A 144179-nucleotide genomic window follows, 5' to 3' on the forward strand; every position below is an offset into this window, starting at 1 on the left:
GACAAATGTGCCTCTGCAAATAACAAAATAAAAAGTTAATTATTGATATTAATTTGCACACTTCTTTCCCTAAAATTCTGATTCTATTTGTCATTGTGATTTATTGTGCATAGGTCAATGGCAAAAAATGTCAGGTTAATTTCACGTTGACTTTTTAAATTAAATCTAAAATAGAAAAAAAAAAAGTTACATGATTAAGCAAGAGAATTAATTACCACTCATTCCCTACACCTGACCAAATTCATTTGGCAGTTCACGGTTTATCAGTGAGATTAATACCTACATGAGTTCATCAAACGTTCACTTTAAACTCCTTTACTGTTCTACTTTTGTTCTTCAAGATCTTCAAACGTTTTGCGAAATCGTCACGTTTTGAGAGATATTAAATGACGGATATTGCTATTTATGCTGTGGTCACTAGATGGAAGCAGTGAGCCTGTATGTTTACCTACTAGGTACGCTGAATGCATCAACTAGGGGAACACATTCTATGACCTGGGTCTAGTACATTTTAGTGATTTATCTTTGATCAAAATGTACTTTGCATATTTAAGCACCTGCTTGAACACAATTGTAATGTCATTACATCTATTTCATACTTTCTTACTTGGCTTTCTATAGAGATACTTCTGCTATCTATCTATCTATCTATCTATCTATCTATCTATCTATCTATCTATCTATCTATCTATCTATCATTATTATTATTATTATTATTATTATTATTATTATTATTATTATTATTATTATTAGTAACAATTAATTCATAAATCTCCTATAAGTCTTTTCAGATGCTGTTCAGGATAGTGATTCAGAGATCAACAGCATGTGGAGGAGGAAAGAATACACACACATTCACACGCATTGAAATGTAGGGCATCCACTACACTACTACACTACTACTGATCAATCAATCAATCAATCAATCAATCAATCAATCAATCAATCTTATCATCTAATCTTATCATATCTATCTATCTATCTATCTATCTATCTATCTATCTATCTATCTATCTATCTATCTATCTGTTTGTATTTTAATATCTTAGGAATAATGTCATAATAAGGCATAATTAAGCTAAAGAAATACCTTTAATAGGTAACTTAGTCACTTTTTTTAGTCTACTAACAAAGCCTTACTGTGCTTGTGTCTTTGTGAACGAGAGAATTTACCGTTTTATCAAATGTTATCAAATATTATATTATAGTTTGGACTGTAAGACTTCTAAAAGGTTCGAAAAGGAGACGATTGTGTACTTGTATACTCCGACAGTACACACACTCAATACTACATCACTAATACAGTATTCTTGTGAGCGCACGCGTAGCCAGCAGCAGCAAGCGGCATGCGGCGTGACGTCACACGCGAAAGGCGTTCCGGGGGCGTGGCTCCGCTCGGTCAGCTCCACTGTTTCATGTGGCTGTTGCGATCAAACCCCATTGAGAATTGTTCACTTGGAAGCGCGGCGGACGAGCAGGTTATCGACCCAGTAAATAAACGCTTTGTTTGTGTTTTTCAGTAGAGGTTTATGTAACAGCCCGGTTGTGATTGCGGTTAACGTTGTTGACAACGTTAAAAAGGAGAAAGAATAAAAAAACGGTCGTCTTGGAGAAGCAAGCAAACGTTCCCACGGCTACAGGTAGCTCGCGCTGCCGGCTGACAGTCTTCACGTGCGGGTCATGCGGGTGCATCCGGACGCAGGGCAGGTCGAGTCCCAGCGCTGCTAGTTCACCGAGAAGCCGATCATCACTTCGCCTCCGCCGGACGGGGAAACCGCCATGTCCCGAAGGAAGCAGAGTAAACCCCGTCAGATCAAACGTAAGCTCTAAAGTTACAATCAGTAGCAAACGGATACGATATAAACGCCAAGGAACTTTATTATAATACCATTTTCGTTGTAGTTATAAGTTTCATTCAGCTTTTCGTGTATATCCAGGTCCAGCACACACCAGACTCCACTCGTTAACACGCCGTTCACGTGTTTATGGCAAATAAACAACGTGTAGAACGTGTCAAGAGGATTGTAATAAGGTTTAGACTGTAGTTTGTTGACACCGAGAACAGCTGAGCGAGTGGAGTTTATTCCATCACGCGCTACTTGTAGCATAACAACACAAACACAGAGATACATAAACAAGAGGTGGTTACAGGAACAGGGCTCACAATCGTGCACAAAGACGCTTGAGATAAACGCGACTAAGGACACTGTGATCTGATTTCAACCCTAACGAGTTCCGATCAGCGTTGTGGACAAAACATTCAGCGAAAACACTTTATAATGTGATGATAATGCTCTGTCTGCAGTGTAACCGTGGTTTCCTGTTTTAATACTCCTGTGAAAATGTCAGTGTTCTGTGAAAAAAGCGATGCGACTCCAGATAAGAAGCGATCCGATCTCATGAGAGATAAGGATTAAAATTGGGTGCTTTTTTTTCATGTTTTCTGTCTGTGCCTGGCTTTGCATTCTCCCTCCGGCCTTTTTCACTTCTCTTCCCACAGATCGACCGTTTGATAACAGATCTATCTGATCTCTCTGGCTGATAGTGGATTACCATTGGATCTTTTTTTTTTCCATACCTGTACCCACTTTTTTAAACTCTGTAGTACTGTTCAGTCACCGTTTGTAAGTATTTTTACACTCTTTAAAAACAGAGGAACCTTAAGGTTCTCTAGCTGTCACTTAAAACAGTTTTAATATAGATCCCTACCACAGGGTTTCCCTGTCAGAAAGGCTTCCATGTAGATCCCAGTTAATTATCCATCGCTTGAAGATCCTTTTCCACCACAGAAGCGTACAGTTGATTGGCTCATGCCTGAGAAGTCCTTCCTGTTTAGAAATGCACCAAGGGTTCACAATCACAATCCTGCGATCTTTGGAGTTGATAAAATTATGCTATAAAAATAAAATGTAATGCCACAGCACAACCCTAACCCCCCTTCCGCCTGTCTTAGCCTGTCACTCTCTCCAAAGCAGTGCTGAAAAGTGTTTTTGCTTTGGTGCCAGATGCTGTTTCAGTTCTTGGTCCAGAAGAGATGCTCTGACCTGATAAGCACGGTAGCAATATCTTGGAGGTTGAGTTTAAAAGGGCCCACTCAAAAATAAATATTAATGTGACTCAAAGGCAGAAAGTAACTCTTGAAAAGGAAAAGAAAAATGTCCTGATAAGGCATCATTAGCATATACCAGTGAGCGTAAAGGGCGGTAACGCAGCTTGGTTAAGCAACTGTGAAGCTGCGTTTCTAGGCAGTCATGCCAGCCTTTAGCCGTGCACTTGATTAAGATATTTATGTCTTATTTAGACCAAAGCTCTCTGTGTCTTTAAGCAAATCACCATTTGATATAAATGGTGTACACTTGTGGATTGTGTCATTATGTTATACATTATTAATAAACTCTGACAAATGGGACAGAAAAGAGAATCATGCCCCAGAATGCTTCCTTCCCCATCTACTGTATCTTTTCTTACCTCAAATTTAAACTAATCTAAAGATAATTTCGCCTCTGTGTTGTTTCATTCACTAACACAACTAACATTGTTAGACAGCCGTGAATTGAGATTGGAGGTAGATTAGGCAGCCCTACGTTTTTCTGATAGTAGGCGAGATGTTACGGCAAGCTGTAGCATCCAACTGAAAGGTTCAGAGCAAAGAACAGCGTTAGTGCATCTTTAACACATTTGTGATCATGCTCTTTAAATCACACCATATCAGCAGTCTTTCACAGATCAAAATGCTAAACACCCAGGCCTTTTGTTACAACTCGTCTTGGGCGATTTTACTACGCATGCCTGTGGCTAAAGTATCTTGTATGGTGGAAGTTAGAGGAAATATTTGTGTGCCTTTTGTGCGTCATCCTCAGAATGCTGAAGATCTCTCCGATAGATTACCCATCCCTCTCCGATGTGGAGATTAGCGTGCAGCCCAGTAAGGCTGGATCCCAGGCCTTGTATTTTGACAGTTGAGATGGGAGACGAGATAGGTGAGGCGGCGATCTCTGTGCCGATAGAGCCAGCGTGAGACAGATGGAAGCGATTGTTGAGTTGGAATTGGCATTTTAATTACATTGGGCTGCCGCTTTCTCATCTTTGTCATGTTAGTGTTGTTGTTTGGGACTGGCTGGGTGTATCTGAAGATAAGTTTTAAAAAGAGAGAGAGGGAGAGAGAGAGAGAGAGAGAGAGGAGCAGATAAGAGCAGAATAGGATAGCAGACCTGATAAGCAGTAAGGGAGAGAGGCAGGAATCCAGAAATGATAGATGGATGTATTCTGGGTTTTTAAAGCACCTCCCACAGTGAGATTGTGAGCACTGATAAGGCAGCAGTAAAGATGGGTGCTGAGATAAGAGTGCAGAGATGGTGGAGATATAGCAGCTGCACTGCACAGGGTGACATTATTCAAACACATGCATTATGCATTGACGTCAGTTGCTTGAGTGTGTTTGAGTCCAGCAGTGGCCACCCGATGGTCAGACATAGCAAACATTCAAGTGACCACCTTTCCGTTGATGTCGATCGAGTCACTCTTTTGAAACCGTGGATGCATGATTGTATCTGCAGTTCCTGTTTTTGCTGAAAACTGCTGTCAGGTTTAGCTTCAAGGGGTCACTTGACTCGAGGGTTAATCTAATATCCTGCTAAAAACATCATGCTGAATAAAAGAAAATGAGATCTTTTCAACACAAACACACAGATAAAAGCAACAAAGTGTGCTTGCACAATAAACCGTCACATATGAATTAATGTGCGTGCACATACATGCACGTATATACACACTCAAAACATAGCTCTTTGGTGTCTTTTGCCTGAGTGTATGTGTGTTTTGTGTATGTGTGTTCTTTGTTCTGCTTTTAGCTCGATGTGAACTTTTGATAAGCCCTGGGGCCTGATCTCTGGCGCAGATAGAGATTGCCAAGTGTGATAAGAGTTGTTATCAGGCCAGAGCAGGCAGGAGTTAAGACTCTGCTGCAATAACAAAACGACACGTAGCAGAAGCAGGGCGCTGGACCCTGGCAATCAGTTCCAGCCTTAATGTGATTAATGTTGTTGTATAATTAGATGATAGGTGTGAATGCCTTTCTCCCCTTCCTTCCCTCTTCTTGTTCCCACCCTCCTCTCTCTTCCCGCCCCTGTGTTTTTCTCCTAACAACCATCATAGTCGATTAATTTAATTAAAACTAATTAAACTAATTCCACAAATTACTCAAAGTAGATCCTGTATAAGATAGTATTGAGATGTGGGGGATTTTTCTTGATGATTATCTATGAAGAGCAAAACTTTTGTTTAAAAAAAAAAATAACAAACTTGCAGATGAAGTTAAAAAACAGTGTCAGCACATTTGTGCCTCTGATTTCAAATTTATCATTAGATACTGTGTGATACAGGTTTAATACATCTGCGAAAGTAAATTGAAGGTCTGAAAAACGTTGTCTCGTTGGCAAATACATGTGCTAGTTATTATTTTATTTAGAATCAGGGATGTATTGATATGGAATAACAAGTACTTGGCTTATAAACTTCTTGTGGGAGGAAGAAACTGATTTCTAATAATGTCACTTGTGGGGTTTTTTTCATCTCTTGAACATATTTTTTTGACCGATAACGATCATCCTTTTCTTTATCTATCAACTGTTTAGTTGTCTGTTGCATGTGCAGGCTTCCTACATCGCTGCAAATGGTTTTTGTCAGTTTTTCTGACAGTTCATGTCACTTTCTGTGAAATAAATATGTAGAAAAATTAGGAATCGTCATCTCAAATCATGTGCATTGTGTTGTAGAGTGTTTGTGGTTTTATTAGGAAAAAGATTCAGATTTGTTTTAAGTATAGTGTCAGGATTAGCTAAAAAGGAATGCTGTGAAGTTTTCAGCCTTATTGCAGGAAGTATAAGTGGGTATTTTAATAAGGTTTGCTTCAATTTTTGTGTCACTAGAGTTGACAGAGTGATGAATTTCTGCTTGCTTTGTTTTGATTGGGTGAGCTGCCTTAAACTCTGTGATGATTGGTTGTGGATTTTCCTTGTTCGTGTTGACCCAGCGGTCACATTAAACTGCCTGTGGATTCATATTTACTACTTAGGAAGTGGCCGGATGTTAGCCTGGTGGCTGAAGCATAGCTGTGTGCTGGTGTTAAGAGTTATTGCTTCTTCCTGCTCTTTGCACATTGTGAATTATGAAGAGCAACACACACGCACACATACGCACAAACACGCACACACGCACACAAACTCGAACACACGCACACACACGCACACACACGCACACACACGCACACACACGCACACACACGCACACACACGCACACACGCGCACACGCGCACACACACACACACACACACACACACACACACTCTTCCACAGCACTCTTAATGCTGGGGTCATTGCCCCCCCACCCCAAAGCCAAAGAGTATATTATTTTTCATCAAAGCAATATGTATAATATCTGTAAACAGCCCCAATGTTTTTCAGGGTCTCATGTAAAAAAAAAAATCCATTAGAATAAAATATTTACAAAAGTGATCACATGCACATTCTAACTTTTTTTCTCCCCAATGCAAACACAGCTATCAGCTTCACTTACATTTTAAACAATAGCAAACATGCAAAGCATGCTGGGTAAGAAATATCACCTTAGACTGAAACACAGTTTAATGAGTCCAGTACCAATTGCCTTGATGTTACACTAGACAGTACATTAATATTCCGAAAAGAGAGACAGAAACTTTCAGCTCAATTTGTAATGCAAGCGATGTTGCAGGAGTGGTTGGGCATGAAATATTGATGCACTGCCAAGGCGCCTATAGGGCCCTTTGTATGTTTTTAAGCACTGGGAAAAAAACAAACCGGGACAGTGAGAGTAATCATGAGCTGCCCCTATCACGTGGAATCACATGGAGCCGAGAGATTTTGCGTAGTGTTTTTGATTAGTGCAGATAATGTGATGTTTGGAACAGTTTCCATAGCAGGAGGGATCTGTTTTGATGAACGCTGGCTAATGGAGTTGATTTAACGCGCTGATTATAACGGGAGTTGGTTGGAGTTAATCAGCTAGTCTTTATGGCGAACGGAGATATGATAATGTGTTCATGTGGAAGAGCTATGTTTGATGAGATCATGGTTAACACAGTTGACTAGATTGGCTGATTTCCATGCTTGGATTGATGTGATGTTCTTTTATATGATGTGTTTTAATTAGCACATTTAACGAGCAAGCATAGAATCTGTCCTCATGTAGGAGTGAACTCGGACAGGATGATTGGTGAGTGTTGCTCTTTGATCGGAGATCCTGATTTTATGTTGAGTTTACTTGGAATGGAGGGGGTGTTCTTTGAAGTGATGCTTCATCCTTAGAATTAACCAATAAAATTGAATGTTGGACTACATTATTTGGCAGGACATTGGATGTTAAAACATAATTGGTGGAGTTCAAGTTCATATGGGTTATATACTGTATGCACAAGGGTTTGTGTGTGTGTAGTCTGTCAGTTCATGGATGGTGTATCACTGCTATGACAGCTACCCCACCCCCCCACCCCCAGCACATACGATAAGAGGTCATTTTCTCCTACTGTGCTCAGCTCTCCTTTCCAGGGTGTAAAAAAGGCCTTCTGTGAACAAACAGGTCCAATGACCTGCTTTTATAGTCACAGAGCATAGCTGTAAAACTCAGTTAAGAGTGCTAGCTGGGCTTACTCTATCACCAGGGCTCTATCGGTGAAAGTGTGCGACTTTCAAATTGCCCATGTTGTGTACTGTGTTTTAAATTTCAGACTCATTTATTAAGCTGGATGCAAATATATTTATTTATAGAGATTTTTACACAATAATTGTGGACTACATTAGTTTGGAAAAATGTGTGTTTTTTTTTGTTTTTTTTTATAGCTAATGAGTTTCTGGAAACCTACATATAAGGAGAATCAATAAGATAAACCTTGATTGATCGGCTTTAAGCAACTGCTGTGAGTTACTCCAAATTAATTTATGGATTGCAATGTCATGTTTAAATTGCTAATTTAATTTCGGTCATTCAAGACGATTTAAAAACTGTTCAAGACAAATCAAACCAGTAATGATAACAAAAGAAATGGCACCCCATAACAGGAGGATTAGCATTAGTCTCTACCTCTTATAGTGACACCCTGTAGTGGCTGAGTTGCATTATTGGAAAATCTAGAACATGCCATGCTTACAAGATGCTCTTATACTGTTTAGGCTTTATTGCTAATTGTAACCAGGCTGTGGCTTGGTAATTTTATACATAATGGGAATTTATTGATTGCCATTTATAATCATTTGGTGTTTAAAGGGACGTTTTGATGGCACTTGCTCTGCTTGCTTTGGCCTAAAAAATAACATAATTTGTGCATACATCTAAAGCACAATTGAGAAATAAGGCCCAAAAAATTGTTTTTTTTCCAAATCATTTGAACTTCTCTATTAGTCTCATAAACTTATTCTTATAAAACACTGGAGGTCTTTCTGGACACTCGTGTATTTGTTTTCACCTTTACACTTGGGCTTTGAGTGAAGCGGGCCTGGCTGGGCGCTCTGGTGGGCAGAGAGCTCCGGACTGGGTATAGAGGAAGAGAAGAGAGGAGAGATAAGCACAGCAGGGCAACTGGGATAAAGGCCTGAGAAAGAGGAGAGGTTAGACTGTCCCCAGGGAGCTCCCCTTAACAGAGGTGGTCTAGACTAGAATGTCTCCTCTTTCTGCTCTCACACACTGCACTTGATCGAGCCAAAAAGTGGCTGCCCACCTCCCTCTGTCACTCCAAACCCATGCTTAGATATGTGTAGAGTGAGTCAGTAGTTGTGGAGTTAAGAGTGATCTCATCTTTGGGTTTGATTCGCACGTGTATAAAACTGTATGAGCAATGAGCGTATGAGCAATGTCTTACTGATAGCCTGTCTGTGATGGTCTCTAGAATAGATCAGGTTAGGTGTGTGATTAAAAAAGTCACACACATTAAGATGATGTGGAGAACAGTGATGTGTCATGATGAGATGGTGCCAGTGTTATTCTAGAAATTGGCCTGTAATGGTTTATGGGCAAGAAACAAATCAGAATTGCCACCATCTCATTCTTACATGTTGTTTTTCCTTTGTTTATTGTATGAAACACCTAAAAATGCTTTGACTATAAAATCAAGATTGCGCTAATATTTGTATGATTTTTTTTCCATGCCCCTTTGTGCAGCTTAAGCCAAGCCTCACCACTGAAATGTCACCAGATAAAGTAGGCCAGGGGTCCATTAGGGGTTACTGGATGAGTCAGTCTAAGTTAATACATTACACACATTTTAATAATTTGTTAAAACATACTGTAACTTTTCTTCAGTATTCAAGCAAACAATAAGCAGGGCCAAAAAATAATGAAAACAGCTTCTAACAGCATTAATGTCACTTTGGCATTTTTGACATTTTAATTTTATTAACCATCATTTATTTCAAACAAGCTACTGTGTTTTCAGTCATAGCTTTATATTTCCCCTGTTTATAATACAGAAAAAAATGTCAATAATAGACATCTTTAGAATGCGTATTTTGCCAGCACCCATTGATACTATCTGTATTAAAAAAACGCTTCTTCTGGTCATTTTCACATGACCAGATAGCAATTTCTCCACCCACATAAAGCTCGCGCACACACACACACACAGACAGACAGACAGACAAACGGACACACAGACAGAGACACACACACACACACAGACACTAAGAACTCTTTAAGAGCTCTGCAAACTGAATAATTTTATTTTTTAAAATAATTTTTTAATGAATAATTTTATACGAATTAGTTAATTACGTAATTTCTTTGTATTTATTTTGTATTATTACATGTTTGTGTTTTGATTCTTTTGGGTTTAAATATTCACTTCTCTTTATCAGTCTATAAATACAATATGATATTGTGCACTGCATGCTGACCTACTTTATGTTTTCCAAATAAGTCAAACATCACAGTGGACCAAAGGTCACCTGTCATTTTCTTATCAATTAAAAGATTAAATCACCAAAAAAAAGAGTGTGTACAGATTAAAGATGCTAATGATTAGATTATCACTCTCGATAACTGTTGGACTATTGATGCCAGCATTTTTATTTGGAGTAGACTTTGGCCGTTTTGACCCTTTTGGTGTCTTGGCCAGTTGTATGTTGCAGTACATTCACCAAGGAACAATAGATAGTGAACACTTCTCTGACATACACGCTACATGCTTGACTTCCATCCTCTTCGCCTTCATCTCTAACTCAATACCGTACTCTACTCTCCCACTGTTTGTCTGTCCTTCTTTTCATTGCTTCGCTGCGCTACTTTTCTATCTTAGACCACATCGCTGTCTTTCTCCCCCATTCCTCTCTCATGCTCCCGAACACCTCTGTGCCGACCCCTTGCTTTGCGTATCTCTGTCCCGCTCTTTCCTCCTCCACCCTCTATCCCTCTGTCTCCAGTCAGACCTCTAGCCTCACTGAAGCAGGTCTTGGCGTATGATAATGTGGAAAGTTGAACTGGCCCCATTACAGCTTGGCTGATGGCAGCGCCGATAAGACTCTTGATAATGGGTGCAGATAGAGCTGACACAGCGGTCCAATAGCCAGCCCTCTCTCCCCCATTATCATTCCTGCCCACCGATGGGCTCCCAGCGCACTATCTGCTCTCCATTTCCACTCCTGCGACAGATAAGAATGGAAATACTGACTTCATAGCTGACTGATTAAAGTGTCTGCCTTTCTTGATAATACATAGATAAATTATGTTTTTTTTCCTCTCTCTCTCTCTCTCTCTCTCTCTCTCTCTCTCTCTCTCTCTCTCTCTCTCTCTCTCTCTCTCTCTCTCTCTCTCTGTCTCTCTCTTTTTCTCCTTCTCGCTGGCTCTATCCTCTCGTCTTGCTCCTTGTTCCACTATTGAGAAAAATCTCTCCTGTTAATTTCTTTTTCTTTGTAGGTTTATTTGAGAGGGAATGGCGGGTACAGGAGATAGTGAGCAAGGGATTTTGAGTGAGATCGGGAAACGGGCCCATTAATAAGAAAGTTTGTGAGGGCTGTGTGAGCGCTTGAGGTGAGTCGAGGAAGAACGACTCTATTCGATTGCCTCTCGGGGACTATTACATTTGGAATCATGTCGACTAATACACAACAAAATGCTATCACTTTATCTGCATAAACACGTTGGTGCATAAACAACCCCCCTTACATCCACCCCACCCCCATTCCCTCATAGCGAATGCCTGAGCTCATCCTGTCTGCTTGATTCCAATTTCAACCAGACTGAATATTAGTGCAGAGATGATTCCACTGAAGAAGAGACACTGACTTATGGCTTCCCACAACGACTGAAGGAATCAGTAAAGCACATGGGTTGGCCTGTCAGAGGACCAATGACCTCCCATCTACAGTTACACACTTTTCCAGGGTGCTGTTTATCACTGATCGCTCCACTAAGATACCACAATGATCTCACTGATGAAGCTGTTACGTTTACAGTAAAGCCTGCTCTCTCTCTCTCTCTCTCTCTCTCTCTCTCTCTCTCTCTCTCTCTCTCTCTCTCTCTCTCTGTGCATGTCATTCTCTCTGTCTCCTCTGTGCTTTCTCTTTCCTCTACGCCATAAACTTCCTCCAGTGGAGATTTTCCTGCTGTGCTTCACCTTCCTGGATCACTCTGTTGATGTCAGCAGCAGTATCAGGGGCTTCCTTTAGTAGCTCTCGCCATATCATGTGTTTTATGAGTTGAGTCGTGTGACTTGTGCTATCTGTCATTTCCTCGTCTTCCAAGCTAGAGAAAAAACAACAGCATGACCCTGTAACTTTTGCACCCAGCCTTTCAACTTACCTATAACAGAGAAATTCCATGTCTCTGTCAGTTTTATGGCCTGACTGTCTATCTGTCTGTCTATCTGCCTGTCTGCCTGACTGTGTGTCACTTCTCTGCTTACATAGAGAGCTGCCTGCTGGAACAACGCGCTATTTGTTCAGGGCAGTGTAACTGACCTTGATAGATTAGAGAGCACCTTTTTTCTCTCTCTGGGGCCATATGAGTGTGAGACAGAAAAGATAAGTTTGTGCATGAATTCCTTTTTTTTCCCCTTGTGAATTCTTTCTCATTTGATACATGATTTTCTTTCACTGGGAAAGTAAGTGTGTGTGTGTGTGTGTGTGTGTGTGTGTGCGTGCGTGTGTGTTTTGACTTTTTTTTTTTAAATCCTTCCTGTTCTCTCCATTAGACTCGTAAACCACATTCACTTAAAACTCTCTCTCACACACATGCTGAATTATTCACATTAGCGTGCCTTAGGCAAATTTCAGACCAAAAGTTTGACTTTATTTTTAAGGGCAGTAGACCTTTTTCAGTTAGGCCACAAAGAACAGGGAGTGGAGGCGAAAAAAAAAACTGAAAGCATGATAAAAAGCTTAGATAAGGGAATGACTGTGTTGTGTAGGAGTTGATATCAATGTTATCTATCTCTTTTTCACTCTCCTAGCCCTTCTGTTGTTTTTTACTCCTTATCTTGCTTCACCAAAATGCCAGGAACAAAAAGGGAGAAAGAAAGAAATTACCACACGGATTATTCATGGAGCTCGCTGATAAAATGTTGACGTGAAAATTAAGAAGAATATATAGAAGAGCTTGGTCTTTCTGTGGTAATTGTTCACTAGCCTTTATTTTTAGGGCTGAGTGCAGCTGGGTGAAATCCATGTGCAGTTTATTCTTCCTTCTCTTTTAGAGGTTGAATTATTGGAACAAAGTTAACCCTTTTTCATCCAGTCTCTTATGTCAGACAAGCATTTTTCTTTCTTTCTTCTTCTTTTTTTTTTATTTCTACCCTTACCCTTGTGACACATACAGACACACACTGGCCCATAGCTACTGGAATCAGATAAGCGCAACCTCAATCTGACAAATAAAGAGCCCCAAATGCAGTGGACAAGCATGTGTTGCTAGGTTGATAGGCTTCGGTTGCAGCCGACAACAGCATTTCTTCAGGATGCTGGAATTCCTGAGAGTTGAACAACAACAACAAAAAAAAAACAGAGAGGATGGGATGACCCTATATTGTATAATAATCACATTTTCTCCTGATGTAATACGACAATTAGATCACGTCAGTCATTAATGTTTTATTTCGCGTTAATCATTCCGCACATATGCTGGTGTTGCATTTTAGTCCTTATGGTTATCCATCCATGATCTAGTCATGATCTTATGTTTTTGGACAGATGTAACTACACAACTTACCTTTTAAGTAGACATTTTAGTTGAGCAATATGCACAGGCAGGAGTGCAGTTTACAGCATGGCTGTGTTTCTCCACAGGATATTCAGTAGAACCGCACAATTATATTGTGAGTATTCCTTTTATACAACAGTCCTATAAACAAGAAATGAATATTGCGACATTTTGGATACATCATGGTCAAATGACCTGTTTATTTTCTGGTCCACCTGCGTATGTTGATCCAGAAGAAGCCACTTACTTTTTAGCACACTGGCTATCTGACTAGCTAACTCACACTGATTTGTACATTCCTGTTAAAGGTGCTATTGTTAAAATTCTTCCTCCTTTTCATCTTGAACTGAGAAACTTTCTTATTTTTAGGCAAAGGTTTTATCCTTGAAATGTATCGTTTGCCCTGTCTGCTGCCCCTGATAATAACACTACTGTAGTAACAGTTTTAATCTAGGAAGTGGAAATTTACTTGGTGAACACAGACACACACTCACAAAGACAAAATTCTCAGGAAACATGGGCATTCTTAAACCTCTGCTTGACCAATCAAATTAGTGGACCAGAACGAACTGATTTATAATACACTTTTAACCAAACGTTTTGTGTGGTTAATAGAAAATGTTGCAGAAGCTTGTTCCATTATCTTTAAGCCTTTTTTTTTAGCTCTAACATTTCTAACATTTCCTCTTTGTTTTAGTTTAATTCATCCTCTGTGTGTTCTTGGCGCTGCCTCTGTTGTTGGGCCAGCCAGTGGCCTTTGTACAGAGGCCTCGTGTTTCACACTTGACCCTGTTTTCAGCTGTCACTCCATCCTTGTGTCCAACAGCAGCCTCAAGTTTCCTCTGCTCGTTGGGCCTCAGATTCTCTGAGCATGTGTGTGAGTTCACACACAACACACATGAGCATAGCCACAATATCTTCATTACGTGCCCCCAGTTTCTTATGTTATCTCTTTTAATTCATAGAAATCCCACTGTTAGTATGAAATTAATGTACGTACAATGTAAACGCGCAGTACGTAATGGAGCATTCATTAGATTGAAGGCGCACATTCATCCTGTGTTCATAATTTTACTTTTGTGCCTCTCTCTATCTCATTTGAATTTATAATACTCTCTGCTTTCAGTTTCCCTGTTTGGATCAAGATTAAATATCCCAAATATGCCCATTCTTAATTTAATTTAATTTTTTGTGGTGAGATTTATTAGCTCAACCCCAAAGCATTATGTGCTTGTATGAGGTTCCGTCATATTATTAAGTCAGATTGTGGACTAAAGAAATATTTATATAATTGCTGGGAATACTGTCATATTAAACCGGTCAGACTACTAGCGTCCATTATGATAAGAATCTCCTCTGAATATCCTTTACATACCCACACACACATGCGCTTGCACACACTCTTGGCTCCTTTTGCCCTTTCCTCTTTGTACTCTGTGCCTCTCGTCCCCTCCCTCTATCTGCGGTGAGCCTAGTCTGAGTATTAGTATTAGAGGCAGCAGTGTCCCCTGAAGTAAAACAATCTGCTGTAATCTATCAGTGTGTTATCGGCCCTATCTGAGAGCCAGAGCGAGCCGGGCCGGGGCCATGGCGCCGTGCTCCGCAGCTGATAAAGTTTCAGAGTTCAGCGATGATGAATGTTAAGAAACTGCACCCTTGTTAGAGAGGATGTGGACTCGGCAGGCCCGACAGAGGGAGGGGGGCTACACACACAAAACGCAACACAAACCAGAGCGGAAAAAGAGCCCGTACTGTTACAGGCCACCAAGTGTAAGGTCAGGACCCTGTACTTTTACCCACATCCTCACCTTCACACTCCATTTAGCCACAGTTCGGGATCCGTTTAAGTTATGCAAATCATGGCTTTTAACCTTGGCATGTGTCTCAAGCGTCTTCATCTGTCCTGTGTGTTCCATTTAGCATGTAGCATGGCTCCTATCAGCTGCTCAAATCTATTAGGCCTTGTGTCATGCCTCAAAGTCCCCTGATGACGATGCATTTGATAAGAGAGTTGTTCTGAAACATAAACAGTGCCAATAATGATAAAGCATCAACTCCTTGTCAGATATGCTGAGACCTGCTGAGTTCACATATTAGACTAATAGATTTTTTCTTTTAATTTTTTTAAACTGACATAAAGCAAGATTGATTTGCATCATTTTACCATGCTGCTACTTTATTGTAATGCTAACATCAATATATCAACACAAGCATATCTGTTCAATCTCATATAACAGATGAAGATAGAGGAACAGAGCATGTAACAGTTAAACACCTAAACAACGATGCCTAAGGTAGACAGCATATAACATCAGTTTAATGGAACACAAGGCCCAGGGTTTCAATGCGTTGTTAATGGAAGTGTGGAACATTTAATAGTGTCTGATAGACAGTAGTCTGCAGGCTGAGGGGATGGAGGGGTGACCCCGGAGCTCATCAAGACAGCCAAACTGTGCTGTCTTAAAAAAAGAACAATTTGTCAATAATCGGTCGTGTCTGTCTTGTTAAACGTTTGATAATGCTGAGGTTCTTTAAGACCAGCACTGCGAATATCTCAAATTGAAGCGGCAGGCAGCATATGGCAGCAGATCTCAACACTTGATAACACCATTAAGCTCGTGAGAAGTATTTTAGCTGAATTCACACAAAAATAGATAGATAAATAAATAATGAAAAAGAAAAAAGTGGAACTGTCAGAGAAGTGATACAGACTATAAAAACCATTTGGGTTTAGCGATAAAAGATTATCATCTTTTTTTTCTGATGCCTTATTGCCTACTCAGCCATGACTGTGGCTAATTTGCTTACTCAGGCAATAGTACGAACTTATTGTGTGTGCGCGCGCGCACGCTTGGGCATCATGTGACTCTGAGAAAGCGTGTTGTCGCAGCATTCTAACATATCTTCAGGCTATAGATTTTTGTTTGAGAGCGTGCAGAAAAAGGTAATTGTCCGTGTGAGTGATTATCTTTATTAGGGTATGTGTGTAGGTCCGTCACGGACAAATTTAAAATGACTCGCAGATGTACAGGATCCATTATCTTCTCAGCGAAGGCGAGGAATTTCTTTGCACAGATATGGTGGAAAGGCCTATCTCAGAAATATCTTGGGACAGCTAACCTTCATCAGATTGTCCGAATGCTTCATGGCAGCCACATTCCACAGCATTGATTGGCCAGTGGTTACAGTCAGGAGAGCGCTGTCAGAGACTCACAGTTCACTAGATAAGAGCCTGATGGAAACCATTTGGGGGAAGGAATGCACTTCTTGTTGTGTTTAATATGCTTTTAATAATCTAATTAGTATTAACAGCAATTCCTGACTTTTTTGTATGAATGTCTAGAAATCAGTCTAATACTCTATATTAGATGTACAGTGAGTACATTAGTGACTCTGTTGTCAGCTACAGGTGAGCTGGAGAGCAGGCAAAGATACTGTTTGATTCGGTCTGGCTTTGGTCATACTGACCTTTCGGTCAACTGGGCACCGTTTGCATGCCTTCCTGCTCTTTCCTTTTTATGCAAATTCCCACCAAGAGGTTCCCCAGAGAGGCCTCCTGGAAACAAAGTGTTTCATGATCTGTAGGTTTGTCCACAAAGTGCCAGCAATATAGTAGTTTTTATTTGTTAAAAATTGTGTTTGATGAAACTTTATTGACCAAAAATAATTTTTTTTTAGATTAAATTTTTTTACATCTGGGTTTATGCCACATTTTTATGGCTACAAAATTCATACATTTTTATTTTTTTTTATATTTAAAAATGTTATTATTCCTTATAAATGAGTATCTATAAAATAAAAAAATATATACAGGTTTGCCTTTAAATTGCCACCAGTACAGTAGTTTTCCTTAAAAAAGTCATTTTGAAACCTTATTTAATCGCTACAATGCATTTGTTATATTGAAAAAAAGTTTGATAAAATATTTTAACAGCTAAATTATTTTTTTTATTTTTATATTTAAAAATGAAATGTTTCTAAAAAATATAATAACATTAGAAATGATACAATAATGTTAAGGTTAATATTTTATGATTTAAAAAATAGTCATCATTTTAACTGCTTTAATCAGTTTGTAATGATTTAATTTTTTGATATTTTAATTAAGAGCTACAACCATATCTCAGGATTGTGTATTGTGCAACATCTTTTATCACAGTGCTGCTATTGTAGAGCCATATCACTCTGAATCTACAGTCAAATCATTTAAGCAGTTTATTTTAAAAGAAGTGTAAACATTGTGGAAGTGGTGTTCTGATGTTTTGATGATTAATGAGTGTCTCCAAAAATAGCTTTTTTCCCCCCCGCATTCTTATTACTTAGCACTTCCTCAATAGGTTTGGTTTTGTCATTCTGTGCATGTTTTCCACCTGTTTAAATGGGACTTTATCATTAATAACCACTGTGCTGATAAGTCCGTAAGGTAAATGATGAGAACGCTGTGATGGTGGGCAAAGGGCTAGCAGAAGGATGGCAGGATATCGTTAATGTTCTCTTTCCTTTAAAAGTGCGTCTCAGGGAAAAAGAAGGGAAGAAGCGAGACATCTATCGCTCTCACCCCCTGCTTTTATTTCCTTTTAGCTCATCTTAAATTTCCATTATTCACTGCAAAAAGCCAAGCCAAGTCTATTCACACCTCCTCTCTCTGACACAGAGGGGCCCCTCCTCCCTCCCTCCCTCCCTCTCTCTCTCTCTCTCTCTCTCTCTCTCTCTCTCTCTCTCTCTCTCTCTCTCTCTCTCTCTCTCTCTCTTATACACACTCGCACATACACACACGCCCACACACGCTTGTGCATACACACATTCACATCAACCAAACCCCATTATTAATCATCCCTATCAGTTTCTCACATCTCCCTGTTATTTGCTATTTAATCACTAAAATAATATCAAGGAGGGGGGAGAGGGCCCGTTGCCATGACGACCAAATGGAAAAGGTCAGGGTGAGTTTATCTTATCAGCAATACCGAATGGTTACTAATTACAGATAGGTACTACCAGCTCTCAGTCCACTGGGCCCTGCCTTAAAACACTATCAGCAATCCACACTGGCCCTGATATTAAAATTATCTCTAGTCCTACACACACAGACACATATATACACACACACAAGCACACACACACACACACACACCTCACCCTGCCTCACAGATCTTCAGACAAGATGGGCCTCAATACAGTCTTAGATATTCCCATAATTCTAGTTTTATTATTTAGAAACACAGATGTACGTCTTTCGTTTGAATAGTGCTCATGTCTAACTTCAATTCCTTTTTTAGTTATTAATATTTAATGTAGCAGCTTCATTAAAATTGTAAAATATAACGCCAGCTAACTGTAGACTAATGTAAGAACCTGATATGATTTCTTGCTATATGTACAGCAGGTACTGCTAAATCATGGTGTAGGGCAGACTCATTAAGCCCTACCATTGACCTTACACAGAAGTGAATCTTTTCTCTAGTTCACTAACCGCTATTTTACAATGAGTTCTCATTAATGCTTCCTCACCTTTATTCATGGTAATGACAAACCGGTGGTAATTAGATTTAGTGGGGCTATGTAGATAACGGTGCTAATTAATGGTAGGTGTTTGTGTACGTGCATTGGCACACATAATGGCATGCAAAAAAAAAAACCATACAGAACAACCCCAATTTTCTCCACTTGTAATTTGTGTGTAATTTTTTATAATCGAAAATGGATTTTCTTTTGTGTGTGTGTGTGTGTGTGTGTAAGCAAACAAACAGCCATGTGTTTGTGTGTGAATCTTAAGAGCGCTTGTGTTTCCTTGTGCTCCTCCATTTATCATCTTTGACATTTGTCTGTGCTCGTTCTATCTGCTCCACATCTGAAAAGAACACATTTTTCCCATCAGAAATCCCATAGTGACTTTTGCGTTCGAGTGCTGGTGATACTTCCTTCCGTAAGCGGCATCTCCACATGCATCTTTGCTTGGCTGCGTTCCTTCTTCTCTCTAACTCGCTTTTCTCCCCCACAAATCTCTCTCTCTTTCCCTTTCTTTTCTCTCTCTCTGTCACTCTCTCTCTCTCTCTCTCTCTCTCTTTGTGTGTCTATGAACATGCATGTTATCAGAGTACTAGGGGCTCTACTGATGCCCTTCCTCTTGAATATACCCCCTTTCTGTCCCGCTGCCAGCCACGCAGTGGGTTATATTTAACAAGCCCCCTCTATCTGCCCTACATCCCCTCTCTGCATGCTCGACACTTATCGCTGCCACACTCGCACCATCTCCGGCTTTTTTTTCTTTTGAGCTCATGTGACATGAGTGATAGATAACATTTCAACTGCCGTTCGTATGTTTATCCCTCTCCCATACCTCTTCTCTTTTTCCTCTTTTATTCCTGCTGTCTCTTCCACTGTACCTCTTTTATTCTCTTGTTCATTTTATTCTTTGTATTTTTTATTTTGTCTGTTTGTGTGCACAAAAAAACACAAAAAACAAGTGCCTGCTTCAGACCAAGTAATAATACACAAGTGAAAAATACAAAGGAAGGAGAAATGGGGGAAATATAAATAGTCAAAATGGAAATAATGTTCTAAAGGTTACAAGCAGTCATGATTTAGAATTGTCTCAGGTGAAGTAGCTGTTAAGTTTTATTAAGTATTAAACTAAAAATAATAGCTTACATGATAACGGCATAATATATAGATATTTTTCCTCCTCCATCCAAATTCTGTACTTTTGTAGACAAAAAAAAATGGACAAAAAATGAAGCATTCTGAATGAACTCGGTTTTAATTTAAAACACACGGTCAGAACGTGTCTGCGTTCATTTCTGTGGGATTTTCATACATAAATATGACACCCATCACCTTTTGCATCTTTACATCCAAAATAAATCTTGCAGCTTAATTTATTAAGGAACAATTTATAGTTTGTTCCTCAGTTGCAGGCCTTTCATTTGAAGCACACACGCTCTTCTTACTAACTTCACTCATCAGTGCAGATTTGTATTGTTGAGCTTGAGTATGTTGAGGGGGGCACGGTGGCTTAGTGGGTAGCACGTTCACCTCAGGGTCGGGGTTCGATTCCCGCCTCCGCCTTGTGTGTGCGGAGTTTGCATGTTCTCCCCGTGCCTCGGGGGTTTCCTCCGGGTACTCCGGTTTCCTCCCCAGGTCCAAAGACATGCATGGTAGGTTGATTGGCATCTCTGGAAAATTGTCCGTAGTGTGTGAGTGAATGAGAAATGTGTGTGCCCTGCGATGGGTTGGCACTCCGTCCAGGGTGTAACCTGCCTTGATGCCCGATGACGCCTGAGATAGGCACAGGCTCCCCGTGACCCGAGAAGTTCGGATAAAGCGGTAGAAAATGAATGAATGATGAATGAATGAGTATGTTGAGACTGTTGTTGAGATTGGGAATGTTTTTTTTTAAGCTGCGCTGACAGATTTTACGTTGACAGAATTGCTTTTGAATAACAAGAGCTCGGTTCTGAAAGCAAGACTTAAGTTGGAACTGTGGGTCTTCTCTAAGTGGTAAAGTTGCAGGTCTGCTGTTTACCCAGAAACTCTTGTGTAGATATATATTGTAATAGTAAAAAAAAAATTTTGGTTTCACTGGGGCAGTGATTAAGATTCTGGGTTGTTGATCAGAAGGTAAGGGTTGAAGCCTTAGCACTGCAAAGCTGCCACTGTTGGGCCCTTGAGCAAGGCCCTTAACCCTCACTGCTCCAGCGGTGCTGTATCATGGCTGACCCTGCACTCCAAAGTTGGGATATGTGAAGTAAGAAATTCTTTATGTGACAAAATAAAGGCTTCTGTTTCTATTCAGTTTTGAGGTTTGTTGTGATCTTTCTGTAAAGATACTTACTTCTTCTGCAAAACAATTTGTAATATGTTTCTACACTCACAAAAAAATGGAATGGTGCAAGTACATAATGTTAATCAGGATCATGACTTTCTTGATTAAGTAAATATAATCCATTGCGATTTCTGTTATTTATTGAAACGGTTCCTAATTCCTATAATTTAACCAGCTGTTATTACCACCGGTTACATAGAGTGCTATCCACTGTATATAGGCATGCTTAATATGTTTAAGAAGTGCTCTTTAAAGTTTTATTGTTAGTATATATTTATTTAAGTTTTAATGTATGTAAAGGTTTGTAATAGCAGACGTATGAATAAAGACGGAAAGCTCTGTTGATTTTAAGCCATTTTTCATAATTTATGATTCATAACTATAATCATATTTCAGTTATTCATTTAAAATGTATGGGGGGAAAATAATCACCAGATATACTTGATTATGAATGAATTATTATTGAAACTGACTGACAATTATTGTGTAAAAGTAAATCAGATCATTAGACTGATGTTCTGTATGTCATCATCATTGGTGAATTGCAGACATTTGGTCATATATTGATCAGAGGTTACTCAAAATATGAAACTGTTGCCTTATGACGCGACACTGTGTTGTGTCATATCAAGTAAAGTGGTTTAGTCTAATATCAATTAGTTGCCTTGGGTAAGCCTGAGATTTAGAATGTTATTGTAATAAAGTGCATTAGAACAGAATATTTGTGATCATTTTTAATATTGAGCAAAATAAATGAATAACATTTTAGCATTAGAACACAGACCTAGTTCCTAATCAATTTTTTTTCTACATTACTTTCTTTAAGAAGCTTGTCAAGTGCAGGAACACTTTCATTGAGTGAAATTGAATGAGATTATGTAGAAAACAATTAAGGTTTTAATTTGGCTTCCCCTCATAGATTACCAATAAAGACACCAAATCTGCAGCATTCAGACCAAACAGACGCTGTATGCTATAGACCGATGATTGACGTTTTTGTGTGTGTGTGTGTGTGTGTGTGTGTGTGTGTGTGTGTGTGTGTGTGTGTGTGTGTGTGTGTGTGTGTGTGTGTGTGTGTGTGTGTGTGTGTGTGTGTGTGTGTGTGTGTGTGTGTCTTCCATGGAGCAGCTGCTGAGCAGTAGCTCTGTGTGTTGTCTCTGTTTTTATATGCTTTTATGGTGATTAAGTCATAACAATTATACGAGAGTCATAAAGGACCACATCCGTTTTCACAGGCCAGCTAGATGAGACTCTCTCTTTCTCTTTTTCTCTCTTGCTCTTTCTCTCTCACACACACACACACACACACACACACACACACACACACACACACACACACACACACACACACACTCACACACACACACAGTGTATAATAAATGCTACACTCAAAAACGAAATACGACCTACAGAGCGTAAACTTGCCTTTTGCCATTAACTATCATTAAAACATTCCTAAATTTAAAGCTGTATTAAAACTGGAATACAGGGTTAGTTTTGTTTTTAAACAGCAGCATTTATTGTTGGAAATGTATCTACGTCATGTTGTCTCACAGTGGAAGTCATTTGTAGCAGGAGGCTGTGTGTTTAGGTCTGTAATTTTCTATCTCTTCTTGTGAGGATGCTAGCCTAAACACTGCTCTCGGTGTGCAGCGACGTGGCCTCCAGCCTCCTACTTGTGTGAATGTGACCTAGATGTGTGCTGGGTGACATGTTCTGCTTGTCATGGCTGTTTAGTCTATGGATCGGGCCACAACAGTTGGGAATTGTGTGTCTGTGTGTGTGAGTGTGTGTGTGATCGAGTAGGTGGTATGAGAGGGAGAGTTGGTTCTCTCTAAACCTGTAGACAAGTAAACCCTGAGGCTGATGGTCGGTCAGGAAATGGATAAATGCCAGGTTTGTGTGTGTGTGTGTGTGTGTGTGTGTGTGTGTGTGTGTGTGTGTGTGTGTGTGTGTGTGTGTGTGTGTGTGTGTGTGTGTGTGTGTGTGTTGAGAAGCAGCGAGACGAGGGGAGGAGGAAGCACCTGGAATGAAGGAGCAACCTGGAAACTCCTTTTCATAGTTGGATCACAGAGACAGAGAATCGGATAAGAGTCTTGTCCTCTGCATACCAGCCCAATCATTCTCTCCTCCTCCAGCATCCTCCCAGTATCTCTCAGAGAGAAGATGTGCGGGAGAACACACTCATCCTCCCCTAAGCATTTAAAGCTTGCTGCTTCGCTAATTCGACCTCACTAAAACTGAACTCTGTGTAACACACACACACACACACACACACACACACACACACACACACACACACACACACACACACACACACACACACACACATTCATCCACTTCCTGAACTCACACAGAGATATCTATACATTACGATGACCTTTAAAGTTTCAATTATTCGACTGCGTTCAAATGAGCCTTAAAAGTGTTAATGCTTTGTAAAGGGAACATTAGTGTTAGTATTACACAACCCATCAAAATAGTTATATTTCCTTAAGCACATAATCAGGCAGCAGGTTCATAATTTATTCCTGAGCATAAACCTTTCATATTTGTAAATATACCTCACAAATCTGCTATTTTTTCCTGGTCTTCATAACAGGAATATTTGTATTTTGTCTCCCTCTGAATCCTAAATGGTTAAAGCAGAAAATGATGCGTACTAATAGAAATTACTTTTTTGGCTATAATACATACTTTGCTTTTTATAGATGTATTAATAAAATGGATCAACTCTTTATTTAAATATATACTGTTTAGTAAATAAAATGAATAATTTAAACTAAAATAACACAAAATTTTGTTGAAGTTTTTTCCCTCATTATTAACATTTAGTGAAATTTCTTCCCATACGGTAGAACCGATTTGATATTTGTGGTACACACTAATAATGTGTAGATATTCATTGCGCCATTTGACGTTGCTTCTGTAATGTATGAACTTAGCAGTGCGGAATAAAAGAATGTGTGTGAACGTTGCCTCAGGCTTATCCAAGGACATTTCATATCTGGCAAGTCGGCGTTTTGATAACAGATGCAACAATGTCTCTGAGAGCTCCTTCAGCAGTACACTGTGATATGAGAGGTGGCATGAAGTCTTGCTGCATTTGATGGCATTAATATATTTTGGGGGACTTTTTGAAGTCTTTTCTATCATTCGTCCAATCTTTTCTTTAGGGGCTTGTGAACTGAGCAGAAATCAATAGCCCTATGAGTCTGTGTGGGTTACGAGCGAGTGTTTTGTGTGAATGGGTTGTGACCTCTGAGTAACCCCATGCTGTTGGTTAATACGACGCTCATTAGAGGTCAGTTAGATGCAGCTGGTAGCAGCTGTCGTGTTTCTTCCTCTGAAGACCAAAGGCTTTTGGCTGTTTACTGCTCCTTCATGTCCAAATATGAATTATACGTATTGGTCAGGTGAGCTATAACAACTAGGATGTGTGTGCGCGTGCGTGTGCGTGCGTGCGTGTGCGTGCGTGTGTGTGCGTGTGTGTGTGCGTGTGTGTGCGTGTGTGTGCGTGTGTGTGCGTGTGTGTGCGTGTGTGTGCGTGTGTGTGCGTGTGTGTGCGTGTGTGTGCGTGTGTGTGCGTGTGTGTGCGTGTGTGTGCGTGTGTGTGCGTGTGTGTGCGTGTGTGTGCGTGTGTGTGCGTGTGTGTGCGTGTGTGTGCGTGTGTGTGTGTGTGTGTGTGTGTGTGTTTTTTACATTTATGTGTTTTTTTATTATTATTTTTTAAACAGATTGTAGTTGTGGGTAGTTGAATTGCCAGCCAGTCAGAGCTAAGACCCTGATGTGGAAGCCAGGCATGCAGACAAGAGCCTGACGATAAGCAGCCTGATAAATGATAGAAAATAGCAGCAGATTTCAACTTTCCCACCATCCCAAGATACACAGGGAAAGTGGGAGGGGCGGCTGAATCAAATACTTATTTCATCCTTCACTATCCCCCCAAAACACACACACACACACACACACACACACACACACACACACACACACACACACACACACACACACACACACACACACACACACACACACACACACACACCACTTCCCCCTACAACAAAACACAAGGCCATTCAGAGCATATACACACAGATGTGCAAAGCTTAACTCCCTCTTACTCACACAACACAATACACTCACTGGTTAACTGAGGAATTAATAAAGATCTTATTCATAACATATTTAGCACTGATGACATGTTTTCATTAGCCCTTTATTACCTAGACTGTGTGTAATATATACTCACTGCCCAATTTATTATGAACACCTGTATACCTGTACATTCATGCAATTATTCAAAGATTGGGCATCAATCATCAGCTGTCCAGTATGTCCACACTGGTAGGTATTCTTGGCTGACAGGAGTGCAATCCACTGTGGTCTTCTGCTGTTGTAGCTCATCCGCCACAAGCTTTGACAATCTTAGATGATTTTCGGCTCATCCTGCTGGTAAAAAAAGGTTTCTTGAGTCACTATATATCCATCCTATCAACTCTGAACCAGAGCAGCATTCAGCTCTTTCATCTTTTCAGCTCTTCTTTTCCGACTGCTGAAGTGCCACTCACTGGATTTTTTTTTGTTGCACTATTATATATAATCACTACATGATGATATAAGTGAAAATTCCAAATCAGCAATTTCTGAAAGTCAAATCAGCTTGTCTGACAACCATGCAACAACATTTTTTCTCCATTCTGCTTCCTCGAGTAGTGAGCGATATCAGATAAAATATATCAAAATATTTAAAGATATATTACACTTATGCACAGGTTACACACTCACCATCCACTTTACTTTACTTCCTGCCATTTACCTAATCAGCCAATCGTGTAGCTGCAGCAAAATGCAAAAAAATACAGATAGAGGTCAAGAGCTCATCAAACACCAGAATGAAGAAAGTGTGGTCTCTGTGACTTTGATCGTAGTATCGATATTGGAACCAGATGGGCTGTTTTTTTTTTTTTACATTCCTGGAGCTCCTAGAGTTTATACAGAATGTTAGGAAAACACAAAAACAAACAGTTCTGTGGGTGGAATCTCCTCATTAATGAGAAAAGACAAAAAATAATGGCCAGGATGGTTCCAGATGCCAGGCAGTATATAATAACTCAAATAATCACTCTTTAAACCCATGGGGAGCAGAAAAGCATCTCCGAATGCACAAAACATTGAACTTTGAAGCAGAAGGGTTCTAGAAGCTGAAGGCCACAAGGAATAACTGCATGAATGTAAAACATCCTGTAAAGTAAAGGGCCATGATAGCCATCAACCTTTTATCATCTAGTCTGTGTGTAATATACACTCATGATCCACCTGTATACCTGCACATTCATCAAGTCAAGTCACTTTTCAAGCCCTTTACTTACAGGATGTTTTTTTTTTTTTAAACCGATTCTATGTAAACTCTAGAAATTCGTGTGTGTGGTTTCCAAGAGATCAGCAATTTCTGAAAAACACATCAACCGTTCTGGCACAAACCAGCATCAAATCACAATCACAAATCACAATTTCCTCTTTCTGATATATTTGTGTGTGAGCAATAACTGAAACTCTTGACTTGTATCTGCACTATAGTATGTATAGTGCTGCCACATAATTGGCTGATGGGATAATTGATCCTAAAAAAAGTGAACAGAGTGTATATATTCTCATATTTTGGTTTAACAGTGTGGCAGCAAGAGAGTAGATCTACAATTAATAACCTTTCAAAAGACTAAGATCTCATTGTTACTTTTATGTCATGTTTATGTCACTGTAGGGGCAGTGGTGCCTTAAGTGGTTAAGACTCAGGGTTGTAGATCGGAGGATCAGAGGATCACTGCCATGCTGCCATATTGAGCCCTTGAGCAAGGCCCTCAACCCTCACTGCTCCAGCTAATTCTGCACTTTGAACCCAACCTCCAAATTTGAGATATGTGAAGAAAGAATTTCACTGTGCTGTAATGTATATGTGAAAAAGTAAGGCTTCTATTCTGTTCTAATCTTTGCAAAAGTAAATGTAACACTGAAATTGTTAGTACAAGGAGAACAAAAATATATGTTAATATGTAATCAGCTACTTGCTACTGTGAGAAACAATGCACTTGAGCACTCGATATAATCATGATACTTATCCTAAAAAACACTACTGATCACTTAAATCAGTCTTTCCAATATAATCTATAAACTTTAAGATCATATTTTGTCCTCATTTGCAATGCACATACACTAATAATAATATTAACACACATGCTTTGAAATGTGCACCTTTATAGGAATCTCTTGTGAAATACTGAGAGAATTATAGAGACCTTATATTAAGCAGGTGGGAGTAGGGGGATTGTTGCAAGGTTAGCTGTGACGAGCTAAAATGCATGACGAGAGGACATGTACACGTTTCCCCGCTAGAAAAGGCGAAAAAAAGAAAGAAAAAGGAATGTTCTTTCAAGCAGATGCGCCAAACTCAGTGTCCTGACCATGACTTCTGGAAAGTTCACGAAGTTAAACGGTGCACCATAATGAATATTTTGCATGGGAAAATGTCTGGCCTGTTCTAGCTGTTCCCATATTTGCTACATTTGATTCAAAATGTGTTTTTCATACTATGTACTGATTTGGATTAATCCTAGCAGTAAATGGCATTATTTCTTCTGAGAAGTATGGATTGTTACAGATTAGATCAAATAGATTTTGCCGTATCATGGCTTTTTTTGTAAATCAGCAAATCAACTCCGTTTTAATTAAAAAATGCATTTTTAGCACAGTCATGAGAGTGTGCACTCATCTGGAACATGGGTTAATTAATACATACACATTAAATGCGAGTCACTTTTGAATACTAAATATATGCAGATTTTTTTTCCTCTTTCACCACACATCAGTCAGGTGAAAGAGCTCTAAAGCCTGAAATAAAACCCTGTTCTGAATGATGTTCCTGAGAATTGACTGAGTGCCATCGCTGTGGATCCTTTGGTGCAGTGTGGCATATATGCATTTTCTAAATACATGAAGAGACAATTATAGAATTCTGGCATCAGCATGTTCGTGTGCCCATGTGGTAGCACAGGGGTTGTCAACTGGCCGGATGCTGCCGTGATGGGCATCAGGAGTGTATTTTAGATTGGAAAGAAAGTCCCTCAGAAGATGCTAATGTAGTATCATGAAAAATCACTTACAAATAAAACCCTGTCTTTTCTAAATGTGTTATTTCTATCTATAAACTAATTAATTATTATGCATAAAAAAGTAATTAATAATTATTTAGTCATGTTAGTTGTTTATTCAGATCCAGATGTTTCTAGAACAAGGAATATTACGTAACAATTTTTGACAAATCTGTACAATTTTTCTTAATCCTTAAAAAAAAAACAAGCAGACAATCTTTTAGCCATGTTTCACCTAGGCTGAGCTCTCTACTAGAGGAGTGGGCTGTGATGGATTGCCGTGAGGAGTTCTGCTGATCTGTGTTTGCAGGGCTAGTTTTTCTCTCTCAGGGCTGTGAGAAATACCCCCGTACAGGACAATACATCTCACCAGCGGTCCTGGCCAGCTTGTAGCCATGTGATATCACTACCTGCAATCTCACCTGCCCTCTGTGCACACAAAGAACAATTTCCAGAGTGGGAGGGCATCAGATTTCTTCCATGCAAGTGAAAATATTATTTCTGTGTGTGTGTTTTTTTTTTCTTTCCCCTTTTCTCAGTCTGTCTCCCATCCCATCATCTCTCCTAGCTTGGGCTGTTATCAGAAAGATGGCTCTTGCTCATTAAGGAGTTAATTTTCTCCCCTCTATCTCTGATTAGTATAGTGAACCTAAAGCACTGTGAATTCTTTAAATTTTCCTCCCCTGTTATCAAAAAGAGAAAAAGGGAGAATAGGGGATATTTAATCGTTTAAGTAGTCTAACTGGGGAACTGGTGCTTTTCTGTTTTTTTTCCCCTTCCCCTCACTTCCCTCCCCAGCAATGTAAAGAAATCCTGCTGAAGCTGCCCAGCTCAGTCATGTCGTTTTTAAAGCGTAGAAAAAAAAAACCCAACTTGATGAAATTCCACTATCAGCTCCGAACCAATATGCAAAATATCTCGCTGGAAATCAAATAGCTATTATGTTTTCATTTCCACGTTGGCGTATTTGCTTAATGAAGAGGAGACAGATCAGACCGGCAGAGAGAGTCTGCAGCAGACGATAACCGTGAACGGCTTGCAGCTATCCGCAAAGAATGACGCTCCGAGAGAGGGAGAGAGGGAGGGTGAGAGACAGACAGCAAGTGAGGGAAGGAGTAAAAAAGGAAGGCTAAGAGATTGAGCAGAAGAGAACGACAGGGGTGTTTGCAAGAAAAAGCCGCTAAAATGCATAGAGTTAATGGTAGGAAAGGGTGAACAGATGAAGTGATGAAGGATGGATTTAAACGCATCTTGTTTCTTTCTGGTGTCCTGGACTCAGCTTATTGGTTTATGCTCAGCTTATTGGTTTATTTGTTTTAAAATAATATCATTAGCATAAGAAACATCACCCAACATATTTGTGTGATTTAAATGGGAGAAGTAAGATGTTTCTTGTGATTCTTTGCCTCTCGTTTATACCTTATAAAAGAATAATAAAGAATTATTTTATGATATAATATATATATATATATATATATATATATATATATATATATATATATATATATATATATATATAAAATAAAAAAATGAATATAAAGAATTAAAAATAAAATAAAGCATTGAAGTTTTGAAGCATAAAACTCAAAACTCTCACAAGGGCTGGAGGAAATAGACTGGTGAAGCATTGAGTAGAACCACTGCTGGTTCGCTGTAGAGTTTAATTGTAGCCATTTCTAATAGTATTCAGGGAACACAACGTTAATAAATCTGACCTGACATTTAGCACAATAGAATAATAATCCTACATTAACTATTTTGTTTGTTGGCTTCTTAGGCTTCTGGTGTTCAGACAGGTGGATTAAATCAGTAAATCAGATTTATTTACCATTCTGATGGTAAATAAGCAGTATGAATGGCAAAGACAAATAAAACCTGATTCAAGCCATATTCACAAGCACAATCTCAGGATTTCAGTCTTTCCAGTCCTGTGAGATTTCAACATCACATATTTGTGACATAGACAAGCCTCATGATGGACTGTGAACAAAAAAAAATCATTGTAGAGAATCTCACACAACTTTAGTGCTAGAGGTGAAGGCAGCACCAAACACCACATGACCACATTGCTGTAGAATAGATGTGAAATAGGTATATTAAGATGAATTTCAGAACCTGAACGATATTTGCTTTCTTGTTCTGACATTTCATTTTCTAACATTTCAGATCATGTCCTGCTTTTTAATCATCTAACTTTATAATGTTCACCTGCTCCACATGACAGATGCAACTGTTACTATGACGACCAACATGGATATAGTGAGTGCACAAACAGACAAACTGGCTTACTCATGATTTCCAGTGAAGCCATTCAGTTACAGAAATCAGATTTCCTTTGCTGTCTGAACATACAGTACTTGAAGGTGACCTAAGATTTGAGTCGGTATTCATTTCCATTCAGATGTGCAATAAAAGTAATTTGGCATGCATGTAAACAGCATTTGGGTTTTACTGGATTACTGGATTAGTGCAAGACATGTCCGTATATTCTGGTAGTACTATCAAAATCAAGGCAAGGCTTGCTGGAGATTTGATCAATCAGCACATGTCTTTGCAGTAGCATCATTGTCATAATGTCGGTCAATGTCTCAATATATCCTAGTTATCTACCCAAGCCTGAGCATTAGCAGCATTCTCTACATGTGTATAAACAGTGTGTGTGTTTCTCTGTGTGTGTTTCTGTGCGTGTGTGTGTGTGTGTGTGTGTGTGTGTGTGTGTGTGTGTGTGTGTGTGTGTGTGTGTGTGTGTGTGAGCATGCTGTGGTTCTTCCAAATGACTTCAACCACTGACAAGGTAAAGTGTACCAGTCCTGAGGCTCACATCTTATCTGCAACTCCAGTGACTCTGCTGACACGTGGCTTGGCCAGCCAGGTCTATGTCGCACAACTCCAGCAGTTCATCAATCATTTCAGCGTGTTTTCTCAACCTTGCCCTGCCATGATCAATACCTCCACCACACCTGCTCATCTGTTGCCTGATCGCTTCTCTGATTTTGGTCTTTTAATGTCCAGTTAGGTTTATTATATTAGAGGAGCTGATTCCTGATCCAAATGTTTTGTTTTCTGTGTGATGTTGGAATGAGATGCATACACGAGGATGGTACAGTAATTACAGACATAACTTGCTGCGTTTTAATGTCACTGATGTCACTGATTCAAATCAGTTACATCATTAACAACAATGACCCACTCTTCCTTTCACCACAGATTTCAGTCTTCTTTCTCCAATTACCTGATACAAGTGGAGTCATAAGCTTGTGGACTGTTTTGTAATATGGTGATTAGTGTGAGACTGTGTGTCTGTGTGTGTGTGTGTGTGTGTGTGTGTGTGTGTGTGTGTGGGTGCGTGAGTGTGTGCGAGATTAATCAGACTCGGGTTTGATGTGTTGTCTCAGTATTTAATCGCTGCTGTTAAGCACACAGGTTTGATGTGGACGAGGCCAGTTAATAAAGCGATATCTTCTCTGCCTTCATCAGCTTAGCCACTTTGTTCTGTCTGTTCGAGTGGCAGTTAGGACTCAAAGTCCTGTGTGGGTATGTGTACGAGTATGCCTCTCATTACTGCCATTATCTATTTCTACTTTCTCCCACATATTACTTATTCATCATGACACTGGCCTTACTAAAGTTCCAAACGCTGCTCTCATTACCAGAACATAGCATGTGCACATGTGGAATAGATATTGATCAGTATGTGTAGCCATGCCATCAAGTTTTCCTTTGTTAACCACTAAATGTACATTTAATCAAAACTAAAATTCACATTATTACCTATTTCTTTAATTAGGCTTAATTTTTATAAATATCATGAAGATAAACTAGGTTCAGGTACAGTAATAGTGCGATGAGCGTTAAATAATGAAATGTAGGAGTTATGTTTTAGGAATGAAATCAGGTCCATAACTCTTCAGAATCTAGCATCATGCCTCAAACTAAAACAATGTCAGAAGAATAAAAGGTATAAAAGTGCATTAAAGCCTACACTATTGGGCAAATTGTATCTAAAACAAATAAATAGCATCAAAACCTCATCTCTGTAACACATTGTCGATGCAGGTGTGTCATTATATTTAAACAGACATCATTGAACAAATTCTGAATTAAAATCCTGAGAAATAAGGAATGGCAAACCACAGGTCTGAAAATTCTCCCTGAACACAAAATGAATCTTTTACTAAAAACAAAAACAATACTCAATACTCAACATAAAATGAAGATTATTCCTTTATAAAATGATGTGGGTCTGGAAATAGGCAACTCATAAAGTGAATATTAGTGGAATGCACTAGCAAGACCTGACCATGTTCAAGCAAGACTCATTCAAACGCTTCTGCAATTTTCCATAAAGGGAAATGAGGTGGGGAAAATCCCTCATCATGATGTGTAATTATTAGCTATAGCAGACTATGGGAATTTATTGCTATAAATTTATAGAACACGTTTGAACACATTTTGTTTTAGTTTCACAGTTGAAATCATTTTATGAAGAAAGTCTTTATTAATTTATTTTTTTCATTTCAAATTTACGGTCATATCAGTAATATCTAAAAATATCACCATTTTGAAGGCTTCAAAAACTTTCCAGCATAACTAGATGACACAATCAGATTATCAGCAAAGTAAACGTCTTCCATGCACACATTCTTGAATCATTTATTACTTCCAATAACTAGTGGTGCACATGGCCATTTGGTGATGCAAGAGTATTCGTGTAATTTTGCTATGAAATGATAACAGCACATGAATACCCCTGGTGGAATTGCTTTTGAGATGACTGAATATCACTTTTTGTCCCTTGGACCAATTCTCCTTGGTTTTAATTGACCACAAACAAATTACACTTGGTGGTGAATGCATGCAGTAATATCCTCTTCCCTGGCCTGCTGGGAGAGATATGGATTGGTCTGTTCATGAAAGGAAGAAAAGGAGGAGAGCAAAAACTTTCTGCACCATTTGATGTCTGAAAGCAGCGATGCAGTGATTTAAGCAGAGCACTAATGAGAAAGAAAATCATAATTCAAACTTACATTTAAACACAAAATATAATTGGACTTTTTTTTTTAACAGAGAAGCTCTTTTGTACAATTATGATTAAAGGAAAATTAATTGTATGAAAATGTCTTCGCAGATATAGAAAATTAGATTGACCAAGACTCGGACTGCATTCTAAAAATATTGCATATGGGATCAATCTTTTTCCTTTCCTTCTTTTTCCCTTCATTATTAAGGTCCAAATCTAACTATGTTAATTTTATCTGAAATTACAGTGAACCATGCAGGCGTGGAAGTCGGAATTAGCCTAAAGATGTTTCATTTACAAAGACAGAAACACTTTGTCAGAGAGCGATTGTTTGGAAGCATTATCTCCACCACGTTTTAATTGCTTTGGAAGTGAAATTAACAGAATTAGAAAAATTGCCTTTGCCTTTTTCGACGAGGCTCTTTATTCACGGGTATTGTTGCGTGCTTTGTATAGATTATAGGCCTCTTTGTTTGAGAAGTGTAAATATATATGCCTCCAGTCACGGCTTTAGCCCCGAACAATCCTCTCTTCGTTTGACACGCTGAAAATTAATTTACAAACACTGTCAAAATTAGACATTTTTCAAAAACACCAGGTGTATTTATATGCTAATTATGCAGAGGATTTTTATATTTAGATTTCTGCTCTCCAACCGCAGTCTCTTAGAGGTATGAATTAATATGCAGTCAGAGTACATGGTTAGAAAATATGTTTTATTCTCAATTAGACAAAAGTAACTAAATTTTAATTTACTATTTTTTACTGACTGCGTTACATATTTAACTGTAGAGGCTCATTCATCTACTATGGATTTATTTGTATTCATACATACGAAGGAAAATGAACACATTTGATTAGTGATTACCGATTAGTGAATTTTCAAATGAAAATTTTACCATCATTGCCAACTCTCTTATAACATATTCGCCATGTTTGGCTGGTGTTCATAAGCTGTGGCATTTCCATCCAATTAAACCTTTAAGGGAATTGGGGTTGGAACCTAACCAGGGTTTTCCTCCTATAATGAATCACAATATGATATTATATTTATAGCCTAACCTCAGTACTCTACAATCATTAACACCCGCTATTTGTGTCATTTAAATCTCTGAGTTCTCTGAGTGCTACAATGAAGTACATGCATTAATGATATAGTGAAACTGTTCTCATTTCCCTTGCTGTTAACTATCATATTCCACACTTGTAGACCTTTATTTTTCTATATAGAAATACTAATTATAAGCTAAAGGTGTTCAGATGTTATTTATTCTTATTCTCTATCTCCGTCTGTAGGCCCTATTGGGGATCTTGATGGTGGAGAAGACAATCCACCTGATGACGTCAGTCTCTCAGGGGAAGAGGCTGGTGCCTCAGACCAGGACGACTCGGCGGAGTGCGATGGTTCCAGTTCCTCCTTTGCGCCTCTTTATAATGAAGGTAAAAAGACCTTCATAAATCATTTTGCCTTTGATTTGAAACTTCATCTTTATGTGTCCACACAGAGTGTAGTGTTGAAAAAACTAGCAACTGACAGTAATCAGACCTGCCCTCTCATCAGCCTCATTAAACCTGGCCGTGTGGTATCTGTATGTCTGACTGGGATCGATTTAAGATCGTAACCACTGGGGTCTGTTTTAATGAGAGGATTCGCAGCAGTGCATTAGGAGAAGCAGTCAGAATGTTACACTGCACCATAGTTTACTTTTTTCTTTGTAGAAAAGGTGTAGAAGAGACTAATTGTTGCCTGTTGTGACAGTATATCTATGATCTGGTTCTTTCTTGTTATGGCAATTATGTGAATTTTAGTAAAAGGAATTTATATTTTATGACAGTAAAATGTATAAAAAAAAACAGTATGAAATACAGTGTATTTACAACTAATAATTCTTGGTTTATTTTCTTTTAAAAACAGAATAATGACTGCAAGAGCAAGATACACTGTGTATCCTGCCTGCTGCTGCTCACTTCCCAGTTTGTTTTGTTAGTCTTAATTCAGACAATACATTCATAGATAAAATGCTGTTTCTTTTTCTTTTCTTTTTTTTAAGTGGAAAATTCCTGTTTTCGTTCAGTTTTGTACTGCGATGATAAGAGCCTGTTTGTTCGCGGTTTCTGATAAATGGATGGAAATTTTCTCAGGTGCTAATCAGCATTAGATTAGACGTTATTCTCATCTGTGAGCATATGTTTCTGTGCTGTAATATTTTTCAGGAATATATGAGTAATGCAGTCACCCTAAGCGAACTTTATGCATATTCAACAGATGACTGACGGAATGACAGTTATCATTTAAAATGTAACTTTTTTATATTTCTAGCATTTGTGTGTGCATTCGTCATGTGGCCTTTTTATTTTATGTAGCTACAAAGCAGAATGCACCAAGGATGAAACACGTCACCATATTCTGCATCTCTCTCTGTATCTCCCTCTATCTCTCGCTTTTTGAGCTCCTCTGTTGCCCGGTGCTGCTATTATCAGGCTTCTGTAAATCAGCCGTGTTTGACGAACCTGCTCTTTCAACCTGCGATCAATACCAGGTCTTTATCAGGCCAGCACTGGCTAATAAAGGCCAGCTCTCTTATCCACCATCTGGGAGAGAAAGACACAGGCGATAACCACTTGATAACCGCCTCAGAAAAACATTCAACCAGTCACAGGATACATAGTGCTTGTCAGCCCCCCACCGGCCAATAGTACATTATCTATAAACACCATATCGATGATCATTATAGCACAGAACATAGAGCAGAGTATCTCCGGTAAGGAACGGGGAGTGTGCTGAATTTCTGCAGTGATCTCATTGAGCAGAGATAATGATGATGATGATGCTGTTGATGATCTTGATGGGTTTTTCTACACATCAGCATAGAGGTGGTAAAGTGTGCTAAAAACATGTTGCAGTTAAAGTGAGGTTAATGCATTCCAGGAATTTTTTTGTCTTGCAAACAATTCATATGTACATGTTTGCTTAAACAATGGCGATTTTGTTTTTCTTTTAGCTTTAAATGACGGGTTAATCCGGTGATTTTCAACATGTACAAATGATTGGATGCTCATTCCAAACTCATATTACTTTATTCACATGTCTAAGAGCAGTTGTTGAGTTGTGTCAAAAAACTTTTCAAATATGTGACTCTATAAAAGAAATTAAGACCCACATGTATTGCGGGTCAAAGCTGTTGCTAATGCAACATCGGAGCAATACATATAATCACAGCTTCATCCATCTGACATGTAACACATCTCTGAGAGGATATGATAATGTACTGGTATAGAGCCAGTCAAAGGGTTTTTTTCTTCCTACAATAACTACAATAAGCTTGATTATGTCCAATAGACATAATGATTGAGTGGTAATTAAACAGTTTTTTTTTTTGTTTTCTTTAGTACTGGCAGTGCTTTAAGATGCTTTTAATCCCAGCATTAGAACTTATGAAAGAATATGATGGCTGCAGAAATGGTCAGACACTCACCCAATACCTGATTGAGTCATATGTTCTCCTTTTTTAAAGTATTGTACTGTGTGTATCGTAATTGTTTCAACTGTAACTAAAAAAGAGCAGATTTATAAGAAACGAATGAGCTTTGCAGCTTGGGAGTTGTACTGAAGCTAGCTGGGTGACTTTGCCCTCCAGGTGTGACAGAGGAAGTTGTTCTTATCAGATATATGTATGTGGTTGGGTTGTGTGTGCATGTGCGTATGTATGTGTGTGTGGGTGTGTGTGTGTTGGAAAGTGCAGAATGGGTTGAGGAGCAGGGCTGGTGCCAGTGAAGGCCCCCCTTTTCCCGATACCTGCCGTCTCAGCTCTGATGATATGGGAGATAATATTGATAATATTAAATGCAATAACTGTGGCTCCAGCTCCACTATCCCAGCTGAGCACTGCAGGATAAAATCAATGTGCCATTCACTGTGATTTATAGCTGAAAATAATGGCCCTGTTTAGGTTAGGAGGGGCAAATCATAAGCACGTGAAGTACAGTGTGTGTGTGTTTGTACATGTATATGTGTTTATGAAAGTGCTCTAAGTATGCATGGTTTCTGGGGGAATGTGTGTGCGTGTGTGTTTGCGGGTTTGATAGAGATTTATTTGACAATGCAGATCTAATCTCGCTACTATTACATTAATAATAGCAGTCACGCAGGTTGACGTTTATGGCTGGTATTGATCGGCGGCTATCGCTGCTTTATCGCTGTGGGAATGCGAGGGTAAACGTGGCCTTTGTGCATGCGAATAAGCTTATTTCAGGGTGGAGTGATTAGGTTGGGGGCTTGAGGAAGAAAAATGTATAGTGTGAAGGAAAAGAGAAAGACAGCCCACTGTCAGTGCTCAAGAAGTAACATTAGTCTCATAGTTGTTAGTGATACTTCAGTGTGTGTGGGATAGATACAAAGAGAGACACAAAGAATCCTATCAGTCAGGTGATCATTTTGATCTGAGGAACTCACTAATCACCTCCATCAATGACTGAGAGATGGCCACTGATGATAAGGATTTGCCTTAATGAAAGGGAGACACACATTACCTTTAAGGAAGGATTTTTTTCACTTGGCAAATCAAAAAGACCCGAGTGTGTGGGGAGGCATCAGGTTACTGGTGTATGAAGACTTTTATTCAGACTGTCTTTGATCATCAGACAGGAGCAGCCGCACTCGTAAAGCACCTCTGTGTAGCTGAACATGCCCTGAGAATAAATTGACCATTAGTAGAAAGTCATTTAGACATTGTTTTGAACTCTTTGTTTTCACCAGAGCCCAGAACACATGAGTCTCCAGACACACCGGACATTAACGAGGAAGATGAGAAACGCTGGAAACCCAGTGATGATGAAGAGCCGCAGATGGAAGAGGAGGATGAGGAGATGGAGGAGGAAGAGGAGGAGGAGGAAGTGGAACCGAGTTGGAATGGCCCAGGTCAGTGTCACCACTCCTTTACTTAAACCTGTCTGTATTTTATTGCCTGATGAATGAGTCACTGTCTACAGTCTCTTGTGTAAAGCAGTCATCGTGCGCACTCCCATGAATGCCCAGATGTCGTAGATGGGTAGCCATAAAGTAATAACTCCTTTTCAGTATGTTTATTATTTGAACAGTGGTTGAAATGTCAAGTTCTGGAATACCTTATTCATCATATGTGAGAAGCTATAAGTAAAACAGCTTAAATCCATAACCTTTGTACTTAGAAAAAACCCTGTCAGTTGAACATATAAAAACCTAAGGCGTGTCACAAATCACATGCTTCTGCACTATAATGTGCCAGTTTGTAGTTTAAATAGGGTGAGTAGTATTTTCACAGTGGAAATGACATCAGGAAGAAGTGCACTACATGGATTACAAAAAATTACAAATAGAGGGGTGGGGCTAGCAAACACTGATGTTGGAAAACTTTTACAAGATGGCTGACGACACTCCGGCAGTCAAGAGGTCTCACACACACATGTCTTTTAAATTCTATCACATTTGTGGTGTATTTTGCAAAAACTTTGTTGTGTTTCCTTTGACTGTGGCTTATTAAATTCATAGGCTAGACTCTAGCGTACATAGCTTATACTGTGTAGTGCATCATTTGGGACTCATCTCTAGTCAGTTGAACATAATGCCACACCCACCCACAGCCAACACGTACAGGTGCGCCAGCACTCAAACTACTGCATCTTATTCTGCTCAAGTCACCCTATTTGCCCAGGGCTTTTATTGGCTGTTATTACCTGTCTAATAAAGTAGAATAAATCAGAACATGAAAGAAGGAATCTCTCTTCCCCCTTTTTTTTTTTTGGTATTTTCTATTTCACCCCTCACCCACAGACCCCCACTGCAATTCCCACAGTTTGAATACCTCTGCCCTAGGCGAATACATGTTCATGGATTAAAGATCTCCATCACCACGATGGACTTCTGCCATATCAGTCGCATAGTGCCTCTATTTGAGATTTTCACATAATGCATGAAAATTTTTGCTGCTGCATTTTAAAACCCTTATTTCTTTAGTGGGGCTTTCAGTGCACTTTGGAAAAATGGAGAAGCCCAGTCACAGGGTCAGATAATATTTATATGTTTCAATGTTTGGGAGATGCTTTTAAAATGAATTTTTTTGTGGCACTAGAGCAATGTCTGCATAAATGTTACTTCCCTGTCTTCTCGTCTCTTTGGGAAAGCCTCTTTAAAATGCACAGACAATAAGAACATATTAATAATTAAATACTAAATAATTAAATATTAAATAATTTAATGTCTTTAGTGGTGTGTCAGAACATGCATCATTGTTGTCTGAGTTGCTATATGTTCTCATTTTTATATACACCTTCTTTAGACTAGACCTACTGCCATTTTTCAGCTACATCTATGTGTATGCCAATTTCTATGTATAAAATTACTAACTGTAACTGCAACCCTGTGTTACTCTGCATAATTAGTCTTTTATTTTCCAATTAATTACCAGTCTACTGCCTGTTAATGGGACATTCATAGCATCATGACTAACCAGATATTAATTTGGCATTGGATCATCTCATGAAGACTTGCATATCACTTGTGTTGTGCTGTTTTGCTGACATTAATGAAGAGTGTATATATTTGTTAAAACAAAGTGTGGAGAGAAAAATGGTATGTGCACACATTTTGTTTGTGTATGCGTGTGTTGAGTGTTTGATTTTATGCACGCGTGCGTGTATATGTATTCATCACCACAAAAAAAGAATTGTCTTAGGGGACCTCCTCCTTTCCTAGTTTCAGTCAAAAAGAGTTTTTTAATCCAAGCCTTTAGGGTTAAGCGGTACTTGTTCAGTAATCTCTAACGCATTTTAGATGAATGGAGTGATAACTTCAGCCTTAGCACTCCTCTGAGTAACAAATTATATTAAATAGTATATTTATTTCTCTCATTTCAAGCTATGAAATCAAACTCATTGTTTCATTCATTTGAATAAAATAATATAAGCTAGATATCAAGGTCAAAATGCATTTCACATGCTTTATTTGAATTATTTTATGAGTTACAGCCTGTTTATAGTGATTATTAACATCAAACTAATAGTTGTAATAACTGAGTATTTGATTTCATTAGCATTTAATTAGTGATAAATTGGGTCCTGTAATATTTAACTATTACACTGTAAAATAGGAAGTGGTATTTTTTAATTCTTTGTTTTGAGGATGTTTAGATTATCGTGGAGTTTGCAGACTGTTAGAGTAATTGCAACCTTATTAATTGCTGTGCGGTTGCTCCTTGATGGCCATGTTGGTGATTGGAGCGTGATAGTTATTTTTTCCCCTATTCTCCCTCACAAACTAACTGCAGAAAAAGAGAAAGAGAGAGATAGGGTAGAGAGTAGAAGAGCGAGAGAAGGGGAGAAGAAGAGAGATAGCCCTTCTATCAGTACTAGAGCAGACGCTGCCTTTATCAGGAGCACGATTGGCAAAAGGGAAACTTTGACCGGTCTGAATTTTTCTCTTATCGTCACAACCCCCCCACAACACTAGTCTCTCCATCACTACAAACACCCCCCCCCTGCAAGTGTGCACTCCTTCCTTCTTGTCTTTTTTCTGCTTGCTTGAATGTCAGGAGTGGAGTGGCAGCCAGAGTCACGCTTACTCCTATATTGGTTTGTTCTCTTTCAGACTTTTTCTTTCAAACCACAAAGAGCTGAACAGATATGAATGTGGAATTTTTATCAAATTACATTAGCACAAGTAGATCTACTGGTCTGGTTTTGAGTGATGTGTAAAAATAACTGGTCCTGTGCCACGATGTCACTTCCTGTAAGATTGCTATTTAAATGGCAAAAGAGTTCAGCGGATTGGTCTAGTGCTGTCCCCAGTACTCCAGCTTGTGATAATTTTCTGCTTAATTCTTCATTAGGACAACATTAGTAGTGTTGGATCCGAAGCCTATCTCAGGAATACAGGGTGTGAAGCAGTAATACACTCTGGCTGGGACACCAGTTCATTACTGGGCACCATGCACATTCACTTTCACACACTCATTTACACCTAGAGGCATTTTTCAGTAGTTAATCCAATGTTCTTCTTGAGGGTAGAAGGAAACGGGAGAACCCAGAGGAAACACACATAGACACAACAAGATGATGTGTTTTTGTTAATAATTTATAAAAGCAAAAAAAAAAAAACTATTTAGCAATCTGGGGCTGTATTATACCTGTGGTTATGTATCACTTCAGCTTTATCTGGGTGAATTTTGACCTGAATTCATTAACCCCTTACTAATGAGCCAACAGAAAAGCAGACGACTGGACTGTGGTTTCTTTGGTTGGTAAAATAAATAAATTAGGGGAAAGCTGATTATTAAGTAGTAATATTTTCTTCTGGCTGCTTGGCACATATGTAGGGAAAAACATTCTACTGATGTGTGCACTTCATATTGTCTTGACATCAGTGACTATATGCTATAAAACTATATCTGTGTGGATCTGAGAAACAGATTTAAAAGTATTAGCAGTATGTAAAAGAGGATTGTGCTTTTGTGTGTGTTTAGTACAAAAAGGAAAATTATTTTACCTTTCAGTAGCAACAAATAGCTAATAAAGTAATAAAAGTTTAGCATAAGATGTACTTTGTCACATTTTCTTTCAGTATATAGGCTATTATTTCTCCTTTTTAAGTTTTTTTATTTGTTAGAAATTATCCTTTAGTGACAGCAATAATTTAAAGGCATGTTCTGTATTTTGGCCTACGAATGTTATACTTGGCTGTTTCAGATTCGGCTTCTGTTGTAAAAATTCTAAAGCAAAACCTCTTTATTAGTGATTCTAATGGTGGGTGTTAGATATGTGGAATCCAGGTTGCTAATAAACAGTTAATAAACAAGTCATGTCATTTCAGTTAGCGTTTACAATGTTTTGATCATTCAAGTCCCATGGAAATGATGCCGTGATTTGATTCTGAATTAAACAGGCAGTCAGAGTGGCTGTGTTTTGATGTACTTGACTGATTTACACAACAGCCAATAGCATTCCAACACACCTTTGCTGACCCTAAAACCACTTGACAGAACATGAAAAGAAGTACCATATGGACTACAGAGTTTTAAGAGCAAGGGAGTGGGCAATTTCTCATTGCTGCCTTCACTTAAACCTTCCATCTTTAACGTGAACGATATTCTAGACAAGAAAGTGCCATGTGTTTCTGGAGTTATGCTGTACACGTTTAAGACGAGGTCGACTGAGCTGATGACAGAGAGCTGCAGGGTCATCACCAGGAGACATCTGATGTGTCTGAATGGTAGATAAAATAATCTTACTGATGGAGAAGGGGTGACCGTGTATAAAGAAGTTCTCTGCCAGTCTGAGCTAGAAAGACGTATAAAATGCTCTGATGAACATCGTTTGGTGTCATTATCCAGGTACCATAGAGCTTCTAGCGGAGGGGCATACATATTCTAAAGAGTGTTTAATTAGATGAACACAAGACTAGTACAGGAGGAATAAAAAATAAATAAATACATAATTTTCTTGTTACTGATTAACTGTAAAAATGAGATTCCGAAATTATTTTCTGTATTCTGTATAAAATAGCTGTACCATTTAATAGGTACCTATAGCATTAAATAATGGGAACAAAAACACTGAAACACATTTTTGCTAGGGGGAAATTTCTTTTGCATACAGTATGTCTGTGGTGTTTCAGTGTAAATAAATAGAATGCTACTGTATTATAGCATACATACACACATAAAGTTAGGACAGCGGATTGTAGTAAATTTAGTGTGCTTTTGTAATATTCTTTCCCTTTGGATTAATAATAAGGGAAAAAATAAAAATGGATATTCTAAAATGTAACAGTTCATAAGATCATAATATAAGATAACTGCAGGTCTTTTAGTTACTAAACAGTTTGTACCTTACAGTTAGGATATTTCTGTGACAAACTCCCGAGATCAACCGTTCATTTACTGTTACTTAACCGTTTATCAGCATTAGTAATGATACCTTTAAAGACTATTGTACATCATTTGATGGGTTATTGTATTACAGTACTAGCAAGGAGTGAACACTGTGGTATCATCAATTCTCCAGCTCTGAAAAGGTGAAATGTTCATCAGAATTCCTGCTGATGGTTTATGAGTTTGGTTAACTGCTGATGTATCTGTGTAGTAATGTCATTTATAGGGTGGAGTTGTATGAAAGGGAATGATAGGTGGTGGCTAGGCTCAAGTGTCAGAATGACTTGATAGGGCGGAGCGGCATTTTTAATCTATAATGTGTCCTGCTGCATGATATGCAAAATAAATTATGAAGAAAATATTATCTTCAGAATGACCTTGCTGGCTGGAGGGTTTGATATTTTCCTCTGTGCTTAAAATTCTTGATATGCAAATGACCATCAGAGTAATCCCTTCTAGCTGCCTGCCTGTCACTCTGCGGTCTCTCTCTCTCTCTCTCTCTCTCTCTCTCTCTCTCTCTCTCTCTCTCTCTCTCTCTCTCTCTCTCTCTCTCTCTCTCTCAGTACAGTTCATTCAGTTCAGCAGTGCTTTATTGGCGTGAATGTTAAATCACATTGAGTTTTATAAATAATATAGATGTCTGCATTTATGAATAAACATTGCAAACAGCTTTCTGTTTCTGTCTGTCTTTGTCTGTCTCTGTGTGTCCCTGTCAACCTGTCTGTCTTTGTCTCTCTATTTCTGTCTTTCTTTTTGTCTGACTGTATGTGTGTGTGCGTGTGCGTGTGCATGCGTGTGTCTGCCTGTCTGTCTGTCACACACATTAAGCTACACACCATTAAGACACACACACACACACACACACACACACACACACACACACACACACACACACACACACACACACACACACACACATACACACACACATACACATTCTTATCCACCAAGTTATTTAAATTACAGCATAAACCATATTAATGTAGTTATTATAATGATTATTTGTATTTACCCATTGCTGGTGTTGAACATATTTAATTCTAGAGGATTGAGTTAAGCTCTATATGTGTATTATCAATGGCATTTAAACGCTGATAAATTATTTGGCCAACTTGGCATTAATGAGTGGTCTGGAGGCGGCCTGATAGGTGCTGAGGTGCAGTCCAGGTTTCACACTGTCAGCAGACATGCCGGCAAATCTGCATAGGCTTCCTGAAAAGTCCTGAGCTCTGACAAATTGAAAACATATCAGGGCCTTGCAGAACGATGAGGAGGGGGAGAGGGGGAGCAAAAAAGAGAGGGGATAAAGTGCGATTTGAAAAATGGAAATTATTAAACTAAATTTTTAGGTCATTTGTTGCCTCATGTAATGTTTTTTTGTGTGTCTTTCCTCACATTTTTTGCAGTAAATGTATAAAAATATGTAGATGAGCTGGCAAATCAGTAGCCACTTAAACAAAATGAGAGGTCTTATATAAAAAGAGTGAAGAGATTATTTGCAATTGAATTTTTATTCTAATGAGCAAGTAAACTGAAAATATCTGTTTCGCCAGTTTGCTAATCATTTTGCTTTTAATTTAGACCATGAGTTGTAATGACACGCCGGCAAGTGTTAAATGAACATATTCGGATCGTTCTCAGACAGACAATAGGGAGAGTAGTGTGTATCCTTTATCTCACTCAGTCTAAAACACTCGACTGAGAAAGCAAAATGCGCTGGAGTGTCGTTTTAGTCTTCCTCCTGTCTCTATTGTTTCTCAGTAGAAACACTGCGCCTCAGATCTCTACACTGCACTGTGTGGATACAATGTCCAATCCCGCTCCACATTTCAAAGCCCAAATCACACACCTACTACATCAGCTTCTTTCAGTCTGCCATCATTTTCAGCACAAGGACATAAGTGGCAAAGATCTTTTTCTTGTGTTTGCAGCTGCTTGACTCTCTGTGGAGCTGCAGGTTTCACACTGCTATTGTTCATAGAAGAAACAAAACAATAGCTGTGTCTTTTTCTGAACAAGATATAATTAGCCTTAGATTCTTTATCCTCATTTGACCTCATTATGGAAGAATTAATCACCTTGGGTTGGTCAACATTACAAAGACTTGTGGACTATTTAAATACCCTTTGAATTAAAAAATGTTATTTGTGCAAAGCTATGTTGAATTTTTACACTAGAAAAATGATTAAAAGACTCAGTTGTCCAGCACAGAGGCCAATAGTTTTCTTTAGTTTAGTTTGCTTCTGTTGAAAGAGAGGGAGAGAATAAAGCTAACACAATCATCTGTGAGAAGCTGTGTGGTATGTGAGAGATCGTTTGAGGTGGGAGGGATAAAAGAGTTAAAAAAAAAATCCAAGTGCATTTGAGTTCACCGTACTTTCTTATGTATGTTGCTGTTTCTTAATGGTTGTGTGGGTGGGAATGTGTCTTGGTAGAATCATGCCTCTAAAATGACAGAACCAGTGTTGCATGGAGGCCTGTGGGAAGTTTTATGGTTTTCAGTTAGTTGTCAGGTTTTATCATCTCCTTCTCTTCAATCTGTCTTTATTTCTTCCTGAGAGGTGGCTGTGGTTGTGCGGCGGTGTGAGGGGCTCAGACGGAGCTGTTATCTGGGCTTGAACAGAGGCGGCTCAACGTCAGACCGTTAACCCCCGTCCCTTTTTTCCCTGCACCTCCTGCGAACACACAAACACACACACACACACACAGCACACCATACCAACCCCAAAACCTGGCATCTCTGCTGTCTCACACCACAGCCCAGGTCAATCTGTAATCTTCTCTCTCTCTCTCTCTCTCTCTCTCTCTCTCTCTCTCTCTCTCTCTCTCTCTCTCTATCTCTCTCTCTCTCTCTCGCTGCCTCCTTTTCCCATCCACTTCATCTTATAAACATTCCTGGCCCAATAAAAAGCACTGTTGTCATTGTACACACTATTTAGAGGATCGATTACACTATAATTTTCTGATATGTTACAGACTTCAGACTGTGACTATAAACTCTTTGAAATTTTGGAACCCTTAACGTTCCCATGAAATAGTTTCTTAGCTGTTGTTGTATATACTGATGGAAAAGCTCTGAATGAATAAAGACCGAATCACAGTCTCACATAGTCTAATAAAACACGTCAGAGAAGTGTGTGTCACATAACCACAACCTCATACAAATTCCACTCTATGCAAAATTAATGAACTCCATCCAATTCTTTTTTAGCTTAGCCAAGCTATAGTTAGAAAATTAAATAGATGCAAAGCCAAAAACTTGTTTTGTGTGTTTGAGTGTGTTTGATTCATGTATAACAGTCCTGGTATAAATTGTCAGCTATCTTGGCTGATTTTTTTCCACAATTTTGTGGTGACGAACTGTTTGAGTAAATCATTATTCACTTTTTTTTGGCTTCTGTTCCACACACACCTGCATTGTAGAGTAAGTGTGGTTAGTTGTTGGATGTAAGTGGTTGAAAGTTAAGTGTAACGACAGTTTAATATATGTCACAGGAAACGCCTTGAGAGTTTGATGTGAGTAGATTTGTGAGTTTGAGAACTTGCCTTGTGAGTCTGGCTTTATCCATGTACAGTACACACATCATTCACACAATGATTGAAAAGTTAGGAAACATGCCCTTATCCCCTTACTCTTATCCTCAGCTCCTGCTCTGTGTGTTACATGGGTATCGTGCTGATGATTGAGAGGTGTGGTGTGTAATCTAGAGCGGCGTTTATCACACTGCCTGCACCATGTGACCTGGATACTGCCACTTCGATCGCCATCCTATCAGATGCCTAAGCCTTTCTGCCACTTCCTGTTTTTTCCTGCTCCATGTTTCAGTTTAGCTTTGACTCTTCCAGCCTTCTATCTCTCCTCCACCAACTTCCCATTATTGTGTGTGTGTTTGTGTGCATGTGTGTGTTTGTGTGCGTGCGTGTGTGTGTGTGTAGAAGGCAAACTCAGGATCTTCAGCACCACTCTAATGTATTATGGGTGCATTATTGCTATTTATTTTATTTATTTATTGTATTATTTTACAGGGATGTCACACAACCTGAATTTGAACTTGGAGTCTCTCCACAAATAGTGTGTGCTTTTAAGTCACTACATGCTGAAGGCTTGATACTCTATAAAAAAAAAAGCAAGAAAAATAGCAAAGACGGTTTTGTTCTTATTGTTCCAGGAGGTCCCCCTGTGTCAACCACTTCTGTAGATTACTCATCTGAAAAGCATTTTTAATTAGTGCATTTTTCTGTTAATTATAAAACCAGGAGCCATAGTGTAGTCTCGGTGATACTTGCTTTCCTTTTTTTAATAAAATCTAAATTCACTTGACACTATTATTAAAACGACCTATTTAAAGCCAGAAGGAGTCGCTAAAGTAGACATGAAATAATTATTGAATTAATTATCAAAGTCACATACCGTACAATTAATTTTGTGCTTTTGCCTGAGTCTTTTTTCCCCTGCCTATGCACTGAGAATGTCAAGAAACATTTTCTAATTAATTTATGTGTGATAATCAGGAGGAGTTTCTGGAAGGTCTTCACTTTCGATTTATGAGAGGGTAACAGTCATAGAGGACAGAGAGAGCGAGGCTTAGCAAACACACATGCACACCCTGGCAAGGTTTGCACCATATATATATATATATATATATATATATATATATATATATATATATATATATATATATATATATATATATATAATGCAGGGCATTATGCAGACCTAAAAATGTCTCAAAACGATGAGAATAGTTCCACACTCATCGATTCTAAAGCACATTTATCCTGTCGGTTCATTTCTTTTTTTTTTTATGCTACTGATGCTGCATTTCAGCATGATAAGCGGAACACATTAAGCTAAATGAAAAGTGCAACTTAATGACCATGCATACAATAAGTCAACATGCATAACAGCAAAAGGCTTATTGCAGAATCAGCCATCATATTTATTTTGACTTGCTTAGACAAAGTGTATTTTGCCCTCATTATTTTCAGCTGCATTATTTTTAGAGAGCCTTTATGTTCCAGTCTGAAAAGAAAACACTTGGTAGCAAAATTTTGAGGACAGTTTTAGTTAACGAACACCACAAAGAGGACATTTTCTGCAGAAAATTAATTATAATCAGTGATGTGACATGTATGAAATGTTTTAAAACAGATTGCAAAACAGAATTTACATTATGTTATTTACTTTAAACACTGGCCAGTACCTATATTATTAAGCAATAGTTTAAAAGACAGAACTGCCATAGCTTGTTTCCTAAGTCATAATTTATCATAATGTGAATGCAACATTTGTTTTCTCAAATAATATCATTTATAATGTAATTTTTCTTCTGCATCAGAAAGTAATTATTTTATAAGCAGGCCAAAGTACATTTTCTTCTTAAAATGGTGAGCATGATGATGAAATTTGAAGAAAGTCACAGCATGTAACAATATTACAAAAAGGCTGCTCCAGAGCTGTTAATGAGGTCTCTATATATTGTTCACTACTTATGTAGTGTTATGTTGCCATAATTTTGCCAAACCCTTTGATGAGGATGTGATGTATGTCGCCCCCTGTTGGTAACAATTACCTAAACATTTCCCATCCGAGGAAAATAATCTAGTAAACTGTTTTGCTCGTCCCAGATTTAGAGGCTGTCCATCTTCCTGCCACTTCATAGTTGCTTTTCTCTCTATTGGATTTTGAACATGCAGATTGCAGAATCCTTATTTGTTTCTGAACGTCACCTCACCGCTGCACTATTTCGGCTTTTCATTTGTGTGTCAGGTTTATCATTTCCCCTGCTCACATATTGGCTCTTCTACATGTTTGGCATGTGCTCTTTTCCAGGCCTTGCGCTGGGCTGATAAAGGTTCAGAAGTACAGTTAAGAGAAATTAGTTGTGTAAACAGTAGTAAATGTCAATGATAAAGTTCTGTTGAAGCTCATCTGCGTGGCAATGCAGGTGTCTTATCTCTGTCTGGCAATAGACAGCAAAATGGAAATGATGCCATGATGGTGAGTGTATTGTGCATATCCCAGAAATTTGTATCTTTTTAAACTGAAGGTTTTGACTCTGCTTAGGGCTTGTGTGTGTGTGTGTGTGTGTGTGTGTGTGTGTGTGTGTGTGTGTGTGTGTGTGTGTGTGTGTGTGTGTGTGTGTGCGTGCGTGCAAAGTGGGCTAACTGGTGAAATGGGATTGTTGGCTTATCTGAAATACAAAGCTCCAGCACAGGTGCCTTCTTACATATCACTTTGAACTATACATTTAAAGGTAAAATACTTTACATTTTTTGGATTTATTCTTAGACTTATTGAGGATTAATATAAAAGCACACACACCTTTCCACGCACACTGGATGAAAACCATTGTGTTTGTTGCTCAGCAGAGGTTAAACCCCACCTATTAGTGCGGGGTCGTAGTGCGTCTCAGATAAAGATTTCCTGTTGTACTTTGTCAAAAAATCAATGGCCGCACACTGATCCGCTCATTTGATATCAACAATAGTCTTTTTAAAAATCAATTAGTCGTGATAGGGAAGATCATGTAGCTGGAGGAGTGTGGGGACCATACCAGTGAGACAGAGTTGTTCAAGCATGCTCTTTAATGTAGTCAATATTTCCTCTTAAACTTATAGTCCAAGTGTGACAATGTTGAGTTGTTATATATAGGTTTTGTGATGCAGAGGATAATGAATAATTGTTTGCTTTTATGGTCATGCTGCAGAGGTTTTACAGTGGATTTAATTTCACTCTAGGCTTCCCACAATGCTGAACATGTGATTTTAGCTTTTTCAATCCCTATTATGTAGCTCATGATCAGAAACAGAGCTGAGTTTCTTTCATTCAGGATCCTCTAGGAAAATGACAGTTAACAAGATCAGGTTTGGATAACATGCAGATTTGTAGCTGTTCTCTACAAGATAAGGTTTTATGTATACTGTATGGGTAGGTATGTGTTTATGCAGTTAGTCATTTTTTGAGACTGACAGAAAGATCTAAATCAATAAAAAAAAGTCAAGGTCAACAGGCAATGGTCAGAAGATCAGGAAACTTTATACACAGAGAATTATCAATATTTGAATACCAGAAAACAAACCGGATCAAAACCAGAGCAGTGATTATGGAAACAAAAGGCTTAGCAAGTTTAGGTGTAGAAACAAGCTAAGTGTTACTGTACAATGTGTGTGGTGTGAGAGCCTCCTTTATATGGTAGGGCAGCAGTTCTTAACCTGTGGGATGTAAAGCGGAATCAAGATAGTTGTGGGAAAACTTTGATTTAATGAAATATACTTACCTAATAGAACCACCTAGCATAGACATAATATAAGTGATTAACTGCTGATTAGAAGACGTTACATGGGCTTCTTGTTTATAGTCCTCATCCGAACAAGTAGATATATAGAGACAGACTTGAGGTTGAAAAGAGTTTTTGTCTTTTCCTCAGTCCTACTCGGCCACAACTGGACTACATCCCATTCAAGCCCAAGTATTCGACTGAGTGTGTACTCCAAAACATTAAAGATTTTATTGATGTTTATCTATCTAACATTTAGGATAAGGCTTGGGGTTTGGGTGGGTCACAAATTATCGTCATTTTGAAAAATAGGCCGTGCTTGCAAAAAGGTTAAAAAACAGTGTGGTGGGGTGATTGGGAACACATGATTTCATGAAGACATGAAGTCCAATGATTGGAATTGAAATAGCAGTAGTGGGTTCTCTGAAGAGTAGGTTGGGGCAGCCATGTCTGTAGACAGCGGTATGGTCTGGAAAACTAAGCTTGTTGATGGAGTTGACCTGACAGAGTAAGCCATGGATTGATGGTGCTAAATGATGATTTCCTGGCATGTACTGTAGGTGGCTTCATGAATCTGCTAAAATAACTGTGACTTACGTTTGTGCAAAATTGGAAATGTCTTAAGTCTTTGGTGGTGAGCAAGATTGTTTCCCAGCTGAGAGCATAGAGGACTCACTTCATCCTGGTCAGCTTTCTCATTGTTTTTTGGGGGGATGAAAGGTGGGTGTCTTTCCAAAACTGTTCACTGTGACAAAACCATATGTCACTGATGTTGTCCTCTGGAAATCCCAAAATACCAGAATATGTGATTTAAATAATATCTCAAATGTTAAAAAGGCTGTGGGCTGATTGGGCAGTGGTTGATGATATCCAGCATAATGGTATGCCTGTGGGATTCTGAGGGGTTGGTTGCTTTGGTGCGGGCAGAGGCAGGAACTTACCCTCTAGCAGGGATCTTGGCTTTTGTGCAGTTGTTACAGAAGGGTTACTGCACAAAGAAGTGTTCAAACCTGCTGCAGTAGAAACACTATAAAGCTCTGCATTGTGTCACCCTTTCTCCCTCGTTTAGTGTTGTGCATCTTTGGTGCAAGGATTCTGATGGACAGATTTCTCCTTGAGGGGCCCCCTCTCTCACCCCTCTTGGGTGGGTGAAGATCAATTAGGGTGTGTCATAATGACAGGACATCTTCTAAGGTTTAGACCCTGAGGAAAAGTTCCTTTCAGTGCTTGGCAGTTCCATCCACTGCTGGCCACAAGCTTGTAGAGCTTATTCTTATTCAAGAGCATATTCTGCTATTCTTTGGGAACTTAGGAACATTGTAAGTAGCTGTTCTCTTGCCTCTTCCCCTCAGGTACGTGATCACACACATGTTGAAACCATTTCATGAGCTGGTTATAGGAAGTTATATGCTCTCTCCCTCTTAAGAAGAACATTGCCGTAAGAACCATGAACATGATGAGTTGTCACCTGTGTACTTGTCTGGCTGTGGCATTAGCGTTCTAGCCACAGAAACTGGAGTCTGGGGTGCTGCAGTCAGATCAGGCCAAGTTTGACAGCCATGTCAGCCAGGAATTCTAGTCAATTGTGTGTGCATCCTCTCTTTGCCTCTCTCCTTTCTCCTCTTCTATTCCTTTCTCTCCAGGTGGCCAACATTACTTATTTCATTAATGATGGAGCTGTTTTATAGCATTCAAGCCAGCCAGGTGCTTGGGCTATTGATAAGGGTTTGTGTGGACACTACCAGTGTGGAGCAGTATTGATAAGAGCTGTGTGGACTCATTGCTATTGATAAGGCCAGCATGCAGTTTTTGGGCATTGGTCACACAATCACATTGATAAGGCTGGGGAGGTTATTACAGGGTGTTGCTAAGGCTGGACAGAGGGCCGATATCAGAGGACTTGGCCAAGCATTGTGTGGGAGATCGGTGAGGTCGTGATGATAAGGAGATCAGGTCTTTAGAAGTAAAGTGTTATGGTCATTAGCCAAGAGTGAGATGTTAAGGTTGGTATTCTGGTGATGCAAATATCCTTAGTAAATATCTTTAGTAGTTCTTTAGTAGTTTCTTCATTCGCTGAAACTGATCAAACCAAATATCCCCTTGCTATATAGAATTTTAAACTTGAACAGCTGTGTTTTTTCATAGTTGTTTTGCACCACATGGAGATTATGGGGTCATGTGAGGTTCGACTCTGGCACTGATGCTAAGATTAGGGCACCCTGATAGACCTCCTTGATTTCTGGGCTGCTGGGGTGATAGCAAGCGTGGACACTGGACTTTTAGACTGTTGATAGCAGCACAATCTTTTATGGCTAATGACAAGCCTGGTTAATGACCAACCCGCTTTAGCATGGCCGGGCTGACCTATTCCTATCTCTCTCATTCAGTAATGCTATGTAGATAGTGTTCTTCTCATCTATCTTTCTCCCTTACCTTCTCCCTCTCTTGTCCGTGTGCGTCCTAACCAGGTCTTTGTCAAATAGATTTTTTACCTATTCACTTCCATCTGTGATGTACCCTCCATTTCTCAATCCATTTTTCTCTAGGTTTTGGTTGTGGGAAAACCATTTTATCAGCATTTATCTTTTGTTCTCTGGTGGGGACAGATACAGGGAAGATAGATGAGTGTTTTGACAAGTAGAGTGTTAGCCAAACACTCTTATCATCCTCTGCACTTTAGGCCGACCTATGAAAGTGAGACTGAACCATAGAGAGACCTGTAAGTGTGTAAGTTGGGGGAAGAACCATGGTAGAATTTGTTGGCTGAAATTAAAACGCCACTCCATGCCATGCCAAGAATTACTTCGAAAACACAGACTGGGTATTGTCATAGTGTGTACTTGGGTTTACTGGTAGCTTGACTGTACTAAAACCGAGTGTGTGACTGATTTTGCATGTGGGAGTTTCTAAGAATTGTCATATCTCTGTGTGGAGCTCTTGTCTGTTCCTGTGTCAGGCTTGCATCTGTGAATCAGCAAAGCCTTGACTCCTATCCTTGTTTTGCACTTATCTGTCACAGGAAGTACAAAAGTTCTTTTTGTTTTGGCCCCTTTTTCCAAGTTTACTCTTTATTCTGACTAAACACCAAGCTCCACCTAGTGGTCCAGACAGCAGTGAAATATTTTCTCACAGAGTTCCTCTGCAAAGAATGATTTCTGGGAAGATATGACAGAACAGAAAGCATTACTCTTATTAAACAAATCTAATTTACTAAATATGTTAGTAAATTTATTACATATTGTAAATTATATTAATATTCCTATACATTGTATGAATTATATGTTTTAATTGAAATAATACCTTCTAAAGAGCTAGAAAATGCCATTTAAAATAAAATAAAAAAAAGAAAATTTGACAGATGATCACTGCTTTACTACTGACCTGAAGTAAAGGATGTTCATAAGAAAGCTGGTACATTTCTCTTGAAGTTGAAGCAGTACAATACAAAGCATTGTACCGAGGCCACAGATCCGAGGCTAAAGCTCTTGCACAAAATTTGCAGTTAAATGTAAATAATAGCAAGACATGATGATAATGATTATGACTTTTTTTTCCTTCTCTCAAGGTAATTGGCTGTGCATTGTACATTAATGCATTCAGTTGGTATTTGAAAGGCTTCACTCTTTATCATCTGTCTTTATGAGAAACGTACAGTATCAGAAGATAAACAGTTATACAAAGTGAAATTAAGACCACTTGTTTAGTATTGTTTAATTTTAAAGAAGCTCAGTGAATCAACACCCAGTAGTTAGTTAAAGCTTTGCTTTCCTTTCACTTACTCTTTGATTTCTGTATCTTTTCTCACATTTTCCCCTTGAATTTGGTCACCTGCCAATTCCCTACACACTAACCAGCTCTCTTCTATTATACAACATCTAATAACTGTGGAGGGTGAAGGCTAACATGTGCTTTCTCAGAGACAAGCCAAATGTATCTTTTCAAACTGTTGCTCATTGTGTGTCATGGTTCTGTGTAAAACCCTGAGACAGCCCCCCGATCTGTGGTCTTCCCCATACATAAGCTAACAGACAGATGTGATTGGCTAGTGTCAGTGTGATTGACAGGTGATGGAGAGAGAATGCCATTCCTCCAACCCAGAAACTATGGCATTTTTTGGTCCCTTGATTCCCGGACATGGCACCATTACAACTAACCGGTGATAGAGTAGGCTTTTCTGTTGCATCACTTGGAAACACCAGCTTTGACTTCTTTTTAGGCGTCTATATCTTAGGGTGCTCATGTTATAATATAATCGTATTTGTAATACTGATTATATTTCCCTGCTGTTTTTTCCTCTGTGTGTTCAAACAGATGATTTGAAGCTATGTGATGTACAAGAGGACTCTAAGGTTCTGGCTCGCAAGGACCTGTTGGTGGACACACTCTGGGGACCTTTCTCTGGAAGCATCCAATCAGATGAATCTGTAAATGGAGTATCCAATCAGGTAACTGGGCTGGGTCAAAAAAGCTTTTAGTTACATTTTTGGAAGTGTTTGGATATTTCTAAAAGGAAGCGGTGTTAGTGTTTGGTTTTCTCTTTACATGATTTCCACATTACTAAGCCTACAACCATGAACTGGAAATCCATCCAGTGATGTGAGAGAGATTTCTTATGTCTGGCCAAATAGTTGAACATGTAGAGATAACACACTGTAGACGTTCCCTCTTTCATCATTCACACACAAAAAAATAGAGATAGAAAAAAAATAAATTACACATTAATGTGTGATTCATAATGTGTGATTCTTTATTTTAATGTAAATTTTTGAAATACACAAATCAGATATTACTGTGGTAGAGATATAATTTACACTATCCTAATAAGCAGGGAAAGAGAATAGATGCATATGGGTGTATGCAAATTTGGGGTTTTGATGTCTTGTCGAATAAACTCGCCTCCTTTTTTCTCTGAGCGGTGCGGGTTTGTTGGCTGAACCCTGTGTGTGATTGGCTGCTTCATCGCTTCCCCCCACCAGACGGACGCTTCTCTTTTATCTCCGCATGGCGCCATCCTCCTGGACAACAAACCTCAATGATTGATTTCGCCTTGATAGTCTCTCATTTCTAAGATTTCATTTATTATCAGGATTTCTAGGTCCGTACCCCCTCCCTCCACCTTTCCTTCACCACCTCCTCCTCCTCTTCTTAATCTCTTTCTCATTCCCTCCCTCCCTTCCTCAAACCTTGTTATCGAAGCAGGGCTTTGTTGATGATTTTCAGTTCGGAACTTTCACATTCGTATTCTATCACATCGGCTCTCCCTCTCACACAGCACTATCTGTGAGCCGAAGGAGTGTGTATCTGCACAAGATAACGTCCGGAGAATCGCACATTCCTGCTTCACTCGCTGTCCCTCCATATCCTCCTACTTGGCTGTCCGAGGCTTAGACTGAGGGGGTCACAGAGGGTCAGGGCCAGTTCTTCTGAGCCAAGGCACTCACTCACACTCAAACAATGTACACACAGTCTAAGGATTAAGCCGAACACAAGCAAGTGATAATGCACACGACAAAATCATACACTCTGCTGTTTATTTTTTTTAATGTTAAAAGCATGTTGGACTTTTTATTCCTTTATCGCAAAATATAGCACAGCCTCCATCACCCCCTATAAGCCTGTTTGTGCTGCAGGACTTGCATAATGGGTCAGTTAAAGCTGAGTGATCAGGTTTGAAGCAGCTCTAACGGGGAAGAAGTGTTTAGCTTTGTGGCAGTTTCAGCACCAGTGTAAGGTGAAAGTCCTGACCTGGCATCACTGCCTAACCTATGTGCTTTACACTCACTCTACAAATGTGCCTTTCCTATGCCCTGCTCTAGTAAGCGATCAGCATTATTTTGCCCGTACAAATCAGTGCTTGCTTTATATATACCAGTCCCACAAATGCACACAACCTTAATATATTGGTACTCATATTCTTGTCCAAGAAGAATTCTGCTCTCTGAAACATTTAAAATGTCATTTCATTAAAATAAAATACTTCATTAATATTTCTTGTACAGAGTTATGTACCATTATATTTAAGAAAAAATATTTAACTGTTTTAATCCGAGGAACTATTTTAAATATTGAAAACTTGTGTTTAGTGTGTTTCTCTGTCCTGAACAAATGTGATTATTATGTAGTATGTACCATGAAAATTTCTAGATTTGGGTACTACTGTAGAATTTGCAAGTCTAGCATTTAGTCTGTTTTCTAATAGTCACTGGATTTTGAATGTGAAATAAGACCCAGCATATCAAATCTCTAACCTTACAAAGAAAAAGACTGACTGTGCATGCTGAGGCCACACCAGCACTGTAGAAGCTCCTGGGCCAGTCAGAAAAACAAAATATTAATGAGTGATGAGCAACTTCAGCAAACAGGTAGCTTTTGGCTTTTGTTTCCTCGTCCTTGCCATGCTTACTGCTTTGCAAAAAAAAAAAAAAAAAACTGCCCGAAGGTGCATTGATGAAGAGTTTGGAGTTCAAAGTCTTATCTCGTGCCAAGCGTCTTTTCATCATGTTTTAGAAACAAGCATCTCCCCTAATCCTCCAATAATCTCTCCAGGAGAACTGTTCTGATAAGCAGTACCACCCACCTCTCTTCAGCACTTTTTGGGGGCTCTGCACTTTTCTCAACAGCCTCCACCCCACGAAGGGCGTGTGAAGGTGAGGTGCCCTCACTATTTCCACCTCATTCTCGCTGTCTTGCACTCATTCTGATAGGGTTTGTTTACCATGCATTCTATCACTATAGTCTATCTACATCAGCCAGTAGAGTGTCTCAGAGGGTCACCCCTCAGTGCCCAAGCTTTTTGCTGAAAGCGATGCATGAATACTTTCAATTATATTTTCTCTCAATTATCTGTTCAGTGATCGAGGGAAAAGCATGCCAGGCTGCATCCGGTTGGAAAAGCACATCATGTGTGGTATTGAGAGGGCATATGAAGGGTGTACCTACAATCAGTCTACTACTACAGTGGCAGGACAATAGGGTTAATGCAGGGTAGCCCAAAGTAAGTCGAGGAATGCTGAGCGTAGGAAAAAAGTGAAATGCTGGAGAAAAACACCTGGAGGATAACTGATGGCAAAATTACAAGGAAGAGTGCCTGAAGGAGGAGGGGTAGAGAAGAGGGGCTTCTTATGTGTTGAATAGTTGATGATCTAACTGTGCTATGCCTGAAGTCTGTCAGGAAAGGGAAAGGGAGAGAGCGGTAGAGAGAGGTGGGGAGATGAGGGAAAACCTCTGAACCTCATCTCCGGCAGTTTAGGAGCCTGCTTTCCAAGAGTGCCTCATTTTCTAGTCTCTTATCTCATCCGTTTTAAGTATCAACAGTTTTATATTTTTATATTGTTTGCATGGAGCCGATCAAATTTTTCTTGGAGAGATAAGTGCTGGTCGCTCAGAGGCGTGAGCATGTATTTGTAGGTATAAATGTGTCTGTGTCTGTGTCTGTGTCTGTGTCTGTGTGTGTGTGTGTGTGTGTGTGTGTGTGTGTGTGTGTGTGTGTGTGTGTGTGTGTGTGTGTGTGTGTGTGTGTGTGTGTGTGTGTGTGTGTGAGGCGGATGAGAGAAGCTTTCTGATTATTATCTTCCTTCCTTTTCTTCTCTGTATTTTTGGAGGATTCACACACTGACCTCTTTGTTTGGGACAGTGTGCACCCTTCTCCACCCCCCTGCTGGGAAAGAAACCATTTCCTGTAGCGGAGAGATAGAGAGAGGGGCAGACAGAGGGAGAGTGGAGGCTGAGAGAAAGGGGGGTGAGAAAGGGATGTGCGGAGAGATACGGGATAGGAATAGATAGTGAGAAGGAGATGGAGACAAAGAGTGTGTCGGTGCATAAAAAGAGGGCTAGGGATAGATGAGGAGTGGATTAAATGAAGAGATAACGTTCCAGAGCATAGAAAAATAGAGAAGAAGAGAAGTGACAATGAGCCGGGTCTTGATTATGCACCTTTTCCGATTGTCTAAAGTGGGGTCTGAAAAGAGACATTGCTGTGAATTTTGAACTTGTTCAAAATCTTTATTTCAAAGCCATAAAAACTGTCCATATTACTGTTGTCACAAAAATATCAGAATCATGTCAGTGCAAACAATATAAATTTTGACACATTCTTCAAAAGCAGAACAATTTTAGAAGTTGTTCTAATGGACCTACAGTATATGTAGTTGTACAAAGCTTAAACTGTGACTAGTGAGCAATTTGGGATTCTGCCTTATTGTGTGTTGTCCCTCTAAATTTAAAAAGATAAGTGAAGATAAGATTTCAAGCAGCATAAGAAATCAAACTAAACATCAACAACTTAAACTACAGTTTTTATGGTTTATGAAATCTACGAAAACTTTGAGATCTGTGGATGCAGAGATACATTTGAATGTATACTTTCAAGTAATAATAAAATTTGTAAAATTCATTAAAAAAGTAGAAGTGCATTTTGAATGTAAAAATGAAGCATCTTCTAAAATACATACACATCTGAATCCAAATTTTCAGTCACCAACACTTCAATTCAAAACTGGATTGATCTGAAATGAAATCAGCCCTGTCATTTGCATGAAACTTTACAGTGTAAAGATATTTTTGTACTTTTCAGTGTAAAGGTATTTTTTGTTTCAGTGTAAAGGTATCTTCTCAGGGAAGAGAAGAGGGATTTCATGTGCATTTCTCTGGGTGAATAGAGAGATGAAATCAGCCCTGTCATTTGCATGAAACTTTTCAGTGTAAAGGTATTTTTGTGAGGGATAATAGTTTGTTGTATGTGCATAGCTAGTGATCATATGTCTTTGCTTGGGTGTTCATGTTTTTGGAATATTTCACTGGTCTCCAAGAAGAAAACACTAAGTTTTTAGCTTAAAAATAAATAAATAAATACATACATACATACTGAATAAGTTTCTTTTCGGTCATTGAGGTTGAGTTTATGACTGTATTTAGGTGTTGGCATAGTATTAATTAGCTGCATTCCTGTTTCTGTGAATAGAAAGTCTTCATAAGGAGGGTAAGGTAGGTGTGTTTGCGCGTGTGCATGTGCGTGTAGTGAAGGTGCTTCTATTTTCTTGATAATATGTGGGTATGTGTGTGTGGCAGGGTTGCTGCTTAATATCAGACCAAATAATTAGATCGGCTATCATCGGGGTGGCAGCAGTGCGGGAATCAAGCAGATTAAAGCCAGGATTAATATTCATGAGGCACTGGGACTCGGACGAGGCGGCTTAGAATGCACCTCAAAGACTCGCGTTGAAGAGCTTAGAGCAGAGAGAGAGAAGATTAATAACAATTATTATTATTATTATTATTGTCATTAATCATTTCTGGTCCTTATTACTCTGTATGCATGCTTGTTCACATAAATGAAGTGATTTAAGAGAGAGAACAAAGGAGTGGGGAGATATAAAGGGATGATCAATAGAAATAGATGATCAATAGAAATAGAGCATGTGACACAGTACTGACACCTAAATCTGAATGACTTTTAATCCTGTATCATATACTCCTTCCTTCTAGTAACTTTGCACCATGGCTTTAGCTATTCTCAGCTTTTCTTTAAAAACACCTTCCTCAAGACACTGGCTCTTACACATACTAAATAACTATATACTAATAAAAGATTAAATGAAAGATGAAATTACATTCCTTATTATGATTTTAAAAAATGATTATAAAAAGACAGATTGAATGATTTACAGCAACATAGATGCTTGGTATTAAGGTTGTAGCATTATGAACTGTCTAGTGTTAGGTTTTGTCTATTTGTTAAGATGACTATAGCTTTTGTAGTGTAATTATCATTTTTATTTAACATTATCAGTTAATATATATTGTTACCCTGTATTGAGTAAAGAACTGAATGCATGTTTACTCTATAGTTATTTATAATGGAAATCTGAAGGCAGTTATCGGGGCGGAGGGGCATTAAAAGCATTTTTGTATTAAGGTATTTATGATTTTTTTTTTTCCAGGAAAAAATGTTTATAAATTATTAAGCTCCAAATCCAAATCATTTCAATTTTGTAGCCAGAAGGTTTCATTGTGTACTTCCCCTAGCGCCCTTCATTGTTGGAGTAAAATGGTTGTAGTTTAAAAATCAGGTTTTATATATTTACAATTTTGAAAAGTTAGTTATTTATTGAATTCAACAGCAGACATTAAGCCTGATATTTTGCCATGACCTGAAGTATTTGCGAAAGCAATTGCATAGTAAATTTCTCTGCTTTGTGTGAGCAAGTGTATGAGAGAGAAGGAAAGCTTGTGAATGAACGTGTGTAATCTGTGAACAGGTGTGGCCATGCGTGTTGAGTCAGAAAGGGTGGCTGAACACACTGCCCTCTCCTTTTGTGCAGCCCAAAGTCGAGTCGTGTTAAATGAGTCTGAAACAAATTAGCAGAAGCACGCAGCACTTATGGCACAGACGGCTCCGGCATTGGGTTTCAAATTAAAACAAAAGGAGCCCTATCTCCTTATCAGCACTAGTTCCTCATGAAATACAATACGGACCATATCTTCAGGCAAGAACAGACAGATTTAGAAAGAAACCCTTCAGCTGTCCTCCATGGCTGGCTGTCTCATCTCACTGCCCTGACTCTTGGTTCCTTTCATCCTTGGCTTCTATGCTGAAGAGATGTCTTTCATATTCGCTAGTCTTTAATGTTTGGTAGGATGACAGGGATATGTGGACCGATGCATCCGCAGGAGCAGCTGCTTAGCTGTTCTTGTGCAGTGCAAAAAAGTGAGTGTGACGCTCCTGATACTGTAACAGGCTTTGAGGATCTACTGCCATCTAGTGTAAGTAGAAGGGCCACTAGTGGATTGAAGTACTAGTTTGGTACTATATTTAATTCTTGGATGGAGATTCCCGACAATAAACACTTTTGTCATTATATCTGTGACATTTATTAACAGAGGATTACAAGGGACAGGTTCTATTGCTAAGAGAATGGCAGTATGGGAACAGCAGCAGGTGTGGCGAATAGAGATTTAGACCATTAAGTAGTACAGACCTGACTCTTCGTAGCAGGTATCTTGATTACACTATACACAGATCAGCCAATTGAACCACCTGCCTAATATTATGCAGGTCCTCTTGGTATCTGGTACAAAGACATTAACTGCAGGCCTGTTAAATCATATGTTGTGAGGTGGGTCCACCACAGATTGGAGTTTGTCCAGCACATCAAAGTATCTTGAGATCTGGGGAATTTGGGGGCCAAGTGAATTGCCATGTTCCTCAATCTATTCCTGAAGTCTTTCTGCAGTGTGGCAGTATGCATTATCCAGCTGAAAGAGGCCACTGCCATTATGGAATACCCTTGGCATGAAAAGGTGAACACAACTGCAACAATGTTTAGGTAGGTGGTATGTGTCAAATTACATCCACATGATTGACAGGATCCAGGGTTTCCCAGCAAAACATTCAGAGCATCACACTGCCTCTTCAATCTGGACTTCTTTCCATAGTGCCTCCTTGTGCCCTCTCTTCTCGAGGTAATCACCCTGCCATTCAGCATTAACCTTTTCAGCGATTTGTGCTTCAGTAGGCCTTATGTGATTTCAGAACAGACGGCTAGCCTTCGCCTCCCACAGGCATCAGTTTCCATTTTGGAAGTTCTCTGATCCATCCATCTAGCAATCACAAAAGTTGCTCAGATCCTTACGCTTTCCCATTTTTCCTGCTTAAAATACATCAACTATGCAAAATGAGTTGATTTGAGGGGTGCCTTTGCTGTTATTTACATTGGTCACTGGTTTCACTGTTATTGTTGAGCAGTGTATAAATCTCATAATTGAATCAGTAATTCATATAAGCAAGTTAACCTGGACATCATTTGTTTCCCTTTTGTTTTTGTGTATGCAAGTCATTAATTGTCTGTATACCTGCATGTGGATGTGGGTGAGCATTTATGTGTTTCTTTGTGAATGAATGTATCCATAGCTATATACATACATAGCTCAGAATAGAATAGAGCACACGGTATAACGGATATATTCCTAAGTCTCCATAGGTATAGCATTTGCGTATATTTGCCCACGTGCATATTTGCACACACACAGCTTTGCATATTCAGCCACTAGAGTAGTGACATATCTCCCTTCGCTTTTTTGTGTTATTTTATGTCTTCCTTTTTGTCTTCAATGGCCCTCTCTATCGCCATTCCCTTGAGCACCCTGCAATTTTGGTGTTATAAGGTCTTCCTCTAAAAGAGTTAACAGGATATATTATATAGATTATCCTTAGACTTAATTGGTTATACTTGGAGAATATGGAGTAATTTAAAATGGTTTTGTGACAGAGCACTTTAATCTTTCTGTTATTATGAGTCCGATATTTACTCTTTCTATCTATTGTCTATATTTTCTTGTCTGTAGAGTCTGGTGTGTGAGGATGAGGACTGTTGGCTTGCAAGAATCCCTGTGACCTCCTGTTCCTCAGAAGCAAACTGCATCATTTACAGTCAAGGTACTATAGCACTCAAACCATACAACCGACTCAGCACACTCCTGTGACTATAATGGCTCTAACCCCCATCATTATGGTTCCTAAGAGTCAGGAATCATTAAACAAGCATTTATATTCATATGATGAATATATTTATATATAATATATATACAACTCATGTGACATTGACATTGATGATAAACTAAAACTAGAGCTGGGTAAATAGTGTTTCAGTCTGTCAACAGTTTATACATTCCTCATGGTCAACCTGAATTGCTTCAGCTTAGGTTTAGATGTTGTGTTTTGAAGTCTGATTGCTTTCAGTTTTACTGAAGCCTCTGTCTGTTATCTTTTCAGATGATGATCTGTACTGTAAACTCACTCAAGAGATCTCTAGTGGAGATGCTTTAGTGGCCATCCTTTCTAGTGCAGCACAGCAAGCTTCAACCCAAACTCATAAACCCCCAGTGAAGGAGGAGCCAGAGTACCCAGCAACCCTGCCTTCTGATATCCAGCTCCTCCCACAACAGGCTGGCATGGCTGCCATTTTGGCAACTGCAGTTGTTAACAGTGAGTCACTAATATCTTACAAGATAATTTGTGTGTGTGTGTGTGTGTGTGCAGTGTTGTAATGTAACGAAGTAAAAATACTTCGTTACTGTACTTAAGTAGAGATTTCACGTACCTGTACTTTACTTAGCTATTTAAATTTGTCAACTTTCACTTTTACTCCACTATATTTCCTAGATAAAAAGTATACTTTTACTCCGTTATATTTCCATTAAGCATCTTCGTTACTCGTTACTACAAAATAAAATCAGCAGAAATGTGTGCGACTGCAATAAGGGAGGTTTGGCGAATCACTGCCCCTAGATTGCATTACGCACGTCCGCACGCTGTACGGAGAAGCACAGGCACGCGCAGCGTGCACGCGCAGTCAGAGCTGGAGGCATTTATCTATAACGGCGGCAACCAAAATCAACCAAAAGCAGTGAAATGTCACTATTCTTATTACATAGAAAGATTTATAGATTTGATAGCACAAGCGAAATATTAATGCAATATCAGTACTAAATAAAAATAACATTTTATTGATTTGGTATTTGTCTCGTGAATATTTATTTATTAATGACTGCATTCATTGCACACATACATACAATCCAAGACTGGCCTCATTACATCATGCATAAAATTTTGGTGTCCACTTTTGCCATTTAATAATACCATAACCTTTGGCTTACTATGTAGTCATATAATATATAATATAAAACTCTTCTTGTTTTAAATTCTCACAGAGGGCTAAAACCCCTAAAGATGAAATCTTAGAAAAGTTCAGTAATTAGGATAGAATCGGGACGGGGTTTAAAAACGAATAAACTAGCAACATTAAAGTTTCAACATTAAACATTTAGTCATGTCACCACTAGGTGGCAGTATTGATTCATCTGAGTGCAAGTGAGACGGTTAATTCACTTAGAATAGAGTACAGCTGTATTGTACATACACCTTTACTCTTTCTCTTTCACACTCTCTTGTCTATCTCCATTGCATTTTGCTATAGGTTGCTGAGTTGTGCAAGGCGTGGGAGTGGACACATCTGTGCTATAATGAGTTCATAATTAATCTCAGTAAATCGAGCTAAAGGTTAAAACTTGATCAGCTCTATTCTTCAGTCATGTAGCATTAGCAGTGTTGTAAAGAGACAGGTAATTATGGGGTGCTGCGGTCATTATCCAATATACCTTGTTTAACATGCCTTGACACCAGTTCTGTATAATTATACATCTTCTCAATCTTGTTGCCTTGGAGATTGGCGGTTTGCTTGCTCTGTTTTAATGTGTGTCATACATTGTATGTGACTTGGTATAGCCCACACCTATGATGCATTTAAACTGATTGTGTCAGTATTTAATATTCAGATATAAATAAAACCTGTTTAATTCACTACCAGTAGCAAAGTGTATTCCCCTATGGGTTTTGTTATAAAGCTAAATTATTATAAAATATATAATTTATTATAAAATATCTTTTCACATTGAACTACTACTAATAGCAGGAAAATCATTCTAGAGCTAACACAGAAATTATATTTGATTCTTTAATTCCATGATATTAACTGATTTCTGGGTGTGTTTTTCAGAGGATATCTTCCCGTGCAAAGACTGTGGAATCTGGTACCGAAGTGAGAGGAACCTGCAAGCTCATCTCATGTACTACTGTGCCAGCCGACAGAAGCAAAAGGCCACGGATTCTCCTCCACAGGACAAACCCAAAGACTCATACGCTAATGAGAGGGTGTGCCCATTTCCCCAGTGCAACAAGAGTTGTCCCAGTGCTAGCTCACTGGAGATCCATATGAGGACACACAGTGGTGAGTCTCATCTCTCTCTCTCTCTCTCTCTGTCTCTCTTCTCTCTCTCTCTCTCTCTCTCTCTCTCTCTCTCTCTCTCTCTCTCTCTCTCTCTCTCTCTCCGTTTCGTTATTACTCTCTTATTCTCTTCAGCTTTTCTACTGCTTTTCTCTTATTGTACTTTTTTCTCACACTTCCCTTTCTCTGTTACCCTCTCACTGTCCATTTCAATTCATCTTTCAGACCTCTCAATTATTATTCATGAATAATTCATTTTGTGCATTGCCAATTTAACACTAAGTGCTTTTCATTAACCATTTTCTAGTTTCAAAATGTGTAAGCAAAACACAATGCATACTGTTTGCCTAACAATCTATGCATCTGTGTCTTCTCCAGGTGAGCGTCCATTTGTTTGTTTGATCTGCTTGTCTGCGTTCACTACTAAGGCCAACTGTGAGCGGCATTTGAAGGTGCACACTGACACTCTGAATGGTGTGTGTCATGGCTGTGGATTCATCTCTACAACTCGAGACATCCTCTACAGCCATCTGGTCACTAGCCACATGGTGTGCCAGCCTGGTTCTCGCAGTGAAGGCTACTCCCCCAAACTTCCAGTGACCACAGGTAGTCATTACAATTCAACTTACCTAATCCATTTGAGTCTCAAGCTTTATTAAATTGTAGACTGTCAGTAAAACATACCAGAGCAAGCCAGTCTAGAATTCATTTTATGACTTTAATTTGCTTTGCTTTCCAAATTCTTAAATGTTGTTACTCACACTTTACTTTTGTCCAACAGGCCTGAATCTTGGAGACTCTGGCATATTACTGAAGTGTCAAGTGTGTGGATTTTCTGCAGACACACCTGCTCTGCTCCAACAGCATGTCCACACCCACCTGGAGGTCAGGATTCCTGCTGAAAGGAGCGAAACACCGCAGCAAGGTAGCCCTGTAACCTCAGAGCTCTCAGAGTCTCAGGACCAAGAGCTGTCAGCCAGCATGCCCAGACCAGACTCTTCTAGCCCTGGGGCCAATGGTGGAGCAGCCACCTCCCGTGGTTGTAATTCTCCAGAGCAGTTGAAGATAAAGGAAGAGCCACAGTCTGACTCAGAGATCAAAACAACGGTCGAAGAGCAGGATGACAATCATAGTGCATGTGCAACAGAGCCAAGCTCTCCCATACCTACCTCTCCTAAGAGCCCATCAGTCATTACAGTGAAGGCAGAGCCAGCCAGTCCCATTCCCGGCTCTAGCCCTGTTCATTTGGGAGCAGGAGGATCAGTGTTACCTGGTGGAACTTTGTTTCTGCCCCCTTACCTCTTCAGCCCTGAGGCTGCCATCATGCCCCAGGCATCCGAAATTCTGGCCAAAATGTCTGAGATGGTTCATAGTAGGCTCAAGAGTGGGCAGGTCCCAGCAACTGCACAGGGTTTCTACTCTACAGGCTCTCCTGCTGGTGTTCCTAAGGGGGCAACATGCTTTGAGTGTGACATCACCTTTAATAACATCAACAACTATTATGCCCACAAGAGATTGTACTGCTCAAGCAGACACCAGCAAGGGGAGGGATCTGGCATTGTGACAGATGATCCAGTAACCGCAGTGTCCCTTTCAGGTAATGATGCCTCTCCACAAGCAGGGCCAGGTAATTCTACAGCATCAGCTTCCCCAAGCTACACTGACTCTGCAGTGGCTGTGCCAGTTACAGACACCAATCCAACTGAGGTTAAGAGTGAGACTCCAGGACCGAAAGAAACTGCATCTTCATCTTCCTCAGAGGGTGAGGGTGCTGGAGGGGGTAGGGTAAGTGAGGGGAGTCAAAGCCCTGCAGAAATCAGTGGATCAGCTGAAGACCTGGAGGAGGATCCCACTCGCACCTTTTGCCAGGCCTGCAATATCCACTTCAGCAGACATGAGAACTACATTGTTCATAAGAGATTTTACTGTGCTTCACGTCACGACCCTTCCAACCAGCGTCTTGTGGCAGGCAAGGTTGCCTTTGTGCCACAGCCCATTCGTACACGGAAACGCAAAAAGATGTATGAAATCCACATGGCACGGAATGAGGCTCTGGCAAGTGCTGCTGCACTCCCTGCTGTACCAGGCTTGCCAGTGAAACAAGAGTGTGCCAGTGCCAGCTCACTTGGGGCCACAGTTGCCAGCGCTGCTTGCAGTTCTAGTCCAGAGGCTGATGGCCCCATTGATCTTAGCAAAAAGCCCTGCTTGAGGGAGAACTCAAGAGGAAATAATATAACAGCATTACCCCTTACAGATTACCACAAATGTACAGCCTGCAGTATTAGCTTCAACAGCATTGAGAATTACTTGGCTCACAAAACCTACTATTGCCCTGCCACCGCTTTGCAACCTCAAACGCGAGAGCATCTGCATCGGCTTAAGAGACCTGCTTCCACTTCCCCTAAGAACAGAGTTCCTGATCTCCATCCTGACACCAAAAGCCACCAAACTGGAAAGTCCACTGTGGTCCCTCATACCTCTGTCTTACACAGTCTGGAGTCTACCTCTCATTCTGTGTCTGGGGTGAAGACCCCCAGCAGTCCTCCTATGATTTGTCCTTACTGCCCTCCTAATCGGGCAGTGACCTCTGATCTGGTGGAGCATTTCAGGACGGCTCATAGGCTGGTCGTTACCACGCAGCAGCAGACTGAGGTCCAGCCTCCCAGTGTTAGTCCAAGCAACAGCCTCAGTCCTCGCAATGGAGCTCCACTAACACCTCCCAAGCCAGGCCCCAGGTCCCAAAGGGATAGTGTAAATGGCCGGACCAGGAGGGATCCTGCCTCTCCCTCCTCTCCACTGCTCAATGGAAGCCCTATACCACAACATCCTATTGGTGCTGGCTCTCCTAAAGCAGCCCCTCCTGCCCTCTCACCCACAGGCTCAATTCCACTGACTGTGTCACCTGTGTCTGATACCTTGAGAGACTTGGGTTCACAAGGATACACCACCACTCACTTGGTTGTCCCGGAGAAAGATGTAAGCCCCAGTGCCTCAACTACACCCAAGGCAGTCCTTGCAACGGCATTACAAAATGGGAATACTCGCTACTGTCGGCTGTGCAACATCAAATTCAGCAGCCTGTCCACATTCATTGCACACAAAAAGTACTACTGCTCCTCCCACAGTGCTGAACATGTAAAGTAAGCCATTCACATCCAGTCACATCATTACTATCAACTCTGCAAGTGCCAAGTGTCACTTGTGCATGTGGCTTTGCCCTGCCCAATCTCAACATTGTATAAAAGTGGGACTGTTACTGTCCAGGGGCTGAGGTTGCAATGGCAACCCTGCTTTTTCTGCTGTTGTTACTATGGTAACCTATTGCCTATTATGGGTCACATTTATATCACACTAAATAATGCAACATGCTAACTGTGCACAGAAATGTGCCCACTGACCTATAATTATACTTATAAAGGCCCCGCCAAGTTTAACCCATGTATTATATCTGCTGATGGGGCACTAGATCCCACATTTATTCATATTAATTCACTCATTTTGCTTTAATCACTCGTGTGCTTGATGTTGATGTTGATTATTTCAGTGGTAGCATTATGTATCATGTCCCAGACCGATTGTAGTTTTCTGAGCCATTAATTGTTATTCATTTGGGGAAAGTCTGTCCTTTAGTGTAATTGTATAACTCAAGACTCTTAATTTCATGATGTGCTACAATATTTTTGTCCATACACTGAAGCATCATTTTATAAGAAAAAAGAAAACCAGAGTAGCTCAATCGATACTGGTTTTGTGAAGTTACCGGTTCCACATGGAAGATTTGAAGAAGGGATTATATGAACATATGTGTCTTTACTTATTTTACTTTCACAGAATACTACCTACTGTCTTTTTATGAAAAAGATTTATATTTTTGTTTCTATGTGTATATATATTTTTTTCATACTGTTAATAGCAACCATTTCAAGGCTAGTCTATTGTATGTTCTTAGTTCTTAGGTATGTGCCTGTTTATAGTAATTTCTGGGACACTGAGTACTCCTGTTTTCACAGTTGTCAGCATTGCATTTATAGTATCTGATTGGTAAGTGTTGGAATAGTGCATCATGATTGCACTAGATTCTTTCTCAGTATTGGCTCATTACACTGGGTCAGGGGTTTTATATGAGGTGGTTGAGAACACCAGTCCATTATGAATCGTCATGAAGGTTTTGTTTGAGAGATGGGATGAGGATGTTTGGTCAGTACCCCTTCTCTCTCTTTAACTCTGTCACTCCACAAACACATTCACAGCCCTGTCGACCTGCTGATAAACCGTTGTCTGTACTGTAATATAGTATGGACACTCTCTACACCCACTCACAAATCGTGTATGGTGTGTGACTATAGGTTGCTGTTGTTTCCATTTTTAATCCAGTAATGAAGTTTAGCATATAAATATATACTTCAGAGGGTTCTAGCAAAAATAAAGATTTACTTAATCAGTCTTGCAAAGTGTTGAGTCACACTGGTATCCCAGTGCATCCCAACAATTCCCTCTCTGACTAACTGTTAATCTTTAGGAGTTTGTCATTTGAAAGTTGCAGCGTAGTGCAATCTTTACACCTTGAACAAGCTACCTTGCAAAGCCTTATTTGAAGACACAAATGGGTATGTCTGAAACAGCTAGCAAGTGGACTTTTTTCCGTTACTAGAGCCGTTTCTGGTGTTACAAAGACCATAAAGGTTTGATTTCTCTGTGCAGTGGGTTTGAATTGGTGCTTCACCAGTTGTATGCCACACACAACTGTTTATTATTCTGTTGTTTTGCCTTTCCTAACTATCACATACTCTTGACCAGTGCTGAAGGCCCATTTTACCTATCTGGTTCCTGTTTTTATTGCACTGTGGTGTATAAAAATGCTGAATGTTTTACTTTAAGAAGCTTTTTTTGTATTGTATTTAAGTTTGACAGCACTTTTCCTTGTCCAATCCTATGTCTGAAGGACTGATAAACATTTGAATTAACAAAGTTAATTAAGGTATTTTGTGTATAATTACAAACATTGTTGGAAAAATGATTATGAATGTCATACCTTGTTCTTTTTTTTAATTGCAGTCTCTATTAAATGTTCCACTACACATTTGTCCAAACTATGCATGGGAAAAAAATAAACAGTCCTGGAGGAAATTTTAAGTGCAAAGCTTTGCCCTCCTGTACTCAATTAATTCACTATGATGACATAGTGATTTTACAGTTTATTCATTCGGAAACATTAGATCCTCAATTAAACATACATTCTTCTGACCAGAAATTACATAATGTGATTAGATTAAATTGTTTGTCATTATCTGAATATTTGTACTGTAAAGTATTTTTTTAACTTATAACTTTATTAAGTGATAGAGTTTTCTGGGGAAAGTGTGACCGGTAGTCCATCACTGTTTGAAGAACTTTTGCACATCCTTTTCCATAATTTTATTATATTGGTATTAATTTTATTCAAACTGAAGCTTGGCTGGGTCTTTGGCGATTGCAGAAGAAAAAACATAAGTACCTTCACTGTGTGGACATTTTGCTTTAGTAAATGAGCTTGTTTTGTTCACACTTAAGTTATTGCTTGTTTCCATCAGCCTTTATTACTCAATCATCTCTTTGAATGCTGGTGTTGTTTTGTCAGTGCACCCTCTGGGCTCTGACTGCAATTATCAAAATGAAAAAAACTTTTTTTTTTCCATCTTAAGGCTTCAAGGCTATTCAGCTGTGCAGATTAATAACACAGCTGGATGTCTGTACCTGTGGATTGTTTTTCAGGATAAATTCAATTGATAGACTCCTATAAAGGTAAGAAAAATCTGAGGTCAATATGACAATGTTTTTCCGTTTTTTTATTTCCTTACCATCTCACAGTAATTCAAGGCCACATGCTTTCATTGCTTAAAGGTCTTGGAATGCAGTGATCTATGTTGCTTTGAAGCTGTTTTGTGACTCTGTAAAAAGTGTTTTTTTTGTTTTGTTTTGTTTTGTTTTTTAAATATTGATCACTTTAAAATAAAAAAAAGTGTAGTTGTAACTTGTGTGCAAAATGAATATAACATGCTTGTTTTAAAATTCATAGTTATGCAAGAGGGACAGATTATGTCTTGTTGATTGAATTAAAGTCGCCTGTGGAAAGCCTTGGTAATAGGCAAGGTGCATACATTATGCAGTTCAAGCAGCCATAATGTGGCTTCAAAAAAATTCATTTGAATCAGATTATATGTAATCAGTTGAAAGCTACAAATTTTGACTTTTTTTCTTACTTGGCAAGCGTCATTTATATTCTCACATATTCAGATATCAAAGTAAACTAAAATATGCCATCCATGTTTCAGCCACCAGGTTTTACAGGTAAGAAATGAATTCAGCAAAGCATAATAAGTATTTGCTATCTAAATATCTAAAACAGCAATGTTTTATGGTTTACTTTCGGTAACATATTTAGTAAATCCCCGCACATAATGAAAGATTGACAAAGGAGTTTTACATGCTCTAGTTTTACATGCCTTTTTTACTTAAAAAAAAAAATCATATATTAAATAAACTCCCTGGCCACTTTAATAGGTATCCTTACACATTCATGCAGTTACTCTACCAGCCAATCATGTAGCAGAAAATTAATGCTTAAAGTCATGCAGATACAGGTTGGAGCTTCACTTAACATGATTAACATGCTTTGAGTTTTTCAGAACCTCCTTCCTGCTTGAGCTTTTGTCATGTCCATTATTACAATGTAATTTATGTATTGGACAAGATCAACAAGATTTGGCCATTTTTTTCTTAGAAATGTGGTCTTAATGCCTGCATCTTTAAACTTTGTATTTAGAAAGTAGAGAAACATTTAACAGGACTGAAAGTCTATTTTGATTTAAATTGTAGGTTTTGGTTGTGAAGGCTGCATTTGTTGTTAAAATATAGTGTCCTGGAACAGAAAAGTAACACTGATGTACTAACAATGAGACTAAGAACATGACAGCCAAAGAAAACAACAGCAACTGATGAGAAACACTGTGATAGTTGTGAAGAAAAACCCACAAAACAGCAGTCAGTGACATTACCTCCACAGGCAGAGGTCAAGACATCACAATCCACCATTTGAAGAAGACTTCAAGAGTGAACTACTCATCAGACTTCCCGAATCTGCAGATAAATACAGATATGAGCCGCAAAAATTACAAGATGAATTTCAAACCAAGATGAATCTCTAATGATTGTGCCAAAGCTAAAGAAATAGCCAAAGTGTGGAGAAAGAAATTATCTGCTCATGATCCATGAAGCATGGTGGAGGTATGGGCTATGGCATATGTCAATAGTAATCTATATTGATTATGTAACGCAGGATGGTAGCAGCATAGAAAATTTTGAAGTCTACAGAAATATTGTGCCTGTGAATTTACAGGTGGGTGGAGCTTCATCATGCAACAAGTCAATGACCAAAACACACTCACAACACAAAATGGCTTCATCAGGAAAAAAGGTATAAGATTTTGACCCAACTGAGCGCAAAGTAATTTGAAGGGAGAACCAACTGGTCATATTCCGCCAGAACAAAACAAAACAAAACAAAAACTGAAAGGAGCTGCTGTACCAGCCTGGAAAGCCATCATAGAAGTAGAATGCAACAGTTTGGTGATGTTAGTGTGTTGCCAGTTTAATGTTTTTATTACAAATTTTATGCTCCTATACTTTTTGCTCATCTACAAATTGGGTGGTCTACCAATAAAGATGCCATGTTCTAAATTGTTTAAAACATCAAGATGTAAAAATCAGGAAATGAAGCTGAAAATCTGGCTGAATTCACCTTCAAAAATCTGGCTCATTAATCTTTTTATCACAAAACCAAGTATCTTAATAATTGGCCTTACATTTCAATACCATCCAGTGACTATTCAGCATTTATCATGGTAACTTAAAGGTATTTATGCTGCACTATAATGTGTTTGGAATATCAGTACATCAGTTGCACATTTGAAGAATGACCCACTGTTACACTGTGACCCTTTCTGCCCTGTACTGTTGGAGTGTACAGGGGGGTGGTAGACTAGTGTTTAAGGTGTTGGACTACCAATTGCTAGGTTGTGAGTTCAATCCCAGGTCTACCAAGCTGCTATTTTTGTGCCCCTTAACCCTCAATTGCTCAGTTGTATTAAAAAATAGATAATGTAAGTAAGGCGTCTGCCAAATGCAGAGTTCTTTGAGGACCATTTTTGGTAGTGATTGCTGAGAGTGAGAAAATTTCAGTAATGTAGAAAGAAAATGAGAGAAGGTAGGTCTTCACCTGTCATTTGAAGATAGCCAGTGACTCAGCTGTCTGGACCCCTAGTAGAAGTTCATTCCACCACCTCAGTGCCAGAACAGAGATCAGTCTTGCTGTATACCTACCTCTGAGAGATGGTGGGACCAGTAGAGCAGTGTTGGTAGCTCTAAGGGTGCGAGGTGCAATTCCGAGGAGTTATAAGAGCTTTGAGATAAGAAGGTGATAGTCCATTTTTGGCTTTATAGGCCAGAATCCGTGTTTTTAATCTGAAGTGTGCAGCTACCGGAAGCTAGTGGAGGGAGCGCAGCAGTGGAGTGATGTGTGAGAATTTAGGCAGGTTGAAAGCAAGTTATGCAGCTGTATTTTGGATCATTTGAAGAGGACGAATTGTGTTTATAGGTAGACCTGCCAGCAGTGAGTTGCAGAAATCCAGTCTGAAATGGCAAGAGACTGAACAAGTAACCGAGCAGCCTGTTTGTACAAAAAATGGCTGAATCCTTCTGATGTTGTATAGAAAAAAAATGACATGAGCATGTCACATTAGCAACATGTGAGGAAAAGGACAGTTGATTATCCATAATTACCACAAGGTTGCGAGCTGTGACCAAAGGGGAGATTAGATTGTTGTGTATGTTTAAGAAGGTGAAATATCATTAGCAGGAGTTTAAAAAGATGTGGTTGGCTTGTTTCCTTTGTCTCAAACGAAGCACCTCTTAGTGTTCACCTCCTACAATCTAATATTTACATCACCATTTGAGCTGTGGCTTTACCCACCATGAATTTGGTTACTCTTATTACTCAGATGCCATGACCGGCAAGCTGGGTCGAGCTAAAAATAGTGTAGACCATCGATTGGACAAATGTAATCATCTCAAACTGAGCACTGTCTCTGTATCATCAGAAGGTTAGGTAGCAACTGTCTGTGAAATTTTCTGATTAGTTTTCATTTATTTGCCCATGGAAATATTTTTTATTATTCTATTAATAAAACACTATATTTTGCATTCCTTTTTCATCTTATTTGCACTCTACATACTGTGTACACACCTTCTCTAGTATTTTTAATACTGTAACATGGCACACAACATTTAGTCGTTGAAAATAAAAATGAGAAAACTGAAAATGAGTCATGGTTGTATTTTAACTTTGCCTAATAAATTTTAGCAGACTTCACTTGTTGGGGACAAGTGCTATTAAAGCGGCGTTTGGTTCAGTTCAACTTACGCATGAAGTTTTGGTACACTTGTGTTTATTTGAATGCACTGCCATTAAAACTAATACACTGTGTGTCATTAACATTTCAGCTTGTGAAGCCAGAAACCAACATCTAACCATGTTTAGACTGTGAGTTAATTAGGCTTGTTGTGTTATCTATAGAGTTTTTTATATACCATATTGCTGTACCACATAATCACCTGATATGCAAATCTTGTTAGATTTCCTATGAAGAGAAGTTTCCTGAGCCAGACTTATCTAATCACATGTCGTGCAAAGTATAAACATTACACAAGTGGGCAGCTCTCAATATGCTCAATATGTCTTAAAAAGAGAACTTACTAATAGCATAAAGGCAGTTATTGTTAAAATACATACTGTATGTGCTAAATGTCTCATACAAACTGAATGTTTCTTTTTAGTTCAAAATGTGTGCATGTGGCAGAATGTTGATATGTAGTGAATTGAAGGTGAGAAGTTTTTTTCCCTATAAGACGGGGATGTCCACACACAATTTAACATCATGGGATGTACCTAGTTTTATGTAAAAATAATGACAAGTTTTGTGTGGCTTAATCCTGGGGTTGAATTCTCCTCTCTTACCTTCTCTCACTTTGACAACTTCTCTGCCCTCAGATAACATACTCACGATGCCAAAATGTGCTCTAATAAGCTGTCAGTCCTGCTACTTGCAGAGAAGGCTGTTGTTCAGCTTGATGGAAGGGTAGAGTTTGGTGTTATTTCACATGCTAGGTCATTTTTAATGATGGACCCTTCTGGAAGCCTCCAGTTCAGCACAGTCATGTGGTCTTGAAATGGTTTTTCCTCACAGGTACTGATGGCTCATATGCTGGAGGTGGGAGTAGAGCACAGAAATCTTTTACACAAAGCATTTTAGACTTTGACAAATCTCAAGTAGATGTGGGGAATAAAAGCATACTGAAATGTTCAACCTTGCAAGTTTGCTGCATTCTTTTAGTTTGTGTGTTTTAAGTTTAAGCTTGATTCACCATGTTCCTTTCTCAAGTGTCCTCATAAGTAGATGTACACAGACTACATAGGTAGCTCTGATTCATATGTACAGTCAAGGTTCTTTGGCTTTGCTTCTGTCATTCTAATATCAGGACCTTCAGAAAATCTATGGCACTGCAACACAGCAGCCAAGCTCACAACAGACAATGATGCAGAGGCAATTCTGTCCAATACAAGATACATTTAAAAGCACATTCAAGTGCCAAGGTCCAACACTGAAATTGGTGAGTAATATCCTGTCTATATTCTCCTCTTATTCAATTTTATTTTCATACATTATGTGTTGAAGCATTTCCCTGTGCTTCCTGAGAACAGCACGTAGAGCACGTGGCTGAATTAGCGTGATCTCGTAAGGCTGGGCAAAATGTGTCCTTAACAGATGTTGTATAAATATTTTTTTTTTAAATAATTTATTTTTTCAACAGCATCAAACAAGCAATTTTTTAAGAGTATGCATATTATAAATAATTACACTGTACCATGAATATGAGTTAATATAAGGACTGAATGGAAGACATTCATCCATCAGTCTTCAGTGACACAGTGAGTCAAACTTTTAGGATTTTAGTCAGATTTCTGTAGCTCTACACACAAGCAATGTAATGTAGATGTAACACAATGATGGTTCAACAATAAATGACCTCTAAATTTGCTCAGTGACCTGTGTCCCCTCGAATCGCTACTGAAGAATTAAGGTTTGTTTTTTTTTTTGTTTTTTTATAGGAGTAACTGTCTATTATGAACTCAGGGGCTCCTTGTGCCATTTTCAAATGAGCAATTTCTCTCAGCAACAGAGAGGTTAACCTTCATATTAATGAAATAGAGGAGTGCTGTTAGGGATTGCACACTTAATAAATCATGGTGGGGAAATCAAAGTAGAGTAGACAGATCCAAATATAGATAGCTAGGTTAAGGTTATATTACACATTCCTTTTGCTAGTGTATGCTCAAATATGTTTGTGTTTAATTCTTCTTTTCTTTTATTTAACATTTGATGTTCAACAAGTACTTTACTCATAGTTCAACTAAAAAGACAACATGGTACCATTTTTAGTTGTACTGTATATTGTTGGCCCCCACTTAGGTACTGAAGTTTTTATTCAATTTACGGACACCTAACCGCGATATTGTGTGCTTTTTGAACATGTGCAGGACACTCATGATCATTCATGGACCTTGTTTTGCACATGGCCATGCTGAAACATTTAGTTCTAATTTAGTTAGTTCTAATAAAGGGAAATTATAATGCTACAGTATACAAAGACATTCTTGTATGCGATTGTGTCTTTCAAGTAATGGCAAGGTGTCCACAAACATTTGGCCATGTATAGATATTTGGCATAGTGTTTTTGGCAAGGTTTATTCCATCCTCACATCCTGTATCTTTGAGAACTCTGCATTCATTATGAACCTGACTAGGAAAAAGGACTAATGATTAATTTTGGAATTATAATTTTTTAAATTTTTTTGCATATTTTCAGTAGTACCTTTTTTCAAATATTATGATAACAAGTAACATAATGTTTGATGAGTGGACACACAGCAAGTAACAAATCTGAAAATGAAACGTGTGTTAAAAGTTTGAAGTGTTGAGAAATATGGCCACCCGGTCAGGTAATCATCTACTTTGCCAAAGGGAGTTCTGTCATTAATTAGCTTTCTTTTTATGCTATCTTATTAATTGGTGCTGGAAAGGCATTTAGATTTTTTTTTTAATTAATTGCAATATGTTTAGCTTGTGGAGGTCAATTAAGCAGCTTCACATCTGTCAGCTACTCCACCTCAGCATTTGATTTCCTGCCACATCAGAGAAAAAAAGCTGTTATTGTGATCTTGAGATGGTGGACTAGCTGTCGGCTGTGGAAAAACACTAGAAGAGTGAGAGTGTGAGAGATTTGAGAGATGTAAGTCTCATTGAGTTACCAACCAATACAATGCCAATGCTACAATGTTTGTTTACACAGAAAGGAAGAAATACAATAGGGCTTCATCATGTCTTCTGAGTCAATTACTGTATGTATGTGCATGTAATCATCACCTTACTAGTGAGTGATATTTGATTCAAGAAAATATAAAAAAAAAAAAATCTGAGAAAAATGACACTTCTATTATTTTTCATTTCCTTATGCTATAATACAGATCATATAATCTGTAAAATAAATTCAGAGGAATCTTCACTACAGCTCTTCAACTTAATTGAATAATGTTTAAATGTGTACTATAAATTTTATATTAAAAAAAATAAATAAACAAAAGGTTCTTAAATAAGCGAACAAGTGTTCAGTTTTAAATAATAAATTGAGTGAAGTACAAATCATAGTACAATTACACAAGTATTTCGCCTACTAGGATTTCAGCACTAATGAAAGATGATTGTATCCCCAGATCTTTAAATACTACAGATGAGTTCAGTGTAAACTCTCGTTAACATTTTTTCAAGGTTAATTTGTGAAAGAGTGTTGGTTGCTAAGGCAACTGATCTTGATTTAGTTTACTTTAGCCTTCTGTCTGAGATTTTTGTGTCTCTTGCATACATTTTTAGGCTAAAATCTCCTGGATCACAGCAATAATTTACAAAGGCTAAAAACAGGAGAAAGCCAAACTAGAGATAGAGAACAAGCATCAGGAGGTTGTTCTTTTGTCTTTTCCTTGTTCAGGGGTGCCACAGTAGATCATCTGGTCCTATTTGAATTGGCACAGGTTTTTACACTGGATGCCCTTCCTGACCCAACCTTCCCATGTTATCTGGGCTTGGGACCAACAATGAGAGTTAGTTCCCCAGTGGCTGGGTTCACTCCCTGACCGGGAATTGAACCTGGGCTGCGGGAATGAGAGCACTGGATCCTGCCACTGGACCACCGGGAGGCCAGTAACAAGCAGCAGGTGATAAAAATTCATTTCCATGGTAGCAGGGAAAGGAGAATAGGAACCGTTACCATATAAGGACATCTTGGTAGATATGACACTCTGAAGGCATTTGTCTGCTATTTCAGTAAATACAGAGCAGTGTTCCCACATCCAGGTTTACAAGAAATACAACAGAAAAAAATTTTAAAAAATCATGGAATGGATCCATATGGACCTTCAAGATATGTTCCTTCGATTTATTTGTGATTATGTAGCCAGTAAATTTACAGCAGTTGACACTCCAATCTCAGTAATCTGCTATGCTCATGTTCATGGTGTAAAGCAGATTTAACATAAAGTCAAACAATAGAACATGAACAATAATGAAATAAGTACATCCAATGCTCTGTTGAAATAGTTCAATTCATAATAATTTTGGCTGTTGACAGCAAGCTAAATGTAGCATACCCTAGCTGGGTAGAAAGTCTGTTAGTTGTCAGTACATCATTGTAATAAGATGGGTGCTTTATCTTTGTCCCTTTTTTTTTTGGTTTTATTTTTTAATAAGTATTTATTTTTATTTTTATCTCAAAACTGTAACACATCATTTTAAAGGCAAATCATCCCTAGCAAAGTCAAAACAAAGAAATACCATTAACAAAAAATTGTTCATCTATGAAATTAACTACAAAATATAGAACATTCACATTCAAATACATTTGTCAGCCCTCAAGCTCCTTCACAGTCATAGTTCACTGGCTGACCCAGCTTCAGATGCCACTGACTCTACTAGTCTAAGAACAAGTGCAGAAGTCTTAAAACTCACATAGCAATAGTGATCAGGTCCTGCATTCAATTCATGTTTTGCAGACACTCATGCTGCTGCTTAGAATATCAAGGCCAGAAGCATTCTGCCACTTAAGTACTGGCGTGTAGGAGGTCCGTGTCAACCAACAACCAGGGAGCAAACTCAAACAGCACCACAGAAAGAGATGCAGATACCAGACATGTAAAACTCGAGAAAAATTAAAGTACAAGCACACATTGTGTACTTTTGACATGAAACAGAAACTGTGAATAAGAATATAAGAATTTATTTATCTCTATTCATTTAAAGATTGTGTACTGTAATTTTAATTAGCTGTATCATAAGATGGATCAAACTTGAGAGTCTCCTCATGATCTCATGATTCTCAACCCAATTCTCATCCCAATTCTGGGAAAGACATTGTTATTCAGGGCTCATTAAGCATGGCAGTTTTTTTTGTCTCAGATAATGGAACAATTATCACAGTTCATCATTGCACATGTGACCTGTGTTGGTGCAAGTGCATCCTGTCTGATCCAGAAGCTAACGATGAGTTTAGAAACGAAAAAGTATCGCAATTCACTCCCCCTTGGCTCCTCATTTAGATTTAATGAGGACTGGGAGAGATGTTACATACGCTATTAGTTTTTGTTGAAATAGCAAAAGATGTTACAAGAACTGCATTTACATAAGCCGGTATGAAATAATGAACACAGATTTGTTAGCCAGGCTTTTTAAGCTTTTAAAATGGAAATAGTCCTTGAAGTGTGTGAATGGGCACAGCAGACTCTATCCTCCAAATCATTGCTTTATCCAAGCGTTTGGAGTCTTACACGGTACCTCAGGTTGCTGAAAATGGTCACACCATATCTATTATTTTTTGAGTTAATCAAGTTATATTGCATAATGATTTAATTGTATTTTATTATCTTAACAAGAAAAAGAAACAATTTTAGATTATTTTTACTATACAGCAGTATACACTAGATGTGACATCTTCAATAGCAGGAATGTTAGAATAGCAATGCAATTATACCTGTATACGGATGTCATTTTGCTAAACTTGGTTCTTTGTTTAACACACAGCCTTCATCTCTGTCCACCTAAATGTTTGAGCAGCACAGTCACCATGGTAACGCAGGAAATTAGAAGAAAAAGGAGAAATACCTGTGCACTATTTTTAAAGCCAGGGTTTAGGAGATACAATGGAAGCCTTACTTTGAGCTGCTTGATTGGAAAATTATCAGACTAAAGCACGTCCAGCTAAATAAGACCTCAGCGTCTGTGCATCACGTTGAGGTCACGCTGCAGTCGCTAGGCTCCTAATACTGCACACCATCATATGCACACACATTTTCTTAAAAAACAAAAACAAAATAATTTTAGAAGGAGGCTGTAATATATACACATAGCCTGTCTGTTGTAGAAATGGAAAATTCTATCTCATTTCCTCTTTCTGTCTTATCTTAGTACCTCATGCTTGCTGAATATCTTTTTAATGTTGTTATGTTCCTTGATATATAATATCCCTTTAATGTTGTTATGGCAAGAGATAAACTTGCCCCAAAAAAAAACATTATGAGGTGATTACATGCACACCAATATACAGTATGTACGTACACAGGAAAACCATAAAGCAGTTTGTATGTGAATGCAAATGAAGCAGATATTGTCTCCCAATAATGCAAGAGTGTTTGTGTCTGGACAGATGACAGATTCCTGTCTGGTAACACTTCACTATAAGGTCCACAAATAAACATTTCTTAATTCTTTACTAATGTTTGTATAATACTGATTGAATACATGCACCAATTCTGAGTCTCAGTCGCATGTGCACTCCTTTTCAATCACATATAGCTAATTAGCTACAAAATGACTAATGAATAATACACCATAGAGATTAAATTGTCCTTTCATTGTGTGTTTCTTTTTTTTTTAATGCAAGGCACTACAGGTTAAAAGAACATCACATATGTTTTCAGATGGATGGTGTTATTTCTAAAGAATTTCTTTAATCCTTTTAAAGAAATATACACTTATTAATGTATTTAAGTTGTCTATTTAAATCTAGTCTTTTCATATTCATTTTTTATTTATTTCACTGTGTCATTATTATGATAATATATAATAATATAATATATAAATCATAATGACATCTAAACTGACATTTCAGGAATATTTGACATGACATGACTGAGGAATAGAGAGGTTTCAGATAATGCAGGGTTTGATACACTTTTTTATATATTTATTGTTTAAGAGAAGACATGCTATAGATGCAATTTAATTAAAAAAAACTGAGCAAAGCTGTAAGTTAAATTTGTAGTCTTTAGATCAATAATACAACAATTGGAGTGGAATTATATCATATAAGTTAATAATTGTCTCTACAACAAACAGCCAATGGAGATAAAAAAAGGACTAATTTAATCTTAAGTATAAATAGATGCTGAAATAATAATAATAATAATAATAATAATAATAATAATAATAATAATAATAATAATAATAATAATAATAATAATAATAATAATAATAAAAGTCTGCCCTTCACATTTCTAAATGTCCAAAAAAAAAAAAAGAAATCCAAGAACAACTAATCATAGTTAACTCTCTGGACATGAAACAGCAAACAGAGAGACAGGCAGACACCAACAGAGAGACAGACGGAGGGTAAGAAAGACCAGACAGCATCCAAGAGAAAAAAAATCTGGTGAGTTATTTTGAGAGAGAAACAGAAAGCCGTGAGGGAAGAAAATCCACTAGGATTGAGACAGAGAAGGAAACCAGAAGAGAGGGGAAGAGTCTCAGGGCCTGTAAAGAGTGCATGCATGCAGAGTGAACTTGGTAATAGAATAAATAATAAAATTGCATTTATAAATTCATTCATGAAAGTCCCAATAGCTGCTTTAGTGTTAATACAAATCAGATTTCAAATTTCACTGACCGCCAGTGGAAAGAACAAAACGTACACTGTAATGTGTAATGTGTATCATATACTAAATATTAAAAGAATATTTATGATGATATTTTCTCAGTAATATTGTTTGTGTTTGGATACTGAATAATAGGTTAATCTCATCTCTGTATTTCTTTGTAAATTCTAGTCTGGCTTTATAATTATTAATACAGAACAATGGTTTGCATCTAGTGGTATATTTCTGCAAATCCTTTACAGTACATGGTAGATTATTATGTCTTGACCTCTGTCCTGTGGAGGTTGTTAATGTCACTGACTGCTGTGTCGTTGTTTTTTTCACAGCTCTCCCAATTTTAGTCATCTAATACTATTTTCCATGGCCAACCAGATCAGTGTCTGTTATTATTGCACACATGATGTCTCATTTTTGATCATCCAAATAGTTGTACTGGCAATGCTCAAAGGCTCTGATTAATTTTTCCTCTTTTCAAAATGACTTTTTGTCCCACAGACGTCTTACCATCTCTTGCTGGTTTTTCCTGTTTAACAACAAAGCCCAAATCTTAACCAAAGAGTGAGTTTTTTTGTTTAGATTTTATGTTCTAGTAAAAGTACATCTTACAGAACTTTAGACATTTAGGAGACGTTAATTCCAGGTGCCAGAACAGAGATGCGATGCATACCTTCCTTGCACCATGAGAGATGGTGGGACTAGTCAAGAATTGATAGCAGAACAGAGAGTGGTGCAGTGTGGATTGTGATAAGTGTTTTAAGGTGAGTGGGTGGTGGTCTGTTTTTGCATAAATGTTTTAAATCTGATGTGGGTATCTACAGGAACCAATGGAGTGAGCATAACTATGGTATGGAATAACAAAACCTAGAAAGTTTAAAAACAATTCATGCAGCTGCATTTCTGGTTTAGTTGAAAGGCCTTGAGAGGCAACAGAGAATCGTGGCAATAATGTAACTCTAACTGAAGGTTTACGGTGTTCACTATATTTAGAACTCTGCACTTGTCAGAATAGAATTGCACTTGTGCTGTGTAGTTTTATGCTTTAAAGTATCCACAGAAAAGAGATGGATAGGTGAACACTCTGCCTGTAATAATAAACAAAAGCATTTTTCAAAGCAGACCATTATATTGCTGCTCAACTTAGAAGAACCCAAGACCCTGTAAAATTATTCAATATCAAGCTCACAACACACAAAGTGACTGGCAAGTGAAGAAATTAGATGTGACAGAACTCTCAGCTGCTTGCCAGACAAGTGAGACATGACTGATCAGGCAGGACTGGTGGAAAGCTGCAGTGAAATATGGAGAAACATGATGATGGCATGTCTATAGGATTTCCAGATCTTTCACAAGTGAATATCAGAAACACAATGAGAACTGATGACAGAAAGTTAAGCAAGCGAGACAGAGAGAGTGCAAAAATGATAACAAAACCAAATGAAAACAAAACCAATAACATAATAATCAGTGCCTGCAGACCTACAGTAGTAAAGATAGATAGGCAGACCTCTTTTGAGATCTTTGTTTTGAAAGTGATCCAAGGTGAATTTTCTATTTACCTGAAGATCTTTCACAAACAACAGACTATAAGCGTGAGGTGAAGAATATCCTCAATAACACTTCCAATGCAAGCTGAAATTTTAGGGGTGTAAAACAACCTGTATCTATTTAGGCTTCCACATATTTGTACTTGTATGCTGTATCTGTATTATGCTCTTACCTGAGGAGATGTGTAAATACTTGTCTAATCTGAATTGAACTTTGAATTTTAACCACAACCTTGTGACCTTGACATGGCAGTCAAATGAAGGATGAATGAATGAATCTTGTAAATGTATCCCACAGTATTTCATGTTCTTGTTAATGAATGTAGTCTTTAATGTTCCTGTAAGCTTCATATCTGAATCCAACATGAAATAAAAAACCTCTGTCAGGCAATAATTTGCACCACTAATTCCCTTGTTGCAAGCTTCTAGGCTCAGTGAGATGTCCTGTAAACCATCTAGGCAAGCTTATTGAATTGTTTATGCCGAATAATGTATTTGTAAACAGCTTTGTTACGTTTTTTCAACAAAAACAACAATAACAAAAAATAATGAAAATGAAATGAAAATAATAATCCTGAAATAGGGAGATGGGTCACTGAACTCTCACATGAAGTCATTTCCAAAAAGTATGTCACTGGGTGCCCAATGAAAAATGATTCATTTAAATTTACTTGGTCCCACCACTTTTTACTTTCTATTATACTGTTAATTAGATAATCCACAGACAGGCTGCAGAAATCTCATTCTTAAGGCTCAGTGTAAAATGCTGTAAGATACTAGACATGATTGTGAATTAATTAACACATCCAAACTGAAAGTGTAGAGTGAAAAAAGGTCAAATTTTGCATTAATTATAATGGCAATATTCACTGAGAACTGCCTGCTGTGTTGTTAAAAGGAATTTAAAAATACAGTGTGATGCTAGCTGGTTTTCTTGATAATGCACCAATATTAAGGTCACAGCCAGATTTAGTCAGCATTTTATCGATTTTAAACGAGAGCCAAGTTGTCCACAAACGTGTGATGCTGCATTGAATATTTTAACAGAGCAAAGTATTATTAGGGCTGGATCAGTTTTCAGTGACTCAGTAACTAGCCCTTTGTTATTTCACTGTTATTTCAGTTCTACACAGACCTGCTGCCAGAAGAAACAGTATTACATCTGACCAGGGGTTACTATGGACCATTCTAACCAACAGAGAGTTAGTGGAAGATAAGGAGGGCATCTGCTACTTTCACTGGCTAAGACTCTCCACACTCATAGAATAGCTGAGATTCTGTTAATGATCCCTCTTTTCCTGGGAACAGAAAAACCTGGGGCTGAACAATATTGCAGTCACTGTTTACAGCGCCATTTTTCTTCAGACGCAAAGTTTTCAATTAATAAAACTGGTGAGCAAGTGCTGACACTCACTATTTTGGTTTATGAACACTTCATTTTTTGCAATTCTCTCATCCCACATATCACCGAAGCAGTCAAGTAGGCAACGACACAAGAGGATACACTGTATTTTGCACTGTTTGATTTACTGGAGCTTCAGAACAAGACATAAATTCAGCTTACTACTGGAGTGGGTAACTGGAAAAAAATGGACTCAACTAATATACTGGTTTATGGTTTAAAAATTGCGTTGAGGGCAAATTGGGAAAAAAAAATCACAGCATAGCATATGGCAAACTGCTGTGGAAATACCACACAGACTAAATATGTCTTACTATCTTAGTGAAGATTTTAAGAGAGCCAGATAATCCATTTAATGTAGTTAATTAATGCACAAACATCAAGTCAAACCTGTTAGATATCACTAACCTTGTGCAGGCATTTTTCTCCACTAAGTTATATACAAATATCCACACACACTCAACTAAGTACCTGTCAACAGTCACCCTGTAGAGTTAAACATCCAGTGCTGTAGCATGCTCCATTTGCCACCCACTCAGACTTTTAAAATACCAGCGTGTCGTTCCTGGTTGGATTTCTCAGGTATTGACACACACCACAAACATAGCTACAGTTGCCCTGAAAAATAATCTAACTATCATGGCAACTCTTTCACATTTCAATAATGTGAATATAATTCATCAAAATTAGTCAATTCAACAAAATGGCAACGGTGCCCAAATTTATGCACCTGTCTTATTTCGTTTTGATGCATATTGCATATTCAGCAGTGAAATATTACTGTGTCCTTCAGTTATTTGATAGATCAAAATGAGATTGCTGATCCAAACACCCAAATATATATAAATGAAAATCATGGAAATTGTCAGGGGTTCCTAAACATTTGCATACGACTGTAAATTAATAAAGCCACGTGAGTTATACAAGAGTAACCATTAATAATGGTAGTTAATAATTAACATCTTTTTAACTTATTATATTAATGTTATGGTTTTCAATATTAATAAAGATGATTTAGATTAAGAATGGTGTGTTGGAAAAATATGCATTAACCCATATTAACCCAAACTAGCACAGGAAAACATTTTCAAATGAAACATATTGTTAAAATTTGTCCCGTGCTACAAAACATCAGCCATAGATTGTGCATACAGTCATGCACAATCTATACAGTTTCAAACTAGGACTTGACTACTTAACTACTCATATTAGCATATGCATTATTTTTATTTAAATGACTAAACCTCCTGCAAGATCATTACCCATGCCCCCATCAATTTAGTTACATGTAAAGTATTCCTGTGTACAGTACACATAAACTGGAAATGCCTGTTAAGTTCTTATCATTTATTTTAAATTTAAATTTAAATTTATATTATAAGCATTAAGAGCAATCGTTGTAAAATATTTTATTCTATTACCGTAGAGCTTTAATTTGCCATTATTATCTTTACTCACTTATTACTTAAATTGACTCAAGCCAGCTCCCAATTAGATCACTTCACTATTTCTAAAGCCTGCCTTTGTTCAGTATGACTTGAACATATATTTATCCTCTAATTCACTGTTAGCAAATGAGTCATTACAGTAGAACAGAATGGACTCCCAGTAATAACAGAGAAATAAGAGGACTCAATAGAAATTATTCACTGACCTGTGTCACGTTGACCTGCAATACTTTATTCTGCAATGCCTATTCTGCAATGCATAATCACTCAAATAACAAGGATTGAGACTTTAAACTGCTCAGAAAAACTGAAGCATGGCTCGTTTTGCCCAAGCAATATGTTTTAATGGCTGTCTGCGCTATGTTTATGGACTCCAATAATAACCCACAGATTAAAGTGACTCAGGTCAACATGTCTGCTTCTCCGCAGGTCGCAGCTTCACTCATTTAGATTGAACAGTAAAATTGCAGTGTAGGGATGATGCAGAAGAAAGGGGTTCTCAGTTATAAATTTATTGCTCGCTTGTACACCTGCTCATTCAGGCAGGTATCTAATCCGCCAATTATGTGGCAGCAGCACAATGCATAAAATCATGCAGATACAGGTCAAGAACTTCAGCTTGTCTCAAATCAATCATCAGAATAGGGAAAATGTGGGGATTGTCATATACAGCAGTCTCTAGAGTTTACACAATATGGTGCAAAAAAAAAAGCACCATGTGAGTGGAGGGTCTGCAGAATGAAACACTTTGTTGATGTGAGAGATTTAGAGGAGAATGAGCTGGCATTTGGATTAGGAATGCAATTAGTGGTCATCTTAAAACCTTAGTTTGTAGGAAAAGAACAAAACCCAGCCATGTCACCTTCATTGGCATTCAAACAAATTACACATGACATCAATTTCCTTTAATTTAATGTATGAAGAATCAGTGCATCCTATTGGCAATCTTTTTACAAAGAGAACTGGTTATGGTTTCAGTACAAATTAGTTATTACTGTGGATTTGAAAAGCTGAAAAATAAGAAACAGTTTTTATTTGATTTGTAATAAAAACTTAAATGTTGTAAATAGACCTTTATTGTATGTATTCATTCTTTTGTCTTCTTTAAGCCAGGGGCATGAGGCAGGAAAACAGCCAGGATGCAATGCCAGTCCATCACATGGCACAAGGCACAAATATACTCTTTTAAACCTAGGTACAATTTAGACAGGAGAACCTGGAGGACATTTTTGTGGAAGCTGGGCGAACAATTGTAGTGAACTCCTCCTAATTTCACAAGTACTGCTATATGATAGGAAACAGAAACTGGTCTATTACCAGTATTATGAACTCTGTGGTGGAAAATAGCTAAATGATTCTCAGTGACCTGATTGCTTTCTTTGAGAGCTGAATGAGTTTGGGTCATGGTGTCTTGTGCAAGCTTGTTTCGGTGCCATGGGTTTTTGGCTAGGTGTGTGCCTTTTCTCTTCTCTGATTGCTTGTGTGTAGTTATTTTCCACAACCACTGTCACCTTCAAGATAAGGGAACAATGGCAACCCTGTAGCCTGCTTTTCCTTCTCTAACCACAGGTAATCCCCTCCTTCAGCTCTCTCCACCCATTGATCAGCAGGCTGTCTTTGTCCTTCTCTGCTCTCTCAGCTTGGAGAGGCACTGCTGATACTTTGTCTCTCCTCGTTGCACTAAGTGCAGCTCGAAACATAAATCAATGTCCTCTCAATTTTTTTCAGATATACAGATTTTTTGTTCTACTTTTTGCAGCGCATGACGCAATCTACCTGGTAGGGGATCTGCTGAGAGAGCAATGACAGGGATGGAAGGCAGAATGAAAGCATACAGCTCAGGAAAATGAAGTACAAAAACAGCTGTAATTGTAGCCTGGTGTAAAATTTGAAATTTGAATGACTTACAATGAAAGTGCCTTCTAGCACACGTGTTTTGGCTGTTATAGGTTGTTTACAAGCAAAACCATACTCACTCATCTTTTGATTTGTGCTTTTATTCTCTGTTAAATATCATGATGATTACAACTATTCAGGGAAATCTCAATTAAAGATTAGAAGATGCAAACGTTTTATTTATTTTTTTCAAATTAATATTATATAAATTGCAGATTAGGAGGGTGGCATGGTGGAACAGCAGGTAGCTTTGGCACCTCAAAGCTCTGTGTGGGTTGACTCTGGGTTCTCCACATCCTCCTACATCTCAAAAACGTATGGGTACTGTAAGTGAAAATTTGACTATAAATTGGCCATATGTGTAAATAAGTGTGTAGAACTGTTTCTATGTTCTCAGTGTGACGTCTATTCCTGCCTCACGGCCAGCATTCAGATTGGACCCTGGCTGCACAGCCCTGACTGGTATAAGACGGTTACTGAAAATGAATGAATCAATTAATGAATGCATCTAAAGATGTACTAATGAGGGCTGTGCATATTTCAGAGGCCATTAGTTATACAACTACATGCATAAAAACAGAGCTGAAAAATTATGTACAGCTATGTAGAGTAAATGTAACATTTATTTAATATTTAAGAATTAAATGTCATTTATTGTCATGCATTAAGCAAGTTTCAGTATTCATATATTAATATGTGTAATGAGTTTGTCTGTCTGTTTCTGTCTGCTGTCTTGCCCCTGCTGTTAATTGTTTGCTCTGCCCTCTCATTTGTTACCATGGACACTAATTCAACTCAGGCTTTTCTCCAGGTGTGTTGTCTTTGTCACTGATTGTATTCGCTTTGTGATTGGTTCCTGTTTGCTATATCTACTCTGTCTGTCCACTTCCCTGGTGTTAGTCGTTGTTGGTATGTGGTGTGTTTATGTCGATTATGCCATTTGCCTTATGCCTGTGTATCTGTGTTTTGGATTAAAACTTTAAACGTGCATTTGGATCCTCGCTCGCCTTTGTCTCATCAAGACAATATATAAGCCAAAAGACAATGTTTTTGGTGAATTTTTATTTTATTGAAGACAATTGAAAATAATTATGCCAATAAATGAATGATAAAGAAAAAAAAAACTACAAAATAGATGTAGTTGCCTTTACTGTTTGGGCATATAAACTGGGTCTTTGTCGTATTAAATGCTAATAATATACATTAAAACATCATAAAATGTACAGCTTTGTGCATTGGCTCGCTAACGCGCGCGCACGCGCACACATCTGATTTGAGCAGGCAAGGTCAAATGCTTCATATAATTATCTCCTAAAAGCTATCTCTCCCCTGGTGTGCTCTTAAACAGCCAGCCTGTCATTAAGGGAACAGGTTGTTCTATGCTTTTCTTACCTTTTTTTCTCTCACATTCTCTCTTAAATATCACTACATGTCTTTTGCACTCAATTTCACCTTGAATGTGTCAGGTCCATAAGAACCTTGCCTAGACTGTGCTCCATGTTGCCTCTGTGTGAACATGTATACTTACAGTATGTGCATCATATCCAGTGAGTGTGACAAGGAAACTCAAGCATGACCTAGATAATTGGGTAAGCCTTTCTGATAGGTCTTAATTTAATTAAAGGGTAACTAAAGATTAGTCTGAATGAGAGAGAGGCTTGTTCCCCTGTAGCAACTGATGACTGCAGGAACTGCCATGCAAACTGCTTTCCATACAATAATTTACAATGATTTAAAACCATGACATTGCACAAAACACTAATATGTGTAGCAGAGAGTCAGATACTGTATACATGAAGATGCTCTCTGCATATTTCTGTCCATCTATCAATTGTTATATCTTATAAAAGAGTCATCAGGAGTATGAAAGGAGGTGAAAAAAAGGATAAGATGAAAGAATGAAAGAGGCAGAGAAAAGAAGAGTGGAGAGTAAAAGAAAACTACACTAGGTGTCACTTATCTGCAATTGCATACAGCTGGATCAAGCTCATCTTGTCCTGTACCAAACACTTTGGTGACAGACAAGAAGCTTTTTCAAGATGTGAGACTGGACCCTGTATGAGCCTAATATGAGCCTTCTAAACAATGGCCACAGTGGCAAATGTGGTAAGAGTCAGAATGTATGCAACCAGAATATACAGCACTTATTTTTACATAGCAGCCAGGAAGCACTGTTTGTGAATTTCTATGTTTAATTTATAAAGCCAGGTGGGCATATGCAACCGTTACAATAGTGTCATGGACCAGTGCCGTATCTGCTATAAGCTCATGATTAGTACAATACATGAATAAACATTATTTTACGTACATGTATTGACATTGGCTGCTAAGAAATCTTCTTTCCTAATGTCAGGTCAAAAAACAAACAAAAAGTAATCCTCAAGAAACAATTCATATTTGTAAACCACTGAATTAATGAATGCATCTAAAGATGTACTAATGAGGGCTGTGTATATTGACCTCAAAAAGGACATTATGGATTTCACTTATATTTAACTTACATTTAATTTATTTGATTTGATGTTGAATTGGGATCTCTCCCCTTTAAGATGAAGACTTTATTATTTACATTACATTTACATCATTTGGCAAGTCTCTATCATTGAATGCATGAACTCTGGTTCACAAAACTACAGAAGATACCATGAGCCTAAGTCACTGTTCAAATCATTTATTTATTTATTTATTTATTTGTTTGTTTGTTTGTTTGTTTGTTTGTTTATTTATTATGTTTTTGCAAATGCCCTGCGATGGGTTGGCACTCCGTGCAGGGTGTATCCTGCCTTGATGCCCGATGACGATGGATGATGAATGAATGAATGAATGAATGTTTTTTGCACACATACAACAAACAGGGAAGAAAGTGCTAGTTGAAGTGTTTTATGAGTAAAGAAAAAAACAAAAACACACCGCACATATACAATACTCTTGGTTTACGATTAAGTGTCTTATTTAGCTCAAGGATCATGCACAAAGGAGTATTTCCAGATGCTATGGCTCTATTGATGATAGTGGTAATGAAGGGCAGAAGGTCTTGCGAGATGGTCTGGAGCATAGTGGAAGGGAGTGGATCCAATGGGCAGGTGGTAGGATTGCAAGACCGGATGAGTTTTAAAATCTCTTCTGCTGCTACGGTTGAGAAATGCGACAACGAAGGAGTCGGGGAATCCTGACTATGAGATGTAGGTGCAGTCTGGGCTGAAGTGAAGGTCCTGCAGATCTTCTCGTGGTAGAAAGAAGCAAAGTCTTCTGCAGTCAGGATGGATGAAGCAGGTGGAGTCGGGGGGTTGAGTAGAGAAGAGATGATGATGTGGAGCTTATGGGGGTCTTGTGCAGAAGCTTCAAGCTTTTCCTTGTAGAAGGAAGTCTTGGCAGAAATCAATTCTGAGGAGAACTTGGCCAGGAGTGTATGTTGAGTCAAAATATGCATCAAGTTGTGATTTCTTCCACTTCCTCTCAGATGGTCTTAGTTCTCTTTGATTGTTGCGCAACACTTCGGAAAGTCAAGGAGCAGAACAAGAAGTTTTCTTGGGTTTAGTTCACAGAGGGCAGAGAAAATCCATGGTTAAGGAAAGAGAGAAGAGGAAAGTGTCTGTGGTCTGTGTGGCAAAAGTTGAGTTTGAATTTATCTTGGCTGGTGTTGGTCAAGAGGTCAAGGAACCTCCCAAGGTCCACCCTCATTTCCAAGTCATGTGCTCTCCCAGTGGGCCCTGATACTTCCTTCTGGCACTGCAGATTTTGTCAGCAATTGAATGCTTGGTCATGCTGCCAGTGATAACAACTCTCACCTAGTGCCTTGTTGTAGCAGCTGAGAATGTGCTGGATCAAGTGCTATTTTCTAGGTTGCTGAATAATAAAGATGGTAGCCACATTTTTAAACTAATCTAACATGCTCATGATAATATAATAGTTATAATTATTTATTTAATTAGATGCTATTGAAAAACCCTTTCCCATTCTTTTACTCAAGAAAAAATGTTGCAACTTCATAGAAATGAAATAGACACAAATTGTTGGCATGATCTGAATGGTGCACCCAGAAAAAACAATTTAAACACATTCATAACCTGTGAATATTTGTAACTGTTGAATTTGAATCACCAATTCTAATGAGTAGTCTTATTATTTTTGTAGAGTGTTGCGGTTGTTACTGTGAGTAATCAGGCATTATGTAACTGCTGGGTCAACAGAATTTAAAGAGAAAAAAACATAGTTATCTGCCACATAAGTTACATAATTTTCTTACAACTGTTAATAATATAGGTAAATTAGTAATTAGTTTATTTTGTATATGTAATAAATAAACCCACTATATGTTATTTTGAATTTGCTGGCAACCCTTTATGCATTTCTCCTTAAAAAGACACAAAGAAAGTAGTCATGTTGTATGGGGATGGGCATGAGCCATTGCCTTACTGCTGTTGTGATATGACTGCTCTTGTGAAAGTGCAATATCACAAATGTTTCCACTCTCAGTAATGTATCCACATCTCAACACTGCAGTTATACCAGTACTGGAAAAGGAATCCAATGAAAAAAAAAATCACCCAAAGGACATATACTGCCTTTGGCCAGTTTAAAAGCATGTGTGATGTTGTCATCAAAGACTAGAGTGCATGACGCGCAAAAGCATTTCTCCTGTGTAAAAGCCTCTCACCCTCACTTACAGTCCCCTGAATAGTATACTCACAAAGGTGAAGCTTGGAACAATCAAGTAAGTGTGTTTTGACAAGACCGCTATAAATGTGTTTAATGAAGCAACCAATTTCAGATAAGTTCCCTAGTCTCATTATGTACTTTACTTCACAGACGTACTTTAAATGGACATTTAATATATATACTGCAAATTCATTCATAGAAATGTTTTTTTAATCAGTACTTCATGTCTCATCTTTCAGCACTAGTGATTATACCTGGCTAATTGCTTTTAGCAAGCTTGTTTTAGTAACAGACAGCCCAATGTCTTATTTCTTCACAACAAGAAATCTAATCATCAATAAGACCAACAAACATATACAGTATCTACACAACAGAAACCGGTCTAAAAAATGCTTTTGTGCCAACATTAAATCCTAGCAACATGAATGAAATCACTTGAGATGGAACAGTATAGGAGGCTACGACCATTTAGGGGTTAAATAACTGATACATATAAGAAAACAGTACAAGACAGCAAAAAAGCCCAGAAATATTTTAAGTACTCTCTTGTTTTCGATTGCCTTTTCTAAAAATTTGCCCTTTAGGTTGTTACAATACCTTGAGCCATACTGTACTATATTTGTGCTTTTGTAGTCTGCAGTTAATATACAACTCAGTTTACATATAAACACACTTTAAAGTAATGCTCACATAACCGTGGTAATAGTGTTTACTTACATTTTTCATGCCAGAACTAATTTGATGCATTGGGGGTTTTTTTTATTCTGCTTCTCACCCTTTTGTTTCCTTTCTGCCAATTACTCACTGACTCAAACACTGTTTCTCCAGGAAGAGAAATATTTGCATCTGTCACTCTTGACTAAAGCCTCCATGTCTGCAACTGCAATGCAAAACACCTGCATCACTCTCACATTTGTCAACATGCAGTGAGAACATGCAACATATAAATGCATTAAGCATATAGTTTGAGAGATTTAAATTTTTACATATCAGGATGGTTAAGACATTGTACATTTGTAAATTAAAAAACTTGTTTTTGCAAACAGATGATATTGTAATGTCTGTAACAACTTTTTTTCAACCTTAAAATCTAAGCATGTCTACCTTAAAAAAGTTAATCCATATTTGCATTTACCAAATTCCTCAGCCTCAAGTTTACTGTACTTGGATATTGTAGACTTAAACTTAAGAACTGTGACTATAATCATAAAGAATGTCCTATGCTTATCTCAGAACTTCACAACATTCACAACACCCTTTCAACACATTTATGTAATGTCCGACATGAGAGAATACTAGGGTATATAATTATATATATATATATATATTGATTTCTCGAAAGCTGCTTTGTGATCCTGTCTATTGTAAAAAGATTCATGCAAATAAAATTGAATTGAAATGAATAGATGGAAAGCATTGAGATATTCACAATATGTATCCCATATTAAATGGTGTAAAATAATTTCTAAATATAACTGTTTGCCTTATGTTTGACTTGAATTATTCTATACAATCAAAAACAGAATGGTGACTGTAATTGGACCTAGTTGTGAATGTGTATTTTAAAGTAAGGAATGAATGAATATGGAGTGTCTAGTATAGTGAGAACTGGTTGAATCTGTGGAAACCAGGAATATTCTATATCATATAAAATGTATAAAATTTGCTGGTATAAATTCAGCTTGAAAAGTATTTCAGAAAATGGAAATTCTTCTTGGAATTTAAATTTCCCTGTAAATAAGCAAGGATTTAAAGGATTAAGGAATTGGGAATTCACTCAGCTGGAAAAATTATTCCCTGCTTCATTAGGATGCTTTTCTAATGCTTTGCTCTATAGGTTTGCTAAACACCTCACAATTCTGAACCACAAGGAAGATGCATTTCCATCTTTTTCCACAAGTTCAGCAGGTATGAATTGTCGCATGTATTAATGTAGGTCTATGATCTTTGTTGCTCTATGAATGTATTAATTCACTTAAGATGCCATGTAGGAACGGTTCCTTTGTGTATGCATGCAACTCTGAATTTGTGATATATTGCTTTGGTCAGGTTTCTAAAGGGCCAACTCCAGCCTGGTAAGAATGAGGCCAGAGCTCATCACATGTCTGAGCAGGTGTACTGACCCTCTTGCAGGGTGTATGCGTATATGTGTAAGTGCTTTTCTCTTTATGACTATAAAGCATTTTTGTCTACAATGGCCAACCTTGGGTCCTTTCACATTACAGAGATGGCCTTCCGCCAACCCTGTCCACTCACCAATGTGCCAACACTTTATTTTCACTCTCTGCACAACTCAATTACAACTGCCCACAATAGCTATTGTAAATCAGATAGCTCAATCAATATGACTAGACCAGGGAGTGCAGATCAGAACACTGACCAATGCATGTGTAATTTTACTCTCAATATGCAATTCAAGTGTTCAGATCAAAATAGGAGATCACAATCTCAAGTGTGGATAAGCTTTGTCAATGATAGCTATCTTTTTACCATTAAGACCTCTTCAAAGAATTTAAAGCTGGATAAATGCAATGGAGGGCCTGTGTACCTTTTTGTTCATTGTATGTATTGTTAAGGGCATTTACTGTCCACTCCTAACAAGGTAACATCCTTGAAACTAAACATAGGCTAACCTTCTAAAATACATGACATTTATGGAATACTGAATGTAAAAACATTCCATTTTTGTAGTCAAATTTGTTCATATTTAGGGCCATTCTGATACTTTTAGATAGTGTTTCATGTAAAATAGCACTGTTAATTTCATTGAATTCTTTAAAAGGGTGTAATAACAGATTAAATACATTCTCTGTCCAAATATATAAAACATCATAGGAATGAACAATAACAAACTCAAAGCAGAACAGAATATTTTAATGAAGTATGCATCGGATAATATTCCCTGTCATATTGCTGTAATGAAGAGTGATCCCCTACTGTAGTTTCCTACTTTGTTTCAATCACTTTAAAAAAAATTTTTTTTTCTTTTTTTTTTTTTTTTTTACAATTTTTAAAAATATGCAATCAATTAATATTGGCTCAAGGAACATTCCTTTACACCTTTTTGTAATTGCAGACTGACACACACAGAGATAGTATATAAGTGGCAGGTAATGGTATGATTAATGTAGTGCCAAAATTAAGCTGCTCTCTTTGGCTCCCTGTGGAGAGTGGAAATGCCAAATGATATGACATTTCCAGCTCTATCACTCTTGCAGAATGGAGGGAGTTATTATGCTGGGAAACATTACCTGTATGCTATACTAATATTTCTTTATGAAACCTACAGACTTTATTAATTTGATTACATTGTTTAAAATTGTACTAATGGATGATGTCAGTTCTCAGATCCCAGGACCATGTTACTTCTCTATCACTTTAGCATTTAGCATTTTACACTTTTCTTTTACTTCTTGGTTATTTCCATTGTCAGATTTGATTATATCAGCTACACCATTGCTGCTTATCTCTTCAGACGGATCTCCTGTTTAGCCCTGCACCTTATGTCTTTTTGAGAAGATATAAAACATCTTACAAAGAGCAAGGATTTTAGCAGAGGCTTGAGCATGAGCCTACACCTGTTCATAGATATCTTTTTAAAGAAAAGTCACAGAGCCTTTAAGAGGTCTGTAGAGCATCATGTGAACATAAAGGACACAGAGATAATGCTTTGCCTTATCCTTCGTGTTTTCTCTAGATGTTTTGCAAAATGTTTTGCTAACTTAGTGACTCTGTTGCTCGATTTTGCCACTTTTAGTCCTTTTTATTGGAAAAAAAACCTGGTTATAGGAGTTGAGATAGTCCAATCAACTCACCTCCAGTGTGAGTTCCACTTTTATGAGCCTATGTTTCCTTTGTTCCTTAGTGATCAATTTCTAATCACCATTGTTCCCAATGATTAATTGCAAATCAACAATGTGAGAACTACAAGAACTACTGTACAATCAATCAATCAATCAATCAATTAATTTGGCTCCTGCGATGGTAGGGGTGTGTCCCATCCCTGTGCGTTGAGCTGACCAGATGAACTACTGGAGTTGTTTCCAGCACTGACGGTCTTGTGCCAGCTGCTCTGCATCCTCCATAGCAAATCCTTTTTGTTGAAGGTCGCCCACAAGGACGTCAAGCCATCGGGTGCGGGGTTTACCTCGTGGTCGTCTCCAACCTGCAGCCCTCGGATCAAACTGGAGAATAGCTCTCGTCGGATGGTCAGAAGGGAGGCGGAGGACATGGCCAAGCCAGCAGGTGCAACGTTGTGTGGCCAGGGAGGATGTTCTGGGCTGGCACGTGCGGGCTCTAAGCATTTGATTGGAAACCCACTGCGGCCACCTGATGTTCTTGATGGTTCTGAGAGCCCTGCTATCAAAGCCATCTAATCTTGCAGCCAGTGTCTTGTTTAAGGGCCAAGTCTCTGAGCCATATAGCAGGATGGAGAGTACTGCCGAGTTGTAAATCCGGAGTTTCGTCTTGCGTGAGATAGTCTGGTGCCGCCAGAGTGGTTTCCAGAGAGACTGCAGAGCTGACTCTGTGGGTAATCTCTGGTTTTATGTCCCCATTGTCTGTCACTATGGATCCCAGATACACAAAATTCTTGACAAATTCCACAATGTCATTGCTGAGCCACAGGGAAGGTGAATGTGGTCTGTCACCAACATACATGCACTTGGTTTTCGTCCAGCTCACCTGGAGGCCGAGCTTCTCCGACTCTTCACTGTATATGGCCAGAGCATCTCTCAGCTGGCTGTAGGACGTGCTGAGCAGAACGGTGTCATCAGCGTACTCCAGGTCAGTCAGGTGGTAGCTGCCGAAGGACACTCCGGGGACACTCTTTTACTCAAGTTAAAGTAAAGAAGTATGGGCTCTGACATGTACTTAAGTAAAAAGTCGCTGATACTACTACCTGTTTAGTGTCATGCTGGTAATTGGACGTCATGTTATATATATATATATATATATATATATATATATATATATATATATATATATATATATATATATATATATATATATATATATATATATCTAATCCATCAGCACACTCCAAAATGATATATTCATATACATACACACACACACACACACACATATAGGTTTCTCCTGGGTGGGTTGTTAGCCCTCCGCAGGTTAGTCGGTTGGTGGGGCTGCCACCTCACAGCGTACCGACATGCTGGGGTCTTTGTTTGTCTGAAACCTACCCTTCAGACCGGCCCGCCTAGGGTGACCCTACCAGGAGCGAGCTCCCGATGGTATTGCTCTCCAGGGTCACTGGAAGACGCAAGCTTCCTCGCCACGTCAAGGCCAGACCCGAGAGAGACCACCTATGCTATATCACAGCTGCTTCCCAATGACTAGTCTCTAATCAGCATGGTCCCATTGGTGCACTATTTTATTCTTTAATTCAATTCAAAGAATTACAATTAAGCTGTAATTAAGCAAGCTGTAAGCATTTGTATTTCTATTTACCAAATATTTACCATCACAGCTTGTTTTTCTGTTGATAGTAATTCTAGTATTTTGTAAATATTGGAACTGTTGGTTTGACTCTGTTTGCTAAATCCATAAATAATTCATTTGTGGTTAATTAAAAATTAATACATAATACAAATTAAATTTATATTCTATTCAATGTGTCTTATATGTTCAAATGATTATGATGATTCAATTAATAGGCAGATCTTAGTAGAAATTGCAAATGCAGAAAAGGACAGTCAGTTACATAGGATATATTCAGTACATAATTATAATTAGTAAAAGTCTATGGGCCTGAACTGAAGGTAGAGCTAATACTTAAAATTACAGTAAGTCTAATCCGTGCTATGGTTCAGTGTTACAGGGATAGGCTCTAGATTTACCATGGCTCTTATAAGTTTTGAAGCAGTTACTAAAGAGGAATAAATAAATGAATCCTGACCGTATACATTTCTCACCCTTTCACACAGCACAGTTATTCCTCAGTCTTAGATGAAGAATTAAATACAGACTCACTCAATATAACATACTTTCTAGTCAGTAAGAATGGTTAACCACAATCTGTCAACGACATAATATACACAAAGACTGTCGTATACAATCATGCAATGCTTATTGAATTATGGTTTTGTTCGTGTTTGATTTGTCGTTTTGATATTTGTCTCTCTGTGGAAGAGTTGAAAAGGAAGGAAGGAGTAATCAGGTTTATTTTAGATGTTTGGTTTCTTTGTATCTCTTTTGTAGATGTGTTTTCTGACTCCCACTGTTCTGGGTCAATATGTACAGAGGTGTGTGGGCAGTGGGGCTCAGGCCTTGCAGTGCACCATGCCTAATGGAATTGATATGCCAAGAAGCTGATAATTACAGAAGACCACACACACCACTAGACAGCCAAATATCCACCCTGTACTGCCCCTAATACAATGTCAATACAAGTGAAGATAAGTGGGAAAATAAGAGTGCTCATTCTTAGTTGGAGAGCTTGAGATACCGAAAAGTGTTAATATGTGTAACACCAGATGTACATTTTAAGAAGTTCTTTAATGTATGCAGCAAGCTGTCACAATATTCAAAGAGTCTGTGCCCAAGAGTTGTCTTTTTAGAGTTATGCACTGGGTCAGTGGCAGGAAGGCAGGAGATTCCAGCAGAGTGAACAAATTGCAAAGGTTGGATAAATCGTTGGACCAAAATTGGTTGTTCAAGGGAGGATTCTGGTTAAACTACTGCTTATCAAGAACAATGTGTGTTACCATGTCCATGCAATGCAGAGTTAAGCAGCAATTCTCATTTACCGATCAATTTAACTATTGATTTACCTTTCAAATGAAACTAATTCAAGAGTTATCAAATGATATTCAATAATAAAACAATAATTAAATAATAAGCCAATCATATGTGACCTGTTTATGTAAGGAATTAAACACAGCAGGTACATGCTGTAATGGGAAAATAATCAGTGATGTGGCTATGGGTGAAAGCCACCGGTGAATTCAACAGTTTGGTGGTATAAACAATAATAATATTATATTAACTTTATAATTGGGTTCAGCTTGAAAGAAAGTACAATTTATTTCCTAAATGAATATTTTTTTAACAGATTAATTAAGCTGTTTAAAGAGCTACAGGCTTTCTATATCATTGTAATAATTGACACATTTAAAACAGATAAATGGTGTAATAACAGATTAATTACATTCTCTGTCCAAATATGAAAAACATTAAAGGAATGAACAAGAACAAGTTGAATATTCTGAATCTGTTAATATTCCCTGACTGTCATATTTCTATAATGAAAAGTGTTCCCTTATTTTCCTTTTTCATTTCACTTTCAACTAAAATATCTCCTGAGGTTCTTTTAACACATGTTTAAATAGCATCTCAGAAGAAAAAATGTCCTGCAGATTAATTTAGCTAAAATTGTATGCTTTTCTTGCTGATATTTGGAAAGAAAGTTAACACTTATGCAGAATTTACACTTTGGGATCATTAGAGATATGGGAATAGTGATATAAGCAGTGAGTACTTAGTCATAAGAGAATCCATGATTATAATTCAGAAGCAAGTAGGCAAGATCCAAACCAAAAACAAGTAATCCTTAATTAGGATGAATTTATACACGTTCTGTACAACACTTATTAAACCAGACATCTGGGTGGACTGTAAAAATGCATTTGATATTATTCTCTTTAGTGCCTGCAAAGCTCCACTAATTGTATGAATTCAAATTTTTTCTTCATTTTAAAAACTTTTAACTGAACAATTCTTGTTGGCGGTAGTCTTGCACTTGTTCTTATTAATTCTATTTAAAAAATGTGCCATTCTTGTGGCTTCATCTGATCATTCTGTTCACTTTATTGCAACCAAATAAAGGTCTTCAAAGTAAGCAGAACACATTAGTGTTAGCCAACCGAGAGTTCATTTCACTTGTTAATGAGCGTTTGTTTTGAGAATTACAAAAAATCCCTCTTGTAATTTGACATGCCATGAAAGCTTAGAGGGATTATCATATTATTCTCATCCTCCATGAAAAAGAAAACAAAACATTAAATGGAGCAAAAAATGAAGGCATTCTAAATTGCAATACTGAATTAAGGAGATTCTTAGAATCTACAGCATTTTAGAATATGGCAAAATAAGGTATTTAATATCAGCCAAATTAAGCATATCTAGTGCTAATGGAACTAGTACTTTCTGCAGGTATGAAAGAGGTGTGAAAATATTCCACCACAAGAATATAATGTTCAGTCTACAATCAAGATAAGTAATATGCAAAATTGCATTTAGATTACATATAGTGCTAAAGAAAGGATATTTTCTTCTCCTCAGGCAAGGTTTGACAGTCCATCCATCTGTCCTTTTTCTGAACCACTTATTATACAAATGGTTGTGGGGCATCCCAGGGGCACAAAGCAGAAGCACCCTAGATGGGGTGCCAAACCATCACAGGGCACAATCACATACAATGACACACCCATTAACACACAGAAATTAGGGGCAGAAATTCCACAAAGCCCATGGAGAACATGCAAACTCCACACTCAAGACAGAGGTGGGAATTGAACATACAACACTGCAGTTAAATGTGATAACCACTAAGCCACTGTATCCTCCCTTGATATGTAAGCATTTTATCATAAAGGTTTAAAAGAAAAAAATACATTGGGATATTACAATTGAATTTCCCTGTAAAATATTTTGTAATGATCTTCGTTCTTTTCAGTCTACTAATCCTCACACTTTTATAAGCAATAGAAAATAAATACTATTGGGAATTCAATGTTATAATGCAGTGAAGGTAATTAAGTGAAGGTGACTTACAGAAGTGCTTTATTGTCTACTTGAAAAACATACCATTATGCTTGGGCAGAATGGTCTGAGTATAAAGATACCAACGTATTAAACGCTACAAGATGCAGGACTAAGACATAAGTAAATCCCCATGCAATTGATTAATGCTAATGTTTAGATGCATGATTAGTGTTTTCTGAAAAGAAGTGGATCTTCACTATGGTGTGAATATGGTTGTTCTGATATGCAGGTATATATATATGGCAAAGACAAAGAAGAGTCTTCAGATTTGTGTGATGAAGGATGGCTCAACAAGCCAAACTATACTTATGGCTCACCAGCATATGATATTACAAGTTATTAGCTAACATCACAAGGGGCTGTAATCTCTCTGTCTGTCTGTCTGTCTGTCTGTCTGTCTGTCTGTCTGTCTGTCTGTCTGTCTCTCTCTCTTACATATATATATATATATATATATATATATATATATATATATATATATATATATATATATATATATATACACACACACACACACACACACACACACACACGCGCATATTGTATACATTCATTCATTCATTCATTTTCTACCGCTTATCCGAACTTCTCGGGTCACGGGACATCTCAGGCGTCATCGGGCATCGAGGCAGGATACACCCTGGACGGAGTGCTAACCCATCACAGGGCACACACACACTCTCATTCACACACACTCACACACTACGGACAATTTTCCAGAAACGCCAATCAACCTACCATGCATGTCTTTGGACCGGGGGAGGAAACCGGAGTACCCGGAGGAAACCCCCGAGGCACGGGGAGAACATGCTAACTCCACACACACAAGGCGGAGGCGGGAATCGAACCCCCAACCCTGGAGGTGTGAGGCGAATGTGCTAACCACTAAGGCACCGTGCCTCCCTATTGTATACATATATGTATATAATATATACTGTATATATACATAATTATAAATATAATATAATTTTTTACTTAATTTAATTGCTTCTATTGAAACCTCTTTTCAACATGAGATAATATGACCAGACGGAGTCACTGCAAATGTATGTGTTAAAAATGTACTGTATTTTGTCAAGGGAAGGAAATTCTTGGAACTGAAGCACAGATGCAGCAGATACAAAAACATTAAAAAAAAAATCATTAAAAACATAAAAAAAATTATAGTAAGAGCAGTAAATAATAATAAATAAAACAATGTTAATGTTTTGGTTTGCTTTTTCCTGTCTTTTTTAAAACATAAGTAGCTTTAGGTACAATTTCTACAGTTTTATATGGATATTATGTCTGTCACAGTTCTTCTGGAGACTTTTACTTTTACTACTAATACTTGTTTTGTGTCACATGTGTAACCTGTTATATTTTCTGTAATATTTCTTTGTTAAAATTGGAAAAGTAATTGTCGGAAATATAAAGTGTAGTTTTTGACTCAATAATGGACAAGTAATAAAACGTACATCTAAAACAAAGTTTGTACTAAAAAATGTTCTGTACGGATACAATTAAGGATGATACAGGTAAACTGGGAAAATTTAATTAGTATATACACTGCTGTGATAAATAAAGGTCAAAACATTCGTTAAACCATTCAAATGTAACTGCTAAACAGAAATTAAATGTGGCATTGTAACATAAGATGTTCTACTAAACACAATATGCACAAAATTACAAAACAAACAAAGGTGAACAGGAATACTAAAAGCATAAAGAATGCATGAACCATGGTTCAAATATGCATTGATGGTTTTTATGCACAGTATAGGCTATTTTCATGTATGGTAAACTGGAGAATATAGGTTTTTCACCCCCTTATATGATAAAAAAAAAACTGCAGAAAAAGGATGTATGGATATTGATGTTTATTTTAGATTTTTTTAAATCCTGTGTTATGCTGCTACAACAAGAAGTTAATTATAAAATGTTGCTTACCTTCTAGTGATATTTATTTAAACCATTCATATTGCATTTTAGAAAAGATTAGGTATGAGCTTGGAGAATACTGAATATATTTTAGACCAACATGAATACTGGCACCATGAATAAGTATGCTAAAAATATATAATGTTATAAACATGTAAATGGAAAGGAAAGGAAAGCTATAAATAAGATAAGATAAGATAAGATATAGCTTTATTACCCTACAATGGGGAAATTTCTCTGTTACAGCAGCAAAGAGAAAGAAATGCAAATATATAGAAGAATAGAGACATAATATAATATACAGTATATACACAACACAATGTATAAATACAAAGAAGAAGAAAAAGAAAAAAAAATTGATGAAAACGTGTCTCAATTTATCAAACATCATTAAAAACACTGAGTCAACCTAAATAAAAGGGTGTCATTCCCTCAAATATGATATATGTATTTCTTTACCTGTAGATAGTGAACACCTTAAGGATTTTAGATGTATATAATGTGTTGGGGTAATGTTGGTAAATTTTCCTCAATAAAAGGAAGAATAATCACTGGTTAAAAAAATTATTTTTGTTTTGTTTTTTTGTTTGTTTGTTTTGAAAGCAAAGACTCATTTGGCAGCCTAATCAGTCAACTCTTATTTATGAACTGAGACAAAAAATCTGACTCACTTAAATGAACCTGAATTCTCAGTAAATTGATAAGTTTCAGTGTGTTAGTTATGGGTGATTCTGTGTTTGTACTTAAGCATACCTTTCCTGCTCAACATCAGCTAGAGCTTGCAGCAATTTTAAGTCTGCACTTCTGACAGATTGTAAATCCACTCGGAAATCTAAGGAAACCCATGCAAGGACAAAAGAAAATACCTTGGCTCAAATGTGGAAAGTATTACATTTACATTTACAGCATTTGGCAGACGTCCTTATCCAGAGCGACGTGCAGAAGTGCTTAAGTCTCTGTCATTGAATACATTAACTCTGGTTCGCTAGGTTACATACTTAAGATATCGAGTTTAAAACTTTGATCAAAGTTTCTGCAGTTTTTTTTTATTATTATTATTTTTTTTTTGTAACAAACAGGGAAAGAAGTGCTTAGTTGAAGTGTTTCATGAATAAGTAGGTCTTCAACCGTCAGTATCCATTCCATATTACCAGATTTGTGTGTATTCAGGAATATATAATCAAGTATAAATGTAAGTTGAGTATATGAGTAACATTAAAATTGATTTAAGTAGAGGTTGTTTGATTCAGTCTCTCCCAGCCCATATCTTGGGTGAACAGAGCAGAAGCAGAATATATGGCATGTACATAGATTTATGTCAAGATGTCCGTATAAGCCTTTGAGCTAGAGACACTTAGTTCTCTTTTATCATACACGTAAGTGGTGTTTTTAAGGCACTCTTCTCTCAGTGTAGTTTTAAAAACAGAAAATAATACAGCAGCTCTCTGGATCACAACCTCCCCTTAATCGAAGAGACCGTCTACATGCCTTACATTCTGGCCTCTAAATGGCAATGATAAAAGGCTTGACTCCGAAGCATCTGACATCAGCAGGATCAGGTGATCTAATGTCATCAGGGTAAAGAGAAGAAACTCTATCGAAATAGGAACTCTTTTAGTTTTATCTGTCCATCTTCTCCATTTGGCCAAAAGCTTTCTAACATCAACAAAAAGATTTTTTAAATGCTGTTTCAACTTCTGGATATGACTTTCAGCAGTGACTCATAATTATGCGATTCAGGCATGGAACGGACAAAGAAGGGAACAAAAGGACAGAAATGATTACGATCAAAGCCAGCATAACGGATATGTGTTATTAAGTTTTTAATATGGAGTGCTCAGAGGGTCAGAAGCATGTGGTGGCAGACAGCTGTTGTGTCCATGAGCCTCATCTCATTGAATGACACCTCAGTTTTGTGATGGCTTATCAGTGATGGGATTAGTCCCACTGCACCTGATTGGAAATCCATTCAGGGGTGCCTTATCTTCCGTGCCTACAACCCTCCAGTCTAATCGTGTGAAAGTGAAGTGAAACAGAATGTAGCCTTAGCAACCAGCTGCCAGGCCACACGTCAACACATACATTCATGCCAGCTGTATTCAGTCATATTTTAGTGCTATTTTTACATTAAGTTATATATAACAATACATACCAGCATCTACTGCAAGATTAAGGGAATAGCCACTGCTTGTTTGCTGTTTCGTCTTATTGATTACGAAATTAGGGAGGTTTGCTTCACAAAGGTTCAGGTGTATCAAGACTGAAACTTTGCGAATGAGTTATATAATTCCTCTGAAATTATGGTGGTGTTTTTCATACAGACATGGCATTTTCGGATACATAGAGTATGGGAAAAGCAACCAAAATCTTAACAGTAATAAATGTGCACCACATCAATGATAAAACAATAATAAATTAATGATGTGCTCTGGCTTGTGAATAATAGAATATTTGTTACAGGGATGTAAAATTATCTGTATGTATATATATATATATATATATATTAAATCTTATTTCCCCATAGAGTTGTGACATTGTTAGACATTTGGCTGGTGTTGCAGTTTTTATTTAAAAAATTACAAAAAATAAATAAAATTTAGGACTAACTTTAGAAGTAGCAAAACTCAATTAGTTGCATTATTGTCAGTGGAACAATTAAAAGCTCTCTCTGCGTGTGTGTGTGTGTGTGTGTGTGTGTGTGTGTGTGTGTGTGTGTGTGTGTGTGTGTGTGTGTGTGTGTGTGTGCGCATGCGTGCGTGCGTGCATGCGTGTGTGTGTGTGTGTGCATGATCACCATGTCAGTCCAGTGCATTGCTGCTGTAAGAGCTTATATTTTGTATCCTGTTCTTGCCCTCTTAAATATTTCCAGATATTTATAGTTTCTGGATAAGGTTAATATTAGGGACTCTGCCAGTCTTTTATCTGACCTGTAAGGTTGATGATGATTTCTTATTTGAATTAAAGTCCTTTCCATAATGCCTGTCCCACAAAAAAAGCCAAAAGGCAGGTGAGGAAGCAAGTTTAGAGCCCCAAACTAGACAAGAATCCCAGTTAATTTACAGAACGACTCTGAACACGTGTATACTGGCCATTATAATAAAAGCAGGCTAAATATGGACTAAGAGTTATAAGTGGAGTTTCTAAATATGGACTATGAGTTATAAGTGAAGTTATATTCACTTTTTTGCTCTTTTATCTCAGCAGGTGTATGTAATTTTGAGTCATGTTCAGTCGATGACTTATTGTATGTCAGTATTTACATTGATGAAGTCTCTCTTGATAGAAAATGCAGACTCAAGAAGGAAAATGTGGAGAGTGTGATGTTTTTTTTTAACTGCAAGTCAATAAGGGGCAGTTTAATAAACAAAAAACAGAAGACTAATGCAATATAAGGATAAGAAATAAACAATCATAGATATCTCATAGGAGTCTAATATATTGTGAATAGATTACTGCACTCACCTTAAATCCCTAGTCACTGAGGTCTGAATACTGATGTGTGCAGGTATGTGTGCAGGCAACCACAGTATGAACTCCTTACTACTTGTTTATAACTCATGCCTGAATATAACCCTGTAAGATTAAACCATTCAACTAAGTAAAGTATATACTTTTATATTTTAGTACCAGAATTGTTGACTTAAAGCAGTCAGTGAATTTTAATAGCGTAATTTCAGTGTAAAAACACACTGTAATTATACGCACTACTGAATATTTTTCAGAATTTTGTTAGCTTGAGTCTTGTTTTTGAAGAACATATTCATCCAGAAAAAAAAAACACCTGTAAAAAACTTACTCAACATACTCCAGTACACCCTCAAAACAAGAAATCAATTGATTTCTTTTAAATGCAGATTATTTCACATCTCTGTATTTTACATTGACTGTTGCAAATAAAAATATATGAACTCGTTAAGCTCATATTTTGCATGTATGCATCTATTCAGCTTTATTCTTCATACAGCAAAAGACAGCAAAAAGGAAGCAGGTGTAAACACAATAATAATAATAATAATAATAATAATAATAATAATAATAATAATAATGACGATGATGAGGATGATGATGATGATGATGATGATGATGATGATACTGTAATTTCTGCATGTAAAAATAAAGGCAGGCTGAACTGCTCACAGAACTCATACATACATCAAGGACTGTTTTCAGGAGTCTAACATTAAGAATTGAACAACTATCAAGTGGATTAAAAAGAGAGTATTACAAGCAGCACACCAAAGCTGTTATATCTTTGCTCCTGGGTTTTCTGTGATGCCAACAAATTAAATTCTGCTAAAAGAATCCTTAGCAAAGCCATGCATTTTTTTCCAGCCTACAAAGAAAACTTATTTGTTTGTTTTTTTCATCTCTGTCACCAAAGCAATTAAAATCAGAAAAACAGCATTGCGTGGCAAAGACATCAGCATAACACACTTTCCACTTTAGCACTCTGAAATGAGCCTCTTTACACTGGTACTGGCTTCATTCACTGCTTATCAAATGAAATGTGACAGTACAGAAATAATAGCTCAAGCACTAAAGCGGCAACGAGCAGAATGGTGGTGGCTCATCTAACAAGATGCCCTATGAGATAAATGAAAATTCCGACTTCCAGGCAGAACTCTAAGTGTGGCACAGCTAAAATTAGTTTAATAAACCACAAAACTAGTGACAAACAATTGCAAGATCTTTTTCTTAATCTCTCCTTTTAAAGAAACAACACAAGAGAGGCATAAACTACAGGCGTCACAATAAAGCAATTACAAAATGGAACAGACTGTAAAAGAACAACTAAAAAAAACAATTTATGCATGATGGTGTTTAAGTCATTACAGTGTCATTAAATTATCATTTATGTCTAAAAAAATCATATTTATAGCTGCTTCTCACATAAATTTGAAACATTTAAATAAATATTTTGGCACTGGTTACATGAAGAAGTGCTTTCAAATCTTTTCAGTAGCAGCACACATCAGTATAACAAACACACAAAGGATATACCTCTTCATTTGCTTTAGTGGAAACTAGCATTTGTCCTAAAATGTCCCATTTACTTGATATACTGTACATAAATGAATAAGTAGATGAGTCTGAAAATTGATGTCTGATTCTTCCCTTTTCTTGTCTGCATCCACTCCACAAAAGCTACCTAGTGGACTTAATCATGCCTCTGAGTAGGATGGCAGATGAAACAGTTGTAAACCATCAACGTGTTCTTAAAGCACAGGCTTTTATTTTGAACAAATGTTCATGCATTACAAGTCAGCTTCCCTGGCCATGCTCTCTGCTCTATCTCTGGCCCAGAGCCAGCCTCTAAATGCCTCCGGTTGGCTGAACGGATAACATGGATGTATGTTTGTGCTGACCTGATGCTCTGGACCATGTTATCAGATAAAAGCGCCTTGTAGCTCTGATCTCACAGAAGTAGGTTTTGGACTCACTTGGTTGGATTCATTACTTTCTTTTTCTCCTTCCAGAAAGATCAAGTTGTTTTAATATAATATGGATGAAAAGAACACATAAAAATCTTCTTAAGCCATTGTAGAGAGGGGAAAGGTGTTGCTGGCGAGTCCCCCATCCAACATATCAGCAAGTGCAAAGTCATGCAGCTCTTTTGCATCCTGTTTGAAATTTACATTAATCTTCAATTTTTTTTTAACCACAAGCATCAAACCAGGGCAATAATCTATAAAATTCCCACCCCTGTATGATTTCCCTTGAAGATCTTTAATAATGAAACATTAGGGGCTTTGTTACAATATGCTGTGCAGCAATTCAGTAGCATTTTGCTCAAGTGCAGGCTTCATCTCATCAGAGGCTGCCACAGCCTTCACTGAGTTAGAATGGGTAATGTCTGGAGTCGTGTCATTGTTAACATTATTACAGTTTTCCATATCATTTCTAATATCAGAACATTGGCTATCACTCTTGTTCGCCAAGCCAGGACCATTATCTTCTTTTTTAATTGCTTCTCTTTCGTTTTTTATGACAAACTTTGGAATATCGCCTTGATCCTTGACTGTGTCACTTTCATCTGTCTTTTCTTGCAGCTTGTCCATGTTGTCAATACCAGTATTCTCTGTAGATTCTTTCTTTTGACTCAGGGGGCATTCCATGCTTGGTTGTTGGTTAGCTTTGGTGCAGCTGATTCTCTCGACAGTTTCCTTGGTACCATTGCTGAAGTGAGTGCTTCGAGGATCTCTAGCTACAGTGTAACTGGTCTGGACTGAAGACAGGCTTCGCTGGTGACTGACTAATTGCTGGCACCGGTACAGGCCACGGAATGCAGAGCGGAACTTTTGAGACATCAGGTTGTAAACTACGGGATTGATAGCACTGTTGGCGTAGATGCATGTCCTACAGAAAAGCAAGAACCAGGCGTCCAGGTATGGGGTGCTGACAAAAGAGTTGATTAACACCAACGTTCTGTATGGCATCCACAGCAGGGCAAAAAGGACCACCACCACAGCAAGCATCTTGGTGACCTAAAGAGAGTTGAGATGACACAGTTTGGGTATGTTAATGATGATTCTGAGACTGAGACTATGTGACCAGGAAAATATTGTGCAGTGACATGACATACGGCTAAGTACGGTGACCCACACTCAGAATTTGTTCTCTGCATTTAACCCATCCAAAGTGCGCACACACACACCGTGAACACACACCCGGAGCAGTGGGCAGCCATTTATGCTGCGGCACCCGGGGAGCAGTTGGGGGGTTTGGTGCATTGCTCAAGGGCACCTCAGTCGTGGCCGGCCCGAGACTCGAACCAACAACCTTTGGGTTACGAATCAGACTCTCTAACCATTAGGCCATGACTGCCCCCCAAAAAGTGGCAAGGGTGGTTTGTATTATAACTTTTAGTTATAAAGCTTTTAATCTATATATAGCTTAAAGTTATTCACCATAATCTGTTCATTTGATCAAAGTCCACATTTAGAAGTGCTTTATCGTGGCATAACTGCACCACTCAGGGTGAGAATACAAAGAATAGGTGCAAAATGCCCTTCTTTTTGGCATTATACCCATTATGAGGACCTTGGTGTAGTTTCAAAGTGGTTATTTTAAAGATGTATTGTTAACTAATCGCCTTGCGATGGGTTGGCACTCCGTCCAGGGTGTCTCCTGCCTTGATGCCCGATGATGCCTGAGATAGGCACAGGCTCCCTGTGACCCGAGGTAGTTCGGATAAGCGGTAGAAAATGAATGAATGAATGAATGTTTACTAATTTAAATTTCTAAGCACAAACTTTGAAATGTTGGTTGCCAAGGGGGATAATACACATTTATTTCTCCTTCCTGCATTAGCCACCAGTTTCTTATTGCTTGAAATTGATTCTGTTTTTTGTTCTGAGCAACTCCCAGGGATTGATGCTGTACTTTTTGCTAAGTGTGTCCGGACCACTGAGCACAGCGACGTCGCTCAGCTTTTTTATAGTGTCCGTTTGTTTACATATGCTTTTAGATCTACTTTAAGAACACAATGACCACTCTCTGTGCAATCCACCAGACAGAAAATGGGCAGTATACCTTTCAGTAGCTGTAGCTGGGAGCAGATACAAAGCTCATTCAGCTAATAAAGAGTGCAAAGAATGGCAGATAATAACACAGCTCACACAGTGCTACGTTTACTGACAGCAATGCTAGATGACAGAAATGCTAGAGCGCATTCAGATTTACAGCTCAGCTGTAAATTACTCAATCAACCAGCTTACTGTATCTTACTGCTTTTGTATAAATACATATTTGATACCATTTAACATAGTGATAGCATCCATATAACTATGAATATATCAGAGTATAATATGGTAAAGTCACTTTAATAGGAACAGCTGTACACCTGCTCAATCGCATAATTATCCAATCAATCAATTATGTGGCAGCATCGCAATGCAATATATCATGCGGATACAGGTTAAGAGCTTCTCAGAAAGCCTCAGGTGTTCCTATTAAAGTGTGAGTTTGGCCCATTACTTTAAATTCCACGTCAATTTGGAAATAAATGAATCAAGATAAGTGTTTCAAATGATGCTCTAGAGAATGTCTACTGAACTTAGCATGTGGTAGTAACATTAACTTGAAACCCTGCTGCATGATAATGTTCTATAGTGAAAGTTGTAACAGTAAAAAGCATTGCACTGTTGTCTGAACAGCACTCTCAGATCCTTAGGTACAGTACCCATAACAACATTATGATGCAACAATGTCAACAACAATACCCAATACTTGATACCAAAAGTGTGACACATGACAGTTGTTATGTGCAGATATTAAAGAGCTTTTAATGGTGTTATGTAACCCTGTAAAACTAATTACCATACTGGGGGTCAATTTGTTGATATTGTATGGACATTTTTTTTGCCATTGTTTTTTGCATATTGTATGGACATTTTTTTGCAAACACTTTCAAATCTTTTTGCATTTTGCAAGTGTTTTTCACATTACAAGGAGAAAGAGTTTATGGATGGGGAGAAAGAAGTAAAGGAGTGAAGGAGTGAGGGGAGAGAATGGGAGCAAGTGGGCAAGTGAGTTAGTAAGTGACTGACTGAGTGATTCAGTAAACGAGTGAGCGAGAGATCGAATGAGAACAAGTGGGGGAGTGAGTGAGTGAGTGTGAGTGAGTGAGTGAGTGAGTGAGTGAGTGAGTGAGTGAGTGAGTGAGTGAGTGAGAGAGCGAGCAAGTGAGTGAGCGACCAAGTGAGAGAGCGAGTGAAACAGTAGCACAGACATACAGCCTATGGCTTTGTGGCCATGGAGACAGGGAGTAGACAGGCATTGTATAACCTCAGGGAGAGGGCTGTAAAAGAATCACCAGCATGCATCACTCTTCACTCTTTTTAGTTTACCATTTTCTGTGAAAGAAGTCTTCTCCTGCCCTCTTATTTCCTTTGTTTTTCTGAATAACACACACTTTCAGCTGAATTGCTTATTGCTGGCAGATCGTTGGGCTCCTTTTTGTTAGGTGTCACTGCATTAAATTAAGTAAAAAAAAAATACCCTGGAGAACAGAAAATGTCAAACCAACAATACAAATCTCTGACATGCGAATAAAATGGATCTTGCGAGGCTAATTGCTATTTGTCATCCTACACCACAGACAGATTGACAACTGGTGAGTGAGACCTTCGATAGTCGTGACAAATTCTCAGCACATTTTAATTGAAGCTGCATGAGACTGGGAGGAGCTCCATTAATTATCACAGTGCTAGATAATGAGTGTGACTAGCAGTGACATTTACAAATACCTCTGGTTACTGTGATTCTTCATCAGCCAGAATCAAGGTCTTAACATGACACAAACAACGCAGCCTGCTGCTTACAATTAAGCTAAATAAAGAGGAACTGCTACCTTAACAATAGTATTATCTGATTCACAGCACGGATAACTTCTCTCATATCTGGTGATTATGCCCATCCATTGGAGTTCTGTGAACATACTGAAGCTTACTGAACTTTGGGAGATAATTGTTGAGATAATTGTGCAATGAATGTGGCTGGGTGTGTGCAGGAAAAGTGGGTAGAACAAAGAAATGAGGTGGGGGGAAAGAACTTATTCCTGATCTGTGTGAGCAGAATCATCAGGAGTATTAAGCGTACTTCACTGAGCACCACAAATAATAATATGCAAATCTTCTTCTGAAGTCGAGCCCTCTTTAATCTATGATCTATGACACACACCAGCAAGTGAGTGTGCACACAAGCAAGCAAAAACTGTCATATGGGCTCACTCACCCACACAAGATCAGTGGATGTTATAGTAAGTCTTCATTTTAGCAACAGACTGACAGCTGGTCTGAAATTCACCTCTGGTCGTGAAGAGGCAATAAATCGAATGGGACCTGTGTGTGTGTGTGTGTGTGTGTGTGTGTGTGTGTGTGTGTGTGTGTGTGTGTGTGTGTGTGTGTGTGTGTGTGTGTGTGTGTGTGTGTGTGTGTGTGTGTGTGTGTGTGTGTGTGTGTGTGTGTGTGTGTGTGAGAAACAGGGTTTTAACCGTTTGTGAGAACCAGAAAGAACAAAATGTTCTAATAATGATATAATACTGAAAACTATCATAATCACAACAGACACAAAAAAATGCTTTTTACAAAAAAAATCACATTTTTTAAACTTTTTTATTTGGATTTAAAACTAAAAAGACCAAAATATTTCCTTTAATTACTAGGTTAATCATTATGATTGTTTCTAGGCTTGATTACAAAATATAAAACCAATACGTCTGTTCAGTCTTTGTGAGTGTGTGAGATGTTTTGCTTGAGAAAAAAGCAAAGCCAATAATCTGTGCAAAAAACAAACAAACAAACAGACAAACAAATAAATAAATGCAGCATATATCATCTTTGGTTCTGTTGTTAACATGGCAATAGTCAGAATGGTAAATTAAACAATCTCTATTTACTGAAACGGTATCATGTGTGCAATTACTATGGACAATAATTGCTACCTGCTATTGTGGACCTAAAAAAAGAACAGAAAATGTTTCTTTTTTTTTACCTGGAACTCAATTATACTTGTCTAATGGCAGGTGTAGGAGTAATCAGTAAAAGTTTAAGTGATTCACATATCTCATTTAAGCTGTTCTACAAATTGATATGCCAGGGGTATTTATAAATTGTCGTTTTGCCGTTTTGCCTTTAGCAGAACACTGGACTGAACTAAAAAAAAAATAAAAAATAAAGCAAAAAAAAAAAAATCATGTGCGTCTCCTCTTAAGCAATTTCCTGTTCAATTCTAATAGCTAATGTTTTTAACTTGAGATGTACAGTCATGTATAGCAGAGTTCAACACCCGTCCTCTGACTTCCTTTTTCAAGAGAGTATTCCATTCTGTTTCTCAGTAACCTCAAACATGCTGTGAATGGATATGCTACAATATTTCAAGACAATAAAACAAAGTAATGACATAGTGACCAGCAGCCAATTCTGAAGAACCTCGCATTGATCTCACATTGAACAGAAGTCCTGTTGTGCATTGGTGTATAGGGGAAATGAATATATGTCAAGCCAAGAAAAATTATGGCAATCAAACACAGTGTGGTCACAATCCTACTCAGTGGCAGTTGGGAAATACCCGTTATATCCCTAACGCCCCTCTGAAATGTGCCTGTAGCCAAATATCATATGGTACAAATGATTGGCCATGCACACGGTAGCTTGTATGTCTCATGTCCTTCTCCAGCAGGTCCCAGCTGATGATTATATCAACAGCCAAGTGACATACATACATCATCTTGCATTTATTAACACTCCGTAATAAGCCATTACATAAATCAGTCCTGAGGGAAGACGTTACACTTATGGCTTTGTACTTCAGCGTTAGTTCCTTTGCATATGCATGGTCAAAGCTGGGTGTAAAATAAAAATGTGCACAAACATATGCAAACATTCACTTTTCATTGAAACAAACACTTCTTGTATGTTTCTCTTTGTGGTTAAACATTAGTTGCAATTATAAAAGGTTTATCTGATATTTGAATTTATATTTTTCATGTTCAAGTGGAACTAAGGGAGGACGCTGCTTTTTTGAGATGTATTTAATACAGTAAAACTGGAACCCAGAGTGATCAACAAAGCTGAAACCAAAATTTAAATAATTTGCAAGATCCACTTTGCAGGTCCATGTTCTTCATTCCATACTACTCCAACTTAGACTATATTTTATTTAGTTAAATATTTTGGTACACAGTTTAACAATCTCTCTCTTTTTCGCTTTTCGCTTTTTGCACTTGTAATCATCCTCCATTTTGGCCATGCTTCTACTCTAAACTTAACAGGAGATTAATTCTATGGGCAAATTTAAAGTCCTTCTCTGAGGACAGTTGTCTTAGCAGGCTACATTCTGTCATTACATCATCAGGATGTTGCTGTTTTCACAGTGAATTTAAAACTGTTGTAGACAAATGTAGGAGGTACAAAAAATGCTTCTGAAACTAATAAGGTCTGGAACTCTGTATCCTCTGTATCCTTCACCTACAGTGAGCACTGCACTCATATGTGTTGTATTCATATGGCTATTAAATAATTCATTTCCTAACTGAAAGTATGCCCAAAAATCTGTGTCCAACCATAGTATTTGCTTTTAAAAACATTTTCTGAAGGAATGTACATGTGTAGAGTCATTTCAAGTACTGAAATGTGACACATTTAAATTTTCTAAAGCATTTTAAAGATATTTGTAATCAAGGTTTTATTCCCTTTCACCCCCTGCACATGGTGATATTTAAACTAACCCCATGTTCTGTCATAGGTAGTGACAAGTTTTGTCTTGTGTTGCCCTTTCAGAGCCCCACAGGGTAGAAGCAAGTACAAGACAATGAGCTCTCTTAATGAATTTAGTATAGTTTAGTTTTCATCACAATATGAAATTTTGGCTGATAATTGTCATAAACATAATTGTGATTCTTGTATAAATGGTCTCTTCTGCTGTTGGTGTTGTTGTTCATTACTTTTTATACTACGTTATGAAAGATATACACGAAATACGTATAAAAGTATAACAGTAATTTAATAAAGTATGTAAAATAAATTTCTGAAAAATAATGAAACTTCTTCCTGCCTGAAAGCACTTATGTAGGCTTTTCACATAGAAAGCAAACTTTAAGGGATCAGGGAGAAGACAAACCAAAGACCCCCCCTTTTTTCTATAAGTATATAAATGTTAGGAATTCTAATATAAAACTAAAACTTTTAATTCTAAAATATGTAAATAAATATAGCAAATTTTGAAGTGAGAATTGTCTTTTTTTACCTTTTACATTTATTTATGAGAAAACATTATAGAATTAAAATAATCTTGATTTCTGATCAGCTCAATTAGCTGTGAATAGGTGATTATGTATTACTTATGACATGTTTCAGTACAACACCTTGTACCTTGTGCATTAGTCTGAGTATAGATATCAAACATACACACACCTGTTTCCGAGATGAGGGTGCACTTTTTGGTCGTCCTTGACGACCTCCTTTGCTTGCGTCCACAGGCTCTTTGCAGCTTCTTCTGAGCGTGGGGGCTGCGATGGTGCCTGAATCCGGTGGGTGGGACAACGGGTTCAAGTAGAGGATTCGTGCAATGAGGCCATACAGGATGATAGCTAGCAGCAGTGGAATGACATAAAAAATGGTGAAATCAATGAGGTAGATGGGCAGATAGAGGTCTCGGGAGACGCGATACCCACACTGGACACGTCCATCGCTGTTCACTTGGATGTCCACCAGAAAGAGCCAAAGCATACAGTAGATGCAGGTGAAGGCCCACACCCCTGCAATGATGCGCTTGGCCCTAGAGACTGTACACACCATATGAGCCCTCATTGGGTGACAGATGGCTATGTATCTGAGAAAAGAAGAGAGAACAAGATGAGAATAATAATTCAATTACAACTGACTTATTATATCATGTTTGTTTGCCTGGATAAATTCACTATGTTAAACTTAATAAAGAGAAAGTATCAAATCTCATTATCTGTTCAGGTCTGACCTTATACTGAATAACTAATAACTCAAGACCTGTCCAAACTGAATAAATACCCCAGCAGATCTGAATAACTTTGACATTTGCAAGGATAAAAGAGCTCCTCTCATGGCATACGTGTTTTATTTTCATCTAGTGTAAGCATGAAATATTAATGGTCACTTAGGCTTTTCACGCTCCTACCTCTCTACTGTGAATGCTGTGATGGAGCAGGAAGACACGTTGATGCCAAGGTATTGGAGGTAGGTAATGCCCAGACAGCCGGCTTGACCATATACCCATGTGGCCATAAGGCTTTCAGAGATGTTGGGCAGCCCAGCCGCCACCAGCACCGTCAGGTCAGCCACAGCAAGGCTCACCAAGTAGCAGTTGGTAGGTGTCCGCATGTGTCGTGTAGTAAGGACCACCAGGACCACCATGATGTTGCCAACAATTCCAACACCGCATACCAGAACCACCAAAAATACTGATATGGTCTTATACTCCACTGATTTGGACACAGAGTCTCCCTGGCCCAGCAGGGAGATGTTGGACACGGAGCTACTCTCCATCTTGGAGCTCATGTTTTCTGCCATGTTTTCTTGGGGCTTGCGTGAGCCTGTATGATTTAGTGAGTGTGTATTGGGCAATGTAGGAATTTGTATGGATTTCAAAAAGCAAATCTGAATGTGAAATAAAATATAGCAAATAGTGCAAAAAAAGGTGTGAATAGTGCCTAAGAGACTTAAAGCATAAGTTTGTTCATTTGTTTATGATTAGTATGTTAAGCATTCTTCCAATAGTCTTGGTTAAATAGTGATAATTCCATTAGTGGCATCACTTTTAATGTCTAGTATGCCTTTTTGCTGGTTAATGCAATCGTCCATCCGATCAATCCCCCTGAAAATAGAGATTTCAATAGTCACTGGGCAAAATGCCAATCTCCAATACTGTTAAGAGGATTTCACAGCCCTGTGTTAATTGCTCAATAACTGTGCTTGTCCACTAGTAGATAAATCCTGTGCATATAACTGTTCTAGCTTGCAGCATTCTGAAACAGTGCTGATTAAAAGAGTAAAAAGAAGCAACACACTCTCTGTGTCCCTCTCTCCTTCCCATCCCTCAATAACTACTTTAGTCAATAATGTACATACACAGTATGTTTCGGTAAAAAAAACACAGTCTAGGTGCGCAGAGCAAAAAATGTCAAAATCATAAAGTCACCACTACAATGTAGCTTCAGAAACCAAGCACAGCTGTTTCAAACCATTTGTACCCTTTTACAGCAGTGTACATTTCAGAAGACAGGATGTTCTTATAAAGCCCTAGGAAGAATAAAGGCTGAAAAATAGATTAAGGAAATTTACTCTGAGCTTATATTTAAAAAAGAAAGAAAACAAACCTAATTTGGAATTGTTTATGTGCACTGGCAGATTGTCATCTGTTGCTCCTTTCAGCTGCCTCTGACTTATATTGTCCCTTGTATAAAAAATATTAGATAATAAAAAGCCGTTCAACCAAAACCCCTGTGGATGTGTGTAGATTACCCAGCAATGTGTTGGGTTACAAAACAGGTGAGACCATGGGCAGAAATATTCTTGACATATTTCAGTAAACTAATTAATATTTACCTAATTAATGATACACTTTTAATGAGAGGGATATGTCAAATGGAAAAAAACACATTTTATATTCAAGCTCTCATTAACACTTCAGATTATTTTAAGATCTATACACTAGCATTTGTTATTATATCCCAGATGTTAAATGCATTCATTAAGCTAGCAACTGTTCTGCGAAGAGCAATTTCTTGCTGTGCAGCGGGTACAAGTTTGATTCAGAGATTGAAATTGATGGTGAGGACCAAGCATGTTGATGAGAGACTGTGATATGAATTAACCTGTCAATCACTCAGCTGAGCTCTCCTTAGTGAGTGTAGCTCTTGAGAGCTCTGTCTCTCTCCCTCTCTCTCAATATCTTTTTTTCTCTTTCTGTAATGTTTGTGCTGTCACTTCTGTGTTCACAAGGATATAAATGATAATAAAAATTGCTGACATTGCTGATGACTGACAATACTGACATCCCATATCAGAAAATAGTTTTATTTTTAATATTTAAGTGAATACTTAATATTCATATATTATATAATTAACCACGTTTTTTTTTCTTATGATGTTCTAATTGCAACCCTTTGGGTGTCAGTCTCATGTGTACAACGAAATATTGATTATTTGTCATTTATATTAAGCAACACATTGAACAATTTGTAGTGCTATTAAATGTTTAAGTACAGCTACACTACAAGCCATAATTTATCTATAATAAAATTTACATTTTATTCTGTGTGATTGTTAGTTTAATCTTCTAAGGTCTGCAGTTAATCAAAACTAAACGTCCACATCAATACACAAGAAAAGAAAAGAAAATCAGTCGGATATTACAATGAAAAAAGTAGCACTACGACTAAGTTAGATAAATAATTCATATAGACATGTAACTTCAAAACGCTTTAGTAAATATAAGATCTCTTACCATTTTCCTCTTTGCGTGCGCGCGCGCGTGCGTGCGTGCGTGTGTGTGTGTGTGTGTGTGTGTGTGTGTGTATTCAGCTCCCATACACTGTCCAAAACACCTCTCTCCTGCTGTTTCCGCTGTAAAAAAACACAGATATGCAAGAAATCACTAGTATTTATCGCGGTCAGAAAAAAATCATCTTGGAGACAGCACAGGCGCTGACAAAATGCGCTCTTTTAACTATTATTGAACAATACAAATGAATGAATACGCTTTCTTTGCACTAGCGCCACCTAGTGCCTTTAATCTCGTGTATACGATAAATTTCTGCAGGAGTGAAAGAAAGAAAATATTAAAATTATTCATGAATAAAAAGCCGCACTAATCAAGCGTAGATGTTTTCTTTGAACTCATTTATATCAGTGTATATTTTCAGAAGACAGAACATTCATGTGAGGCTTTTGGGAAGTAAAATGGCTTAGAAGTATGAAAGGATAATAATCATAGATATCTACACCTAGATGTCGCCTTAGGGTTCTAAAAATGCGTCAAAACCGCCGCCATCTTGGAACAGGGGTCTTGTACTTCGAATGCATGGACGATGCCGGACTTCTGTGCTGCGTTTGGATGTTCAAATGAACGAAATCTAAAAAAAAACAGACAGCAAGGGATTACATTTCACAAGTGAGAATGTGTTTTATGATATTGAATGTTAGGAAATTATATTTCTGGTTACGTTGGTTTGTTTCAGTCCTTGGTTAACGACCGCAGCTAATCCATGCTAGTTACTCATTAGTTTTTGACAGTTAGGAAAACCGACAATGTTTGTAGATTCCGAAGCTCTTAATAAGGACATTAAAAATTGACCGATGCTTTTTTTTTTTGCCTAAAGGTGAAGACCCAACTTTATGCATGTTTTGAAAGATTCCCTCATCTGTCAAACATATTTTATTAGATTGTCCTGGACACAAGCAGAATGCTCTTTTAGTTACTTCACTTAAGGACACATTTAATGACATTATGCATGAAAAGGTTTTGGATTTTTTTTTTTATCGTATGTTAATTTTAAAAAATGTATAATATGCCTTGCTGTTTATATTTGTTTTGTTTATATTGTATTTATATGATATTTGTGTTTTTGTAATTGAATTTCTGCATAATTGAATAATCTCAGACATCCCAAGTCTCCCGGAAGTTCCGGGAGTCTCCTGCATATTGATAGCGGCTACCTGATGCCTGCAAATTAGATACAATATCCTCATGGATCCACCTTATGGAAAAATATGGTCATTATAATCAATAGGAAATCACTGTTCAGGTAGGTTTGGTATGAAAAGGGAATTGTTTTTGTGAATGATATTATAGATGACAATGGTAACCTTTTGGAATATAAAGCCTTCCTAGACAAATATAATTTGAACTGTACATATAGAAAATACTATATGATCTGTAAAGCAATACCTGCAACGTTATTACAGTTAAACACATTGTTAAATGCAAGTACAAGACCCTTACCAACACTACCAAATTTAGTTATTAATGATTGCACTTTATTTCACATTAAATGTAATAATAAATTTATTAGTGACGCTTTGAATTCTATATTGTTCTTTGGTTACAAGAGAGGATTGTGTGTACAGATTCCGAACATCGATACATTGTCCATAGAAAAATCGCATTTTAATTTCATTAAATGGCCCATTTCCCCAAAAATTAAACAGACCCACTTTAAAATAATCTATAAGATATATCCGGTCGCTGACTTTCTTAGAAGGTTTAAATTTGATGTAGACCCTTGTGTTTTCTGTGAGGTGGCTGATGAGACTCTGGAACACATGTTCTTTTTTTGCTCCGTATCTAACAGCTTCTGGTCTGAGATACACAATTGGCTGTCACTTAAGATGGATAATATCCCTACTTTCAACCTGTCACGCATACTCTTTTATATGTACAATATAGATTCATCAGTATCTGATTTACTCAATATGATTATTATGATGGGTAAATATCATATTCATTGCAGTAAGTGGAGGTGTTCTAAGCCTCCCTTTGTTTGGTTTATGAATGACTATAAATTGTTTTTTTCCTCACGGAAAAAGATCAAATCTACTAAAATTGCAAGGAAAATGTTTCGTGACATATCTAGGAAACTACTATTTTGATGAGTCTCTCCTTGTGTACTGTTCTAAATATTTGTTTTTTACTTTCTTTAGCCTTTTTGACTTGTGTATTTAAGCATCTCCCCTTTTTTGTTTTTGTTTTGTTCTTTGTTGTTTTATCAAGAAATTCTTCTTGTACAGCGACATTTGTATTGTATATACACATGTATATCCTGTTCCCCAACGAGAGTTTGTATGTTGGTGCTTTTTGTTAATACAAACAAACAAATAAATAAATAAATAAATAAATAAATGAATAAATAAATAAGTAAATAAATAGATAACAAGCTCCCGAAATGTAGAGCGAGCGAGCAAGAGCGCGCATGCTCAACAGAGACTGCTCTCCAAACCTTGTAGAGCGCGCGCACGGCAGAGGGGGATGGGGAGTGAGAGACCTAGCGTATGTGCTAGTGTGCGCGTATGCCTCATTAAGCGCGTGTAAGACCGAGAGCATCCTGATTGGCCTGTTTCGGTAAGTCAACTAATCAATTGTCAGTGTGGGCGGGATTTTATCTATTTTTTTCTTTTATCATTTATTTTTAAAAACCACAGTATAAGACACATTTTATGACAGACTACACGAAAATGTCCCCCTGGCTTATAATCGTTAAACACAATGACAATGTTGTACGCTGTAACAGTGACTTCAGCATTGCCCATGGCGGGGTAAATGTAAAAGACATGTTGTCGTGAGTTCAACACGTTTCATTTCATCTTCAGCTTATATGAATAGTAAAAGTGATCTACATATTTTAATATTCATTCATTCATTTTCTACCGCTTATGTGAACTACAATTAACAAATAATTGGGTAACACTTTACAACAAGGTTCATTAGTTAACATTACTACATTAGTTAACATGAACTAACGATCTGCACTTATAAAGCATTTATTTATCTTTGTTAATGTTAAGTTGAACATTTACTGATACATTATTAAAACCTTGTTAACATTAGTTAATGCACTGTGAACTAACATGAACATAAACAAACAGCTGTATTTTTATTAATTAACTTGTCCTCCTTTTTTTTTGTGTGTGTGTGTGGGGGGGTGTTTCGGGAGGGGCGGGGGGGTTTAAGAGAGGGGTTCGGAATACCTCCCGGAAATGACTTTTTGCCGGTTGGGAGGTCTGTAATCTGAATCTGAATCTGAATCCCAAGTGATAAACAAAGACTCAATGATAAATACATGTCTGACCGTTGGAACGAACAAAAAAAAAACAACTAGAAAATCGCATTCATGACGATTTATGGTGATTTTATTTCTTTGCTTAAATTGACGCTGATGCATTAGAGAGAAGGGGGTTCCCCTGTACCAAGATGGCGGCTCTATTGACGCATTAGTTCCAATAAACTACTGTACCCAAGGCGATATCTAGGTGTAGATATCTATGATAATAATGAGGATAATGAAAACGAATAAACAGACGCGTTTATTATAATCGCGCCACCTAGTGCCAAAGCACCGCAACACCAAAACTTGGGTATTCTATTATTGATAAATATGTTGCTCTGTTAGTGCATTAAAAAATAGTACATTGAAAACAAGCATACAATAAAAACAAAACATATTTTAAACACCGTCAATAATAATGTTCTGTTTCGTTACGCTACCGGCTCCGTGTCGTGTGTTGATGACGTCAGAGTCATGGCTGCTCTCACGGTGCCGTGCAGAGCTTGTGCGTTTCTACGCTAAAGAACATTTAGGAAATCGTCAACGATTTCGCTTATATATCGCATCTGAGGGAGAAAGACCGGGTAACTCCCAACATCGAGACCGTGTCTCCAAAGACGCTGTGGTTTGAAAGGTGACCGAATGTGTTTTAAGCGTTCTCAGGGTTTTTTTTTTCTGTTTTCTTTTTTTTTGTGAAAGTGCGCTTTATTGTTGTGGGTAATGAAGCTGACCAGTTTGGATCAGAGAAGCTCGGCTCCTGCGCGGCAGAAAGACGCAAACACCGCTACTAACGCCAAAGAGTTTCTCTTCGGTTACTTAATAATCATAATATGAAGTGTTTTTTGCCTATTGTCCATGTTATCGTCCGTAATAAAGTGCGGGCCGCGTTCGGGCCTGCTGCTGCGGGCTAGCCAGCTAAGCTACTTCACCGCCAGAGAAAACGACAGACGGCTCCTCATTGGCAAATATGCTAGCTAAGCTAGCCAGCTAGTCGGCTAGCTTGAAAATTGACGTTTTGGTCGTCCATCTCATGTCACTTGCCATAAAACCTAGCAGGTAACCTCATTCCAAATGATTGCTACCATTATCTCTGTCTTGCAAAAGTATGCATTATGTGAAGTTGGGCGTTTCTGGATGCGGATAGCTCATTAGCTGGCTTGTTCGCTAACAAGCTAACGGGCTGTTCAACGGTAACATATCAGGGTCTTTAATAACTTCATTTTGGGTTGTTATTTTTTTTAACCACACTCTGTAACAGCTAAGTAAAACTATAGTATACGTGTAAAGTGGGTCTGTTTTTTCATGACACGCAAAACTTTGATGTCAACACTGTTCTCTGTGCAGTAAAATTATAGCTTTATGGTTTTCTGCCGTTGATAATGTGTTGGTTGGTGGTATTTTTGTAACTCTGCTGAGAGGTTATCAGTAGTGTCCAGTTCACACGTCACAGATGGATATTAGTAGCTCGTGTATAGTGGTGTTTAATAAAGATGTTTAATGTAAACATAAGGGATAATGATCATTAACATGAACAAAAGAGCAAACGCGTTTTTTCTCAATCACTAGTTTACAGTAATAAATTCGAGCAGTAGAACGAAAGCTCTACTTCACTCTAGAATTAAGTGCAGTTGTGACTCTTAACGACAGATTTGTTAGACTAGTTTGTTGATGTACGAGATAGTCAGCATGACTGCATTAATAGCGATGAGCGCTTTAAAGCTGAAGCAATGAAACCTGATCTGTTTGTGAAAAAGTAGTAAAATCCTGAAAAGTAAATTCCTGACACGTGAAATGGCATGTAGGGGTCCAACAAAAAAAAATTGAAGATTAGCTTAAGTGGATAAGGCACTGGGTTGTTGATCAGAAGGTCAGGGTTCATGCCAAGCTGAACAAAGGCCTTTTACCTTCTCTGCTCCAGGTGCCCAAAGCTGACATATGCAAAGAAATTCACTGTCCCTTATATAAAGTCATTCTGGATGGAATTCTTTGTTAATAAATCTTGTTTGCAGCAATTAGACTCCAACCAACCACCAGACAGAATTGCCTTTGTTTTAGGGATAGACCTAAACACTGTCCAGGAAAAAAAAACAGCCCACTGTGTACTGATGTTGACCATCAGGGATGTGTGCTTTATGTGTGTGTCAAACTAATGGCATGTATTTGAATTATGTTAATGGCAGGTTGTTTACTGATGGACACCCCTGAAAGCCCCACTCAGTCTCCACAATCCCCTGATGAGGAGGAAAAGGGCTTCTCTGAAAGTGAGCTTCTGGAGTCTCCGGAGTCCCCTGCAGAGGAAGGTAATGGGGTTTCTGATAGCGAGTTACTGAATGATGATGAAGTAGATGCAGACTCAGATTTTGATGATGAAGAGCAGGTCGAGTTAGGTGGTGGGGCTCAAGAGGATATTTCCGACTTTGAAGATGACAAAATGGATAGAGATGTAAGGGTCCACCATCAAGAGAGTGCCCTACGTCGGAGCAGATCAGCTGAACTGGAAGGAGAGGGCGAGATCCTGGAGACACCCAGATCGCCAGACCCTGATTCCCCAGAGCTAGATCAGCCGTTCACTCCTGCCGATGGAGAGCAGGAAGATATCAGGCAGGAAGACGAGGATGATGGAGGAGAGGTGACCACCAGGTCCAGATTGAGTCGTCAAGAGCTGGATGAAGAAGATGATGATGATGAGGAGGAGGAAAGGAGACGGAGGAGGCTTATGGTAGTCAGCGATTTGAAGGATTCGCCCTCCGTGTCTAGAGATTTGGATGAGCACGAGCTCGACTATGACGAGGAAGTGTCTGAGGAGCCTAGCACAGCCGCAGCAGAGGAAGAGGACACAGAGAAGGGGCCTGCCATAGAGGATGGTGATGAAGATGAGGAGGAAAAAGAGGAGGAGAAGAAGAGAAAGAAGGAAAGGAAACTGATCTTGCCCCCTGATACTCAGGCTAAAACATCTGAAGAGTCAAGAGGCCAAGAGAGGGGTAGGAGGGATTCTTTCCGTGATAAAAAGAAAGACGAAGATGATGGCGAAATTGATGAAGGAGAGATTGACGTAAGTATTCTGACATTGTTACTGTATGTTTATAGAGGTTAAATTAGAAATTGTGCCTGTGTTTTATTTAATGTCAATTTATTTTTCTAAACATATTTTCACACATTATTTAACGACACGTTATCATTGTTTTCAACCCAGCTTTTAAACCTGTGTCGGAACATTTCACATTTGCAGTTTAAATAGTGTTAGCAACGCTTTTTCATGAAACCCTGTTAGCAGTGGTTTTACAGTGCCATACATTTACAGTGTTAGAATGTTACAGCTAGTTGCTTAGCACCAGACACCTACTCATGAACTGAACAGTATGTGCCTCATATGTGAAAACCATCATGTTGCAACACTTAACAAAATGGCTTGGTAGCGATAGGCGCCAAACCACTAAACATCACAAAAGTGTGTGCCCAAGCGAGAGGGAAATATGTGAACCTAAGAAATTAGTGGGTGTTAACTTAAAAAGGCCCCCCCAAAAAAGAAAAAAGGTTAAGGATAATGACTGCTTCGGAACAGTCCGGTCCTTTTTTCATTCACATTGTGTATTTATACAGCAGTGATTGTTGACACTGCAGATGTGCAAATAAGAACAATACCTAGGATAGGCTTGGCTAAGTACTTGAATGCACATGTTAAATCCGTGTGCTGTACAGTTCTTTATCTGATTGTGCAGGCAGAGCAGCAGACCTAATAGAAAATGTGGTTTCATCTGTAAGAATCTTGTTTTGACTCGTGATAAGGCAGTGCATGCATAATGTTTAAAATCTGTCTCCATCTGGGATTCTTGTAGTCATTCAAATGATTGAAGCAATTAATGAATTACATGATTTCTTTTTGCTTTATACTATTAATCTTCAATCATTTATTAATATTATGTCCTATGTGCATATATTATTCTGTTTTGTTTTTGTATTCTCCTAGATCCATAATTTCTAAAATCATTCATTCTAATTAATTAGAACCTTCAGATGTGGTTCAGATGTACTTTCAAATGCATAGCTTCTATGAAAACTTGAATTGTAATAAAACAACAAAAAAAAACATTTATTTCTGTTTCAGGATGATGATCTTGAGGAAGGTGAAGTAAAGGACCCCACAGACAGAAAAATCCGACCCAGACCTATCTGCAGGTTTTTTATGAAAGGTAGTCTCTCAATTTTCTGATATATATTATAATTTCGGGTGAAAACACACTTAACCACTTTTCCATCAAAAAAGAACCGGGTGCTAGTTCAGAACTAGCACTGGTGCTGGTTCAAAGTTGGTTCCACTGGCGAACCTTCTAAGAACAGGTTTGCCTTTCCATCAGCTAGAGAGGCATCACAGATCCAAGCCTGACTTTACTGTATACGGGTCACGTTAAACAGCAACTTTAGCGCAGCAGCGACAAACACAACAATGACGGATGTTACTTTACTTCTTAATGCTCTTGGCTTTGTGAACCTACATTAGCATCCAAACGTGGCGAATCAAACGTTTACGTGCAGCTTTCTTGTAATTTGTATAAACGGAGGTTGTACATAACATTATTTTATCATTAACACAGAAAAAAGGTAGCATTAGCATGTAGCTAACTACTATCATGTGTGCTGATAACTGATCATATTGTGGTAAAGTAAAAGTGTATTAAACTTTAGTATACTTATGGCTAGTAGGCTATGTAAACAGTAGCCCCGCCCACAGCTCCTGACACAAGCTGTTCTTAAGTCTAGACCAGCAACGTTTTGGTGCTACTTAAGAACCACTTTTCCTGGTTCAGAGCTGGTGCTTTGGCTGTCGAAAAAGAAAGAACTGGTTCTAAATTAGGCTCTGGATCCGAACCAGCACTCAAACTGCCTCAGTGGAAAAGGGGCATTAGTGGTGTAAGGATGCAGTGAAATGTGGCTCAAAATTTGTGCAGCCAAATATGCCATAAGTATCTACAAGACACCAGTGCTTCTACCAGTAAAATATCAGATATTATCCTTTACATCAGTCCTTTGTGTCAGTCTCTGCACACCACATACATGAATACACAGCAAACCCCCTTCGTTGCTGATGTGTCAGTAGAGGAGAATGCAGGATTTATACAGAACTATGTGCCTGTAACACAAGAACAGTCTAAGAGCAGAATGGGTTTGTGAGTCTCAGTGCTGAAATCTACCCATGCTCAATCTTCTAATGCATAGCTTTTGTTTTTCAATCCAGGTGAACGGATCACACAATTAAGTTATGATTATAGTGATTATTTTTATCATGTTGAATTACCCAAATATTGAAACAGAGAGGTTATTTTTTACTGTGTAGAAAATGTTTTGGTTTGTCACAGCTATATAATATCTTATTTGAATTTTGTGGATTGTTGAATATCTAATACACAACAGCGCTATTCAGTGTTATGTTGGTTTGTAGGATTTCCTTACTTGTACACAAGGTGGCGTTATCGTGCTAAGATTGCTTAACTGTAGATAAACGCAACTAAAGCTTTTCCATGGTATTTTTTTTTTTTTTTTTTTTTGTCTTGTGAAATTTTCAACGAAGCTTTAACTTTTGTAATGGATATGTTTTAAACATTCAGGCTAGCAGCAGTATTAAAATAGTGTCTATAGTCCATGCATTAAACATTTAACTACATTAAAATACTACAGCTAATAATTTCTCTGTGTCTGATAGGTAACTGCACTTGGGGCATGATCTGTAGGTTTATCCATCCAGGAGTCAATGACAAAGGCAACTACTCTCTCATCTCTAAGCCAGACCCTTTCTCTCCAAATGGAGCTCCTCCTGGAGCTGGAGGCCCTCACCCACTCATGCCCTCCAACCCCTGGGTATGAGATCACCAGTTATTTCCGCCACACCACCTCATTTTCACCTCGTATGCCCAGGCAATTTGTGTTTACGCACACACTGATAGTACTGTGAGTCTAAGCTAATTCCAGCTGTCAGAAGAAATGCCATGAACAATGAAATGACGCAGTTCTAACAGAACACGCTTCATGAGTTAATCATTTGAACGTCATAGAGGCAGGATTTGTACCCTGTACTTTCCTGATGTTAATTATCAAACAATATTAAATATTAATTTGGTTAACAATTCATGCTATGTATACTGAATCACTTATTATTATGAACTCTAGCAAATTGCTGTAATTATTCTTTCATTCACTCATGTATACTTTCCAGTGCTATAGGATGAGTGAGTAATTCTCCCAACCCAATTAACTGGCCTATTTGGCACTGCTTGAATGAAATCTTTTACTGTGATGTGTGCACAAGTACTAAGTAAAAATAAATACAGCATTTATGTTTATTTCATTGCTGGTGTACATTTCCAAGCAACTCAAAACAGATTTATCTGGTTTAACCTGAGAGCACGGCAGTGAATCCAAAAAAGTCAGGTCATTTTTGTTTAGGATAAAAAGGTGCACAATTTTGTTCTACCTCATGTACACAGATTTCCCATGCCATTATAGAAAACTAATCAATAACTGGCTGCAGAGGACTTTATCACTAGTTGATTATTGAAAAAGTGTCTCAAAGTGTTTTATTCCTGATGTACTGCTGCAATTTACCAACACCACCAAGATTCAGTTTATTAAGGAATGTTATGCTTTTAATAGTACATTAAATATAATGTACACAGGATATCCACAGGGGTGTTGCTGTTATTATAAACATTAAAAACATTAGTCACTCCCACAATGTTTGTCTTGACCTGGTGTTGCAAAACCTGAAAGTGTAAGACAGTAAACTTGCTGCCAGTTGACAACTTGTTGCAAAGCCTTGAGGCTCAAGACTTTTATATGAAACCTGTTAACCGTCCCTTTTGTTAAATAAGTAACATTTTGTTCTTAAATGATCAACAATGCTAATATGTTAAATTTTCTGGATATTCTAATCATTTACTATTATGTTTAGAGTCTTTGGGGAATTCACCATATAAGTCCCTTCAAGTGATTTGTTTCTATAGAAAGATTAGCATGCTGAAACAAGTTCATCAGTAATTAACAATTAAACGAACATGATTATTGATAATGATTGCTTTGTGAATACAGATGTGTTGGAAGAAATTTGCATTTATGTACAATGTATGTATACAATTATGTTTTGTACGATGTGTCTGAAAGTCGTTTTGTGTGTGTATACTTTGTGTTCTGTAGACTGGTCTTCCTGTAGAGGAGTTGCCTCCTCCTCCGCCGCCTGCAGAGCCTCCAGTGGAGAGTGCCTGGGAAAGAGGTCTCCGACATGCCAAAGAGGTACATGTTAACCTCATGAAAACTTTAATCGTGACATCTTTCATCAGAGTCAGCTGTCCTAAAGGGAATTTTAGAGCCATTATTGTGATCAGATTTTGATAAGAGATAATAGTTGGACTTTCTGTAGCTATTCAAATTAGACCTGCAGTTTGTGCAGTGGTTTTTAGGTTTTTCCCATCTAATGCCTGTGATGGTGTTAAATGTTGTTGTGCTTATGTAAATCATCTTGTCTTTTATATCATTGAGATTCATGACTGTTGATTTTATAGTTTTGTGTATCCTCTTTCTGCTTATCTACTGTATTTTATTAATCCTTGATTTTGAGATTATTTTATTGAGTGGTAGGCGGTAATTATGATGCAAACGTAACACCTTGGTTCTCTCAGGTATTAAAGAAAGCCACAATACGCAAAGAACAGGAGCCTGACTTTGAAGAAAAACGGTTCAATGTTACCATTGGTGAAGATGAATGGGAATTTGACAAAGAAAACGACTTCTTCAGGGAACGAGGCTATCGCATTACCAGGGAAATCAGAGATCCTGGGTATGAAACCTAAACTACACCTAAAAAAAAAAGTGTAGTTTGTAGTTAAAAGCCTCACTTTTCCAGTGTTATTGATTTACTGTGTATCTTATTCCTTTTATTCTTGACATTAGAGCTTTGACTTATTCAGTAAAAAATTAACCAGATGATAAGCTAAATATAAACCAATTCAACAGGGATTTTTAGCTCGGGACTTTTAATTGAGCTCACCAGGGTCAAGCAACACCTATTCCTATAACCCATGTCTTTTACTACAAAAAGTAGAATATCTGACATGAAAAGATTACTTAAGAGCTTCTGAAATGTGTAGTCATTTATTATAACAAAACATTTTGGCAAAGTGCATCAGATAGTGGACAAACCAGCCTAGAATCCCTTATTTTTCCCCTCTAACTGTACATAATGCCACGTTCTGTTAAATATTTTGCCTTTATTCCCTTTTTTTCTGCAAGGATGGTGGTCATTAGTGTGTAATTGTTGTTTACGTCATATGACATGTCATGTTCTCAAATTGAGTGATTTTTCATTCCTTATATTTCCTTTTTCAAAATTGCAGTGAAGTGGACTTCAGAGACCCAGCATACAGGTAAGCATCTTGTTGCTGATTCGAAGTTGTTGTGAAATAATGGATTTATTTTGTATATGACTTGCATAGAGATATACTTATGTAATGTTACTGACTTTTTTTTTTCTTTCTTTTTTTTTTTTTTTAATTGTCTCAACACTGCTTTCAAGTCTGAGTAGTCTGAACTCTGATCTCTGTTACAGTGATCCATATGTTGATCCTTATTATGACTATGAAATGGAGGCTTTCTGGAGAGGTGGCCAATATGAGAACTTCAGAGTGCAGTACACAGAGACCCCACTGCCATACCACTACAATGTAAGATCAACTTTTAGCAGAAGTATGAAAGAGTGGACAGTTTAAAACGAATGCCAAACCATTGACGAGATTATATTGTGTAAAGTCCACCTTCTCATTGACAAACAATTATTTTAATAGGTGTCTGCACATGTTGTTTCAGGATCGAGAACGAGATCCTCGTGAGCGGCACAGAGAGAGGGAACGTGAGCGTGAGAGAGATCACCGCGAGCGAGAGCGTAGACAGAGGGAGCGTGAGAGGGAGCGAGAGCGGGAGCGTGAAAAAGAGCGGTTGCGCAGAAAGGAAGAGTGGGAGCGAGACCGACTGAAAAGAGATGAGAAAGAAGGTCGACCTAGAGAACGGCCAATAAGGGAACCACGTGAGAAGAAAGAAGAGAAGGACAAGCCTCTTAAACCGCGTTCACCTATCAGTATGCCACCTAGGTAAGCTCCATTTCTGTGGATCTATTCCTGTGGCTGTGCTTGTGGATTCTGCTGGGTTTTCTTTTTGTTGGCGCATGTTGGCACCTCTGACTTGACACGACATTGTCCTGATTTACTATTAGACTGCACCCTGGCTTTTGTTGCTTTAAAAGAGAAAGGGAAAAGGTCTGGTTTCAATATATTATTCCAGGTATTGAGAAGAAGGAGATGACCTCTTAAATTCTTTAATACATCTCGTCAGGGATAATATACAGGAAGTATATTATAGCCTTATACACTTCTCAGAACTGACACTGGTTTCCGTAATGTGTATGCTTGTATCTGAATCAGTCAGATGTTACTTTCTGAATATTTGTCGGATATGAATACGACTAATATGTACTCTAAGCTTTTTGGCTTAGCGCTTAGCAGGGCCATTAACAGATTATACACAAACATGTGTATTGACACAAGCTTTGTTTTGAAATGCGAACACATTAGTCCTGTAGGCTACTGATTCAAGACTCTTCAGTTATTTTCAACCAATCGAGTTGCACAAATTATTGAATAACCCCCCCATAGAGGTTTTCCTGATAGGGCCAGAAACATACGTCACCATAAATGTGTAATGTACGCTATCACGAGACCTCACACAAGCACAAGGCCAACAGAGCAATGTAATGTAAAGTGTTCATATGTTTAAGAGAACTTTGGCCAGAGTGTGTCTGTGGTATAACACGCTGCCATTTCCATTCAAAAGAGTTTTAGTCTAAAAGATGTTCAATTTATAGTTATTGTAGCTCTAAATAAGTTTATATAATTGTTTTAATTCATAGAAGCAAACATTTGACACTCAATGTTTTGGCTGATGAAACTGTGGGTTGTTTGATGTGTAGTGAGTCAGTGGGAAGTGATGTAATTTTATTATCTTGGTCTAATGCAACTGTGTGTAGATTTGTGTGCACATGTGAAGTTGATTAACCCACTTCTCTTGTTGAGTTCATGGTACGGTCATTTATACTTCTGAGCATTTAATTAAAAATAAGTAGTAGAAAGTACTGCAGTTGAATAGAACCAGCTCTGCTTGGTTAACAGATACTCTTGTACTGTTTATCACTTGCATATATTTATTTTATTACAAGGGAGAATTTCAGCAGACTTTTTCAGACTGTTATCTAGATTATCAAGCAGAAGACTTGTTAAAAAAATATTTTTTTAAAAATATAAATCAAAAACTGCACGTTTACAGTCAATTGGACTGCGAAGGACTATACATGAAACATTAGCAACTTCAAACTGCCTTATTTGTAATCATAAATATTCACTAATGGTTATAGCATTAAAATATAACTCCTGTCATGTCAGTTTATTATCCAGCCCTTTCTAAACAAGGAATTTATGTAGCCAGACCTTTTATAAATTTTAGTGGAATGCACCTCGTAAACAGTTTATTAAGTAGCACACTGTCATATAGGTGCTCATGCATATTCTGACACAAAAATGGCGTGACCATGTCACCATTTTGAGGAAGCAGACGGGTGTCTGTCTACTTGACCTCACAATATCTTTGGATGACCTGATGTATCTAAAATCAACACAACTGTTACGCAGATTGTGTTTTGAATTTGTGACTTTCAAACACTGTGCTAATTGTGGATATGTAAAACTGTGTTTGTTTGTTTGTTTGTTTTTTAACGTGAGTGGAACATTGAGCTGTTTCTCTGAGGTTGTGCTGTCAGTCACCATTAACTGTAACCAAAAAAGTGCAAGGTCTCATAATGTCAGAATAATTAGCATAGTTATTAATTTCGTGAAATGTGTATTTCTTTTATTTCTTACTTTAAATTGGAAACAACCAGGCTGAATTTCAGATTTTCCCCCTGCCATGTTAACTTTATGAGCATATCTCCCTTTGTGTCTTGCTATATGTTGAAATCTTGTAATTCTGGACTTTAACTTTACGTTTGTCCTTTTCTTTACTTCCTTACCTGAATTTCATCACTGTACAACGTCACAAAGGTGCAGTGAAAGTGTCATAATTCTGATAGAAGTAGTGGAGGTTTCCAGGCTTATGCTTGTGTGAGTAATTCATATGAGCCAATATGCCCAGGTGAAATAAAGGGTGTGGAAAGGAAGTGACAGCCTTGCTGCTTCTTTTTATGAATGGGTTATGAGATACAAAGCTAGTTCTGCCTGGAACTTCCCAATGTGCCACCAGTTACCAAAATGTATTTTGTGAAAGATTACAGGTAATGCTACTGGCCTAAATAGCAAGTTATCAAAAAAATACAATTACAGAAAAAGAGGTTGAAAGCAGTGATTTAAGTTCTTCAAATTCATTGTAGTACATTGCATAAATTTGTTGGTTTAGTTTTAGTTAACCAAGAGATTGTGTGGACTGAAAATGGTTTGCACTTTCTCATTGTGAAAACTATTTGCTGCAGATGCCCATTATGTTTTTGTGAGCTGTACAAAGTGTGGAAAAAGCTATGGAGGCCCATGTGTTTATATTTTATCAGCCACAAGCCAGGTAGGTAACGGTAAAACAGCAAACTATACAGTCAGTCTTCTAGCTTTAACAAGTGAGTGTGTCTGAATGTTGACTACATTCTTTTGTAATGGCAGCATTAATGTGTACCTGCCCTGTCTCTCTCCTTCTGTTCTCACTACTTCTAATTTAGCACCATGACTTTATGTACCCAGGAGCTGGAGGGTTACATTTTCCAGGTTAAACATAAACCCAAGGCATATTGGAGGTTGTATTTTTATTATTATTATTATTATTATTATTGGATCAAATGTTTTTAAAAGGAAAAAGAGACTCTACCCTGATATTTAAGAGCTACATGTTACATCTGATGATTTCTGATTTTAAATGATTGAAATATAATAAGTTGGAAACAGATGATTTGCTGTGGCGATCCATAACGGGAAAACCCGAAAGAAGAAAACAGCATAAGAGCAACAGCGTACTTGTTTGATTTTTTTTACTGAACTACTTGTGAATATCTGGTTTATAGCACACAAAATGATCAATCATTAAGCCATAAAAATAAAATCATATCAGCTTATACTGAAGTTTATAAATATTTGTTTAACTCTAAGGTCCAGAGATGCAGGTTCTACCATTGCTACTTTAATTGCACTGGCAAATGCATTATTTATTTTATTATTTTTTATTTATTATCTGTACTTTTTTATTGCAATCTGTAATTTAATGAGGTTTTTTTTTTGGTATTCAGTTCCTCACAAAACAGAATTCTTAAAACATGACACCCTCCAGCCCCAAAACTCACACAATGAGGAAAGATTGAGAAGAGATTCTATTACATTCTAAAAATAGCTCTGTCCGTGGTTTCTATTTTTAGCACCATTGTGCTGTTGGCATTGAGATTGCGTCATTTTGCATCACCCTAAAGGAATTTCTCCCAGGCAAGTGACTGCAGACTTGAAGACACTTTGGCTATTAAACAAAGTGAAAATTCCTGCATTTCTTGTAATTGATTGCATGTTCCAAATTTTCAGTTACGAGTTGGATTAATGAACAACTGACACATTCCTAAAAGTACTCTGCATTCTTTTCAACATGCTTTAAAGGTAAATGGCAGTCTGATAAAACAAAGGAGCTATTATTGCTGTCTGAAAGTTTTTTTGTTTTGTTTTGTTTTTTTCTTTTTCTTCTTTAAAGAAAAGAAAAACACATTTTGCTTGTATGGGGGAAATCCTGAGATGAACTTTTCCTTTAAAATAGACTTCCCCGTTATTATAAGCACACTCGCTTTTTGGAAGATAAATATACATTTAGATAAAACAGGTAAACATACCTGCATGTTTATTTTTCTTTCCTTGTTGCTGATTCTTTAAGTGATCAAAGATATTAGAAAAAATGTAACCCTTTAATTACCTGAATGTTGGTTCAGAAGACTGACAAACATGATGTAATATGCATTCATACTTTGTCATGACCATTTGCGTGATAGAAGCTTGTCATATTAACATGTGACTAACCCAAAAATAGCCCAAAAAAGCATATGGAGTTAATCATCATAAAGGTTAATCATCATATTTTTATGATTAACACTTTTTAATATAGTTTTTGAAATGGTTTTATCTTCCTAATGACATTAGAATGTTACCCAACAAACAATATCAGGAAACACATGGTTATGTAATAGTATCTGCCTCAGATCTTCCTTGTTGGTGGTTTCTCTTGAAACCTGCATTATAATATTACCCCACCCCCACACCCACCCACACCATGCGTGGAGAGTTTAGCTGAATTATTTAGTTATTACTTCATCACTTTCTGACATAAAACAATTTCTTCTTTGGCAAGCTTTAAATCAACAGTGTGTTTTTCCGCTTACTGGTAGATGCTGGCAAAACAGATCTTGATGGATTCCTTTCTAATCAATTTGGTGAATGTTGAAAAGCCACCTTAAAACAGCAGTGTGGGTGTGTGTTTATACTTCTGTCACATGTTTGGTGCAAGGGAATGATCTCATGTGTTTCCTCCCCACTATTTCTCTCCTCTGGTATTACGAACTGTGGAAATACAAACTTGTGTTAAAGCAGGGCATTATCAGAGAATCCGTGCATCACTGTGATTTAGCACTTCTGTCTGTGCTCATAACCAGCATTTTCCCCAGCAAATGTAGAAGTGACAAACAAAAGCCTGAAACTTTCAGTGTATCCATTCCTTTTCTCTAGAGGGCCAATGGAGTCACAGCCAAAGAAGGAGACCGTGCCCATGGTTAAGCGGCCAGATGAATGGAAGGACCCTTGGCGCAGGTCAAAGTCTCCGAGGCGAAGACCTGGCCTCATGGGGTCCCCACCTCGTGGACGCAGGCGGCATAGGCCCTCTGGGTCATCTGTGTCACTCTCTAATTCGTCACGGTAATGTGAATATTAGGCCTTAAATTTAGTTTTGGCTTGTGGTATGTCTGTTAAATATACCTGAGAACTAACTGAATGGTATTTCCTCAGGTCATCGTCACGGTCTTCTTCATACACAGGTTCCGGTTCCTCACACTCAAGGTCACGATCACGATCTTCATCTCTCAGCTCTTATTCCACCCACTCCTCCCAACATAGCTCTTTTACAGGCAGCCGTTCCAGGCAAGAAAGTCTCACACACACAAACACTGAGAAGTGCACCAAAAATACAGTACATTCTTATTTCGATCTTTTAATTTTTTAAAGGGAAGAGATGCAGGAAATTTCCTTGTCATCTTAATTCATGAAATTTAATTTCTATACCCAGTGCTCCAATCTTGTGATTTCTGTGAAACACTTTTAGTAAATCGTTAATATAATTCATCTTTCACTCAATTATTTTTTTTAAAAGATCCAGATCTTTTACGTCATCCCCTTCCCCTACGCCTTCTGGTCAGAGGAACGCTGGCAAGAATAAAGCAGAGCAGCCTCCTGGAGCAATGAAAGGGTACACACACCCATTGTCATTACTATGCACTTAATACATTCAATCACACTAACTCATTCATAGACTAGTTGCTTTGGCTATATCACACTATGCATATCAAAAGGCTCATGCTGAAATTGGAATTAGCAAAAGTACCAAGCAGCATGTTTGTTCTCTGCATGCAAATGAAAACAATTGTCTGTTATTCTTCTTAAGGCACCTGCCGAAGCCAGGTATGCTGCCCCCTCCTCGCAGAGACAAGGGCTCCTCCAAGAAGATGCCCAGTCCCTCATTGCCGGGCAAACCTTTGAAACCTTTAGCAGAAGGAGTTAAACCTCCCAACATCCGTGAAGTGGGCAGACCAGCTGTACCTAGAGAGCCGGTGAAACCACCCAATGTGAGGGAGGGCCGTAGAAAAGACAGACAGCCACACGATCCTCGCAGGTAGTTTGTGTGCACCCGTGTGAGTGTGGGCGCCTGTGTGAGCCTGTGACTTCCTTTTTATTAACACATTTGAACTGTTTACAAATGGAACAGATTTGCAAATTGAAAGTGGGAACACAAACTAAATTTCTTTCCGCCTCTACTAGTGGTAGAGGTACGTGTGTGTGTGTACTGTGTGAATTATGGATGCATTTGCATGAATCCTGTGTATCAGTATCCAGAGAAGACACAGAGATCTGTGTGTGCGTGTGGGAGTGTGATATGTGGAATACCCTGTGTGGGAATTCTGGTTGACTCTAGGGGGAAAATCACATGTCTCTCCTGGCTTTCCAGAGCTCTTGTGTAAATGTTAATTTGTTGACTCTTTGTTGACAGAGTAACTATTATCTGTTTCATTTAACCTTTGACTGAGACTTCCCTTAGGGAACTCCTGAGTCCCGTGCCATAATGATGACTGTCATGCCTGTCTTCTCTGTTTTCAATTAGTAAGGTTTATTTAGGGTATTTTTTATTATTTTTGCCTTTAAAACCTTATATATATATATATATATATATATATATATATATATATATATATATATATATATATATATATATATAGTATTTAAGGCTTTAAAGGCAAAAACACTATCTCACAAAAGTAACCCCTCATATTTTATCAACCAGTTTATTATATGTATATATCAGAAGGAATATAACTAATATAACTATAGACATGAAAATTGGACATATTTTAGAGTATAGAGTAGTCCTTGTGCAGCTTTATCAGTATAGATTTTCTGTCCTCTGATGACTCAAATAACTCCACATACAGCCATTATTGTCTAAATAACAATAGCAACAAAAGTGAATACACCCTAGGTGAATGTCAAAATGTGTCCAAAGTGTCAGCATTTTGTGTGAGCACCATTGTCTACCACTGCCTTAATCCTTCTAGGCATAGAATTTACCAGAGCTGCACAGGTTGTTGATAGTGACATCACTGAGCTGCTGGATGTTAGACACATGGCACTTCTCCACCTTACGCCTGAGGATGCGCCTCAAGTGCTCGAAGTCTGGAAACATACATCACCTTCAGCTTTTATCTTCACCGTGTGTTTGGGGTCATTATCATGTGGGAAAACTGTCGTTGGGCACAGTTTCTGAAGGGAGGGCATCAGGTTCTGCTTCAGAATGCCACAGTACATGTTGGAATCCATGTTTCCCTCAATGAAGTGCAGGTCCTCAGCACTAGCAGCACTCATGGAGTCCCAGACCATGATGTTCCCACCACCATGCTTGACTGTAGGCAAGACACACTTTTTCACCACACCATCTGAGCCAAGCCAGTTTATATTAGTCTCCTCAGACCACAGGACATGGTTCCAGTAATTTATGATCTTGGGCAGGTTGTCTTCAGCAAACTGGTTTTTGGGCTTTTTTGTGAACCAGCTTCAGAAGAGGTTTTCTTCTGAGACAACAGCCATGCAAACCGACTTGTTGCCGTGTGCGGCATATGATCTGAGCGCTGACAAGCTCACCTTCCACTTCTGCATCCACTAAAGCAATGCTACAGTTGCAACACTCATGCATCTGGTTGTTTTTTTTTATTATTTATTTATTTATTTATTTTAAGCCAGCTTCAGCAACTTCGATCGACCTTTGTGAGGCCTTTTCCGAGTGGAAACCGTCTTGGAAAATCTCTCTATGACCCTGGTCACTGTACTGTAACTCAGCTTCAGGGTGTTACCGAACTTCTTAAAGCCCAAGCCATCTTTATGGAGAGCAACAATGCTAATTCAAGTTCTTTGGCATGAGGCACAGTGGTCAGTATTGGAGAATTGTACTCAAAGCACCAAATTTTAACTGCTCTATTACAGGTACACAAGTTTGTATGGTCCTGTTATGCAGACAAAAACATGATGAATAGGACATGTGGCTTTGCATGGTTAAATGAAGTACAGCTGTTATCATTTGGGGTGGTCTCACTTGTTGCCAGCTAAGTAAGTATGATTACTTAAAAGTAAATCATATGGTACTTAATTCTTTGATTGGCAATGTGACTCCCATCAAGTGTTGCTTACTCTAACAAATAGGCTGCTGATGATTTAGATATTTAGATGCTTCAACATTTCATGACATACATTAAGCTATACTGTTAAAGCCTGTTATTTTTGATTAATGTAGTTTCATTTCCCAGGACAAAATTTACGAAAAAAAGTCACACCATAAAAGTACAGTAGACCAAATTCTTTTTTTTTATTTCCCAGTTTGTTAGGGAGCTGGAGTCAGAGTACAAGTCAGGGCATAATACAGCACCACAGAGAACAATGTTGTTGCTATTTTGTGTATACACATTTCCTTGCAAGAAACAAGAGATGGATGCAGTCTTTCATGGTCTCAAATTTTGCAGTTCAAATTTTGCAGTTTGAAATTCAGATCATTTAAGATTTCTCTCTCTCTCTCTCTCTCTCTCTCTCTCTCTCTCTCTCTCTCTCAGGAGAACATTAAGTGGCAGTGTAAGTGGCAGTGGCAGCAGTTTTTCAGGCTCCAGCTCTCGCTCCAGATCTCGATCATCGTCCGCCTCTCTTTCTCACTCTCGGTCTGGATCCCACAAGTCCAGGTGCAGACTGCTAACATTGTACATACAACTTGTTCTCTTTAACCCAATACTCAGATAGCTAACTGACTTTGTGTGTGTTCATGGTTCAGGTCTCTGACAGTAAGCAGTGTGTCGTCAGTGTCATCTGCCTCCTCCAGCAGCAGCTCTGTGCGCAGTGCTGATTCTGATGATATGTATGCTGACCTAGCCAGCCCTGTGTCCTCAGCTAGCTCCCGGTCACCCACTCCAGGTCACACACGCAAGGAGAAAGTTCTACCACGAGACAGGGATGCCAATAAAGAACGAGGTACAGGACTGATGCGCTAACACTCAAAGAAAGATGTAATGCTGTCATTGTACATTTTGATGTGATGCAAATCTGTGCACTCTGATCCAGATTGGTTACTGGGGCCAGACAGCTCAAAATTAATTTGGTACTAGATAGCACAGGTTTTGTTTTATCAGAACTTTCACTTTCACTAGATTTTCACAATTTACTTACAACAATGTAATATACAGAAATGTCTCAGCAGTCTAACTGTTGTAACTGCTATTTGGATGACATTTTTGTTACAGATAATAATCAGTATTCACAGTAAATCATATCAGTGAAACCAATCAGAATTTTGTTCACTAATATACAGTTGCTCCTAGTTCAGATAGCTGTGGTTGACGTGTGAAATGTTGCATTGTCTTTTGTGTAGGAAAGCCCACAAAGAAAGATGAGACCTTTAAAGACGAAAGGAAAAGGGTTGATCAGTCTGGCCTTCCACCAAAGCCTGACCTTGGCATGGCCAGGTCTGCACCTGGAAACCGAGGGAACCCAATGAACGCACCACCCATGAGTTCTGCAGCGGGCTATGGTTCACATAAGGACATCAAACTCACCTTACTCAACAAAGTAGCTGCTTACATTAAGAGTATTTTAACATTCTTTAGTTTAAATAGCACCCGAAAGGTTGACCTTTTGTTTTTCTACCCTGTATGTAGCAACAAGCGGACAGAAGCAATAGAAAAAGGTATTTCCCTGCAGACAAAGACAGACCAACATCTCCTCTTAGCAAGAGAATGGCACTGTCTCCTGATCGAGGTGAGAGGATTTTCAAGTTCAAATTTTATTTGTCAAATACATAAACATATACGGTATGACGTAGTAAAATGTTTTACGACTGTTCCTTATAGTGAGAAGTAAATACACTAATAAAAATGTAGGTTCAATTAGAAGTATAAATAAATAGGAAAAAGAAAAAACATAGAACTATGAATCTGTATATAAATTATACAATAAGGATAAATAAAAATGTAAGAATGAAAAACATCTGAACAATTTGCAATGAATGTGATGGAATGTGAATGAGTTTGCTATATGTGATTTAGATCTATGGTATATACATGATAATGATGTTGCCCATCCAATTATAAGGGTTATTTACTAGGAAAAAACAGTGTATAAATCTTGTCTATGATATTTTGTGTCAGACACACACAAAATACTTGGTTAACATGGATTTCCAGAAGGAAATCCTGCCTAGAAGAAGCATCACCTTGGTCAGCAGTTTCAGTTCTTTTTGGTGGCAAGCAAACACCACCATACTTAACACAACACTATCTACATGATCTAATCTATTGTCATAGGTAGAGACAGAAGGCCTGGGCGTTCCCCACTCTCTCCTAGAATGGACCGGCCCAGAGGTCAGGGCCCTCGGCCCATGCCTCCACAGGGAGACAGGTTTGTACTTTGTTATATTTGTACTCAATAAATTCCTTTCTTTATGGTTGATTTCACCAGTTGTTCACAAACCTTCTGTACAACAGCAGCGTTTCCATGACTTCTGTTCTTTATAAATGAAGAACAGAACTCTTTTCTTTAGACTTTGAATCTTATTTAAAGTTCCAGCATCATCATCTGACCCTGCAAATCCCCTGGCTTACATACATTGTGCACACTAATTGTGGCCATTTTATAAAATTCCCAGTGTAGGGAAAAATGTATCTCTTCCTTTATATATTAGTCTAACTAAATCTACCAAACTTAGGTCAACCTTTATGATGCAACATGAATTATTTCCACAGCCAAATTAAGGATATCAATATTGTTCATCTTTCTTTGAGGTTTTGATCTGCATTGATCATGGATTGTTGAAAATATTTGCTGAGTCTCCAGCTTTTGTTTAGAAAGAGGATTATTATTTAAAATGGGAAACCCCAGGGATGTATACAGTCTGTGTATGGACAGAACACGCAAACAGTGACGCACTCTTTATATGGGAGGGAATTGTTCATCAAAGACAGAGAAATTAAACAGTGTCAAAAACAAAACACCTGTATTGTTTGGTCAACATTACTTCTCTTTTTCCCCCTCATGAGCACACATGCTTTGTTACAAATATAACATGTGGTTCCACAGGATTTGATACAAAATCATACAAAAATAACTGTTTTGGATAGAAAGCAATTATAAATATGACTATCAATATAATTATAAAAGTCAGCCATGTTGATATTTTCTCACTTTCACAAAATGCTCTTCAAATAACACGAAACTTTTTTTTTCTTACTTTTTTTTAAGCATCATAAAAAAATTTCTGGCTCTGTGGTTCCTTAATGATATCCATCAGAGTGCTGTTTGATTCAAGTCTGATTAAGACCTTTCAGCACCCTGCCCTTTCCATTTCACACAAATTGTTTGTTTCAGCTGTAGCCACTCTAGATAACACTTGGTGCTCAGGTTCCGTGCAAAGATTGTTTGTCTCAGCCCACCAGTCAAATTAGCATACATAAGCTTCACAAGTCAGTGAAAACACACAAACATTGTATAGTGGTATATAGATGTATGTGACTGAATTTTACACTTCTAGACCTTTTTTATGGAGATGAGACATACTTGCTTTACAATTAGCACATCAGTATAGATGTATCTTAAATTTGAAAAAGTTTTCACGTCCTTACAGCTTCAGTAATGTATCTACCCTCTGCTGCACTGCAGGTTCAGTAAATGAGATTTTTTTTTTTTAATTTAGGTTGACCAACATCCATCAATCAGGATTACAGCTTCTAGAGAGATGATTAAATTTCTGTTCACATTGTAATGAAAATGGCTGTAGAGTGCTGGTTGTTTTCTATTGTGCAGTGAATGACCATAGATGATTAGCATTTAGAGAACAGCATTTATTGCAGAACATTTAGTACTATAATGTTAGCAAGGTAATATAAAGTTAGCAAATTCCCTTTTTTACAAGCATAACAGCCTCCCAAATTATGCTTCTTAACCATGGGTAAAAAATTAAATATTCACTAAGAATTTAACAAAGGTGTATATATTTGTTCAAAGATTAAATATAATTTAATGACCTAATTTTGATTCCTCATGTTTGTCATTTTTTCCTCCAGGAAGCGTCCCCAGTCCCCACCACCTAAGTCTACTGGGAAAGGC

General features: G+C 38.0%; 3 protein-coding genes across 7 annotated transcripts in view; 2 read left to right on the forward strand and 1 right to left on the reverse strand.

The window, feature by feature from the left end:
* Positions 1-1399: 1399 nt before the first annotated feature.
* zfpm1 (zinc finger protein, FOG family member 1) lies at positions 1400-71184 on the forward strand. 2 transcript variants are annotated; one of them, XM_027161470.2, is made up of 9 exons: positions 1400-1819; positions 34509-34652; positions 37969-38130; positions 54706-54839; positions 62737-62827; positions 63164-63376; positions 64947-65177; positions 65553-65780; positions 65956-71184. In XM_027161470.2, exons 1-9 carry the CDS (start codon positions 1780-1782, stop codon positions 68316-68318), a joined length of 3606 nt encoding a protein of 1201 aa, XP_027017271.2. In that variant the 5' UTR covers positions 1400-1779; the 3' UTR covers positions 68319-71184. The 2 variants fall into 2 exon arrangements, with proteins under 2 accessions (XP_027017271.2, XP_047678287.1); XM_047822331.1 differs by lacking the exon at positions 54706-54839.
* A 37142-nt stretch (positions 71185-108326) lies between these two features.
* trhr2 (thyrotropin releasing hormone receptor 2) lies at positions 108327-120110 on the reverse strand. Its single transcript, XM_027161395.2, has 4 exons — positions 119874-120110; positions 117546-118241; positions 116807-117224; positions 108327-110377 (listed from the first exon to the last, which is right to left on the reverse strand). The coding sequence occupies exons 2-4, from the start codon at positions 117935-117937 to the stop codon at positions 109646-109648; spliced, it is 1542 nt and encodes a 513-aa protein (XP_027017196.2). The 5' UTR covers positions 117938-118241; positions 119874-120110; the 3' UTR covers positions 108327-109645.
* A 2354-nt stretch (positions 120111-122464) lies between these two features.
* zc3h18 (zinc finger CCCH-type containing 18) overlaps positions 122465-144179 on the forward strand; it is a 22704-nt gene continuing 989 nt past the window's right edge. Inside the window, exons 1-20 of one of the 4 annotated variants that reach the window (XM_027161545.2) lie at positions 122465-122486; positions 125370-126241; positions 127295-127379; positions 128888-129042; positions 130375-130470; positions 130857-131014; positions 131571-131600; positions 131783-131897; positions 132040-132320; positions 134981-135055; positions 137010-137195; positions 137286-137417; positions 137647-137742; positions 137938-138165; positions 140645-140767; positions 140857-141053; positions 141451-141647; positions 141737-141836; positions 142382-142475; positions 144137-144179. The exon at positions 144137-144179 is cut by the window's right edge and continues 989 nt beyond it. In XM_027161545.2, the coding sequence (XP_027017346.1) occupies positions 125381-126241; positions 127295-127379; positions 128888-129042; positions 130375-130470; positions 130857-131014; positions 131571-131600; positions 131783-131897; positions 132040-132320; positions 134981-135055; positions 137010-137195; positions 137286-137417; positions 137647-137742; positions 137938-138165; positions 140645-140767; positions 140857-141053; positions 141451-141647; positions 141737-141836; positions 142382-142475; positions 144137-144179 (3252 nt within the window). In that variant the 5' untranslated portion in view covers positions 122465-122486; positions 125370-125380. Of the gene's footprint in view, positions 122487-123645; positions 124246-125369; positions 126242-127294; positions 127380-128887; positions 129043-130374; positions 130471-130856; positions 131015-131570; positions 131601-131782; positions 131898-132039; positions 132321-134980; positions 135056-137009; positions 137196-137285; positions 137418-137646; positions 137743-137937; positions 138166-140644; positions 140768-140856; positions 141054-141450; positions 141648-141736; positions 141837-142381; positions 142476-144136 lie in introns of those variants that run through there. The other 3 variants (XM_027161544.2, XM_027161543.2, XM_027161546.2) reach the window with 3 other exon arrangements.

The sequence above is a fragment of the Tachysurus fulvidraco genome, chromosome 13, assembly GCF_022655615.1.
Source record: "Tachysurus fulvidraco isolate hzauxx_2018 chromosome 13, HZAU_PFXX_2.0, whole genome shotgun sequence".
In the NCBI taxonomy this organism is placed as follows: domain Eukaryota; kingdom Metazoa; phylum Chordata; class Actinopteri; order Siluriformes; family Bagridae; genus Tachysurus; species Tachysurus fulvidraco.

What these genes read in the sequence shown, in the direction of transcription:
- zfpm1 (XM_027161470.2), top strand. Translation starts at nt 1,780, where the DNA reads ATGTCCCGAAGGAAGCAGAGTAAACCCCGTCAGATCAAAC. An exon ending in TAAACCCCGTCAGATCAAAC is followed by an intron (nt 1,820 to 34,508) that starts GTAAGCTCTAAA and finishes CTCCGTCTGTAG; the next exon opens with GCCCTATTGGGGATCTTGAT. An exon ending in CCATATGAGGACACACAGTG is followed by an intron (nt 65,178 to 65,552) that starts GTGAGTCTCATC and finishes TGTCTTCTCCAG; the next exon opens with GTGAGCGTCCATTTGTTTGT.
- trhr2 (XM_027161395.2), bottom strand. Translation starts at nt 117,937, where the DNA reads ATGGCAGAAAACATGAGCTCCAAGATGGAGAGTAGCTCCGTGTCCAAC. An exon ending in ACAGCATTCACAGTAGAGAG is followed by an intron (nt 117,225 to 117,545) that starts GTAGGAGCGTGA and finishes TTCTTTTCTCAG; the next exon opens with ATACATAGCCATCTGTCACC. An exon ending in CACCCTCATCTCGGAAACAG is followed by an intron (nt 110,378 to 116,806) that starts GTGTGTGTATGT and finishes AACTCTCTTTAG; the next exon opens with GTCACCAAGATGCTTGCTGT.